Genomic DNA, 132,418 nt, shown 5'->3' with positions numbered 1-132,418 from the left:
AGAATCCTTTTATTAGTGAGCAACAAAATACTAGTTTATAAGTGCTTGTTTAGCTCAAACATCAGGTGCTACTAGTACGTAACAGCAATTGCTGAACTGTACTAACAGCGACAAACCAACAGAAAAACGACACTCACCTCAAGTATCTGTCACATCTGTGCTGACTGTTACTGAGCACAGAAAATCATGAGCCTAAATGAGCTGCACAAGGTAGAATGGCCCATGTTAAACAGCCCATATTAAAATGTAATAGATGAAAATTCTGGGAATTTCTATATGTGGCATGTATGTCCATATCATGGCACATTTCCATGTATGCACACATGTATTATGTCTAACATGCATTACAAATACACGTGTCCTTTATAATTTTTTGGAGTCACCGTCATGTAATTATGTTGAGCAGATCCATACAAAGACTATACACTACTCACAAAAAGTTAGGGATATTTGGCTTTTGGGTGAAATTTATGGAAAATATAAAAAGTTCACGCTACAGTGATATTATATCATGAAAGTAGGGCATTTAAGTAGAAGCATACACTGGTGATTTCCTCATCTCAAACAATTTCTTGAAACAAAAGCCAACAACAGTGGTGGATATACCACAACAAAAAATGTCAGTGTCAATAATTTGTCATGTGCCCTTGAGCATCAATTACAGCTGGACAACGACGTCTCATGCTGTTCACAAGTCGATTTATTGTCTGCTGAGGCATGGCATCCCACTCTTCTTGAAGGGCGGCCCTCAGGACATTGAGGTTCCGGGGTACAGAGCTCCGAGCCTCTACATGGCGACTCAGCTGATCCCATAGGTTTTCTATGGGATTCAGGTCTGGAGAAAGTGCAGGCCACTCCATTTGAGGTACCCCAGTCTCCAGCAGCCGTTCCCTAATGATACGACCTCGATGAGCTGGAGCATCAAACACCTGATGTGAATTTTGCTGTTAAACTCCTTGTTAGAGAACAGCAACTTGTGCAAAAAGTACTGAAACATTGAACAGTTGGACATGTGCATTCAAAAGTTTACAGAAGGTCACATTAAGTTCACCTGTAAAGGTTATAATGCATTTTAGGTTCATCCTGAAATTTCACCCGAAAGCCGAATATCCCTAATTTTTTGTGAGTAGTGTATATTGTTTTCATTTCACAGTGTATCAGCATACTCAGGACAGGTATGTACTTGCTGGATGTGCTGATATACTTTTTATCTTGTAAAATATATCAGCACATAGTATATCAGCACATACTATATCAGCACGAAGTATATCAGCAAATACTATATCAGCACAGTTTATCAGCTAATAGTATATCAGTACATAGTATATCCGCAAATACTATATCAGCACATAGTAGGGGAGCGAGGGGTACAACCTAATGTTTCAGGCCAAATGCAAAAAAAATGTAGGATATGTAGGAGTTAGAGAACTCATTTTTTTATACAAGCAACATACACATCTCTGCTACAAATGAACACTTTAACTTTGTTTCTCGAACCTACCATTTCCGTGGAATTTCACCCTAAGTGGAAGAAGAGAAATGTTACAATTAACCCCACAGGTGGGGTTAATTGTAACGAAGCGAGTCTTAGTTGTAACACTTATAGAAAGGTTTGGTTTAACACAGTTTAATACAATCTCATCTACAGTGGTGTGAAAAAGTGTTTGCCCCCTCCCTGATTTCTTATTTTTTTGCACATTTGTCAATCTTAAATGTTTCAGATCATCAAACAAATTTTAATATTAGACAAAGATAACCAGAGTAAATATAAAATACGGTTTTTAAATGATGATTTCATTTATTAAAGGAAAAAAGCTACCCAAACCTACCTGGCCCTATGTGAAAAAGTAATTGCCCCCCTAACCCTAATAACTGGTTGTGCCACCCTTGGTGGCAACAACTGCAATGAAGCGTTTGCGATAACTGGCAATGAGTCTTTTAAATCACTGTGGAGAAAATTTGACCCACTCTTCTTTACAGAAATGTTTTAATTCAGCCAAATTTGAGGGTTTTCGAGCATGAAAGGCCTGTTTAAGGTCATGCCACAGCATCTCAATTGGATTTAAGTCTGGACTTTGACTAGGCCACTCCAAAACCTTCATTTTGGGTTTTTTAAGTCATTCAGAGGTGGACTTGCTGGTGTGTTTTCGATCATTGTCCTGCTGCATAACCCAAATGCGCTTGAGTTTGAGGTCATGAACTGATGGCCGGACATTGTCCCTCAGGATTTTCTGGTTGAGAGCAGAATTCATGGTTCCATCAACTATGGCAAGTCGTCCAGGTCCTGAGGCAGCAAAGCAGCCCCAGACCATCACACTACCACCACCATGTTTGACTGTTAGTATGATGTTATTTTCATGAAATGCTGTGTCAGTTTTATGCCAGATGTAACGGGATGCACACCTTCCAAAAAATTCAACCTTTGTCTCTCCCATGGACGCCATTTTTGCCCAGTCTCATTCTTATTGTTGAATCATGGACACTGACCTTCACTGAGGCCAGTGAGGTCTGCAGTTCTTTAGATGTTGTTCTGGCTTCTTTTGTGACCTCTTTGATGAGTCGTTGATTCACTCTTGGAGTATTTTTGGTAGGCCAGCCACTCTTGGGAAGGGTCACCACTGTTCCAAGTTTTCTCCATTTGTGGATAATGGCTCTCACTGTGGTTCACTGGAGTCAAAAAGCCTTAGAAGTGGCTTTGTAACCCTTTCCAGACTGATAGATGTCAGTTACTTTGTTTCTCATCTGTTCTTGAATTTCTTTAGATCGCAGCATGATGTGTTGCTTTTTGAGATCTTTTATCCTACTTCCCTTTGTCAGATAGGTGCTATTTAAGTCATTTCTTGATTCAACAGGTCTGGCAGTAATCAGGCCTGGGTGTGGCTTGTGAAATTGAATTCAGTGCTCCAAAAAAATGTGGTCAATCACAGTTAATTCATGATTTAACAAGGGGGGCAATTACTTTTTCACACAGGGCCAGATAGGTTTTGATAGCCTTTTTCCCTTAATAAATGAAATCATCGTTTAAAAACTGTATTTTATATTTACTTGGGTTATCTTTGTCTAATATCAAAATTTGTTTGATGATCTGAAACATTTAAGTGTGACAAACATGCAAAAAAATAAGAAATCAGGGAGGGGGCAAACACTTGTACATTCTACTGGGGGATACTGATTGTGTAGGCCATCAGTGGCGTAGTGGAGTCCCCCGCCCCCCCGCGGTGCAGGGGGCCCCGCCCGGGGTGAGGGGCCCTCAATATTAGTGTAACTTTGCAAATTTTGCAGTTAAAAATGCACTGGAAATGGCTTCAAAAGCATGAAATATCAGCTTTTTACACACTTTTTTTGTGAGGGGGGTTTGGGGGAGGTTCAAGCTTGCAGGGTGGGCCCCGAAAACTCAGGTATGCCACTGTGGGCTATCTATCAATAATAATAACGACTGATGACGAAATAATGACAAAAAAAAAAAAAACTTTTATTATATATATATATATATATATATATATATATATATATATATTTTTTTTTTTTTTTTTTTTAAGTGAACAGTCATAATATTGACTATTCTTTTGTGACCTCTTTGATGAGTCGTTGATTCACTCTTGGAGTATTTTTGGTAGGCCAGCCACTCTTGGGAAGGGTCACCACTGTTCCAAGTTTTCTCCATTTGTGGATAATGGCTCTCACTGTGGTTCACTGGAGTCAAAAAGCCTTAGAAGTGGCTTTGTAACCCTTTCCAGACTGATAGATGTCAGTTACTTTGTTTCTCATCTGTTCTTGAATTTCTTTAGATCGCAGCATGATGTGTTGCTTTTTGAGATCTTTTATCCTACTTCCCTTTGTCAGATAGGTGCTATTTAAGTCATTTCTTGATTCAACAGGTCTGGCAGTAATCAGGCCTGGGTGTGGCTTGTGAAATTGAATTCAGTGCTCCAAAAAAATGTGGTCAATCACAGTTAATTCATGATTTAACAAGGGGGGCAATTACTTTTTCACACAGGGCCAGATAGGTTTTGATAGCCTTTTTCCCTTAATAAATGAAATCATCGTTTAAAAACTGTATTTTATATTTACTTGGGTTATCTTTGTCTAATATCAAAATTTGTTTGATGATCTGAAACATTTAAGTGTGACAAACATGCAAAAAAATAAGAAATCAGGGAGGGGGCAAACACTTGTACATTCTACTGGGGGATACTGATTGTGTAGGCCATCAGTGGCGTAGTGGAGTCCCCCGCCCCCCCGCGGTGCAGGGGGCCCCGCCCGGGGTGAGGGGCCCTCAATATTAGTGTAACTTTGCAAATTTTGCAGTTAAAAATGCACTGGAAATGGCTTCAAAAGCATGAAATATCAGCTTTTTACACACTTTTTTTGTGAGGGGGGTTTGGGGGAGGTTCAAGCTTGCAGGGTGGGCCCCGAAAACTCAGGTATGCCACTGTGGGCTATCTATCAATAATAATAACGACTGATGACGAAATAATGACAAAAAAAAAAAAACTTTTATTATATATATATATATATATATATATATATATATATATATATTTTTTTTTTTTTTTTTTTAAGTGAACAGTCATAATATTGACTATTCCTATTTAAAGTGCACATCTTATCAGGAACACAGTCACTAAACTCCCTCTCTCCAGAGGTCATGGCCCCAATCTGGCGCTTTCCTCTTGGAGCAAGAACCTGGAAAGTGAATGAGAGTGATAATTGTAATTAGTATTTATATTTATGTATTGGATCTTTATCTTTAATTGTATTTATATGTAGGTATGTATATATATATATGTATATTTATTTATTTATTTAGACTCCTCCATGATGATAGAGGCTCACGTTATATCCACACACACATGCTCCACCTTGTGCGCACATACGCGCGCGCACAGCTACACTACGTAGCTAACATTACTTTTATGTTAGTGACAAATCTGCAGTTGTTTTTTTTTGCGGCTTAGTTGTAACACTGCATTACAACCAACCCCACTGTGTAGTCACTGGTCTCAAACCTGTCTAGCACTCACTATGAGTTAGCTAAATGTTTTGAATCAGTGCTATGTTTTAGGCAACATGATGCTTAATACATTGATGTAAGATTGGATTCGGTAATGCACACACACAGTTCAGTAGTCAAAAAATTATAAGGGTAAAGAAATTCACTTACATGGTGGTAAAACACACTTGTGCACATATCTCCTACAAAATGCAGCCAATTCCCCCCAAAATTCGCGCTGGCCTCTCTTATGATTATGTGATGAAATAACCAGAAGCACTTGCCGATTGACCTTGTGCAACTACCTAAAAAGTCCGTGTTAAAACTAACCCCACGTTAGGTTTAACCCCGCGCTCCCCTATATCAGCACATACTATATCAGCACATAGTATATCCGTAAATACTTTATCAGCAGATAGGATATCAGCACATACTACATCAGCAGATCCAGGAAGGGCATATACAGTACAGGCCAAAAGTTTGGACACACCTTCTCATTCAATGCGTTTTCTTTATTTTCATGACTATTTACATTGTAGATTCTCACTGAAGGCATCAAAACTATGAATGAACACGTGAAGTTATGTACTTAACAAAAAAAGGTGAAATAACTGAAAACATGTTTTATATTCTAGTTTCTTCAAAATAGCCACCCTTTGCTCTGATTACTGCTTTGCACACTCTTGGCATTCTCTCGATGAGCTTCAAGAGGTAGTCACCTGAAATGGTTTTCCAACAGCTCACCCCAAACCATCTCGATTGGGTTCAGGTCCGGTGACTGTGGAGACCAGGTCATCTGCCGCAGCACTCCATCACTCTCCTTCTTGGTCAAATAGGCCTTACACAGCCTGGAGGTGTGTTTGGGGTCATTGTCCTGTTGAAAAATAAATGATCGTCCAACTAAACGCAAACCGGATGGGATGGCATGTCGCTGCAGGATGCTGTGGTAGCCATGCTGGTTCAGTGTGCCTTCAATTTTGAATAAATCCCCAACAGTGTCACCAGCAAAACACCCCCACACCATCACACCTCCTCCTCCATGCTTCACAGTGGGAACCAGGCATGTGGAATCCATCCGTTCACCTTTTCTGCGTCTCACAAAGACACGGCGGTTGGAACCAACGATCTCAAATCTGGACTCATCAGACCAAAGCACAGATTTCCACTGGTCTAATGTCCATTCCTTGTGTTTCTTGGCCCAAACAAATCTCTTCTGCTTGTTGCCTCTCCTTAGCAGTGGTTTCCTAGCAGCTATTTGACCATGAAGGCCTGATTGGCGCAGTCTCCTCTTAACAGTTCTAGAGATGGGTCTGCTGCTAGAACTCTGTGTGGCATTTATCTGGTCTCTGATCTGAGCTGCTGTTAACTTGCCATTTCTGAGGCTGGTGACTCGGATGAACTTGTCCTCAGAAGCAGAGGTGACTCTTGGTCTTCCTTTCCTGGGTCGGTCCTCATGTGTGCCAGTTTCGTTGTAGCGCTTGATGGTTTTTGCGACTCCACTTGGGGACACATTTAAAGTTTTTGCAATTTTCCGGACTGACTGACCTTCATTTCTTAAAGTAATGATGGCCACTCGTTTTTCTTTAGTTAGCTGATTGGTTCTTGCCATAATATGAATTTTAACAGTTGTCCAATAGGGCTGTCGGCTGTGTAGTAACCTGACTTCTGCACAACACAACTGATGGTCCCAACCCCATTGATAAAGCAAGAAATTCCACTAATTAACCCTGATAAGGCACACCTGTGAAGTGAAAACCATTTCAGGTGACTACCTCTTGAAGCTCATTGAGAGAATGCCAAGAGTGTGCAAAGCAGTAATCAGAGCAAAGGGTGGCTATTTTGAAGAAACTAGAATATAAAACATGTTTTCAGTCATTTCACCTTTTTTTGTTAAGTACATAACTCCACATGTGTTCATTCATAGTTTTGATTCCTTCAGTTAGAATCTACAATGTAAATAGTCATGAAAATAAAGAAAACGCATTGAATGAGAAGGTGTGTCCAAACTTTTGGCCTGTACTGTATGTAGTTCATATATGACTATATCTGTAACATATATGACAAATTTCTCTGGTATAGAGGCATATATGTTCATGTAGATTTCTGTATGGGAGAATATAATAATATGCACACTGTGATGCAATGGTTGGACAAAAAAAGAACAGCATGTGCGTTGTGTTTTGCACATACACAGCATGTTAACCTGTGTTTGCATTTGTGGAATAGAACTGATAAGATAAGACATAAATCTTTTTGAGATCTAATGTCATATTAGACTTCATGCCAGGTAATATCAAAGTGATGTAAGCATGTAGCCTTTAAGGATAAAAAAAAACATCAAGTGATTAATTTCTTAAAATATAAATTTATTTTTGTTTCTACTATTGCCTGATGGTGTTTTTGCTTTGCAACTACATCTTTGCACGTGTGTGTGTGCGAGAGAGAGAGAGGAGAGAAAGAGTAAGAGAGAGATCGAGTGGAAAAATAACAAGAGGGAGAAAGTGAAGAGCGACACATTTCCCAGCAGCAGGTGAGTGACCCATGTATTCTCTCGCTCTTCAGACTAATGAGAGAGAATGAAGGCAGAGTTAAAACAGCCAGAGAACCTCAAGAGAATGCCTGACATTCTTCATGTGTCATGTGCCACAAAAAACCGTCAGAGGCAAACTGAATGTAGGCTATAACTAGATGAGTGGAAAACAACAGAAACATTAACTCCACCAGTGCTGTGCTGTAACTTTTCAACAGATTTTTCTCACCTTTCACCTTTCCTCTCTGACATGTTTTTACACTTTTTAGTGCATTAACCTCAATCACCACTTGTGATGAAGTAAATAAGGCATTACTAGTCCAATTTCACATTTTTTTTATTGCATAATGTAACAAACAGGTGCTTACTTGCATTACATTTTTTTGGTCTCTTTCACCTCTTTATTCGTATACTGTCTATGGAAAGAGTCCCCTCGTCTTCCGCTGCCTTCAAGTCATGCCACAAACATCATAATTATATTAGAGGGAAAATGAATGAGCCAACAAAGTGGGAAATACAGCTCAGAAAGTCTGTAGGCTATTTCTTAATTAAAAGGAGTTTGTGTGTCTCGTTATGGAGGAAATATCTGCTGGTAATGTGCGCTGTGCTCGACAAGGTTTACTGGCCCAGTGAATGCAAGTGAGCTCTGCACAGTTGTTCATGGTGGATGGTCAGGGTACATCACAAAAGTAATGTGACGAATAGTGTAGCTAATCACTTTTCTTGGGTATTAATACATGTAGGAATTCACTGCTTTTAAGCTAAGCAAGTAGGGGAGTAAGAGACAAGCTTCATCATGATACAATATTATATCAATTCTTTGTGCAACCCTACGATATTTATCGATATCATAAAGTCTGCTACAATATGATTTTGATTTGACTCAATTCATGGGCCTGCGATCAATATCAGATAAAACTATATTCTCATTTACACATTCAGTTACTGTACATTTTGTCAGCTCACAAAACAACTAAAATATGATTTGACAAGTTTCTCCACAACACTGTACTGTCTCATGTCTTTGCAAGTGAAGTATGAAATGGCAGCTGTGATCCTCACTGCTCTGCTGTGATTGAGTTTTGTGGAGAAAAGCTGGTCAAAGTCATGAGGAGGAGGAGGCAGCTGGCCTGCAAACTGTAACTGCAGTGTGAGGGTCGATGGCGTGTTTGCTATTCAGGAGCCCGGCGACGTTCATCCTGTTCCCTGAGTGTCTTATCTCGTTATGGCGTTGCTTGCGTACAGTGTGTCTGTCAGTCTTTTCTCCTGAATCCAAAGTATTTCCACACAGCTGACTTATTTCCTCCTCCTCGTCTTCATCTTCAACACTTGCCATTAGTAGGCAGAAACAGTGACACAAGCACGCTGTGAGAATTTCAAAATAAAGGTGGCGTGATTGATGGTCACACTTTGCATCGACCCTACTGAATATTCAATCAATGGATCGATCCAGATCCATGGATCGTCACTCCCCTAGTGAATTCCAGGAAGTGCTTTTGTGCTTTCTGGCAGAGCACATCCCCGTTCACCGGTCGGCCTTCAGCGAGGTGGAGGCATGGACAGGTTGACCAGGTGTGCAGTGCCAGGCATCACAGTTTTTTGAGTGTTTGCGATTCTGTGACCCAAAAGCAACAACAAAAATTACAAACTGATGAAATAAGATTTTTTCCCCCCTTTTAAATTAAAAAAAAAAAAAAAAGAAAAAGAATATTGCAAAGTCAGGAACATTAAATGTGTTGCAAACCCACAGTGTTACTATGCACCTTAATCGAGTTAAAGCACAAGTGGCTCTGGACTGCTGCAGGCCGGCAAAATCCCACCTACACCCAATGAAATTATTGCTTTGACCGGGCTAAGGCACTGAGTTCATTGATTCATTGAAGTCTTATTAGTCTTATAAGTCTTAAGTTTAAGTTTTATAAGTTTATTTCATCAGGGAGCTGTACCAGATTTCACCAAACAGCTAATTTCTATCTGCAGTCCCAGGGCAGGTAGAAATCATAAAATACAAAGAAAACTTAGAAATACAAAAAAGACGATAACACCACAAATATATTATAAGACACCTAAACAACAAATAAACAAAACAAACTCCACTCAAGAAGCCAACAGTCTCTGCCTGTCATTTATTAGGACTAGCATATAACTGTTTATTTCCATTATTCATCTTTTTTATAATAAAACTGCTTGTAACAGTGGTTGAACTGGTATTTGGGACTGGTGTTTTCCTTGAGAAATAGATGGAGCTGTGTTGTTATACTTTATCATGAGACGTGGGCTACATAAGGCAAAAGTGGCCCAAGGGGTGACAGGAGCACTCAGGGCTGAGATCTCCAAACTTGGAGAGTGGCTCCAGGCAGATTGCTCCTAGAACTGAACTGTGTAGGACCATGAAACTCCCGGGTCTGTGATAGGGATCATCAGATTAAAGATGGCACACACACCACCCATGTGGACAAGAGGGAAACTATTTTTTACCATCTATTATAGACAGCACGCCTCAGTGTTGGCTTTTGACCTGCAGTCATGTGCTAAATGGACTGCATTTCTGTGGTGCTTTTCTAGTTTACAGACCACTGACAGCGCTTTACAATGTCTGCGTCACATTCACTCATTCACACACACGGATAACATTTCCCGCTCACACACTGATGGGAGAGGACACCATGCAAGATCATCTCAGAATTTTGTAGCCTTTTCTCATAAATTTAGCACTTTAATCTCAGAGGGACCCAATTTTTCTCTTATAAAATATACATATTTAATCTCAGAAAGTTTTTTCCTCAGAATATTACTCCCCCTCCTGCAGCTCCATAATGTTTTTCTCCCTACAGTGGCTGTAATACACAATCACACTTTGATGATATCTGATAGAAAAAATTACAATATTGTCAGTGGTGCAGCTGTTCTGCAATTTAGAAACACTGACAACAGTTATTTCAAGATCCATCACACAGCTGTATCACATGGGAGAAGCATATTGTACAATTATAACTATACGGGGTCATGTGAAGTTGGGCTTCAGATCTCATGAATTCACTGTCAGGCTTCACACCGCTCTCCCAGGACAGATTAGGCCAAATTATTTACTTGGGTAATACGTCACCTTTCAGAGGCCGTGGAGGGTGAGGATAAGTTACCAGATTAATGAATACACAGACAGGTCTAACACTTAAAAAGCAAAGCCTGACCCATCAAATTTGAATCCAGTTTCATGCACAAAAATGCGCACTGTGTTAAAAATGTGCTACTCTTCTAATAAAATAAAAAACATAATTTAATCCTGAATAACCATTGTCAACTTTGTGTTACACGTCTATATGAACAGCTGATAGAAAACAGCAGAGGGAGGGGACAAAGTGTTTTGATGTATGCAAGCGTGTGCATGCATATGTGGACACGTGCACTCATATACAGGGAGAGAGAAAGAGAGAGGGAGAGAGAGAGAGAAAGAGAGAGGGAGAAGGAGAGAGGGGGATGCATCTCCTTATTTCCAAACTCATTTCTCCCACCAGCCGCAGGACACCAACCAACAAGCAGCTCTTTGAATGAACAGTGACAAGGTGTTGTTCTTTTCCCCCTCCCCCTGTCTTCTGTCTTCCGGGAACACTAATAGGCTCCATGCAGAGTAATGTGACCAATCGAATCATCCTTGGCCTGGAGCTGGAAGCTGCAGATCGGAGGAGCAAAGAGCTGCACTCAGTTCGGCTCCCACGCTGAAAACTTCCTGGGGTGACACTTTGCTTTTATTCCTCCTTTTTCCCCCTCGGGAGTACTGGGATTTACACCCCCATCTTCTCGTCGTCGAGGAAGCGGTGGCAATTTCTCCTCTGCTTTGGGCCCCTCGCCCCCTCGGCCGACCTCAGACCAGCTCTAAGGTGAAAAGGTCAGAGGGCACCTCTCAGCCCTGACTGCTACTTTAGGTGAGTACAGATTACAGCATGGCAGCTAGAGAGGCAGATGCTGGGCAGACAAGAAAAAGAGGCATGCACAGTTGGAAAATAAGTGCAGTATAGCCACTGTTAACTTCATTAATTCAATAAAGCAGTTATGTCTTTAATATTGCTGGTAGTGATGTAGATGGAAATACAGCGAGTGAAGATGATAAGTTTAACAACCACAAATATGCCCATGATTATATTGTCCTAAAGCTATTGATACTACTCCTGATGATATAAGCTATGAATTATGATTTAAGCTATTCTCACATCTTAAAACAATATTTCTCCAAGTAAAAGGTGGCTAGATTGAATTTGTATGGTTTCACCTTCCACCACAATCCGAGACACCATTTTTAGCAGCAGAACTCGCAAGCTCATCAAGTGAATTCAGCCTCGTTTTGCTCTCTCCCCCTCCATGCTCTTGTTCTGGGTAAAAGTGGCGTTTGGAGTGACTAGAAGAACAATATCAGCATCAGTCAAACTTCATGTTATGTGAGCATTTGTGGAAATCTGTGCACCCCTCAGACCTAGACTCGACATTGACATTTTCACCAACTTGTTCAAGCATCAAAATAAGTCAAAGGTAAGAAAATGGCTGCCTGGCCAGCGTTGTGCCTTGATGGTTGTTGTGAGAATATTTCAGCTGGTGTGAATACTAATACTAACCTTAGGGACTTCAGGATTGTCGAAAGGCGCTATGCTGATTCTGCTGAAAAGTAAAAGTAAGTTTTAAACGTACTGGTCAATGACACTTTTTCCAGAATGAAAATGAGTCTAAAAAAAAAAGAAAAGAAAAAAAATGAGCCTCTGTTGACAAAAACTGTCACAAAACATAATGACATTTTTCCACAAATAAAAATAGGCCAAAAAAAAAAAAAAATGGCAGAAACAAACAAATGCACAGCTCCTGACCTCAATTTGGAAGAAAACAGATATATGGACAAACCTCACTTGCGATATTATGTGCAGCATAAAAACAAAAGCTGGACAGAAAATACAGGAAGCTATAAAGAGGAAAGTAGATTTCTCTGTGTATGAAGGCCACTAACAAATAATGACAAATTAATGAGGAATTTAATGAGGAATTTACAGAGAAAAAATTTCCAAACTATTCAGTGGAATTACATTAAAACTTTGGTTTTCATTGATTAAAATTAAAATCAAAATAACAACAATGCGACTAAAGCCAAAATGCCTTTTAGCTAAAAGACTAAAACTAAATCAAAACTAGCCCTAACCTTAACGTCTAACTGCAGCCGGGGGGGACATCTACGTTCTCAGGGTTCTGTGTTCGTCAGTTCAATACTCTGTTAACACACATTAATCCTAACTCTAATCCCCTGAATAGGGAACTGGAGGATGTCTTTTTCAGGTTCCCATGAGGTGCTATGTGGAGCACAGGACCCTGAGAGAGCACGTATGTAGAACTGGGGAACATAGGAACTAGTGCCATGTTCCCATTATGTGCCATGTAATTCTGGGGAACAGTGTGTCCTGGGAATCACTCCCAGCCCAGGGCTGAGGTTTGTTTTGACACTTGAAGATAGAAGCCTGGGGTTAACGTCCTCAGAACACTTGTAGCACAGTTTTGACTGGATAACTAAAATTGTGTTGTCTCAGACTGGCTTTAGTTAGCCCCGGGCTAAGACTAGGGGAATCCCACATTCGATGTTGCCAGATAGCCAAGGGTTAACTTGGAGCCGCTGGTCAGTCCTACGTTCCCAGGGTCCTGTGTTCTCCAGATTTATATGGCACATAATGGGAACATGACAAAGAATCCTATGTTCCCCAGGTCTACATACATATGTACTCTATCAGGGTCCTGTGTTCCCAAGGGTCTTATGTTCTCCAGCTACAGTGCTCAGAATGAAAGAGTGCAGCCCAATAGATTTGGGGTGCACACACAAATTTATGAGAATTTGTCATTGTTGTGAAATGCAATGATTTGTTCTCATATTCACTGAGAAATGGATAAAAGTCTAAATTTTTCCAAGGGGGGTGTACTCATTTATGCTGAGTGCTGCATATTATGTGTTAGCATAGAATGGAAACCTGGAGACAGTGTTCCTCAGCTTTGTATGCCAGGGGTGAGAGAACTTATCTGAGTTGTGATTTTAAACTAAAAGAACATCTGAGCAACTGTTCACCAAACTGAATAACTGATTTTTTTTTTTTTTTTTTTTTTTTAACAAACCTCTCAGTACACAGTTAGGCCTGGGTGATATAGACAACATCAAATATGAAAATATGACATCTTTGACTGACAACCTTGATATTGATATTGTGATAATATTGTAGCGATCACGTTTTTTTTTTTTTTTTTTTTTACACACAGGAGATCCCTACGGAGCCCCTAAAGGGACATGGAGAATTTTTTTTTTTTTAGGTTTGTTTCTCGTGCGCACGAGATAGTTTCTCGTGCGCACGAGAAAACACATGGGGAATTTTTTTTTTTTTTAGGTTTGTTTCTCGTGCGCACGAGAAACTATCTCGTGTGCACGAGAAACTTTCTCGTGCGCACGAGAAAATACATGGGGAATTTTTTTTTTTTACACGTTTCTCGTGCGCACGAGAAAACACAAGGGGATTTTTTTTTTCTCGTGCGCACGAGAAACTTTCTCGTGCGCACGAGAAACATATCTAAAAAAAAAAATTTCCCCATGTCCCTTTAGGGGTTCCGTAGATCCCTGATAAACAGCAACTTGATTTCTTCCAAGAACATGGATAAAGACATTTAGCAAAAATAATAATAATAATAATAAAATTTAAAAAAAAATCATAAAAATATTTGCAAGAAATCACAAGAACATCACCAGAACACTGATAAAAAAAATTACCAGAACATTAGCAAAAATAAATAAATACAATCAAGAGGAAAACTATATTTTAGTTATTAAAATTATATATTAAAACATTAGATCAGTGATGCAAATTCACTTGATTTCTTTCAAAATCAATGGAAAAAGGCGATGAGAATATTAATATTAGAAATTAGTGACCCAACTTTATTTCACCACACAAGATATTCTGAGGAAATTCTGAGGAAGAAAAAACTTGAATATTCTGACATTAAAGTGGAAAATTTATGAGAAAAAAAACTAAAAAAAATCCTGAAATTATAAAATCAGAAATTTGTGAGAAAAACTCAGAAATGTATGATGAGAACAAAACCTTGTCACTTCCCTTTGCTGCATCTTTTCCTTGGTTCTTGGTTCCCTGACCAAAAAATAAATACATAAATAAATAAAAAGTAAAAGACAAATTATTTTTTTCTTGTAAATTCATGACTTTATAATCTCAGAGTTTTCAGGTTTTTTTCTTATAAATTGTGAGTTCTGTTCTCAGAAATTTAATCTCACAGAGGAGAGAGTTTCTTTCTCACAAATTTGTGACTTTAATCCAGGGCCAAAACCACCATTTCAACATTGGGGGGGGGACATATATTGAATTTGCTATTGAATTGCTAATATATTCCAGCAATATTGGGGGGGACATTTTTGGAGTGCCTGAACATTGGGGGGGACTTGTCCCCCCCAGTGTATATGGACGTTTGGTCCTGCTTTAATCTCAGAAACCCTCCCTCAACTCTGGAATTTTTTTCCCTAGAGTGGCCCTAATTCGCCATCATAGAAGTTTGATTTTTATTTATTTATTTATTTATTTATGTATTTTTGTCCAAATCTCTTGCTTACCATACAATGTTGTTATGGTAAGCTGCACTAAAATACTCTATAGTGGAGGCGAAGCAAGCGTACAAAACATGATTGGACTGAGATCGTGACGCTTCCTGGAGGTGATTGGTTGGCCGATTCGTCCCGATCAGATTTTAACAAATAAGATCACAGCCCCGAGGTGTTTTCTTCAGTGCATTTAGTTTGGATCTGAACCTCTGTGTCTAATAGTGATTTGTCAAAATAACTAAGGGAAAAAAGCTTGAGTAGTTCTGAGCAGTGTAATGGCTGCTCGTCCTGACACACTGACCAGAGGAGCGGCCAGTGAGGGCACGGGGAGGACTCTGGCAGATTTCCTGTACAGTGAGGTTGAGTGTGATGAAGCTCCAGCCGGCACATGGCCCTCATGTGACAGCCTCGCTGATTGTATCAGAATGGTGTTTCCCCCCAGCCTCAGCACAAAGACACACTTCTTAGCGAGCTGACAACACTTCAGCCCACACTGCTCATTACCACAGGGGCGAGTAGCCTGGACTTAGGCAGAGCGTCAGCCCTGCGTCTGCCAGCTGTCTGCACTGCAGCAATCATCAATATCAGTCTGCACATTGATTCTAATATTCTTATTGAATAACACATACTGAAATTGAGTTGTCAAGACAAATCAAACAAGAGGTTCTCCTGTAACAGAACACAAATGTTTACCCATGACTGATTTTTTTAAAATTATAGTGCCCTTGAAAATGATAACCTCCTGGTGCATGAAGTGAAAAGTGGAAAACTGTTTTTATGTACGCATTTTCTACCAAACTCACAATGTTGTGTAAGGAACAGCCTCCATTTAAACCAGGAAAGACAGCTACAAGATGTATGAAATTCTATGTAAGCCTATGGCCCGTCAACATTCAAAAAATTTTCTCTAAGGCATTATTCCTCTACGCTTAATTTGCTGTGTTTTGTTCTATAAGTCTCTCGCTTTTCTTGTTCCAGTTGTCTTTACAGACTGTGCTAAGGTGCACATTACAGGCAAACATAGACAGATATGAGCTGTGTCGTGTGGCTGGTGAAGTTGAGAGCCATGCAGCACAGTGCAGTAAGTCTGAAACACCCCACAGATGAAAGACACATTCCTACTCTGCATGTCGCTGTGTTACACAGACAGACACCCTGCTGCGCCCTGCTCTAATCTCCTGGCAACAATATTGACATAGAAATAGAAACTTTGGAAAGGACAAGACTCTAGCTGTCCGGCAGTAAGGCTGTCGAGGCTGCAGACATCTGGTGGCCGCAGAGCCTCCAAACACTAGACCTGCCTGCACGGAGCAGATGTTCAGATCCAGTGGAAGCAGCTCAGCCTTAGAGGTTCAGGGTGCAGCCGTGCAGTACGCTGCGCATTATCTGCCCGTCCAAAACCAAGTCTCAGCTCTTAAACTCACCTACAACAGAGCGGCCGCACTGTGAACTGGTGAAAAAAACATGACGGCATGGCTGTGATCTGTGGCACTTGAACCCCTCTGTTGGCCTGCCTGGGAGTTTAAGCCATAGAGGTGATTTTCATATTGTAGCCTACTGATGACTTTTAATCCTTTGAAATTTGAGCAAATTACCCTTATTTCTTTCAAAAACTTATGGAATATCATCAGAAAAAAATTACCAGAAAATTTACAAAAATCCCCTGAAACTTACATTAATAATTTGAAAATATATATTTTTTAAAAGAATTATTGAAATCATGTATTTAAATGTCAGACCAGTGATGCTGGATCAATTTCATATTTGTTTAGGTCTAAATGTTTATGAAAGAAAAAAATCTCAAAAATATGTTTAAAAAAACTAGAATTATCAAAATGTCTGTTTATATCTAAATAAATAAAGAGAAATAAAGAGACTTTGGTTCAAAGGATGAAATAAAACTAATGAATATAAAATATTCCGCATTTCAAAGGGTTAAAAAATTTAGATCAGCCTTTTTATGATTTTAACTTGTTTTACTGCTGAGTTTTACCTTTTGCTTGCTGTTGATATATATAGATATTGATAGACAGATTTTGTGTTCTGTTGTTGTGTTGTTGCAAACGGTGATTAAGAAGGGGGCTATAGAAATAAAGTTTATTATTGCTTCATATTATGAGGTGTTTTTGTCCTTTCATGGCAGGACCATCCTCACCTTGACCTGCCCTGCTTGAGATCCCCTCCGTAACCATGACAACCAAATCAAACAGCAATGATCTGGGTGGCAAGGCCTCGTCCTCTCCTCTGCTCTCTTCGCCAGCCCGCCAGCGCCTGGTCACCAAAGACGGCCACTGTGCCCTTCGTCCTCCCCGGTGCGCCTCGGGGTCGCGACCCGGCACTTCGGCCCGGGCCTGGCTGCTGGCGCTGCGTGACGTCTGGGGTTTGGTGGTGGGTCTGCGCTGGCGATGGGTCCTGCTGGCCTTCTGCGTCTCCTTCCTGGCCCACTGGCTGCTGTTTGCCTGCCTCTGGTACCTGCTGGCCCACCTGAACGGAGACCTGGCCGTGCGGGACCACGACGCGCCGCCGGAGGGCCACGTGGTCTGCGTCAAGCACATCACCAGCTTCACCGCCGCCTTCTCCTTCTCCCTGGAGACGCAGCTGACCATCGGCTATGGCACCATGTTCCCCAGCGGAGACTGTCCCAGCGCCATAGCACTGCTGGCTGTGCAGATGCTGCTGGGCCTCATGCTGGAAGCTTTCATCACAGGTACCCCACTCCTCACACCTCTGCGTTTTCCTGAGCCAGTTTCTCCACAAATCCTAGTGATTTGAGCCCAGAATCACAATCGTCTCCTCAGCATCTGGACTTTGAAGAGACATTGCTGTGACTAGGGCCGATTCAGAAGAAAACAATCTTGTGATTCTGGGCTAAAATCAGCAGGATCTCCTTGTTCCTGAATCCCATGTCAAAGTAGAATTTGCTGAGGTGATCAGCTGCAGGCCTGAGACACGGCCAGCAGGGGGCAGCACATGTGGAGCCTTGACCAAAAAGTAAAAGAAATTTTTAAGTTTTTTGTCATAAATTTAAGACTGCAATCTCCAACATTCTGAATATTTTACTTGGAATATCACCTCCCCCTCCACTGGCTCAATATAATTTTTCCCCTACAATACACTGTCATATTAAAAGGAGGTACATTCATTTAAAATAATAAGACAAAATGTTTGATCCACCTTACAGAGATAGATCTAATTAGCTCAGTTTCATCCTCAGTACCTGGGCAGGTAAGCAAAGGTGAAGCATAGATACGAAGTGCCATTTCCATAAAGTTACATCTTGTGACCTCAATAAAGTTTGAAAATTAAAACAGCGCATATTATAAAATAAGGATGGTCCATTGGTCCATGGAATACTGATTAGATGGTTACACTTCCTGTGTGCAGATCTGATTTACTTTTAGCCAGCTTTTTGGCATCATTGAAAAAATGCGGTCCACCAGCATTATTCATCTTGAAGTAGAAAATAAAGGTATGTTGGCTTTATCTCAGTGGTTTTCAAATTTGGGTCCTGGGACCCCTGGGGGTCACTGGGAGGGTTACAGGGAGACCCAGCCATAAGGAGCAACAGATTACCCTCTGTGACATATTATTCAAGTTACAACAACAAGGAAATGTATGAAAAGGATATCCATTTTGAATCATGAATCATTAAATTGACAGTGATCCTTGTTTAACTACAGCTTTGCTGCACCAGCTTTTGTTCTCACCAAACATAACTAAATTCTCAGCAGGGATTCCTTAGGGTGAAATTAAATTGATGCCTGTGCATTATATCCACTCAGTGTCACTTTCTCAGCTCCACCTGTGCAGTCTACTGCAGTTCAATGCAACAGCTCTGCCATAAAGTTTGTGTTGACATTGTGGAGAATGTGTCAGTTTAATTCTGTGTTTATTATTGAGGTTGTAGTTTGCAGAGGTCTTGTATTGGACTACATTATATTGAGAGGTGTTTCTAATTTTTTTGTCCTCCGTCTTTATATACAATGAGGGGGAACAGAATAGTAGAAACAGCTCTCAGAAAAATGCAGTCCAGTCCAACAGCAGCACTAACTATTCAATTCAATTAGCCTTTATTGTCTCCAAGGAGAAATTTGACTTGGGCACCAAGAGACAGCGTTATACATAAATACAAAAAAACATACATACCCCATACATACAGTTCATACAAAATTTAACCACATTATCCTACACCACATTGTGCCGATATATCAAGAGCATCAAGTAGTATAGTATTGCACTCTCCGTCCATAAGGTGTTACCCGTTCCCCCCACCCTGAGCTCAATGCCAAACATAGAAGTGAATGAACACCTCTATTACTGTGACAACAAGAAAAGCTGAGCATTATAGGCAGCAGGAAAGGAAACTTTATGGCACAACAGTTGGATTGTATTAGATTGTGTAGGTGGACATAATAAAGTGGCCACTGAGTGTACTTTGGGATTTAGAAAGTTTCTGAACACCTGCTGTGTGTCACATAATTCTCAGTGACAAAGAGTTTCTCGTGCAAGAATCCAAATGATGTAAATGGCAGGTTTTCCAGCTCCAGTCACATGATTCTCCAGGTTTACTTTTTTTCCACTTCTGCCTTATCATGTCTGAATGCATAAAAGGTCTAAGCCTCCCAACAAAAAAAAATGACCAAAATATTTCTGTGATCCAGTGCTTTTGAAACTCATGTACTCTGTTTGTCTGTCCATCAGTTGTGTTCTGTGTTCTGGTCTTTAAAATATTAGGCTGATTGATTGAACAAAAAGATCAACATTATCTTCAATATTAAAAACTGGTTCTATTCAGTTCAATTCAATTCATTTATTCCATTTTGGGCAAAACCAGCAGGAATGAAGCAGTTTGGCATAGCTCTCTGGTATTTAGAAATACACTGATCACATGCAATTATATGTGAAAATGCGTTTAAATGGTCACGTCTTAATGATGCAATCTGTGATTTTGATGACGCCATTTGGTACTGTGTTCTGGTGTTTAAAAGCATTACACCGATTGGGCTGATGGGGCTGCTGCAACTAAAGGACCATAAACCAGTGATTTTGTATGTTTTGCATAATATCTACAAAATGTTTCTATTTCACATTTCTGCTAATGTTTTCCAAACACTACTATAGTTTTTGTTCCCTCTTCTCCAGCCGTTGGTTTCCATTCATCCCACTATTATATGAAAATGAACATCAAGAGACCTCAGACTTTCTTCACACCAGTATTTCATCAGCGGATTAAAGTCCTCCACACTAGTTTTCCTAAAAGCAGCAGCACTGTTGTGTTTTGATTACCTTAAATTGGGCAGAGTGAAACGCTCCCTCCGCCAAAGGAAATTGTCCCCAGGGAAATGTTTTACTTTCCACAGCCAATTATCAGCTGTGTGGTTTATGAATGTTGACAACTTTGTTTGCCGCAGAAGCAGAATATTGTTAGGCAGCTGTTCCACCAGAAATTCAAATTCAAAAATCAAGGGATTTTGATGAGATGTTGTAATATCATTAATACCCTTGTATGATTCGCAAAATTGTTTGTTGCCATGTAGAATGTAGGTAAACTGTGGTGAAAAATCACTGGCATGGTCCTTTCAATATGAACATTTCCAGCTGTGACACCTGTCCACATTCATCTCAAGTAACCGATGTGATCAGATCCCGCGTCCCTGCTCTATGTGCAAATAAACAAGTACATCATTTTTCGTTTCCGAAGGACCAAATACGTATTTTTTTTGTTTTGTTTTGTTTTTTAGTCGAGACAGCAGGCCTTTAACAAAATGAGTCATCCTTGCTCACCTGAGTCTCATTTTAATGCGTGTATTTCACATCTGCAAGTTATTAGGTGACTGTTATTTCCAATCAAATGATCTTTTATGCAAAATTTTAAGTGCTATTATATATCATCCTATACCCGAACTGCACTTTTAAATTTCCAATCCACTTTGTTTTGAAGCACAGCGGGTTTTTAAGAAGAAGAAGGCGCTGTGTATAACAAATGTTATTATGGTGATGAAGATGATGATGATGATCTGTCTGAAAGCCTGCAGCCCTGACCTGATATGCTACATTTATGAAATAGTCTGTGGTGGGTAAACAGTTTCACATTATTACAATTGCAGAAGCATGTCCCAAGCAGATGAGGCAGATAATCTGATCAGGAAAATAAACCGAGCAAATTAGGAGCATCAGGTGCAGACTGTTTCTATTCTTTCATTTTGTGCTCAAAATAAACAGCAATACTCCAACGTTTTGCACAAAATAGACTTTTATCAAATTTCCCCAGACTTAGACACGATCTTGGATACCATTCTCACCTCTTTCAGTGGTTCAGTTCCTATGAGTAGCCTTTCGTTTCAGCTTCACACCTGTACTTAGAGCTGTCCGCTTGTTATCAGCAGGTGGAAACAGGGCCTGGCATGAAATTGGCCACTCACCTCGTGACAACCAGAGTCTTAGAAATTACCTTGATTGTCCTTTGAACTTTGAAAGGCCATCACTGTTTGACCACAGGGCCCAGTGTTAAACTCAGAGGGAATGAAGTATCTCATTACTGATTTACCAAACAGATGCCTGCATCTTTTGTGGAGAGTGAAATATTTACATGAGAGAATAAAAATGAACCATATGTTTACAAAACAAAAAACAAAACAAACAAACAAAAAAAAAAACCCAAAACAGAAAGCTATTGATTTGCAGGATTTTCAGCTGACATTTTGATGATGGTGTGTGCTTATCCACCAACTGCAAAACAGCAAACTAAAGTCATTAATATTGAAGCAGATGTGACCAAAGCACATGAACACAACAGTCAAATATTGTTGTTGACAGACAAAAAAAAAAAAAAAAAAGTTTGTCAGGGGGGAAAGAAATGCTCATGTGTTTTGAAATCCTGGCTCCACATTCACATGTTTGCTTTTGAAAGAAATTCATACAGGTGTGGTGTTGCTCAATTCGAACACAGGCAGTGAGAACCACTGCAGGACAAGTGTTGATGTAATCAAGCTGTGAGATCACAGCATATTAGCAAACAGTATATCAAACTGAATGGGATTGTTATAGTCATTTATTCTGAAAATCAGGCTAGTATTTTTTTTTTTTTTTTAAGATTATATTTTTGGCATTTCTGCTTTATTTGAAAATGACAGTAGAGAGAGACAGGAAAATCAGAGGACAGAGAGAAAGGGGATGACATGCAGCAAAGGGCCTGGGCTTCAATTTGAACCCAAGATGCTACAGTCAGGACTCAGCCTTAACCCTCATGTTATATTCCAATTCACTAACATCTTTTATGTTTGGGGTCAATTTGACTCCAGCAGTTTAAACCTCCACAAACGTATTATAACTAAAATTGTTACCAAAATGTATGTGTCAGGTACGTTATGTTTCTTTGTTGACGACCTAAATAGCCCTTTAAATAAAACATAACTCCCCCCGACCCCCACTTATACATCCAGTATTCTTATTACGCCACTATGGAAAAATATGCAAATCACAATAAAATCACACTGATTGACCTAAAATTGTAAAGAAATATAAATTTTTGGTGTTTTAATGGCTTTATATTATTTTTAAGTACAGATTTTTGTTATTTATAACCAATGCATTAAAAAGCGTGTACAGGGCATTGAAAACATATCATCATGTGAATTCCATGTTTACCCGGTAGTACCCATTACATTAGGAAAAGTCATTAAATATTAAGCAAAAAAAATATCTTAATCATTTATTTAGAGACGTTAAACTAGGGTCAAATTGACTCCAAACATAATAGGAGGGTTATGAAGTGGTATGCGCTCTACCAAATGACCCACTGGGGCGCCCCTGGGCTAGTGTTTTGGAAATTATACGGCTTTAATAACTACTCCTAACTTTAGAACTTAACTTTAAAACACACACACACACACACACACATATATACACACACACACACACACACACACACACAAAATATTAATTACACAGCAATGTGAACTTGTCAGGATGACTTGTATTGTTGATCGAGATTAGAGTGGGTGGGTATCCAACCCAAGCCTGTTGGGACCCATCGGGACCCAACGGGTCGGCTGGGTTTGGACAAAAATTTAGCAATTATGTTCGGTCAGGTCAGTTTGGAAAAAAATATGTATCCCAATCTGCACTCTAGTCCAGACCATAACTGCCATGCCTTTATCAACATGAAGGTTCCCCGTGAGTACAAAATGGATCATTGAAAGTATAAATGTAGAGAATATCAAAAATGTGACATCTCAGCCAAGAGGGCCTTACTTTTCTTACTGTCATCAGATGACAGTAAGAAAATGCAGAAAAACACTCCACACTGAACTGTCAGTGAGAAAATCTGCAGGCCGCATTGTAAACAGCGATGCGTGCATGTCTCATTTTGCACGAAAATCAGACGCAGTGAGACTGCTAATGAACAAACACAGACATGTGAACTCATTTATCACGATTCATCTAAACAAATGATAGTCATGATGCTCAGCCTTGATATGCACATACTCTGAATGTGTATATAAATGGATTCCTACCACAGACTGACACAAAACTTTTTCCACCAAGTTGACAAGATTAACATTTCTCAGACTTTACGACTTCATCATCCAACTTTTTTTTTTTTTTTTATTTGTTAACTGATGTCATGCCAATTAGATTGGGGCATTAAGCTGACAACCAGTCATGCAGTAGTGTTCAAACTGTCTGATATGCGTCCAAAACAGATAACAATATTACTGGCCATAATCACATGTGTTTAATATTCTCTAATTAAATAATGATAAGGTTTTTAAGGTCTGACACCCCTCCCTTCCCCAAGAGGCAGCCTGCATTTCTTCTTAATTTTATCTTGAAGTTTAATAATAGACAAATCATGTCTGATTGTAACAAATAAAGTGAAACATTCAGCTGGAGACTATGAACATATGTATTTGCTTGATATGATATCTAAAACTATATTTTAAAAAATTAAAATGCAGAAAAAAATTATGCACAAACATCACAGACAGAAGCCTCAGTGGTGACTGAGTATGACTAATAGGGATGATATGATGTCCTTGTCTCATGATACGATCCACAATATGGGGTTGGTACAACAGCAGTACAACATGATAACATGTTGAGTGTTCAGTTTCATCAAAGAATGACTAAATATAACTGTGGGTTTATTTTTTATCCAGAACATCTTTCTAGCAATGGCTTCCTTGAACATGTGAACATTTTTGCACTGCAGAAACTATCATTTCGGGGGGGAGGGAAGAAAATATTTGAGTGGGGGTCCCTGTGATTGTGATGCCAAACTGCCTGTGACACCCAGAATTCGAGCTGGCGCACCCACTGATTTACACTGAAATTATGAGCTATCTGTGAAAAATATTAATATCACATTCACTTGCTTTGTCTCCAACATCCAGGTGCATTTGTGGCCAAAATTGCCCGTCCTCAAAAACGAGCAGGAGCCATCCAGTTCAGCCCTCAGGCGGTGGTGGGCCAGCACCAGGGCCAAACTTGCCTCATGCTGCGAGCCACCAACCTGCTGCATCGCCCCCTGGTGGATGTGAAGGTGAGTGCTGTGCTCTATGAGGAGCGTGAAGGTCAGGCCCTGCACCAGACCTCTCTGGATTTCCAGCTGGACCATCTGGGCCTACACCCCTGCCCCTTCTTCATTTTCCCCCTCACCTTCTACCACCCCCTGGACCGTCGCAGCCCCCTCTATCCAGCCCTGTGCGAGGGCATGTCCAACCACTTTGAGCTGGTGGTGTTCCTGTCTGCCTCGCAGGAGGGAACCGGAGACTCCTGCCAGAAGAGGACCTCCTACCTCCGCCAAGAGATCCAGTTTGACCGCCGCTTCGTCCCAGCCCTGGGGCTGGACGCCCGGGGGAGGTACAAGGTGAACGCCCAGCACTTTGACACAGCTCACTCAAAGGAGCCTTTGGACAAGGATTGTGTGGTGCAGATCAACGGTGACGGCAATGACAGGATGGAGTAAAGGAGGCATTAGAGGAGGCTTCAGTGAGACAGGAGGGTAAGAGGTAGTGTGGAAGACCAATAAGAACTGTGATCAGGCAGGATGAATGGAAATGGCAGATATATGGAAGTATGGCAGGAATAGCTAAAGTGTGGAAAATACCAAAAGGTGGGGACAGAACACAATGACTCTACTATCATCCGTGTAAAAGGGCATTCATGTTGCGGATCAAGGATTTCTTCCATTGATGTTTATGGACTAGCCACAGATCTGCTGGATTAGACTATGGACTACCAATCTGAGATGTCAGTTACCAAAAGGATCACATGGGGAAAAAATCCACTGTTAATATTAAGCTGCTATGGTTATTCAGTGGCGGTTCTTCTGAACAAAGACTTAAATGTCTTAAGTTCCCTTAAATTGAGCTATCTAACTTTAGACTGACATGCCACAATAATTCATTCATTCATTTTCCAAGCCGCGTATCCAATTAGGGTTGCGGGTAAATATGCCTAAATAATGACTGATAGAGTGATATTGACTGTTGAGTGATTCGTAGATTAAATCCATAATTTTGAAAAATCATCACCTAAATCATTATACAAACCAAAGATTGCACACATATATGTTCAATTTGCACAATACTAAAATGTCTTTAGATTTAGCACGAACAGAGTGCAAGTTAGGAATAAGCCTTAATACTTTAGTGTGTATTTGTATTTGGAGTATTTGCATTTTCCCTTTGAACTTTCTTGATATGAGAAGCAAAATCACCATGTTATCCATATGGTTTGAAGAAAATTTCATGTAAAGCAACATAAGAGACGTAAGAGAAGAAATATTCCATTAAATGTGATTGTGAGGGATGAGATCTAAATGTATCACACATGCTTCAATGCCTTTGTACAGTGTACATTACATGAAATAAATATTTTCTAAACAAGCTTGCACCTGAGAAGACCTATAATTTGAATACGCTGAAGTGATTTTCTCCTCTTTTTGTTGTTGTTACTGTTTACAGATGCTCTGTACCAAGCACGCTTTGTATCTTCTACAAGATGAGGTATGGCTGCATTATATGATTATTATAATCATATTTGGTCCTCTGTGGCAGTCACATATTGACTGAATGGGCTTTGGCTTTGGCTCTTTCCACTGTTCCTCCACTCGACTTTGACACAAAAATCATTCTTATCATGAGGAGCTGGCCTTGGCATAAAGGGTAATGGAAATATCAGCCCTTTAATGAACTAAGGCTCTTAAGGCTGAATTATGCTTCCGCATAGGAAGAGCGTACGGAGGTTGTGCGAAGCACGCATTTCCTACGCAGCGCGTGTGTGTCCAACATACCTCTGCGAAACACACTGAGACAGACCCTGTGACGTATGGTCGCTGCTCTTCTGTACGTCTTGGTAATGGCGAGAGGACGAGTCGTATAGGTGCGGGTACTTGCGCACCTCCTCGGCCAGGCGTTCTTCCGCGAGATCCAGCATTCTCCAAAGTTTTCAAACACAACCGACGAGTCGAGACACAACAGTTGTTTTAAAAATGGCGCTGCCAGCCGGCACAACAACAGGATGTTGTGATGCCGGTTGCAACGAAATGCCGGAAATGATGTACTTCGGCGGACCAATCACAGCTCTTGTGGGGCTGCGTAGGGTCCGCGTAGTTACAATTTTTGGGAGGCGCACGGCAAGGCTCTGCGGCGGTCGCACAACCCCCATAAGCTTCGCACAACCTCCATACGCTCTTCCTACGCGGAAGCATAATTCAGCCTTTAAGTGCACATTCCATTTAGTTATATATTCCTGTATTGTAAAGTCCTAGACTGGTTCAGTAACTGGAACCACCTGAGACTCAGGTTTTGAAATCTGGGCACTACCATGTCCAAAAAAAAAAAAAAAAAAAAAAAAAAAAAAACACTTATGCAACCATGATGTTGTCAAAATTTCCATGTAAATAGTGTCAGCTCCATGCAATTTCAATCAAAGTCTTTTCCACAGACCTTTTTACAAAAAACATGAAATACACCAGGATTATGTTTTTAACAGTGAGGTTCTGAAGCTTAAGCTCATTCTTCAGGTCCTCTTCTCTTCAATGTAGTCAGTAGAGAGGGGAAAGGAATCAATTATCACTTTGATTTCCATAGAACTGAATTCAGGCTTTTCTCTCTACCTGGAACAGCCAGCAGATGGAGCTGAAATAATCCAGCAGGTAAAAGGAGGCAAATGTGACTCCATAGGCTTTCCACACAGTCCACGCTGTGACACATTTTAGTGGTTAAGAAGCAAGATAGATGAAGACACACTGATCCGTGCCTTAACATGTAAACATGTAAACAGTCTCATGAGTAGCCTTCTGCAGTGTCTGAGTGATGTGTTATGAAGACAAGCTTGGGCATTTATGTAAAGTAACGGTGTTTCCGGTTATAGCTCTTTTTAAACAAATGGAACTCAGTCGGTAAGTGAATCAAAAAGTGAACCAGCTGCAGATGAACTCAGTCCACTTCTGTGTAATGGCGTTTACCCACCTGCCTTGTTTAGTCTGGCTGACCTGAACTATGGTGCGTTTACCCCCTCGCCCTGGTTTGTTTGGGTATCAGTGACAGCAGCAATTGCTCTCGGGCGCAAACTGAAACAACTGGACCAGGACCCTGTCAAGGAGGTGGCGTCTCTCTGCAAGGTTCGAGTCTGGAGAGGTTGATTTGCGGTGTGAATGCGAGCCGACCTACATTTGACCCAACTGAGGGAGGCCCCGTGCATCTTGGGCTAAAGCAGCTCCCGTAGGTCAGGTGTGCATTATGGACCAGAAGAAGCAACTCGGTAGCATTAGCAACTAGCCATTAGCAACACAGGAACCAAATGGATGATGGACTGACACTAAGCAACAAGGAAATACCCTGCCTTTTTGGTATTTAGCCCAAATAAACACTGCAATAATGAAGAAATGCCAAAACTGCTGCGGGCACCCCATGTCCATGCCAGATACTTGATTGACCAAATGTGTTGAAAGTGAGAGAGGAAATAAAATAGCCCTAAAGTAAACACTTTTGGTTTCTTTGCCTTTCAACCTTGCAGTATTTGTCTGACCCTGTAATTATTCCCTCTAATTATTAACAAGTATTAATCCCCGCAGAAGATGAACTGCAGGTGTGAAAATGCCCTAAGTGGACTCTAAAGAAGGCTCAAGGACCTTTTCACATCTACCGCAACATTTTGTTTCATTTGGAGAGGTAGGAACATGCATTTGAAATAGGGTTTAGACTGAACAAGTGTCATGACTCGGTCCAGTTCCAAATGAAACACTGTCCAGTTGTTTAAAGTGAGAACATAATCTGACCTATCTGACTAATAGGAAGTGAATCGTCACCTAGCACATCTATAACTAAAATCTACAGGCATATAGTCTAAAACCAACAAATAAATACCAATACCTTCCTCACATCAAAGCATTGTGATAAAACCTGGATTAACTGCTGCAATACGCTGTTGATACCTTGTTCTACCGCTGCAACACACTTCTGTCCAAAAGACAAAGGACCTGCTTGTCATTTGTTTTCCAACTTTGGTCTGGCTAACTTAGAGTCTCATGAACAATAATTGGACCAAAGGAAAAATGTGTCAGAGAAACAACTTCATGCCTGAATCAGGCCAAGGAAGTGGAAGTGAGGTGTGCAAGTGGCCTCATTTCTGTTTTCTGGTCCAGAAATATCAATGAGCTCTTAGACCGCCATAACTTTATTAGATATGACACCAATGTTTCCTCTCCAAGTTTAATACAGCTGTGGTGTTTTGGACAAGAATTCTAGATGTATCCCATATCTGTTGCTGTTGGGATCTAAATTATGTTTAAAATGTTTTTAGCTGTAGGAGAAAATGTCTCCTCATAATCTACACCCATCTGTTGACTGTATCCCTTAGCAACTTATCGGGTCGTGTATTTCTCAGATCCATCAAAACTGTTCTTAATAGCATACACCCATTTACCCCCCACTGCTTTCTTACCCTCAGACAAGTTTGTTAGTGTAAATGTGGTGTTCTAAGTGAATGCATTTCCTCATCTGTTGCACTGACCCATTCTCTTGATTTCTCTGGGGTTACAGCTTCTGTGAATGAAACAAGCATGGATGACAGATAAGAGGGGAGCTTATTTAAAATGGCTTTGTAAATAAATACAAGTGCTGATCCCTTCTGGTTGCTAAGCCAGGGAACCCAGTTTTCTGGTACAGTAAGCAGTGGTGTGTGTCATAATTGTCCCCAGTTTTGAAGCAGAGTGCTGAGTGAAACACTGCATCCAAGGGTTTGAGGGCTGTTGAGGTTGCCCGACCATAAATAACTTCTCCATAATCTAATACTGAGAAAAAGACTGCTTCAACAATTCTTTTCCTCGTAAAGTAAGGGAAGCATGATTTGTTTCTAAAAAGAAAACCTAATTTCTTTCTCAGCTGTGTTGAAAGTATGTCAATATGGACTTTAAAAGTTTGTCATCAGCACCAGAACAAATTTCAAGACTACCATAATCAATATTTCTAGCATTAAGAAAGAGCATCTGTAAAAACCGGCTAGCCGGGGAAGGTGTAAAACAACTGTGAAAAAACTAAATAAATAACTTAAAAATGAAAAAACCTAAAAAATGAGTGACAACGCCACCAAGGGTTAAAGAGCCTAGGACTCTAAAACAGGTTCTTCAGGATCAGGAGTGCAGAGTTTTAAAACAACCAGACAGATAAAATACCACCCGACAGTCTCCACAAGTCCATAAAAATACTCAAGGGTCTCTGGCCGTGAAGTCCAACCAAGTCTCTTTCAGTCCCCTTAGTGTATGGAGGACTAAAAGGGACAGAATGAAATAAATAAATACATCTTTAAATAAATACTTAAAAGTGTCATTAATTAATTAAAATGGGAATTAAATAAATAAATGTCATTAAATGTGTCATTAATTCATTAAAATACCAGTTCATTTAATGTAAAAACATATATATATATATATAATTATTTCATTATTTATTTAATTATTTCATGGACCGGTGTTGCAGTGCTTCATGAATTAATTTTATCTGTCAAACTCACCCATCAAAGTCAGTGGGCGGATCCTAACACCTGATTGGTTACCCAGCACAGCAAGTCAAGACAGATCGACTTCAGATATTCGATTGATGCAGAGCAAGTAAACATATTCTAGAGTGAAAGTTTTTAACTGTTTTGCTTAACCCAGACGCTCAGGTTGCATAACCTACAGCCGAGAGACTTTACTAAACATCAGGGTAAAGCATGCTGCAAGAACTGAGGCTCTCTGCTTTGATGTGGACACACTACGCCAGCACGGGATTTTACCTGCGTCTACACCGGCTGTCACCAGGGAGAGGAGGGAGCGCAAGCGGTGCAAACGTAAACAAATGAGGGGGAAGAGAGCCGGGATCCACGCTAGGCTAGAGGCTACAGGCTAAAGGCTAAAGGCTAAAGGCTAAAGGCTAACCCCTCCAGACCAGCAGGACCGTGGCTCTTGCTCTCTAATGTTCGCTCCCTCGACAACAAGCTGGACGAGCTACGCTTGCTAAGAGACACCCGCAGGAGAGAGACTGCTGTGTGCTTGCTTTTGCGGAGACATGGCTCCGTGGAAACATCCCATCCCTGCAGGAGTAGAGCACTGAACATTGTCAGAGACCCTTCTCACCCGCTCCACAAATACTTTGAGCTGCTGCCATCAGGCAAACGGTGAAAAGCAAAACCGCCAGAATGAGCAACAGCTTCCTCCAGAAAGCTGTTAGACTTTTAAACTGCTGACTTTACCATCACTCGGGGATCCCAAGTGAATAACTCTATCTCATTTTGTGTGCACTACTGGTGTATGTGTAGCTTAATGACAATAAAGCTTGATTTGATTTGATTTGATTTGATTTGATATTCTGACACACTTGGTGGTGCAACCTTTACTCGGTTCAAGCAAATGGGGGATTTGCAGGAGCAAATGTTATTGCGGTGCACAATGCGTGCTAGATAGGTGCAGCCACAAAATGTTGAGAAGTTGCCCAGAACTACTCAGAGAAGCAGTAACTTTAACTGGAGAGGCTCTCAGCAAAACTCCTCCGGCTCCGGCAGACTTCCAGGCTTCAGACCTAAGCAATCGATTAGGCTAGACTCGCGTTAGTCCCGCCCACTGACTTTGATGGGTGAGTTTGACAGATAAAATTAATTCATGAAGCACTGCAACACCCGGTCCATGAAATAATTAAATAAATAATGAAATGATTATATATATATTATATATTTTTATATATTTTTACATTAAATGAACTGGTATTTTAATGAATTAATGACACATTTAATGACACATTTATTTATTTAATTCCCATTTTAATTAATTAATGACACTTTTAAGTATTTATTTAAAGATGTATTTATTTATTTCATTCTGTCCCTTTTAGTCCTCCATAGGTGCCAATCAAGGCCAGAAGTGTGTCTAAAATCATGCAGCATGTAAATAAAATTAGGATAAAACACAACAGATGCATATAAAAACCAAATTCAAATAAAATCGTGCATAAATAATAAAAACATCAAGCATGTAAAATAAAATAAATAAAATAAAATCACTACAAAATAAACCATAAAAACACACTTCTGCCCTGTGACACATCCATTTAGTCTTGGTACAGTTCAGCATCAATTTCTGATCTAGAAGCTGATTCTGGAGTTGGTTAAAGGCTAACTGAAGAGTTTGAGTGGCAGCTTAAGGAGAGTCTGCAAAGGAGTAAATGATTGTGTCATCAGCATAAAGATGGTAATTACAGTTATGCAAGGAAGAGGCAATGTTATTTATACATATGGTAAACAAGTCTGGTCCGAGGACTGAACCTTGAGGAGCCCCCTTTGTGACGGGGAGAAAAGGTGACTGAATGTTGCCAAATTTAACACACTGTGGTATATCGCTGAGATAATTCTTAAACCATAGTCAACTGGCATGGTCAAAACCTATAGCTGACAGTTGTTGGAGAAGCAGAGGATGATGGACAATGTCAAAAGCTTTGGCTAAATCAATGAACAGAGCAGCACAGTGTTTTTTAACATCAAGCGATGACAATATATTATTCAGAACAAGAGTGGCTGCAGAGATGGTACTATGCATAGGCTGAAAAGGAGAAATTATGGAATGGGTGGATAAGAATGTTTTTAACTGTTCATTGACAAGGGTTCCAAAAAATTTAGCAAGGCAACATAATTTAGAAATTGGACGATAATTATTTAGGTCAGATTTGGAACCACTCCTGTGAAGGGGAAGAACATAGGCAGTCTTCTATGCAGTAGGAATGATGGAAGATGCAATACTTAGATTAAAAATGTGACTTATATAACCAGAGACCAACTGTGCAGATATTTTTAAAGCAAGGGGTTCCAACTTGTCATCACCAACTGATTTCCTAGCATCAGTATTGCCTAATACATCAGCTACCATTCTACATGACACAGGGATTAAGCTAAAGGAGTGATTACGTACAGTAGAAGTATTATCAAGGGGTGGCATTTCCTCACTGACATGACCATTAGGATGGGTTTTTTTTTAAATAAATGACCAGAAGTTACAAAGTGTTTGTTGAAAGTAGTGCAAATTTCAAGGTCATCATATTTTGAGTGGAACCATCAACAACATGGGCAGGTTAAGTAGTGCTGGTGTTGTTTGAGGCAGACCAAAATTTGCTGGGGTTATAGGTTGAGTCTGTAAAAAATAACCAGATTTGGCCTTTTTGACAGCACCAGTGCACTTGTTCCTTAATTTCCTAAAGGCAAGCCAGTGATCAGAGGTTTTGGTACGCCTAGCCAGAGTCCATACTTTGTTTCTAGAATAAAATAAATAGGAAAGTTTAGCAGAGAACCAGGGAGTAGTCTTACATTTTGTCCTCATCTTTTTGAAAGGATCATGTTTATCTAAAACCTCATTAAAACAGTTGAAAAATAACTTAAACCAAGTTCAGGGTCCGGGATTTTAAACGTGTCAGCTATTGGACTTGAGTAAAGGTCATGTAAGAAAGCCTGGTCATTAAAATTTCTCAAGCTTCTTCTGACCACTATATGTGAGTTTGTGGGTAACGGTTTCACGTTTCTGACACAGACAATTGGACAATGGTGATTTACACCAAGATCTAAAACACCAGAGGAACAGTATTTCCCTGGTCTGGTAGTTAAAATAAGATCAATTAAACTAGATTTAGCAGGATCCTTCAGATTGGGATGTGTAGGATGGGAGATAAACTGAGTGAAGTTAAAATTAAAAAAAAAAAAACAGTTCTTTCAGATTATTAGAAGCCGTTGAAAGCCAGTTCAGGTCCAAGTCACCAAAAATGGCCGTCTCACAATCAGCTAGTGGTGCAATTAATTCACTCAATTTATCAAGGGCTTCTGAGGGAGTGGAAGGTGTCCTATAGACCCCAACTACATTTATAAATGCATTATGGCCCAGATCAACTTTTAGGGAGAGAAATTCAAAATATTTGCGGATAGAGATTGAAGCCAGCACAAGAACAGGAAAAGATCATTTCACAAGACAGCAACACCACCTGCTCTGCCAGCTCTATCTGCTCTAAAAATGTTAAAATTATCTAAAGACACTTTTTTTTTTTATTATCAGTGTGTTTTTTTGTGTAATATAGTTGTCCCTGAGGTGATTTATTTATTTGATTTATTTGATTTTGGCAAAACAAATTAACAAAATAATTCACAAAATAATTTCTATGTTTTTGACAGCCTGTCTGATGCACCATCATCTTTCTCATGATATCTCGGTGATCTCATTTTCATTCTAAACAATAACCATCAGAAACAGCATCTGTGGGTTCTTCAGTCTTGTTCAAGGGGAACGCTTCACACTTTGTGAAGGACTGATGTGCTTCAGAGTCGACCGTCCTCTTTGCCGATGAGCCGTCCAGCTCCTCTGCTGGAGTGCATAACACTCTGGGTCTCTGGAAGGAGGAGGGAAAGAAAAGATAAGATTAACTCTCCACTACAGCAATCCACACTGCATTACATAAAACACAATAACATGAGTTCTAAATGCATAAGGGAGAATAGGGTAAGATGAGCCAGTGGTAACCGCCGTGCCACCAAAAAAAAAAAAAAAAATTGTGTAGTTCACATTATGGAATCCATCTTGGACTCAAGCACATGGAGAGAGTGGTAAGCAAGTCAGAGCCAAAACAATTATTTTTGTCATGCCTAGTGTCCAGGGTTCAAATCCAACATCAGGCCCTTTGCTACATGTCATCCCCTCTCTCTCCCCTGCCTTTCCTGTCCTTCTCTCTACTGTAACTGTCAAATAAAGCAGTAATGCTAAAAATAAGATCAATTTTGGATGTTATTACATGTTAATTTAAGACAGTGTAAGCTACAAAACAAGGTCAGAAACTCAGTATAATTGAGGATCTGAGCCCCTGTGGGAAACATTTTTGTCTAAATGGAGGCTGTGGGGTAAAACATGCCAGTGATATTGGGGCAAATAAAGCCAATGGCTCAGTTTACCCCAAAAAGTTTAAACAGGCTACATAAGTACAGAGTAACCTGTGCATTTTTTTTTCTGATTTTCTACAGATGACATCAAGATACTAAGGCAGTACAAAAAAAGACAAATAGAGGCTCACCTTCTTTGGATGATCCAAAAAAAAGCAGCAAGGCAAGTGTCAGAGGGGAGATCCATTCACTCTGTGGCAAAGGATGGCATGATAGCAGGGTGGCACTGAAGAGGTGCATCAACAAAAAGTAAGTGGACATTTCCAGAACATGTTGTGCAAAAGTTGGCAAAAGCTGATCGCAACCAGTTTGAGCTCCTCAGAAAGTGCCACCATCCATCATGCCAAACTCCAGAAGCTGCATCATTAACAGTGTGACTTTTTGCCTTTGTTAAATTAACGGTATTAATAACCAATATTGGTATTAATCCCAATAATAACAAAATTGTCTCTAAATTATTTGATTTTGTGTCATTATTATGTCAGCAATTAACAGTGGTACATAATAATTAGATAACTTTAACTTCCATGGGTACACAACAACCCTGAGGTATATAATGTAACAATTATTTGAAACAAGTACACATTTATTTTGTAGTAAAATCATCAAATGTAAAAAGTGGCTCATGTTACCCCGTTCTCCCCTACAGACAGGGTTGCCAAGTCTGCGTTTTTTCCACAGAATTGGGCTACTTTTTAAGTGTTGTCGTGAGTAACAAATTTTGTCCGCGGGTTGAGCTTGGGCAGGCCTATACAGATGATGAAAAATGGCTATGAATAAAGATTCTATAAAGAAACTGCGCAGCAGAATGAATGACAGCCTTCTGATGAACATTCTTCGCATTCAAGCTTTCATGCAGAGGCATGAAATCTACTGCCACGAGTTTGAGCCCACCAGAGAGATGCTGGCCTTGTTCAATACAGTTATGTATGACAGGGACGAGGGCGAGGGATCATGTCTAAAAAGAAACTGGACAACTGTCATGTCTAGAAAATTATGTTGACTGTTGTGTCTTGTCTTGTGACTTCCTGTTTTATTTTGAAATCTTACTCTCCTCTTGTGTCAGGTCACTTGCCCTTCCCCTTGTGTGTTTCCCTTGGTCTGATTGTCTTCCCCGCCCTGATTGTTTTCACCTGTTCCCCATTACCTGGTGTGTGTATATATAGTCTCCATTTCCCTTTGTCCTGTGCCAGTTCATCTTGTGTTGTATGCCAGGAGAACCACGCCATTTGTCAGGTTACCACAGTAATTCTTCTTGCCTTGTTGAAATCCTTATTTGATACTTTGTTGCTTTTGCCATTTGTTTTGCCTGTCCTCGTTAGAGTGATTTTCTGTTGATACTTTTGTACTGAATTTTAGTTGCTACTTTTTTAACTATTGCCTCCTCGTCAGAGTGAATTTTTGGTTTTGTAGAGTTCCTCTTTGAGAGTGACTTTGTGTTGTTACTTTGTGATTAATTAAAGACTGTTTATTCTATTCCTTGTCTGGAGTCGTGCTATTGGGTTCGCTTTTGCTCAGTCTTGTCAACAACGCTGTAAATAGTTCAAGTTCATGGAGTTTTTTCCTGTTCTTTTTTTATGTTGGAGACAGCCAGCAGTTTAACAGGTGAGTTGAAATGATTTTCATTCATAACATAGCCAATTTACACGTATTTACACGTCCTACCTACACACACATATGCTATATATTGTATGTAAATGATTAAAATGTTCTAAATTACCAGGATACGGTGTTCAAGTTGAAATAGGTATAACAGTAAATACATAGCCTATTACATATGTATTTGCTGTAAGTATATGACTAAAACATTGTGAATGTCTGAGCTGAAGTAAGGAATCCTATATTATATTATGTTCTGATATACTGTAAATTAAACAGGTGAAAGAACTGTTTCAGGAAATTGCCTTTAATGTTTATGGTGTTATTTTCTAGATATTATAGTGCATTTTGCAGTTATAGCAATGCTATAAAACTTTAAAAGCAACATATATGGATTTTTATGGGCATATTTTGAGTTCTGGTGTTGGGCTGATTTTTGGGCCCTTTTTATACCTGGTTGGGTGGGTTTTGGGCTGGTTTTGAGTTGCTGTTTGGCTGCTTTTGTCTCACAGACCTGGCAACCCTGCCTACAGAGCTTTGAAATTTCACTGCAATACCGTCAAAATCCACCGTGATGCTCTACCGAGAAAGGAGAGCGTTTTCTTGAACAGTTGATTCAAGAAAAATTAATGGTTGGTCATAACAAAGTTATTAGAGCAGGGAGAGCTAAGAATGAGACTTCCTCCAGGCTCAAACCCAAACCCACCCAAATTTCTTAGGTAAAAGGACAAAGAGGCAAAATACCTCAAAGATACAAACATCTACCTAAAATGAGGATTTTCCAGAGGCTCTGCGTCAAAAAGGCAAAGAACTCCTGCCTGCAATGAGATCTGCCAGAGAAACGGGAGGAGATTGCATATCGTTGTTATGACAAATTGATCACATAGCCACCATCACAGGTCAAAAACAGCATTACCATGAAACCAAAGTGAGTAAGAATGGACGTTTCTTCAGAGCCTTTGAGGAAACCCGGGGGGAAATCAAAAGGAAAGGACAAATACTAGCTCATGTTAATATCTGCAGTCTCAGGAATAAACTGGCTGAAATAGCACACCCTGGAAATTACAAATCGCAGTCGCAGAAACCAATCATGTTAACCCACTATTCCTTGGATGCTGTTACAGGCCTACTGAGTAAGTTTTTTAATGTAACTAATGCATGTTATTGGACACAAGTCATTAATCGGCCAATGAAAATGTATAGGCTACATACAGTTCTGGCAAGAGAGCATCAACCTGCAGTTCCTGTGGGATCTCCATTCCCACTGGGTGTAGTGATCTGATGTGTTTAAGGAAGACCATTCTAATTAAGCCATTAAGGTTTTTGAAAATATATTTCACCCAGTCGTGGACAAAAATATACTTTTAAAAAAAATACAGTTTGTCCTAACTTTCCCCCCATATACGGTGCCCCTGCATATGGGTGCACACACAACAGCTGGACACGTTTAGCCTTACCTTGAGCATACCTCCAGCATTGTTGCCACTGGTCTCCATCCTCGGTGATGTTACGTTTCAAGGCCGTGACATTGTTGTGAGGCTGAGGGGAGAGCCACCATGTGAGAGGGGATACATTGTAGATGGTTAAACAGATACAGATAGTGGTGTATTTGCTCATCCCTATCGCTAACTCTTCGATAATTTTCTTGTTACATTTTTAAGAAGGTTATAAGAATCAAAAAGAGGGGAAAGAAGCATTTCACTGAATTACCAAAAGTGTGTAAGAGGACCAAATGCTGCAATCTCTTCTTGAGTCCACACAACTTGTGTACGGTTACTGCACATCCTGTGTATGTATGGTAAACCTTTGAGGTAAAATGCCAAGTGGAATGGAGCAGCTGTGTTCACGCCGCACAAAACAAGGGAACCACAAAGTGTTCACACGGCAGAATTTTGTTTTCATCAGAAATTTTCTCAGAATCCCATTAATTCAGAAAAACTGGATTGATATTTTTCCCCATTAAAAACTTATAATTATCTCGTTAATGCAGAAACAGATTTTTTTCCCCCATGAAATCTTTTCTCAGAATTCTTAGATAATTCTCATTAGTTCAGAAAAACAATTTATTCTCAAGTGAATGTTACACCTTTGAATCAACCAATATAAACCTGATAACATTTTCATAAATTCAGTCAGAGGATCTGGATGTTCTCTAAAAGTTTGCCTGTTCTGCTGTCAACAACTGCAGGGGTTTAACAATTCTGCCCTCTAGTGGACATGAGTAGTACTGCATAATTCTGTTTTCACTCTCCTGTTGTTTTCTGTCTAGAGTAGCATCAGTTAAAAGATATTCCCAACCATGGTCGATAGAAATTCAGCAGCTCTGCCATAAATTCTACCTTTTATCAAAGTTCATAATGTTCACTTTTTGTTGACATTGTGGAGAATGTGTCAATTTAATTTGTAGTTTACAGAGGTCTTTTATTGGACTACATTATACAGAGGTGTTTCTAATTTTGTGTCCTCCCTATTTATATACAATGAGGGGGGCGGAATAATGGAAACAGTTGTCAATAAAATGCAGTCCAGTCCAACAGCAGCACTAACTATGAGCTCAATGCCAAACATAGAAGTGAATGAACACCTCTATTACTGTGACAACAAGAAAAGCTGAGCATTATAGGCAGCAGGAAAGGAAAAACTTTATGGCACAACAGTTGGATTGGATTAGACTGTACAGGTGGACCTAATAAAGTGGCCACTGAGTGTAAGTCAGTACTAAAGAAACATATTACCACAAAAGCAAATGTCAATAGTGTACATTATTTTATTTATGAAAAAATACATTGATTTTCACAATACTTCAGAACTGTTTATGCTACATAAAGTGGTTGTTACATGACATACCGACACAAACTAGAAATTAGATGCATAAATAAATAACAGCTGAAGGGCTGCTAACATAAACTGATTAAGTACATCTTTTGTAGCTGCTACAGAACCACCTGATCTGACTGTTAGCACACTTCTGATTGGACGTTATCAGTCACAACCCCCCACAGGTTTGGGTTAACAGATCCCTGCTGCGCCCTCTAGGGACTCAGAAGCTGTTAGCATCTGTTATAAATCTGTTTTAACCAATCAAATGTTAGCTTTGACTCTCTTTAGCTTCAGTCGGGACTCGACCTCGGGTCTCTGGAGTGAAGTCCCATGTGATTTACCCCTCCACAACAGACTCCACTGGTCTTTATTCTAAGTCACGGTACGTCTGGGTCCCATCTGATTGGCTAAGATCAATGATGGGACTAAATGATAACAGCTTCTGACCCACCGGATTAGTGGCTCTGAAACTGGGGTCTGTTGGAGCACTGCAGGGGGTATCAGAGATTTTTTAAAAATGTTAATATAAAAAAATATTACTTATGCAATTCCTAAAATAATTAGCATATACTATAATAAGTTCAAAGTTCAGTTAAAAATGCAAACCACATTTAACCACATTTTTTTATTCAGTTTTCCCTCCGGATTTCCTGAAGGTGTCAAATGTGTGTGTTTGTGTGTTTTGGCCAAGACAAAAAAAATAAAATCCAGATTATTGAATTAGTGGTTGAAGCAAAGCAGTGACACAGCTGAGAACAAGGGAGAGGAGGAAGAGAAGCAGAAACAGAAACAACAAAACTTCCTCAATAACAGGCTGGTGTTTTACACACTGATACATGATCAGGTGGTACTTGGGCAAAAATATTTCAAAGGACAAACATTATTGAAAATTTTGAGAACCACTGATCTACTCCTATCAATGGCTCTCCACCAATCAAAAGTTAGCAGGTCAGAAGGGTGTTATCATCTCTTCCGCTTCGACCACACATTAGGATTAGCCACTTTCATCAGCTTTTGTTAGTTACTTGGTTAACGACAGGAAAGGGTCTTAAGGTTTAGAGAGGGCTTGTCTTGATGGTTAAGTTAAGGAAAAGGTAAAGGTTGAGATTAGAAAACGCTGGCTGACGTGCTTGAATCGGGACTCGATTGCATGGCTCCGGAGTGAAGGTCCATGTGATCGACTTGTCCTCCACCCAACACCTCCTGCTGTGACCGATCTCGCTGGCCTTTATTCTACGTCACGGTACGTCCAACTCCAGGGCCCCATCTGATTGGTTCAGACAGCCTGATGACAGGAACAGATGCTAACAGCTTCTGAGCCACTAGTGGGAGCTGCAGGGATCTACTAACCCAAACCTGTAGGGGGGGTTAAGACTGATAATGTCCAGTCGGAGGTGAGGTGACAGTCAAATCAGGTGACAGGACACTGGGCCGGGTCGACAGCATGCAACATCACAAGGCTGCCGTTGTTTTGCAGCGAGGAGGCTGGTGAGTGATTTTTTTTTTTTTTTTTTTTTTTTTTTAAACAGCGGGTGCGGTGTTGGGAATCCGCCACACCGGCTCCCACCCCGTCACCGCAGGGCAAGCAGAGAGTTTGGCCGGGTTGCCCTGTCGTGCACTTTCAAGCCAACAGGAAGGATCAAGGCATCGTCAGGCACGTTGTCACGGAGCAGAATCTGAACACTAAACTAAATGACATCTCAGAGGTATTTAACAGCCATTCTCTATCAGATTTTAATAAACATAATAATTAAGCTATTCGGCTACAGTGACTGTGGGCCTACGTGAGAACACACACTTAAGCCATATTGCTAAAACATTAACCCTGTGCATGCCATGACACCATGGACAGCTTTTATTTCATCTTCTGAAGAAAATTCACTTCATTTCTTTTCATTTGAACTATTTAGGGAGGTTTTTGTCATTGTATTTTTTTCGTTTTTCCCTTTAGGTAGTTTTGTGGTAATTTTATGGTAATTTGTTGTCAAAACATTTTGGTAATTTTGTGGTAATTTCATTTCAAGCTCTTGTAATTTCATTTTAAAGTCCCCATGAAATGACCTCACATGACCTCTGCTCCCTGTAAAATAGACCATCTTAAACAGTGACATCATCCTGCACAACCAATCAAACCTTCACAAATCTTTAAACATTCTCTCATCCACCTTGTCCCTTCAAAATAAAAGTGTGTTTCTCTCCCAAACTGAGATCCTGCTGATTTGCCCCTGGGAATAATCCTCTCCTGCACCATGTCCCACCCAAACTTCCTGTTTCAACATAAAATAAATAAAATCAAGACAGTAAGAGTCCATTTAATGGGGCCTTTAAATATATAATTGAAGTTTTCTTGTTGCAATTTAAAGGCAGTTTTCTTGTAATTTAATTTTATTTTAACCACTTTGCTCATTTTCTGAACTTGTAACTTGTAACTTTTTACATTTCCTGCTAAGAAGTCAATTCAATTTGTTTTCGCGGGGGTTAACAGGTGCAGTCAGGCTGCATCTCACAGCCGACACACACAGATCTGCCAGTTACACTCTGATGAACGGTCGACGGTCGGGCCTCAAGCTGATGGCCACGTCAGGAAACCACACGGGGACCCACGCCACACCACGCCACGCCACGCCACGCCACACGAGCTCAGCGCCCCGACAGGAAGCCCAGTGATCACATGGATCATGTCGATGTACGAGGCCTCACCTCCTACCTCCCACCAGTGAAAACACCAGTTCAGTTACATTCTATGTGGCAGAGCACACAGCACATTTAGGCTAGAGATACAAAAATATTTTAATATTAGGAAGCAAAGTGAGAAAAAAAAAAAGTTCATAACTTCACATGACAACTGTAACATGAATTTAACCCTTTGAAACCCGGAGCTGGAGCTGGTCAAGCTTACTGTAGTGCTTTGAAAAGTTTCATTTCACCGTGCGACCAAAATCACTTCATTTCTTTCTTTTTATTTATCTATTCATTCCTTTTTTACATTTGTGTTTGGGACTTGTGTCGCGATTTTCAGGTAATTTTCTTGTCATTTAATTTTAAATATTTAATTCTATATTGTCATTTGTTTCACAATTTTCTAATTTTCTGGTCATTTTCTTGTAATTTTCTTATTTTGCAAATTTTCTGGTCTTTTTCCCTTTGTTTTGGTACTTTTTTTGGACAGGGGGTGATTTTGCAGTAATTATAGTAATTTACTGATTTATTTATACAATTTTTGCAGTAATGTTCTTGTCCAGGTTTCAAAGGGTGGACGTGGCTCCACAAACTCAGTCATGAAATGGATATCAAGCACACTGTGCCACATGTAAGTCCATATAAACATACTGACATACGGCTCTGCTCTTCCTTAATAAAACAAACAGACAAACAGTTCCCTTAAAGTGAGATTTCACATTGATTTTCATTTTTTTGTTCCAAGCTATATGGGTCAGTGTGTTTGTTTGGTCAGAGAATATTCACCATCGGCGTTCACTCTGACTTCAGCTAGTTATGACAAAGCTATTTCCACAGCAGCCCAGTGGCTCTGCTTTACATGCTGTGTGTGCTAGTGGGGGAAATGTCAGGCTGCTGGCAGGAAAATAACAACCAGTGAACATTTCAGAGCTGCTACAGAGACTAAGAGGGAGCAGTTCACTTGGAAACCAAGACGACAAATGTTACGACAAAATCAAACAGCACATCGAGGGGAAAGTCCACGTCAGTATGTTGTGAGGCTATTTCTAAAATCTCCTTACAGGTGAGCGTGCGTGTCCAGAGCCGCCCGGTCCGCCTGGTCCGGGTTCATGAGCAGAAGGTCGACTGCAGCTCTTTGAAGGCTGCTCGCCTCTGTTTTCTCTCCAGCTCCTCTCTCTTGCGTTCTTCTTTTTCTTCTCGGATCTCAGCCTCAAACTTGCTCCCCACAGACAGAGCTTGCATCTAAATAACACAAAATCCTTGACATCAATACAATATTCCAAAATGCTATTCCATACATAGCTATCGTGTCAAGCTATCAGGGGGCAGATAGAGTTTTTCAACCCAATATCAGGCCAAAGCATGTAATACACCCTCCAGTCCACCAGAGGCACCAGTGTCAGTCACATTTTTGCATCACCTAGGCGTCACAACTTCACACAACATTTAGCTCTTTCGCTGATGTTGACTAAAACACGTGGTAAAGGTAGGGTTAAGGTTAGGGTAAAGGTTAGGACTCTTGATCTACCAACGTGAGACACTAAAACACTAAAAACAAATTGCGGTTTTGGTTGGACGTGGAATTGAACTCGTCATGTCGGTGCTCTTACATACAACCGTGCATTTTTGACACATCACACAACTCAACACACAGCGTCACACTGCCACGCTGTCCTCTGGTGGACCGGCGGCTCTATTTCACGCTTTGCCTTAATAACCTCCTGGAACAGAGCTAGAATTAGCCTGACTTCTCTGAATTGTTTTCCACTGTTAGTTAGGACTGTCATTCTGCGGGTCAACATTGACTGACATTTTTGTCATCGGCTGAAGCTACATTTTTAGTTGCAAAGTTTGCAAAGCGCTAACCTGCGTAAATGGGCTAAAGCAGTTACCATGTCGGCTGAAACCACGTCACAGTGGAACAGTCGCTCGTGATTGGTAAGTGGGAGTCCCTTCGCCTACAGAAACTGGCTGACATGGGGGGAATTTCAGACTGAATGAACATTGTATTTCCACTCCAGTCTGAAATTGCACCCATGTTAGCTGATTTCTACAGGCGAAGGGACTCTCGTTCACGAATCACAAGTGACTGAAGTGTCCACCCGCTGTGACCAAGGGTGGATATTCCAATTCATCGCTGGGGGCGACAAGAAACAGAAAAAATTCCCTTCAGCAATTCCCCACCAAAGAATTGCACCTTCAACAGGACCTTGGCTGTGCTGCCTAAACCTAACCTTTCCCTAACCTTAACCAAGTGGTTTGGTGGCCTAAAAACCTGGAAGGAAGCCTGAGGAAGCCCCATTTGTCTCAGAGGGTTGCCTTTTGGCATCGGCATCAGATGTGAAAGGGGCATGACTGAGCTGCGGTATTCAGTGACCTGGGAATGACAATGTGTTGAGACATCAGGGGTCGTATTTTTAGTAATTTAGCACAGAAACATTAACCAGATCTTTCCTCCTAATCCACATGATGAAAACCAGGGAAAGAGGACACAGAAATTCAGGTCACATTTTAAAATAGGTTACCTGTATCTTTAACTGGGGTGCTTAAATAGGCTCTTGAAACAGCAAAAGCAATAGCATGTAGTCTATGATTATATTTGTGCTATCATATTATCAAAAGGACATTGGCTGTTACATCCTGTAAAACCAGACACACTGCAAGAAACACAGACTTTACATTTACAACCTTTATTATCCCCGGTGGTGACAAATATTAATCCCTGTCATCTTGATTTGCTTTGCCCACAGACCATAAAAAATATCTAAAGTAAAACAGGCTGTTGTTGTATATGACCACGTCTTTTGTGTCTTTATGAGGAAAAGGACAAGGCATGACCTTCGCTCAGAGTGAAAATATCACACTACTTGTTTTACTAAATTGTTTTTAATGAGCTCATAATTATTTTATACATGTTACTGTCACAGCTGCAAGAAATAGTGCAGTAGGTTCCATTGTCTACAAAGGCCCACAGTGGTTCTGATTTATTTTCAGAAATAAAAACATGAAAAACATTTCTTCACAAATCGCATCCTGGTGTGTTTTAACTGTTTTACCATATAATGCCACATCTCTGTCATGTAAACATAATGAGCAATAAAATACACAGTGGGACAACATGATTAGAGAATTTAAGCTTCCCACCCTGAGCGTGACATCAGAGGAAAATGGCTGCCAGGTGAATCTGGTCAATTTGGGATGAATAAAACTGATCTTGAATCTTGAACTCTACTCTTAAACTTTCCCCATGAAGAAGTGAGAAGCAGCCATAATGTCCTCACTCCAGCAGTGAAAACTAAGTTATCACAGGGATATTATTTACAAGGACCAGGAAGATAAACCTGTTATAATACCTTGGCTTCAAAGAAGTTTCTGGCGCCCATCACTCCCTCGGTGGAGACGTCGATCTCGGAGAGCCGGGCCAGCGCCATCAGGCCACTCTCCTCCTGCAGCTCTCCGGCCGCAGCCTTCCGGAAGATCAGGAGGAACTGAAGGAGACAATGGCTAACATTAAGATTTTCAGTGTTTGCGATAACCTTCATTCACCCATGATGGTTCCTCACAGCTAGAAAAAACACGCACACACTTGGTGAAAGTTGCTCCGCCTGGGTGTGTTTGTGTTTTATGTTTTGTTTTTTGTGTGTGTGATGTGCAGAAATCACATGTACAAAAGCAATCAAACCATTTCATAAATACAGAGACTGCTGATGTGAGATGAAGTGTGTATTGGTTATGTTAGTAGAACATGTTTTGTTAGGCTGAATGAGAACGGCTTATTTAGAATAAAATATATGAACAAAGTATTGGACCACCTCCACATTACAGCTACAGGAGCTTTTCTGACCTCCCATTCTAAATCATTAACATGGAGTTGGTCCCCCGTTGCAGCAGAACAGCTTCCACTCTTCTTGAAAGGCTCTCTACCAGATGTTGGAATGTGTCTGTGGGAGTTTCTGCCCCATCCAGAAGAGCATTTGTGAGGTCAGACACTGATGCTGGACCAGAGGGCCCGGCTCGCAATCTCCGTTCTACCTGATCCCAAACGTGTTGGATGGGGTTGAGGTTAGGGCTATGTGCAGGACAGTCAGCTTCCTCCACACCAAACTCAGCCAGTCATGCCTTTATGGAGCTGCTTTGTGCACTGGGGCTCAGTCTGGCTGGAACAGAAAAGGACCTTCCCCAAACTGTTCCCACAAAGCTGGAAGCAGAGAATTGTCCAAAATGTCTTGGTGAGCTGAAGCATTAAGATTTCCCTTCACTGGAACTGAGGGGCCGAGGCCGAGCCCAGAAAAACTGGCCCATAGCGTTATCCCTCCTCCAGCAAACTTTACAGTCGGCACAATGCAGTCAGGCAGGGAACGTTCTCCTGGCATTCACCAAACCCAGACTTGTCCATCAGAGCACCAGGTAGATAGAGAGGCGTGATTGGTTGCTCCACAGAACACGTTTCCACCGCTCCAGAGTCCGGCAGCAAGAGAAGAAACTTCACCAGCTGACTTGTTGCAGCGGTGGCATCCTGTTACATTACTATTACAGCAGCACGCTGGAATTCGGTGAGCTCTTTAGAACAAGCCATTCTTTCATTAATGTTTGTGAAGGCAAACTGCATGGCTAGCTGCTGGATTTTATACACCTGTGGCAACGGGACTGAACGAAACACCTGAAGTCAGTGATGAAGAGGTGTAGCCTGATACTTTTGTCCACATAGTTTAAGTGCAGGCCCATTAGTCATGAAGCCTGTATGCAAGCGGCTGCGTGGAGAGGCCAGACTACTGACTACACACACCCTGACTCATAAAGCAAGCTATTTCTGTAAAGTTATGACACTGCATTCACTTACTACTGTAAAGCATCATGAAGAACCACACTCAGCCCTGTAACATCTACACCAGTCTTCAGTGCTTTTCTATTTTGTTTTTACTCGGGATTCTATGTTGTCTTTAATGTCTGGAGCAATGGACCAAATGGATCTTCTCCACTGCAGCAGGTGGTTATTAAATGACATTTAACATTTATATATGCAGTGTTTTACACCTTCAGCAATGTGAACACAGCAATAGAGTTTCTCCTACTTACCCTAACCCCACTAGATTAGGGAAGTAACTGAGATGGTGCCTGTGCCACCTGTTAAAGTCAGAATTGCTAAATTTATAGTATCAGCTGTTTCAGTATGAACTCCAAGCCACACAGTTAATGAGACACACCCTTGAAAAAGACCAGGGAGTGACTTCCAGGGTGGCAAATGAGCTCTGGTCCATTTGTCACAGCATCCCAAATTTTAACAGCCACTCAGATTTCTTTCCTTTTCTTTTCTTTTCTTTTTTTTTTTTTTTAAACCAGACATGAAATTAACCACAGCAGTTTTTGTGGCTGTTGAGCTTCTCATGGTCCTTAAATGCTTGTGATCCTAAAAGCTGAGGCCAAATTGAGATTCCCTTCACAAGCATTTAAACACAAGAAATCTAATTCACATCACTGATCTGACATTTAAATATATAATTTTAATACTTCTTTTCTTGTAAGTTTTATTTTGTTTTATTTTTGGCTAATTTTCAAGCAAATTTAGTTAATTTTCTGTCATTTTTTCAAGTTTGTTTATTGCTTTTTTCCCCTGTGGTTTTTTTTTTTTTTTTAATTGAGTGAACTTGCTCAGGTTTTGAAATGATTATTTGCCTCCAGTGTCACCATAATAAATGAATTTAAACACAAGAAATCTGATGTTTGAGCATTAATGACTGTCATTTTCTTTTTCTGTTTTTTTTTTTTTTTTTTTTTATAATGTTCTGGTAATTTTTGCTAACTTGTTAATCACCCTTTTCCCCCATGTTTATGAAAAAAATCAAGCAAATTTGCTCAGGTTTAAAATGGGTTAACTGCTCCCAGTTTGACCTTTTATCTTCTTGTCTCCATGACAAATTAAATTAGCTTCACCTCATCTGACCCCAGAGATAAACTCGGCAAAGTGAACACTAAAGCATTTCAACTTTGTTTTGCATCATTTGCTGTTTTTGTGGTTTCTGCAGCCGTTTCACTCCACAGACCTGCAGGCTCCACCGCCACATCGGGTGGCTAATTTGCCACCCCAGTAACTTTGATTATTTAATGTACTGCCCTAAATGGCCATTAATAACCCATAATCAAACACACACACACGTGGGCTGTGCCATATCATTTTGTTCAGGATAATACCGTTTTCATTTGCACATGAAAAAAGTGTCACCGCCCAGGTAGATTAGCAGCTGCCCAAATGTAATTTAAACCCGTTAAGATGGTAAAATAGGATGTATTTCTAATGTATTTCTTTATCTATTACTCCCTCCGGCTGTACAGTGTCATTCTGTGAGAAACACTGCAGTTATTGTCTTTTTTTTATATTGTTTTGAATATCATTATTGCAAATTACCATGAAATATTGTGATATATTTAAAAGGCTATATCTCTAAACCCTAACACGCAAACACAACCAAAACACACGCACACCTCTCTGAAGCTCAGTTTGCCGTCAAAGTCTTCGTCCACCTCCTTGATCATGTTCTTGAGGCCCAGGTGGGTCTGCGGCGCCCCCAGCTTCTCCATCATCAGTTTCAGCTCCATCAGGTCGATGAAGCCGTCTTTACCGGAGTCGAACCTGCAAACACACATACCCGGCGTTAGGTCCAGACAGGATGTGTCATCAAGGTCAACGCAGCACAGGAAAAACTGTAAATTACATATCATTGGTTTGTGATGTTCAGTACTTTGTAGGGAGTTTTTTTTTATGATCTGCCTCATCTTCCTTCAGTTCAGTTGATGACTTCCTTCGTTGCCCTGAATGACAACACCTCAACATGTATTTTTGTAAAACTTATTCACTTTGTCTGAAAGCTGTACTGATGTGACAAGTGCAGCTGATGAATCTGAGTAACAACAGGAGATATCACATTTGCAAGTTGCATGTTTGGCCTGATGGTGGCGCTTTTTTGTACAGCATCAAATCATAACAAACCTTATCTCAAAATGCTTTACAAAAGACAGTAGATTTTGGCTCATGCCTTGAAACAAAATTGTTTTACTAATGATGCAGTAATTTTTTTGCTAATTTGATAATCACCTTTTTTCCTCCATGTTTCAAAAATTAAATGAATTTATTCAGGTTTCAAAAGGTTAATAAGTTTGATATTACATTTTGAATATAACGTGATTTCATAAGAGGGAAAAAAAATCCTGCCTCCCATTTGGCTTTTGGAGTAAAGTGCATGTTATCTGCCAGAGCCTTGGATGATACAAACACCATCTTCTCTATTATTGAAGGGTTTCATGTTGGAGAAAAAGGAGATTCCCCTGGCCAGTCACACAGTTGTTATCACCTGTGAGCCAATGGCAGAGCGCGGAGAGGCTTATGCCTGATAGAGAGAGTATTTATAGCAGCTCCCAGCAGCAGCTGTTGGGCGGACAGCAAATCTGGTCCGAGTGAAAGCACACGCACACAAGCATCAGGCGCGCCGAGCCCCGAGCGAAAGTAATCTGTTCAGACCAGAAAGGAAGCCATTGTTTCATTCCAGCGCTTCAAAAGGTCATGAGTGCACCTCCCTGTGTGTTCTCCACTTGAAGAGCCTCATTTAGAGCGATTAACCACGAAACAATCAGCCATCAAATAATCATCACAATGGTACAAAAACAACACTGAGACCTATACAACTGAAGTACAGGTGTATTCAAACCAAGCAGATTTGAAGCAGCACATTTAAACTCTGGAGATTTTAATCCATCACTTCGCTTTGCCAGGGGAGAAAAATGTCATTCAACCTCCAAATAACCACAACAAGACTCAAGCCTGAAAACACATCGCAGGCCTCTTCCAAACTACAATGTGAAACAAAACACCAGCCCACAACAGGAAGCGACTGCCTAGGTGAGGGTCTGAGGTCTGAAGGCCAGCAGTTTGGCAAGTTTGGAAAGCCAAGCATGAGCAAATAACAGACTGAGCCCACAGGTTTGCAGCTCATTATGAGGTGTAGTTACATTTTAACGTTAAGCGACCTCGCATGGTCCTGTAATTAACAACTCTGTGGTCTAGCGTTAAGGGAGTGACAAAGTCCAGGTCAGGATACTGGCAGGGTGGCAGATGGGTCAATCGACACTAGACCTGGGCCAATATTAACAGCTGTCATGGCATCTTCAAACTTTTATTTGCATGATGTGGGCATGCATGCAGCGCTTTAATATACAGATATGGAGGTTTTGTTTCAAAGAAGAATACTGGCTCGGCTCATTCACCAAATCAGCAAAATATAAAAGAAGCAGTGCACGCAGTCTCGCCAAAGGTATAATGTTGCTTCACACGGTGGAAAAAAGTTAATTCAGGGAAAAGACTGGAACGTGGGATTACCTGTACGAGCTGCCTAGCCGAAAATATTTTCACCAAGACAGCTGTCTCCAACATGTAGAGTCAAGTTAGAGACTAGGTACAACATCTTTTCTATTTAAATTTGTAAGTTCCTGTTTTTCTGTTTGAATTTAATTGTTCCCATTTTTCAAGTGTATGAACAGCACATCAAACTCTCAGTCTATTAGTTATTCATAGGCTAGGGCTACCACACATTTAAAAAAAATCAAAATAATAATCAAAACAAAGGTTTTAATTATTTTAATTATTTCATTCATTTTTTTCACATTTCCTAGTGTTGATAATACATTTTCAGAGTCACCTGGTACACCACCAGTGAGCACTCCACATGCCACTACTGGTATCTGTACCAAAGTTTGAGAAACACTAAATTAAAATGTTTGTTTTTAATTAATTACATGCAGTCCATGTAAACTAGACCTAATGTAAATGTATGCCCACTTCCATCAGCATCAGGTGGTGCAATTAGGAGATCAGGTCACAATGTACAGGCACAGCAATTCAGCTTGTAGTTGAAATTTCTCCAATGAAAAAGCAATTTCAAAAACATCAAGTCTTGCTAGGAACTGACAGTTTAGCTCAATGTCAGTTTGTTAAATGTTGTTCATCACGGCAACACTACGCATTAAAAAGGCCACCCTGGTTATGTTTCTTTGAATGGGACAGCCCGGTCTATTCCATTCAGGTTGTGTGGCCCTGACTCTGCAGCGGAGAGGGAAAGTGAAGCTCAGGTGCAGCTCGTCGTCATTACAGTGACGAGAGATGCATGCAGCCACAGCGCTCACACAAACACACGATTCAGCTTTTCAGTCAATTACTTTCACACCCTGTCACGTAAACACACAAACAAGAAGCCATGTAGCTCTCTGATGCATTTAATACCTGCTGGTTGTGCAAGCAGCCTGTTCCCATGACACCTGACCGTCTCTGTCTAATACAGTGCAGCCACTTACAGGACAGGGCTACAGACCAGCTGTGAGCACCATGTCAAAGACTGAACAGTAAAACTCAAACTAAACAAACAAAAACACCATCTCAAATTAATCCGTTTTTATATGACAGCATAAATGAACGAAAAGGAAAACTTTAGATCACTACTATCTTTGCGAAAGCACATTGACAACATGTGGAAAAAGATGTATTTGAAAATCTGTTTAATTCACATAGCAAGAAACAGTTAAAATAACAAAACCTGCACTCAGTATAGCAAGAAATATGAATATTATTTACCCATTTTGAAAAAAAAAAAAAAAAAGATGTTTTTACTGGCTACAGTTACATTTACAATTCATATTTGATCGACACGTTTATCCAAAGCAATGTTCATAGGAGATTTTTATACACCAAAAAAGATCTATTCAGGAGAAAACAACAACATCAAGAGCCTTAAAGCTCTGGTTCTGGTCCAGAGGACAGAGCACAGAGGGGATGGATAGAGGGCATAAAGTGCACAGAGGAAGGAGGAAAGCATAGAGGAAGATTTTTTTTTTTTTTTTTTTTTGGATTATCCAGTCCATTAGGTGAGCAGGTGTTCCCTGAAGAGCTGGTTTTTAGCCTCCTCTTAAAGCCTGAGAGGGCCTCTGCAGCTCAAATGGAGTTTGCCAGCTCGTTGCACCAACGAGGAGCCGCAGAGGAGCAGAGTCCAGCTGCTGATTCAGGGCCTTGTTGTGCTGGAGGCTCCAGGCGTTGCTGCATGGAGGAGCCAAGAGGACGGGAGGGAGTGTAAACCTGAAAACAGGGAGTCCAGGTCAGCAGGAGCAGGTCTGGTCACTGCTCTGCAGGTAAGAGTCAAGGACTTGAATTTGATGCGAGCAGCAGCCGGAAGCCGGTGGAGGGATACCAACAGCGGGGTGATGTGTGCTGTTTTGGGCTCGTTGAAGACCAGATGCAGCGCCGTGGTCCCATGCATCAGCAGAGGCTTCAGTGTGCTGCCAGGAGCCCCGCCAGGAAGGAGGTCCATGAAACGTGTGGTACAACATGCATACACGTGTTCAATGAACAAAACAAACAGCAAACTCAAACAATCTACTTCCATCTCTGTGGCGGCGTGGAGTGATTCAGGAGGTGATACAGTGTCGTACGTGCATCTCACTTTCAGAAAGCAGCACTTGTTAAATGATGTTAAACCTTCTTTCAGTAGATTAAAGCAATTAAGAATTATTAAGAGCACTGGTGTCAACTGAGGACCAGCACAGATAGCTTAGACCACACAAGAAAAGAGTTTTACCATTGTTTTGTTTTATTTTTGAGGACAGTCAACTGATTTTATTCTATTTTTCCTGTCATCCAGACAGATCCGGTAACTTCTGCACTTCCTGTATCACTCTGCACCAGAGGAGCAGCTGGAGTTTGCTGTTTTCTTCACTGAACACTTGAACGCACATTGGAGAACAAAAACAACAACTTTCTTTGGACACACAGATGGCAGGTAATGTTGTGGCGAGGAGTACGATTCAGTGTTAGCTGGGGGGAAGCACATCTCAATGGCAGGAGGCTAACAGTTAGCATTTGGAGCATCCACCCAGTATCCAGCACTGAGAGGAAGATAGCACCAATTGTGTCCTACAGAACAGCTAGGAGGGGAAGTAATAATAACATCAAATAATACCAAATTTTCCAAAATGGGTGAACTATCCTCATTAATAACTATTAATGACCATGGGTAAAAACAAAGGCTGGTTTAGACTTGAGAAATGTGTGTGTGTTCTTCTAAATTCACAAACAGTTGTTGTTTAATAGCAGGGAGGAGGCTTTCTGTATTTGAGAGGAAGTGGTGCCACTTTCCCTGCAATTGTCTGGTCTGGGCCACATTGTTCCTGCAGCCTCTTTCACTGTTAATTATAGATGCCAGAGCTCTTGGCATAAGGAACTCTCCCTCTCCCTCTCTCTCTCTCTCTCTCTCACTCTCTCTCCCTGCCCCTCTCTCTCCCTCTCTCTCCCTCTCTCTCTCCCACCATCAAAGTTAATTTCAAAGAGTTTCGTTGGCAAGGTTAGATTTTCCTGACGGTGCCTCTGATACAACAGCAGCAAAATAGGAATACAAAGTCAACAAAATATCAATCATAAAGCAAATAATCTAAATATAAGTCATCAGGTTTTTCATCTTTGACAGCAGGTTTGGTTTGATGATTCTGCTGGGAAAAAAAATGAAAATAAGTCTGAATAAGCATGAGGAGGCTGTAATACTTCTTGAACCCTCCCCCACAGGACAGGAGAAGTACCACAGTCTTTGTTTTCTGCTCTTATCTTTGCACTTCACAGTGACACAGTGTGTGTCTCTGTCTCCAGCTCTCTACAGAAATAGAGTCTGCATGATGGAGGTAAGTGCCTGTCAGCAGACCACAGCAGCTCCTCACTCACAGTGCAGCCAGACTCTTTAGCTCCAAGTGAAGGAAAGGAAAAGGAATTCTTCAGCAAAAAAAAAAATAAAATAAAATAAAATAAACACAACACTGTGTCGAAGGGAGCATTTTTACAGACTGGGGCCAAACAATTAATTGAAATATGATAAAAATTGAAATATGACCAAGTGAATACTTACTACTCACTATCTTATTGTTTTAATATTGCTTTTAGTATTGCTTTTAAAGCATTTTTAATTGTTTTTATATTTAATCTTTTGCACTGTCTGCACCGTGAGTAAGGTCAGAGTGAAATGGTTTTTTGATTCTCCGTATGTCTGGCACATAACTGCAGAATTGACAATAAAGCATCTTGGATCTTGAATCTTGAAATCTCCAAATCACATAAGCTGCATTTTTTTTTTTTTTTTTGCTTACAGGTATAATGTTGTAAATAAAGTTTTTTGGTGCTGCAGTGATGCTGTGACCTACAAACTGTGTTTTCCAGATGTAAGAAAACATGTTTGTTTGGTGCAGACCCCAGCAAAAATCACACCATCATCATTTTAATAGCTTTTTCAGTGAAAATGACAATTACATTGCAAGTATTGTTATTCCTACTATAAATTGTCACTCATACTGCAATTGCATTCATTCATTTTCCAAACTGCTTATCCTAATTAGGATCGGAGGGGTGCTGGAGCCAATCCCAGTGCTCACTGGGTGCAAGGCAGGGGAACACACTGCAACTGCACTGTCTGTAAAATTAACCACAATATGATTTTTTTTAAACCACACTGTTCAGCCCAGTTACACACACACCATAGAAAAAGGGCTCAAACAAATCTGAATCTGAGGCAGTTTTTCACTTTGGCATGACAGCGACGACACACAGGCACTATGAAGGGGAAGTTTTTCTGAAAATATTCTGTGCCTTTAAGGCCGGAGCTCTCTGAGGAGGAAAACTGGGTCACTAGGCGGTGGATCCCCTATGGGAATGTGGGCTGAGTGAGCGAGATCAGGGCAGTATAAAAAGAAAATTAGTGCGACCACAGAGACTGGAGGCAGAGGTAACTGAAACTGCAAGGTGATGGTTTGAAGGCAAAACCCATGAGCAAGCGACTTTTGCTCAGATGAGAGTGTATAACTGTTTTTCCTGTCATCAACACCCAGAAAGATCTGGTAACTTCTGCATTTTCCTGTATCACTCCGCACCAGAGAACCAGCTGGAGTTTGCTATTGTTTGTTTTCCTCATTGAACATATGGACGCATGATGGAGGACAAAAATAACAACTTTCCCCTGAGTTTTAAAAGACAGATGGCAAGTCAAGTTGTGACTAGCTGCTTCTTTTCCTCCGCTCTCCTCTATTGCCCATCAGAAATGCTGAAAATCTAGCTTGACTAATTTGGACAAAAGAAATTAAGACGGATAAATGAAAACTGATCAAATGTTTGTGGAAATTAAGACCTCACAAATTCAAATTTAGGACAATTTAAGGCCTAATAGTTGTAAAACTGAATTTAAGAGACTGTGAGACTTTTTAAATAGAATAAGCTTAGACCAGAGTCTCTCTCTACTCTGCAAAACAGGATAACATTTTTTCTCTTTTTCTTTGCTGTACCTCTCTTTATTCCCTGACGGCATAATCGCTGAGGAGTGGTTTCCCAGCCAGTCAGGGATTTAACTAAAACAGGACTAGACCTTAATCCAGAAGAGCTAATCATGGCCTAAAAAGTGACTTTACAAAACATTGTAAAGATTACTGATGTGAAAGCCAATGATGCTCATAAATCCTGGACTGGATCTAGAAAAGCCCAGAACTGTGTGGAACTGGATGAGAAACATGGATGACGTGTAGTTTCTCCTCTGACAAACAGCAGTAATCTGAAATTAAACCTGCTGCCTAAAAGTTTTATTGTAAAGTTTCATTTACTTCATGATTAACTCTAACCTTTGATGTGGAAATTCATTAAAATCGAGATAAAGATAAATTTAGAACTATGTTAGCCCATGACCCCAACAGCGAATTAGTTATTACAGTTTAAAAGGTTTAGGTTAGGAAATAAGACACTCCATATCTCACACCGACCCCATCTCCAATTTCGGTAGTACGAGCGGCTTTTGTTGTGAGTTTTAGCGTGAAAAGGCACTGACCCAAGTCCGTGACTGAGCTGCCAAAACCCTGAAGAACAACCCGCCTCGACAGAGGTTCACAGTTAACGTGAAACCATGACGCCCGGCACTGGGAGTCAGGAACTGTCAGACTTGGTCCAGCCTTATGGAATCACCCCTTCCCCGCCAGTCTTTACGTGTTGCAACAAATTAGGGCCCTGGTCCTATTACTAAAGCTACGTATGATAGCGCTTTTTATAGATTGTTCTATTTTTGGAGTCCCATTTGTCCATATGTTTGTGGCAACAACATGGCTACCTGACTGAAGAAGCAAAATGGCGGTTTGTTCAAGTAAGGGAGAGAGGTTTTACTGTAGTTTTGGTTAAAATATGGGCTATTTTAGTCTTGTTTTATGAAGTGTTTATACTTGCTGTTCTTGGGTGTTGATGTGACTATTTTGTGATTTATTGGGCAAAATTGGCTGTTTTATTTAAGGCTCAGCTTGTCCTAAAGTGGTTATGGTTAGGGTTTATGGTAGAGGTTAGGGTTAGAGTTAGAGGTTTAGGTTAAGATTAGGGTATGTGTAGGGTTTTGAGTTTGGTTTAGCCTCTAGCCTATTTTTCTATTTTTGGAGTCCTATTTGATAAGATTTGTGTGGCAAAAAAATGGCTGCCTGACCGAAAAAAAGAAAAAAATAAATTGGCGGTTGTTCAAGTATTAACAATTTATGACTCCGTTTAGCCTGAAATGATTATGGTTAGGGTTTATGGTCAGGGATAGGTTACGTTTAGGATTAGGACTAAGGTTAAGGATAGGGGTTTGGGTCAGAGTTAGAGTTTAAGGTTAGGGTATGTGTTAAGTTTGGTTAACCTCCATTTTCTATTTTTAGAGTCCTACTTGCTAAGATTTGTGTGGCAACAAGATGGCCGCCTGACCGTGAATTAGTTATTCCAGTTTAAAAGGGTTAGGGTTAGTTTTTTAGTCTGGGACTAGGTAGAACAAGAAAATGTAAGTGCGGGCCAGTGATCGATACCTTGCATCCCAGCTACTAGTTTCACGTGCACCTGCAGCCACATGGTTTCACCTGATTGGTTTAATGGTTTTAGAGGAAGAAAGCAGTTTCTATCAATCAGATAATAACCAGCATCATCTGCGTCAGTGGGTTTCAAAGTGGAACCTTATGGTGTGTGTCCACAGGTGTGTGTTTTTGATGCCAGGTGTCACGCTGCCTCCCACATCTGGACGCTTGATGGGCGTGGCCGGTCCTGATGATTGACAGCTGCTCTCTCCTATAACTACGCAAAAATGTCCCAGCTGCACCTGATTGGAGGAGCGCTTCCGTAGTGGGCTGCCCTTTCGAGGATTTCAAACCGGACCAACATGGCAGCTCTTTTTAAACGTTTCTTTGATATGACGGAAACAGTTCAACGAAATGTGTTTCTGAAAACATATAAGAGGAGAAAAACCCTGCAGCTGCTGAATCTGTCTTCATTTCAGATTGAGGTTGGTTTGTTTAAAAGTTTTTCTGGAGTTTTCCAGCGTTGGTGAGTCGCACTGCATGCCCATAATTTGTATAAAGCAGCCTAGACCTTGACGTATGCAAATCAGGGGATGCCGACATGACACCCCCCTCTCTCAAAACGCAACAATGCCAGAAAGCATCACACAGTGGCTTACATAGACAATGAATGGGAAGCATGAAAATGACTGATCCTGTGGACACGGAGCATCAGGGGTCCGCCAGGGGCCCTTTGATTTAAAGCATTTAAACACAAAAATCTGATTTTTGGGGCTAGTTTTCAGGCCATTTCTTGTTAATTCACTCATTGCTCTTTTTCCAAGTTTTTGAAAGAAATCAAATGAAGTTGCTGGGGAAAAAGATACCGCCCCCTTGCCAAATACAACTGGATCATTAGTAACAAATTATTTATATACACACATATAGATAATCAACCTGGGGGTCCAGACCATGGAAAACTTTAAAAACCCCCGATCTGTGTTGTCTCACTGCTGCTCTGATGTAAGGTCCCAACTGTGTGCACACAAAGATGCCATTGTCACCAGAGGAGGGGGGCACCGCTGAGGACACCGCCTCGAACAAGACTGGCTTCTATCCGCGAGAAAAGGGCAGCAAAACAAGGCCCGTACAGTTCTGCCCAGGAGAAGAAGAAAGACGGCAAAATATTTATTTCAGCCAGTTGTGGGTGTCAGTAAGCCCGATCCTCCTGCATTTCATTGGCTGACTTTTCAAAACCAGCAGTACCTGACCAGCCTGTGAGAAGAAGCCAGTCTCTCCCTGTGTGCCAAGTTTACACCAGACTGGACAAATGGACTGGACGAGACAAGACATCGGTTACGTTCAGGCAGAAACTGACCCAGTTCTGATTTTTTCCCAGATCTGGTCTGGGTGCTTTAGCTGGTCACATTCTTTTTTTTTTTCTTCTATTAAATAAGACCATAATCATGGCAGCTTCCACACATTTATAACAAGCATGCTGCTGAACAACAGAAAAAAACAACAGCAGTCCAAAGGCAAAAAAGGGCTCGGATTGAAGCATCTTCTCTTATCCAGTTCAATTTGCCACCTCCTGACTCCCTGTTATTGTTGCTGCTATAAACAGGTGATTTATTACTGTATTTTTTAACATGGCTCAATGAGAGCACCCTGCTGCTCCCACACCACCAAAACACACACACACACACACACACACACACACACACACACACACACACACACACACACACACACACACACGACATTGTTGCAGGATGCCTTACCCATAACTGGGACCTTTCTGATTCTACAGTTCCATTTTATCCAGTTCTCCTTTCTCTCTCCCTACAGTTGTCTATTTATAACTGTGTATTCAAGTAATGAGTAAATATACCTTTGAATTTTTTGCAGCAGACAGTTTATTCAGGCAGTGTCTTCTCATGTTTCTCACAACACACTGCAAGCAGGGCCTTTTAAGTTACATGACCCCTTGGAATTTTTTCACCACCTAAATTCCCTGAAGGAGACATAATGAACAGCGTGCAAAACAGAGAGGGAAACATTACAGCCTAGAACTGCCTTTAGGCTAAATACATAATTTATGCAGGCCTATTCTTTTACTGGAGGAGGACATTAAGCATTTTAAAAATGCTTATTTTTCAAAATACAATGTACCTTTGATGGTACAAACATTACCTCAGATGATGTAAGTGTATTAGCTGAGTGCTGTACGGTCAATGCAGGTTAATTTCCACAGTTACATGATCTGCTCCACTCCCAGATTAAACCAGATATCTATATTAAAAACCTTTCTCTGTAGTCAAGTCTCCCCTAACATGTTTTGTTATAGCTGGGGCTTGGTCTGGGGTGTATTTTCAGCAGCACAGATGTTACTGACTGTTCATAGGAATATTAAAGGAATGTTATAGGCAGCAGTGTGTTTCTATGATCCACTTGCTCTTCCACAACTGCTACTTGTTCATTAAATCATGAAGGTACACAACTCTATAGAGTATATAGTATAGAACTGAGAATTTACACAATTCAGTTTAGAGCATACTGTATATTAAAAAAGGCACAATTATAAATCTGTCCTCTGCTTCAGCACCGCGGACAGCGTCATGGATTTATCAACACACAGCACAGTGAGGGTTAGGGTTAGCACTTTCTCTGATGCACTCTCAGCAAGTGATAGAGTTTGAAAACGAAGCACCGCTGCGGCTTGAAAAGAATGTGTTGATGTTTATAAAGTCTTCGGACCAAATTTCTATGCAATAACGAATCTCCTTTTGACTCCATTTTGTTCGTTTGTTTTCTTTGTTTGTGTGAAATGTTCGCGGGCCAACCCACAGTGCACTGCTCAGCCTTTTAGCTCAAACCTGTGGAGTACATCAGGCAGTCGGGCCGAATCGAGGTCCGGATGCATTCACATCACAAACGGAGTGCATCAGAGTTCGACTGTAGCCGGATCAAGACCACCTCCTCAGGGTGGTCTCAGTACAGCCGTTTTGGTGTGCATCTGAGTCCGATTGTTGTATTCACACCGGCCCAAATGAACCGCACTCAGGCCCAGAGTTCAACTGGACCGACCTAAACACTGCCTGTGTGAAAACACCCTTAATTTACTATGAGACACTGATTTTGTCTTGCATTCTTCTTATTATTACTCCATACATTACTTTACTCATATGTAACTTTAAAACCATTCCGCCAACACAAACCCACTATATATTGAAACATGCATTATTATGTGTTGATATATGCAAATTCATAAAATGTGCATATATTTGCATATGTAAACAGCTGTTGTAGATTTAAAGGATTCATAACAAAGACGCTCCATATGTCAAATTCTGCAGAACTGTTTGCAGATTATTGATACTCCTTACATTTTGAGTTATCAGCTTTTTATATGTAGCCAGATAGTTGTTATTTCAATAAATTAATGCATATAATACAATATTTGTGTTAAAAACACACTGAAGTCACTGTATTTATCTGTCAATGGACACAGCATAAACTCCCATCCAAAGCGCTGACTGATGTGCGGTGTGTGTGTGTTTATGAGCTGACATGTTTGAGATTCAGTTTTTTGACTTCATTTAATCTCTACTTGCTTATCACCTGTTTGTGAATTCAAGATCACAACACTCACAGTCTGATATGTAACATACATTACAGCCAGTGTGCTGACAACGGCTGTAATTATCAGCAACAACTGTATGCAAATTTTCAAATGTTTACTTAACATGCAAATTAACTGTGATGGACCACATAACTCCACTAATTAAAAGATAAATTGCAGACAAATAGTTGCATTCAAAGGCAAACACACACTTCATCAGGTCCAGCTGTACAGTCTAATGCAGTTCAGGTCAACAGCTGTGCCATAAATTCTACCTTTTAACAAAGTTTATTTTGTTTGTTTGTGTTGACATTGTGGAGAATGTGTCAATTTAATTCTCTGTTTATTATTGAGGTTGTAGTTTGCAGAGGTCTTGTACTGGTGTTTCTAATTTTTTGTCCGCCCTATTTATATAAATGAGAGGGGGGACAGAATATTGGAAACAGCTCTCAACAAAATGCAGTTCAGTCCAACAGCAGCACTAACTATGAGCTCAATGCCAAACATAGAAGTGAATGAACACCTCTATTACTGTGACAACAAGAAAAGCTGAGCATTATAGGCAGCAGGAGAGGAAACTTTATGGCACAAACAATTGGATTGTATTAGACTGTACAGGTGGAGCAGATAAAGTGGATACTGAGTGTATTTCAAAAGACATCGATGCAAAACCAAACCAATCAGTTTGTCAGATGACATTAATCACACACATTTTCTCCAAAAAATGTCCCTTCTCTAGTTTATTTATTTATTTTTTATTATTACTTTTTTGCGGTTGACACTGAGATAAAACTTCTGATCATCTGTGTCTCATTTGAGATTTCAGACAATTTTTCCTGGCTGTGTGAGCTCAGCCACAGCCAGGCAGAGTGACTGTCAGTGTTTCACCTGCAGGCTTCAGACAGCAGCAGAGGCTTAATCTCATCATCCAGCCCCACATGCTCATTCAGCAATAATCCCCAGAACTGCAAGTAAACATGTCGCCCTGTTTATTCCATGTGTGGGCTGAGTCCCGTTACAAACTACAAAGAAAAAAAAAGACTCGAGGCTCACACTTACCGCTTGAACATTTTCTCCATGTCCTTTATCTGTTTGCGGGAGAACTCTTTAAACTCGGTGTAGGGGTTGAACACCCGGCCTGGTCTGGGGGCGGCGCTGCCCTCGTTGATGTCCAGCCTGCGGCTCAGTTTGGCGCTCAGCTCGGAAGCGGCCGGGTCGAGGCTGCCGGGCGGCTCCGGCTCCTGGGGAGTGACCGGCCGCGGCGCCGCCACCGTTCCCGGCGCGGCCACCGGCTCCGGGGCGGCCACCGGCTCCTGCCCGGCCGCCGGCTCCGGGGCGGCCGCCTGCTCCGGGTCAGCCGCCTCCACTGCGGCCAAGCGCCGCTGCAGCTTCCTGGCCAGCTCGTCCGATGCCATGCCGAGGAGGACAGCCGTCACACTGGAGGAGCGCAGCCTCCGAGTGCCTTTAACAGCTGAAGTCAAGCTCCATGGAATGACACCGAACATCCGGTCACGGCCTTCAAAATAAAAAGCCACACAAAACCAGTTTTCCTAAGTTTTTCCCCCCAGTTTCTTCAAAGGCAAACTTAAGTATGGCGGCATATCAGTGACTGTAGGAAGAAAAAAATACGGAGCCAGTGGAATGTGACGGAGGTAATAATATCTAGAGGAAAACCCAGAATTTCCAAGATGGAATTTGTAAATTTACAAGCAAATTTATGAGACAAAAACTCTAAAATTCTGAGATAATAAAGTTGCAAACTTGGAAGAAAAAACTCTGAAAAAATAGTTTTTCTCATACAATAGGATTTAGTAACAAGGAAATCCTGCTGTTTTTAGCCCAGAATCACAATATTGTTTTCTTCTGAATCGGCCCAAGTCACGGCAATGTCTCTTCAAAGTCCAGATGCTGAGGAGAAGATTGTGATTCTGTGCTAAAATCAGCAGGAGTTCCTTGTTCCTAAATCCCATTGCAAAGTAGAATTTGATGAGGCAATCAGCTGCAGGCCTGATACACGGCAAGCAGCAGCGTCTGCAGAGTGAGGCTGATCCAACCTCGCAAAGTCAAAAAAAAAAAAAAAAAAAGAAAAAGAAAGAAAAAAAGAAAAAAGAAAATTTTTATAAAAATTAAGAAGGAGAAGAAGAAGGGGGGAAAAAATCCATGATTTTTTCTTGTAAATTTGTGGCTTTATGAACACCAAATAGATTCAGTTCCTGTATATTTCTTGTTCTCTACAGCAACTTGACGCAGATTGTCAAGCTAAGGGAAATAATATTCGTATTTCCGGTCAAGACTTTCAAATTAAACCTTTTTTGGCGAATAACTTCAAATGTTTTGTTTGTTTCAGTGTGAGAGACAGAGAGAGATAATCTAAAGAATGGATGTGGAAAAAAAAAAGTCATGGATGTGACCATCATACACCTGCTCCACAGGGCTTATTCCCAACAAAGAGATTTAATGTACACTATCTGGACAAAAGTACTGGTCCACCTCCAGGAGCTTTTTCCTGACTTCCCATTCTAAATCATTAACATGGAGTTGGTCCCTTTGCAGCACAACAGCTTCCACTCCTCTGGGAGGCTTTCTACCAGATGTTGGAGTGTGTCTGTGGGAGTTTAACCCGGAAGAGCATTTGTGAGGTCACACACTGATGTTGGACCAGAGGGCCCGGCTCACAATCTCCATTTCAGTTCATCCCAAAGGTGCTGGATGGGGTTGAGGTCAGGGCTCTGTGCGGCCGGTCAAGTTCTTCATTGGTCGCTCCACAGAACACGTTTCCACCGCTCCAGCGTCCAGTGGCAGCGTGCTCCATCTGACGCTTGGTGTTGTGCTTGGTGATATGAGGCTCATGTGCAGCCGAGCGGCTGCACGTGAAACTGAGCGCTCCCGGCGCTCAGTTTCTGTGCTGATGTTGATGCCAGAGGAGGTTTGGAGGTCTGCAGTTACTGAGGCAGCAGAGCGTCGGCCACTTTTACGCACTATGAGCCTCAGCGCTCAGCGACTTCGCTCTGTAATTTTACGTGGTGCTGCCACCTGGTGGCTGAGTCGCTGTGCTTCCTAAACGCTTCCACTTTGCAATAATCCCACTTCCAGCTGATGGTGGAATATCTAGGAGGGAAGAAACTTCAGCAGCCGACTTGTTGCAGCGCAGGCTTCCTATTACAACACCTGAATTCACTGATTAAAAGGTGTGGCCCATACTTTTGTCCATAGTGTATGTGAAATCTACCATGTAGAGTTAACACAGTTATGAAGATTTTCTCAACATGACGGTTTTATTGTGAAGAGCAAAGACCGGAAGTGTTACCCTTCTTCTTCTGTGTGACGGGACGCGGCCACCTGGAGGACCGTGGGAATGTCACAGTCTGTATTTCTCTTTTCTCCGGGAATTTAGAGAGTCAACAGAGGACGATGACAACCTCAAACCACGAAGACTGAAAGAAATGTAAGTATTTTGGTAATTTTTTAAAGTCCTGCTGCCGACGAGGAACGACCAAGGACATAAAGCAGCCGGCACCAGCTGCAATCAGTTACCGCCTGTCAGCTTGCCTTTTCTAGGATAGCGATGGAATTTTAATTGACTTGCATTCATTTTCTACAGCCATTCCACAATCAACCAACTAACCAACCAACAGTCAGTCATAACCAACTTGTTTAACCCTAAATCATAACCCAAGCTTAATCAGCATGTCAACATGATCACCCGAAATATAAAAACAATCCGTCGCTATCCTAGGAAACGCAAACTACGAACTTGGCATTTGATAGCTGTGTGTGATTTTATTAATGAGCTGCTAAATCAGAGCATGCCGCAGCGCTGAGATTGACACCGTGTCGGTTCATGTAAGGCTTGCACTGCGTTACGTAGATCTGCCCATTCACCAGGGAGCGTATAAATCTTTTTTTTTTTTTTTTTTTTTTTTAAATCTTGATACGCTCCTTCCTGTTCAGTGTTTGACTTCAGCTTTGTGAATGAGACTGTTGGAGGACTGTCCTGGAAATGAGATCAATAGTTGTGATTTGATTTAGTCACACATACAGCTGAGATACTGTGTTCACTGTGTGTCGACATCCTTCCTGGACAAGTGATTTTTTTTTTTTACTCTAGCGGTTCGCAGATTCCTGCAGCCACTTCCCGTCAGGCTGCAGTGCCGCAGTTTGTCCAGCAGAGGCCGCAGCTCCTCACACTGTCAGAGATGGATGCTCAACTGTAGTTTGTAGTTTTGCCAAATGTTTGTTTACTCTATTCAAGAGTTAAAGTGAACACAAGGAGAGGAGGAATGATTTGCTGGAAATTTAATGCACAAGAGCAGGTTGGAACAGAATGACTTTCCTCTGACCGTGCACCACATGAACTCAGTGCATGAGTCATTCGCTCCATCTCTCTCTCCATCTCTTTGAGAAAAAATTCTCTGTGCCATCAAGATAATGTGGGGAAAAATATTATGGAACTGTGGAGGAGGAGGGTGTTAAAAGTCTGAGAAAAAACTCTGAATTTTTGAGATAAAAGTTGATTAAAAAGGTGTAATAAGAGGCGCTCAGTGGCCACCTGTTGGCCTTTGACGTGGCCTCCATGGTGTCAGCCCAGCTCTGTGGGAAAAATACATCAAGGGTCCGGCATTTCCAACTCTGAATGTGTTTTGCACCAAAGCAGCTTCATAAATTTGTCTCCTAATTTCCACAACATGATCGAGTCCCCAAACTGACACCCAGTCAGTTTTTCCAAGTCACAGTGAAGGCAGGTATGAACTTTGCAAATTCTGATTTTTCTGATTTTTCTTTTTTCCAAGAGAGCTGGAGAGAATGCAGGCGACAGATGAAACGTGATGACACAACCTGTTGTAATGAGCCAAGTGTCAGCTCCTTATTCACATCTCATGTTCCAGTGTGAGGTGCTGAGCTGCACAGGCAGAAGACACACTAATAAGACTGTTCTTTATTGGAGTATTTTTAAGATTATAATATTAATTTATAGGCCTTCTCAAGCCGCACTGTTGAGCTCAGTCAAACCTGGGCTGTCCACTGCAGTTTTCCAGTGGCTGATGTGGAATATGAAAGCACCCTGCTTGGTTCAAAAAAACAAAACAAAACAAACAAACCTGTATATGTCAGGGCATGTAGAGCACCGTTTTCACTCTCATGTTAGAGGTGTGATGCAGTCAAACAGCAAAGCTGTGGCTGCATGTGCTCATTTTGGACAAATAGCTGGTCCACTTCAGTGGTTATAGGCATATACACAATGATATTAAATAACGTTATGGCACTAGGAATAGAGACTATACCAAAAAAAATTGCATTACATTTTAAACATAGTGCAGATTATGTAATGCAGATGTCAAAATCTAGTGAAAACCTAGTGAAATATAAGATCTGCAATGAACCACTACAGGAAATCTGAGGGCAAATACAGACTGTCCTGTAATGCACTCAGCTTCAAAGTCATCATTACCCCGGCATTATGCACCAAGCACACTGAGTCAGCACACTGCTCTGGGACAGAAAAGTGTTTTTACCCTCCAAATGAAACCAGGCCAAAGTGCTCATCTAGACAAACCAAAGCTCTCCAGCTGTCTGATCAGGACGCCGGGGTCCACTGTGGAAAATGCCTCTGACCATCAATAAAGAGAGCCTCACAAACTTTCCACCTTACATCGCCTCAATAGAAATGTCTACACACTATGATGGCTCTTAAAACTGGACTAATGGATAAGATACCAGTAGAGAATTTCTGATCCCTTATTTATCACTCAAGCAGGGCGGCTGTTTGCCCGAGGAAGACGCATCCTGCTCAAACAGAAAGAAGATAATTAGACTCTGCTCTCTCAGTGAGAGCTGTGCAGTGATTTGGTCACTGTCTAGAAAAGGAACCAGTAGTTTCATATTTAGGTTTCATATCCCCAGCTAAGGTGACATCCCTGTGCCAGAGCGTGGCCTGCACCGAGCCTCAGGGCAGCTGCTGTGTATACTGAGTTGGACTGGTTTATGAAGGGTGAAGAGGCTGCTGCTACAGGAAACCTGTTATGGCAGGTCTCCTCCCAGTCCATCATGACTCTGCTTGCCTTGTCTCCATCAGCCACTGGTTACATGTAAAAAAGCACAGCGCTGACTTGTCTTGTTGTACGGAGAGCTTTTCTCAAATACCTTTGTTAAAGGTGTTTGTTGTTAAAGTTTCACTTTCACCGAGCTCTTTGGAGTGCTTTCTTTTGAGGTGGTTAAAAAGGTTTGTTGTATTACCGTCCAGCACAGGTACTGTGTCTGCGAACTTTTCAAATAACTGTTCCATTTTACCGATGCTGAATTATTTTAGAAATCTGTTCTGAATTGTCACCCATGCTACTGTGTTGCGAATAAAAAAAATAAAAAATAAAAAAAAAAAGGAGGAGGAAACAGAAATCCAAGGCTCTACCTGCTGTGTGCTGTTATTGGTTCACTGGTGTGTCTGTCAGGGAAGCTGCAAACCGGACAAGCTAACAGTAAGATTTGAGGTTTGACTGAGGAAACCTCTTTGAATGCATGATGAGCAGCATCAGCACACCTGAGAAACGTGCAGTAGCACCGTAGCTCCTCCTGATCTCTCAGTAAAAACAGATCGTAGAGATATTTCAATCGTTCACGATCGTCACATGACAAACTCCAACTACAGAACATCTCTGTCATTCTGTTTTGCAGCTTAGAAATGAGGAGTTTGAGTTGAAACAGATGTCAACCACTTGTCTGCTCTGCGAGTGGCTGTCTGTATAGTGACTGAAAAATCACGATATTGAAAATAAATCTCATCAATATGTCATCATTATCGTGGAAGGTTTTATTGTGAAATTTATCGAGATTGTTTTATCATCCAGGCCTAAGTGGACTATCTGTTTTGGTTTGAGTTGTGTGATTACTGGCTAATTCATGTTTTTGCAAAATAGAATCACTTTAGAGGTTGTTTCTCTCTACATGTTTGAAATGTAATTTGGTTTTGTCAGCACTTTGAAACATCTACATCACTGTATGTTTTCTGTGTTTCACACATAGAGAGAAATCACAGCACTCCTGCAAGAGTCAGCGACTACAAGAGGATGAACTCACTGCACAGGTCGGTAACCAGCTGTTGTTTACACACTGAGGTGCAAAATGAAACTAAACATGGTGCAAATTAATGAAACATAGAAGGATGTCCTGTCAACACTAATGGAGACACCTCAGATGCTCCCACACTTCAGGAAGTGATGGATCAAAACATAATAGTAAAATGCATGTTTATCAGAAAGCTGAACTTGCCAGTGTTGGATCTTTTACTTCGCTCATGTCTTTGGTGTCATTTGGTTTAGCCCAGCCAGTGTTGGCAGACATGAGTGTCTTCATTAAATAATAAAACCCAAATACACCACAAACCTAAATCGGTGTAAAGCTTGACATCTGATGGTAAAAAGTAGGGATGTGCACAAACCTCACTTTTAATGGCTGACCAATCGGTGACTCGTTGCCTTCAAGTGGTTATGGGCAAAATATTGATGCAACATTGAAGACAAAAAATCAGAGTAGTATAGTGAAAAACATATTTGTCCAAGAGTCAGTTCTCACTTGTGCCTTTTTGCTAATAGACTGCTTAAATAAACAGTAGAATCCAATTCCACAGTGGAAAAAAGACAGCAGCACGATGCATAAATTGACAGAACAAGCAAACAAACCCCATAATTATTCAAGCATCAAGGTACATTAGTTCCTGCAAGTTTCAACCCATAGAGGGCAGCAGCAGGTTTCTAACTCACTTCATCTATTGTCGGATTACTCTTTAAATAAATTAAAGTCAACAACTGCTGTCACAACTGCTGTGCATCCCTAATCTAGGGATGCACGATAATATCAGCACATTATCAGTATTGGCTGATATCTGCTTTAAAATGTAATATCGGTATCGGCATGAAATGAAAATTTTTGATGATTTGACATGCAGAAATGCGAAAAATGTTGTCAGGAGGATCGTCTGAGGGAGCATCATCCACGCTGTTTCAGCAGCACAGATCTGACAGTTTTGTTTGAAAGAAAATGTTTTGTAAATATAAATAAGACGTGTTCTTATTGTACTCAGTGACTGTGTACATTTATTGTATTTTATGTCTGCATCTGCAAGTGGGCCTTCACAATAAGAGCAGGCATAATAAAATGTTAATTCCACTACAGGAGAGACTCGATGCTCTCTGCAAATAGATTGAAACCAATATGTGCATATATTGACATTGGCCAAAAGAGTTGGAAAATATCAGCACGTTGGATATCAGCAGAAAATCCAATATCGTGCATCCCTAGAATAAACAATCAATAATGCGCATCCTTAGTAAAAAGCATGCTACTGAAATTGGCGTCTGCTATTGGCTGATGTTTGTTGCCAGGTGATGTCACCACATAGCATGCTTTTTAACATCAGATTTCAGGCTTTGCACAGAATTGGATTTGGGTTTTAGTGACTTTGTAAGACGTCTTAAGGAGACTAAGAAGCCTCCTGTGGGTTAGGTGGGTTAGGTCTTAGTTGGGTGTTTCCCTGCATGTGTGCATGTGCCTTGGAGCTGTGCTGCTGTACATGCTGTAGCCGGTGAGTTGTAATTATAGCAACACCTATTCTTTGCCGGTAAGCTGTAATTCAAAGCAGAGATACAAGCAGAGTCAATAAAATTGCTAGTCTTGAATAGGTGCATGAAAATGAGGTGTTGACAGCTCTCTTGCATGTGTCCAGCTCTTCTCCACCCTGAAAACCTCTGAACGGTGTTACTCAGTAAACCTGGCTCATGGGTTTTGCTCCACAGACAGCTGAGTCAACTCGGAGGGGCATGGAGGTGGAAGAGGAGGGTCATGTTTTCTCTCTACCCAGCCAGTGGCTTCCTCTGCAGGACCTTCTGCTCCAGCACTTCACAACTAGGTGTGCACCAAACCATGTCAAAGGATAATATTAGTGATTTTGAACATTCGTCCGCATTTCCTACAGTTTACTACAATGGTGTAGCAGGGCCATTGTAGGGGGAAAAAATATTATGGAGCCAGGGCAGCAGGGAGGGTAATATTCTGAGGAAAAAACTTTTCAAGATTGAAGTAATAAATTTATGAGAAATGGAAACCAATGGCTGCATAAAAGAAAGGAAAATGATATCTGAATTCTAAAATACGACTGCTTAGCAGATTAGCAGAAATGTGAAGTTTGTACATTATTATGCTACACATGCAAGATCACTGCTCTGGTCCTGAACACTGGATACTCATGAGCATATGAACGAGGACAGTATGTCTAATTACAAAGCCATGATTACATAACAAAGTATACACCTGAAGTATTTTGGATTATGGCCAGTCGGTGTTAAATCAAATAGTCCCTCACGAGGGCAGGGAAGGAAGGTCAGGTAGGGAAGTGAGGAACTAGGTGGCTCAGAAAGTAATGAAGTGTCTAGGGAAGTTAAGACATTTGGTACATAAGTAGTGTACAGGGTACAAGTAACAGTGTTTTAAAATGCAAATTATGAGTATCTATAATCTGTTAAAGTCACAGTTTAAGTCAGTGTGTCAGACTCATATCAGGTAGCAGGCCACATTCGTTCAAATGACACCTTCACAGGGCCCCGATTATTTTTTGCTAACGTCTTTATGACATAAGGCCACACATGAATATTTTAAACTAGTTCCTGATTCATGATTTTAAATTACTCAAGTTGTACCCCCCAATCAATGAGGAACACAGCAATGCCTGCTATTAAATCCATAAACACAAGTGTTAGCTACATTCAGAGTGACTCAGACAAACGGACAAATTTGTAAATGAAGTATTCCAAACGTAATCCAAAGTATTTATAATACATTATTTAACTTGAGTAATATAATGTAATTGAAATGGAAATGTTATTTGTAATATACAAATTACATTTGAGAGCATGTATCCAGTAATTTGTAGTGGAATATAACCCAATTCTGGAAGTGTAAGAGTGTAAGAACACTGACAGGTATGAAGGTAAAGACACGTTTTCTCTCTTGGCAGATCCGATAGAGATCCACAAGAGGAAGCTAACCCTGTGGTTCAGCCACCTTCCACAAGAGGAGAAACAGTTTGGAGGCTACTTCAGCCCAGAGACCATGCATGTGGATCCTCTGATCCTGGAGAGGCAGCCCGAGGACAGGACGGGATTCCTCAGCCACCCGAGCCAAACTCCCTCCAGCCCCTCTTTCACTGTGGAAGAGTTGTTTGAGCCCACTCGGATATGTTGTCCGGATCGGGGACCCACTGTCTTGCTGTATGGGGCCGTGGGAACAGGAAAAAGTACCGTGCTCCGGAAGCTAGTTCTGGACTGGTGCACTGGGAAAACCCTGACACATTTCAAGTTGCTGATACCTTTCTCCTGTGAGGATCTTTCTCAGCTGACGAAGTAAGACTTACTCATTTCATTCCATGACATAGCATGTTCCTCAGTAGTATAACATCATACATTTAACATGTTGTGAGCTTTAAATTATTTTTCATTGATTTATCTGGCAATAGCAATACATCTTACCATGTAAATAAAATTGTCAAGGATGAAAAACACAAAACATTAAATTATCTCTGGCTATTGTACTAGGTGTGCTTTGGAGCACTTTCTAAGCAATGGAAGATGGCATATGGCAATTCAGCACACAACACACAGAATTCAACAACTGAAGTCCTGGTATTATTGAACTAAATGTATGTGTATTGCTACAGAGGTGCAGAGTCGCATCATACAATTTAAATACAAGAGCACTGACCCTCCAAAAGTGTTAGTAATCCTGGTACCAAATTGCAAACCCCCACTCTGTACAGGGCAACATCCTTAAGGGACCTGGTGAGGAGGAAGTACCTTCACTTGGGGAAAACCCCCCTGCTAAGTGGGGAGGCGGATCAAGCTAAGGATGTGCTCTTTGTCTTCAATGGGATGGAAAAGATGAAGCTGGACTTCCGTATTGGATCCACAGAGCTCTGCAGTGACCCCAACGAGGCGCTGCCTGCTGGGGTCGTGGTGGTCAATCTACTGAGGAAGTACCTCCTTCCTGAGGTAAAGGACAATCAAAGATTTGGATTTAGATTTAACCCCTCCCTATTGAGATATTGCCACTTCCCAGTTTAATGCATACTGAGTTTTATGCTATCTCCCCCGGATCCCCTCGCCACTAATGAGGCATCCCAACCAGCCTGCCATGACATGCTGGGTTATAGTTCACTTCCTATTGTTTAAGTTAGTTTGCGTTCTCATCTAAACAAATGGCACCATGATTAATTTGGAACCAGATCGAGTCCCAGCTTTTAAAGTGCAGTAGAGTTTACTTGTTTGATGCAAAACACACTTTGAATATGTGTTCTCACCTCTTCAAAAGAGCTGAACTATCTGAGTGCGTGCACCAAAATAGACCAAACAAGGCAGGTGTGAAAGTCCCCGAAGATATGAAAATGAAACTGTCAAAACTGAGCAGGTTGTATCTTTTTAGGTTATTGCAGTGATGCCACATTACTGTTTTTATCCATTATTCAATGTTTCAGTGGTTGTAAAATGAGGTCATGAATTTATGTGTTGATTGAGGTGCTTGACTCCAGATAGATGGTTGCCTAAGCTGTCTGTTGCATGTTTCCTAGGCCAGTATATTGGTTACCACCAGACTGTCTGCCCTGGACCGCATCCCTGAGAGATATGTGAATCACTATGCACAGATCTGTGGCTTCAGTGACCCAGATCGCCAGAGGGCCTACTTCACCAGCCGCTTGCTGCAGCAAACTAGGGAGAGCCCACAAAACCACGAGGCAGAGGCTCTCATACAGCTGCTCTACCTCAACCTCCAGAGGGAGAGCCAGCTGGCTACAGCCTGCTTCCTCCCGTCCTACTGCTGGCTCACCTGTGCAACCTTACACTTCCTCCATTTCACCGATGCCAATGCACCCATCCGCACACTGACTGGCATTTACACCAGTTTCCTTAGGCTCAACTTTGGAGGTGAAGTGATGGGCATGGGGGCTGGGACTGGCATGCCTATTCAGGAGCACCACAACTCCTTGATGCTGTATGTGGTTCGAACAGTTGGGAAACTCGCGTTTGATGGTGTGACAAACAAGCGCACTTCATTCTCGGAGCAGGAACTAGAGCAGTGGGTAGGAGGTAAAACAAAGACAGATGAGGAGCTGCGTCAGCTCGCAATGTTTCGAACTGATGTGCTGGACTTCTTTTTGATTCCATGTGCGGAAAGTGGTAAGGGTTTTCCGAGGGAAGTGAGTGAGAACGACGAGAGGCGATATGTGTTTGCGGTCCCAGCGATGCAGGAGTACTTGGCCGCTCTCTATGTGGTCCTTGGAGAGAATAAATCTGCACTAGAGAAGCTTACAAGGCAGGTGACTGTGGCAATTGGCCAGGCAGGTGAGGATGTCAATGCCCTCATCAGTATCCTTTCCAAATTCATACCTCTCCGTATCTTTGCTCTCTTCAACCTCCTCAAGCTTTTTCCAAAGTTGTTTGAGCAAATCAGCAGTCGTAACAAAGGCAAGATTGCCAGAACCATGGCAGCGGAGATGTTCCGTACGGAGGATAGCTTCAACGAGGACGTCCTGGATCAGGTGGAGCAGCACCTGCTGGGAGTCCATGGCCCACAGCCACAACAGCTCAGTGAAAGCCAGCCCTTTGAGCTGTACCCCATCTTCATGGGTGGCCTGTTGCATTATGGTAACCGTGTCCTTCTCCAGCAACTTGGCTGCAGCATCAAGAGCACCACTGTGTCCCAGATCACACAAGCCCTGAGGAAATACCTAGTCAGAGGTAATTTGTGTTCTTCTCAGACTTTCTTTCTTCATATATGCTTTGAATAGTTTCATATATTTGAAGCACTTGTGGCACACTGTTTTGTATCTGCTGTCTGTTCAGGCCTAGGATGAGGGGAACCCGAAAAATACAGGTAGACAAACATTGCTATGACAATAAACTAGAAAGATGGCACTCGATTGCATACCTCTGCCAACACAGTTGTCAAGATATGCAATTTCCAGATCATATAGTCAATCAAATTAAACTTTAATCAAACTTTTATGTTGCTTTTCATACTTCTATTTGAAGAAAATCTTTTTTGTTTAACAAATTCAAACGGTTAATGTGTGTATGGTTGATTTAGGGAGTATTTCTGTTGCCTGAGGTATGCACCTTTATGTGACAGGTCACACTCCCTTCTGGTCATCATAAAAAGTTAATCTGTGCTTCTTGAGGTGTTAAGTGGATTTGTTTGGAAGTCATGCACCATGTTGTACAAGGCCACACACGCTGTCACACCCTATTTTGGCCAATCTGTGTAATCGGTTCCCCTTTGCACAAAATTGCGTTTCAGTCCATCAGTCCATCTTCAGTGCTTACATACAATCCTGAAGATGCTATAAAAACTGCGCACTTCACATCAGATTTCTTTGTTGTATGTCCTCTTTCTTGTGTTACTTTTATTCTTTCTTTTGTGTGTTTAAATCCAGAAACTTTCTCCACAAATATAGTGAGTATGTGACAGAAGGTTTAAATAGACAATAGCAGTGACTGTTACCTTGTGTGATTGTAGAGCTCAGCAAGCCGCAGCCACCAGAGGAGCTGATGGATCTGTTGGTTCTGCTGTATGAGTTTCAGAACCCCAGACTGAATGCTGAGGTTCTGCACTCCATCAGAAGCATCCGCCTCAGCAACGTTCGTTTGACGCCGCTCAAATGCTTCGTTCTGAGTTCTGTACTGTCATGTGCTCCTTCCAGGTACTGCAACTATTACTTGTTTTTATCCAAAGCTATGTGATATCCTTCACAGTGTAAAGCTACTCTATGCCGGATATTGACCTTTTCACAAAGTGCGCTGCAGATTGTCCTGCTGCCCAAATGAAATTCTGTTGTGAGGTGTGCTCATTAGCAGGAAATGACAGCACATAGTTGGGATGTATGTGTGAAATCCCAAAATGTCTCCTAAGCAGCTGTGAGCGTCCAGAGAAAGCTGGACTCACCAGCTGGTGAATTTTCACCACCTCTACCACACACTAATGTTACACAGGATCAGTCATTTCCACACTTCCCATTCACTTTCTCTGTATGTAGCCATGCAATGCATTCTGGTTGCGTTGCATCGCATTTTGAGTGACATTGGTGTTTCCTCATTTGCATAATTTAGATGTCTAGGCTTCTTTATGCTAATTACTCACATAGAGCAGGACTTGCCTCCTCTGGAAACTCCCAAGAAGCTAGCCATTGTCGATCTAAAATGAAGACAGATTCAGCAGGTGCAGCATTTTTTTTCTTGCCTCAAATGTTTTCAGAAACACATTTCAGCTTTTTTTGTAATATAAACAAAGGTTTCCAGTAGAGCTGCCATGTTGGTCCGGTTTGAAATCCACGAGAGGACAGCCCAGCGTCTGTCTAATCAGGTGCAGCTAGGAGGTGTTTATGCGGTTAGCAAATGTCAATCATCAGGAGTAGCCACGCCCACCAAGCATCCAAATCTGGGAAGCAGCGTGACTCCTGGCGTTAAACACACGCCCCCGTGAACACGTACCATGAGAATAAGACGTTTTTTATTTGTTTTGTTTGGGGACATCACATCGCAAGTGGGGATGGGCCATTATCAAAATGTTTTAGTACCAATATCATGGCTAAAAATACACTGATATAAGTTACTGTTTAATTATATAACATAATTATATGATAGCTATTATATTTTGGGGAACTTCTCTTTGCAATTAGTTTGTCATGAATGGAGACGGAAACAAAAAGCAGTCCTTGAACTTTACAGGCGAGTTCAAGGTTATGAATATAACATAACGAGGTTATGTGTGATGCATTGTGTTATACTGTCAAGTTTATGCAGTGATGCTCTGCACAACTGAAGTTCCTAACGAAATAATAAAGTTCTTTGAATTGAGTTGAATTGAATTGAATTGAAACATAGAATGCCTTACCCACCCGCTGTCTTCACGAACAAAATATTTATTGAAAATGCAATATTTCGGACCTGAGTCAGGCATTGGAAAGTTATGCTTATGGAAAATTCTGAGTTAACTTTGGTAGTTGAGAAGGGCTACTGAGTGTCAGGTGATTTCGTTTTCCTCAGAGCAAATTCTTTTTAGTACTCTTCTTTTCATCTTTCAATAACAGCCTCTAGCCGTTTGAGTTTGAGTGGCTTCATTACTCGAACAGTGCTGTCTTGAAAAGGCAGTAATCACAGTATTTACAGGACCAGACACTGCAGGTAGTGTCACTGCCATTATTATTTAAACCAAATTATGTAGCAAAACCAGTATACTGGCCCATCCCTACTCACAGGATTTCTGGATATCAAAGCCCACAACATTCAGTTAGTCATGTTTTAGTAGCAATGGCTAAAATGCCAGTTTAGTTACTATGCAAAATATCACTTAATCTTTTCTTGCTCGTATGAGATTTTAAAACAAGCTCTCTGGTGTCTTCCTGCAGCTATCACCTCCAAGAGCTGGACCTGTCCTCTTGCCACTTGACCAATCACATCCTCGAGATGCTGTTGCCCGCCTTCAGACACACAAGTGACCTCAAGTGAGACAAACTAAATAACTCGTCTCTTGTGGTTTGTAGTAAAGGTCTTTGGATCCTAGAAGAGACCTCTCACAAACATTTTTAATTCACAAGATTAACCGCTTCTCTTACCATTGCACAGAAGATCTGGCCTTACCTTTAGGGAGTTTTTTTTTTTTTTTTAAGCCATTACATTTCCCAGTTTCCGCTGAACTGTGCTCATCACGGCTAAGTAGACATAAAAAGGTCACAAGGATCAGAAGACAGGTGGTAAATCTGATGGGACACGCTTTTGCAGCACTGACATTCAGATTGGGTTGTGTCCAAATATGCAGTAACACAGGTCCTCTGGCTTTTGTTACCAGTGAATGTTTGTGAGCAGGTAATTTCAGGCTTAATTGCACATGTCAGGCCTTAACTTGAACTCTCTCATAATAACTGGCTTCCCAGGAAAGTAATGGTACTTTCCCAGAAAAGTAACAATGGTTGTAAGATGTTTGCTTGGTTTTTGGAAGTGAAGCATGGAAGTGTGTTATACAATGGATTTCAGTGTTTTCGATCAAGGATTAATGGTTGTAAGCTGTTCCAAGTAACATCAAAATGGTCAATGGCTGTGTTTACATGCTAAGATAATTTTGTTCTTATTTGTTAGTTCTTGTAGCCATCAAAGCTGGGTTAAAACAACCTGATAGGTGCATACTCCTATACTGAAAAGGTTGCTGTGAAATAGGAACATCTTACTGCTTTCACTTTTTATTTTCACCCACTCTCAAACATTAAGTCACACTATATTATGGGTACATTTTTATGTCGACAAAACACACATTCTCACTGCTGGAATCATAATTTCTTTCCTTGTATTACAAGTGAACTGCTGCTGCTGCTGCTCAGTCAAAGATGGCAGCTGTCAGCCCAACCTTTGCAGATTTACCTGCACATAGGTTTGGGCGATATCTATATATATATATATGGAATAAAGTGCGCTGTCACTGATCCAATGTTTTAGTCATTTCCCTGAATGAACTTTACGTCATACGTCTGGCGAGACAGCAGGTCGCAGCAGTGGTGCGTGCACTGTTTCTTTTATATTTTGCTGATATGGTGAATGTATTGATAACTGTCAGCTGGTAATGGCACTCCATCGCCAGCTGATACCCAGTCAAATCGGGCAAACTGTGCTGGGTGATGGATGCTGAGGTGTTGCTGTGCTCAGTCATCACCTGCTTGCGGCAAAAACGACGTATGGCTTTATTTAAATCCTGTGGCTCACGATTGTCTCCAATGTTAAGAACAAAACACTACCAAATTATTGAGCCAGAATTCTTCTTTGAAACTAAATCCTCCATGTCTGTATGTTAAAGAGTTGCATGCATGCCTACATCATGCTGCCACAGATGCTGTAACAGCTGCTCAGTATTTGCTATTGTGAAAAATGGTGGCAAATGACAGCAAATATTGCAGTATTCAATAATATCTAATATTGGCCCAAGCCGACCTGCACATGGAAACTTTACCAGGTAGCTCTTTCTTCAGATTGGCATTATAATGTCCTGAATTCAACACATATTATCCAATGACAATCATCTGTGTTTTATGTGACATCATCACTGTGTTGGTTATGTGAACCTTGAGCTTGCAGGTTAACGTTAACTTATGAGCTGACTTACTAACACAGCCTGCTGAAATACTGATCCAAAGTATCTCAGCAGGCTGTGTCAGCCAGTCACATAACCTGTAGTCCCATAACATCAGCCTGCAGCTGAGGTTAAATTTGCAAGTTTGCCCAATGGGCTAATTTGACACAAATGTATTAATGATGTTTGCATTATAACTTTACATATAGCAGATATGGTTGCGATTGGATAATGTGTTTAATTCAGAACAGCATTGTAATGTTGATCTAAGGACTTGGACCGCTTGGCAAAATCTCCATGTGCTGTTTACCTGAGAAGGGGTTCTATGGGTGGGTTCTATGTGGGGAACACAGCAGGTAGACAGGAATAGTCTGTTAACTGGGTTATTCAGGACAAGAGGGGGGCTCAATCTCTGGGTATCAAAGGCTCAGGAAGAACAGTTTCTCTTGTCCATGGCTTTAACCAGAGCCTGTCCAACAGTAGGAAACTCCATGCATTTAAACACAGCCATTGTTCCTGCTGGTTTCCAGTGCCGTTTTACCTTGGCTGCACTGGACGCCCCCCAGCCTTGACTAGCATGTGTATTGTGTGTGAATTTGTGACTCTTGTGTATGCCTCTCTGTTTTGCCCTTAGCCTGCAGTTTAACAGCCTGGGTCCTGAGTCCTGCATTATCCTGAGAGATCTGCTACTAGACCCCAAGAGTTCAATTAGATCTCTACAGTAAGACACTGATGCTGCTTACGTCTTCATATCGCTTCAGGCTGCGTGTCCAAGGGATCTCTCTCTCCAGTGTGCTGCTGTCTTTTTCTAGTAACTCAAATTGGAGAGAAGACTCAGTTGTGTGGCTCCGGTTTCCATGCTGAGCTCTAAAAGTAAAAAAAAAAATCTTAAAACTCAATTAAGCAGTGTTGGGTTTCACTTATGTTCCCTATAGTCCAGTAGCAGCAGCAGTAGTGTTAGTATTCAGCACCAGCAGCACTGCTGATGAGGCTCTTTGGACACAGCCTTGTATTGTTGGAGCCCGTACAGGTGCTGCTGAGGTAAGGCGTCATGCTGACACTTACCAAATTTAAACAGGTTACCTTATTTATGACAAGAATGTTAAAGCTATGGTATGGATTTTTTTTTAGACATTTGTTACTCTTGATACCAAATGAGTTTGCACAATGATCATCAGGCCTATTACCCACTGGTAAAACTACTAAATAACTGAATAACCCACTGATGACACTAATAAATAACGGAATGATGGTTGAAACATAAAAGTTATGAAATTATGAATGGCTCATGGAATCAAAGCAGCATGGTTTATGAAATCTACTTTAAAAGACAAAATGAACTGAACTGAATTTGATGTCAAGTGCAGGCAGCAGAGGATGCAGAGTCTGAGTTGTTAAGTCTTGATCCAAAGTCAAAAGCTCTAATAAACTCACTTTCGCCCAACCAAACTCATCAGTAGTCGTGAAAGTAATTTTGCTGGCAGGATGACAGAACTTCTAAAAGCGCTGTTAAATGTGAGGTTGACTTCAATAATAAGTCAGCCAAAACGTTATCAGACTAATTCAGGGGAACACTGATGTATCTTAAGTTTGCTTCTTCTGAAATGCTAAAAGTTTCAGGATGTGTGCAAATTTGAGGTAGGAGCTTATTTGATGGCCCTAATTTGCTGCTTGTGTTTGACAATAGGTAGATATCAACCTTTCAATAAACAATACTCAGCATTTTACTGCAGTATATAATAATGCATTAATAATAATAAAAGCAGTAAATGCAATAATAATAGAAGAGTGCCTGATATATATTGAGGACACAGTTACAGACTGTCGTTTGAGTTATGTTTGAGTTTAGATCATCAGCTGCCTTTTTCTGGTGTCATCATGTTTAATTATGGTGTCATTTGAGTGGAACCAGGCCTCATAATCACAACATGTCCTCCAGGCTGTGTGATAATCCTCTGCTGGAGTCTGGTGCCTGCATCCTGCTGGAGGCTCTGCCGAAGAACCAGTCGCTGAGGCACCTGTCCCTGATGCACACTGGCATCGGGGACCAGGGCGCTCTGCAGCTGGCCGAGCGGCTGCACCAGCACACTGGCCTCCAGGAGCTCAACGTCGCCTACAACAACATAGGAGACAACGCTGCCCTCGCCCTCGTGGACGCCTGCAGGGAGCATCCCAGCATACACACCGTGCAGTGAGTAGCACTTCACCGCAGCCAGAGGCGTACACCCTCATTCCAAGTTTGAAGAGTCTTTCACAAAACTCTTACAAACAAGTATCTCACACAGCAGCTCCACTGTCCTCAGGTGTGCTGCCAGACCCCTCCACTGATCTGTCAGAGCAACCAGGGATCACGTCCATCACATTTTGCGATCCTTTATCCCTGTGCCCCCTGTCCCATATCCCTTTATGAGGTATACTGTGCAGCAGCTGGAAGTGCACTGTAAACTAGACTCATATCCTCACTGGCACACAGGTGTTTAACCTGTTTAACTGGGGCTCCGCACCAGTCTGACAGAACTGAAGAAGCTTCTTGGATGAAAAGTGAAATGTCCTTGGGAATCGACTGACAGTCCATTTGACTTCAGTTCAACTCTGTGTGACTAACCAGACAGCTCCTAAGAGTCTGTTCTCTCTGTCTTTTGGGAGGTTGTAGGTACATTGCAGCAGTTCACACAAAATGCCGTCATCAGGTCCAGGGCATTAATTGGGTTGTTAAGAACAGGAAGATTTTTTTCTAATGGCATCACTGTGAAGCTTAGACTTTTCATACTGGTTGGATTTTTCTTCCACTAGTTTGTGTTAACAAAACTGCTTTCTAAGCTCATGTATCTTCATTAATTAGAGCTCTCTCCATCGCTTTGGCTGACACCACTCATGTTAGGTTGTTAATGTTAGGTTTTGTCAGGGGTTGTAAGAAATAGATCACAGACACAAACAAACGCCACCATTTTATTTTTTGGCGCAATACCAAGCCATCAAACTAGTAGCAAGTACTTAAATCCAATGTGGACGTTGACCAGATCTAGCAGTGTCCCTACTTGGCTTCCAATGAAAATCCTGTCCCTAGCTTTTATTATAGAGCTTTGACTCCCCACTATAATAAAAGCGCTCTTTAGATAGAGATCATTTTATTGTTCCAAAGTTTACACAGATAAAAGGTGATCAAGCATTTCTTAGCAGGGATCTCGTCCTGGGGAACAAACTGCCTGAGGAAATGATTAGCAGCCTCTGTCTATTACAGAAATATAATTAATCTTCCCAGTAGTGGCACCCAGTCAGTCAGGGGGAACTTGGGGATATTTTGACCATCACTGTCTTACCTGTATTGTAGTTTCAGAATTCTGTGTTTAAAGTGAAGATTGAACAGATTATTTTAATATTTATTTTAACTCTTAAATAATTCTCTATTTAATAGCCTAGTGTGGGCTGTCTGAATGTGGGCTCAGCCTCATGTCCTTAGCCTAAAGCTTCATTTTTGTTTTGTTCCTTCAATTTTCAATCTTTAAAAATGCTGTGTATTATTTAATAGATCCATTTACACCTTAAAGTATGTCTTCTTGTCATGCATTACTTCACAGCACTTGACTAATTCACATCATTTAGCGCCCCTTCCTCTGTTTTTTGCCCCAGTTTGTATCTGAACCCCCTCAGTGATGTGGGAAAGCAGTCCCTGTACGTACGCGGCGTTCCCAGGGAGCACGGCGGCTCCGGCAGGCGGGTGAAGGTCCTGGCCTCAGTCACCGAGGGATCAGACGTCTCCGAGGACTGGCACCCTATCCTCAGCGTGATCCGAGAGAACGCCTCATCCTGGGAACGGGAGCGCGTACGGCAGCAGCTGCAGGTAGACACACACAGAGACAAACATGTACATACAAATAAAACTTGAAAAAGAGGACTTATTAAAGGGATAATTCACCCATTTTGGAAAAAATAATGGATTTCCCAGTCCTTGTAGGACAGTAGTGGTGCTATCTTCCTCCCATTGTTACTGAGTGCTGGATCCTGGATGGATGCTCCAATGCTAACTGTTAGCTACTTCTTTTGACAATATTATCTGGGGGGAAGTCCACCTCAATGGCAGGAGGCTAACAGTTAGCATTTGGAACATCCAGCCAGTATCCAGCACTCAGTAACAGTGAGAGGAAGATAGCACCACTACTGTCCTACATAACTGTCCCTTTAAGACTCCTTTAACTGTAAGAAGGTTTGCTTTTTGTAGGTTTTTGTAGGTTGATGTTGATAAATTTGGATTAAAGTTGCCAAAATCTTTTTGCCATGTTGTATTTAATTAAATGTGACACAGTTTATGGCAGTTAAAGGACCCGCCTCTCCGCAGGTGTTCCTCAGGGATCTGGAGTGGGGTCGTCAGCAGCAGCAGAGCCTCTGGAAGCGGCTGCACTTTCGCCGGGTGGAGAAGGGAGTCCGGCAGACATTACGGATGCTGGAGAGGGACACATTACCTCGACCCACAGGATACAGCAAGTAACCAGTGACAAGAAGCAGCTGAAAGACGCTGGAATACTTTCAGTTTATTTAAGCAGCATATTTAGATCTTGAGTGTTTCCATACAAAACGTAAATCTGAACCTATTTTTTAAATTAGGGTACAGGATAAGCACTTAAAAGACTGGTGCAATGATACTAAGGAAAAATAGAAGGTTACTTTTTAGTGGAAGATGGGAGTCCACATGTTTCAACCTGTTTATTCATGTGTTTCACATGACATCACTCTATGTGCATCTTAGGGACCTACTGTGACAACACACTTAGCTAATGCCAATGGGAAATGTAGCAGCTGCACACGTTACACATCAAACTGTTCAGTGTCTTCTGATGAATCTGTTGATTCTCGGCTCGAAGCAATTTCACTTCTACTTTTTACACTACGGCCTTCAAAACGCGGCAACGCCATGTCCAAGACAGGCTTTTCCAGCAGAAACCAGCCATGTTCCTTTCTGTGTTCGTTCCCACAGTGGCAATCAAACATATACGTTCTGTATATCAAACTGCTCAGTGTCTTGTGCAGTGTGCCGTAATGTCAGGAGCAAAGCAGTCTCTGTTTGACTTTAAATGCTGTGACCTTTGGAAGCCAGCAACACCGTGTTCAACACAGGTTTTGCAAGCAGCAACCACTTCAAACCACAGCATCGGTGCCTAATATGGTGCCTGCAGTGAACAAGTGAAACACATGGACAGGTAGCATGAGCAAAATGGATATGATCATCTCATATGTACTTTTGTAAAAGTTTGATTATGCAAGGACGAACATTTAGATGTCGTTATTGTCTTCGTCAGTCTGAGGCACCAAGAAGTGGTATCAACATGTGACCTCCTGATTCAGCAGTCAAGGAGGAGGAGGAGCTGCTTCAGTTATTCAGTTTACTCTTTACCACATCCACAACATTTAAGTAGGTTTGAAACTTATTCACACCTACATATATGGTTGATGTGGTAAGGAGTAAACTGAGAAGTTGAAAACCTTCCTTTCCTCCACAGGTGAGGAGGAGAAAAGGTTTTATATATGCTGATGTCATTTCCTGGTGACCCCCTTCTGCTGAGGCCACTTTTCATTTGTTAAGTAGCTGCTAGTACCTTAACCGTTTTAGTGTAACTGCTGTTAAAAATAGGTCACCATATTGCAGTGATAATCTTCATGGTTTGTTATTATGTCCTGTTGTGTGAACTGCCACAGTGTCGTGAGGTATGAAAAGCCATTTCGACGACACTGCAGTTTTTAAAGTCGTTGCAAAAAACATGGATTAACAGTGAAGTGTCCTTCTCATGCTGCTGTGGCATGGGCGCAAATTTAGTGGGGGTCAGGGGGGACAAGTCCCCGCCAATATTTATAAAAGATAAATTTGTCCCCCCCAAAAAATATCATGAGATACAAACCCCTCACTAATACAGGTAATATAACAATACAGAGTGGCAAAACACTTGTAAAATCGTTCATAATTGTTTTCCAAAAAAGAATTACACCCCGATGCTTGGACCATACCATTTTTACGTTGGCACCCCTCTTGACCCCCTGGCCCCCCACTAAATGCAATGTCTAAGGGAAATTTGCGCTGCTGCGCTGTGGCATTACAGTCAGTTCTTTAATTCATGCATCTACAGTTTGAGCACATTGAAGAGCTTATCTGCACGGGGTCAGCAGGGGCAGTATCCCAGACGCTTCCTATCTTAAGTCTTCAGATAGGAAAAGTCTAAGAGAGAATTTTTCCCAATTCAGTATTACAGAAGCGAATCCTAACTAATTTTAGGAACCGTATCTTATCTCAGGGTCCTAAATACTCAAATCTAGCATTGGCTATCAGCTTTTATGTCTGTTACCTTGGAGCTGATGCTATTTTTCTCTTCTTGCCAAGCTAAATGACTTTGAGTCTCTCCCCCCTTACAAACGGTATCTAATGAACAGTGCATTTGCTATTTGCTGTTGTCAGTTTGGTTAAATTTCAAGACTTAAAGGGTTGAGATGTTTTACACAAGGAGTGCTATACATTGTTTGGTCTCCCATGAAGCATAAGTTCCACCTTTGGACATTTTGTTGGTTGTATAAAAGCAAGAAAAGAGCAGCCATGTGGACAGTGTTTATGCTGAAGTCAGGAGGGTTTATTTAAGATTTTGGAAGTTAGGATGCTCCTGTAATACACTTTTCCTATCTTACGTTAGCAGAGGAATATTAATTTAGGAATTGTTAATCTACAATGACTATTGGTTACCAAACAGTGAAGACATGATCTGCAAGTGAGGGAGTTTCTGTCATATGGGCTTTGTTCTGTAATTACATTTGAGCTACAAAAACAACCCCGTGTATTCCAGGGAGCTTGATCCTCACCTGCACTTAATGACCTGTTGTTGTCTTCCTGCTTTTTTTTTTTTTATTTATTTATTTTTTTTTTGGCTCCCATGTAACGCTGAGCCATTTATCAAAACATTATCAAAATTGCTATATGGCCAAGTGCAATATCCAAATCGCAGGAGCTGCAGGGTTTTATGATATAGGTCAAATATATGAGAAAAGATTCTTGTAAATTATTGTGGTGCTACGGAGACGCTCGGGCCTACAAACTGCATTTTCCACTCGACAGAAAGCAAAAAGTTTGTCTAATGGTACAGACCCCAGCAAAAATCATGCCATCATCATTTCAATAGCGTTTTCGGTGAAAACTGATTCTTACTAACGGCATGAAACATATCACAATCTCAGTATCTGTAAAATTAATCCACAAGATTGTTTAATCCATGCTAAATTGTGTGTCTGCAGACTGAATAACTTCACCGTTTGTGCATTTAAAGTGTGTGTTACTTCTCCAAACAGCTGAGCAGCGGTGCCTTCTTCTGTTACTTATAGGTAGGTTGTTATTACAGTCGTGCTTCTGTAGTTTTGACTGACCTTGTCAGTTTATGTCGGTGATATTATGGTATTCTAGCTTTTCATGTTTGAAGCGGTGCCACAACCAGTGTCACTGTTTTATAGTGATGGTGGTTGTCGCTGCGTCTCAGTGTGTCTGTCCATGTCAGTCTGTCAGTGATTTTAATAACGAGAACAGTGTTTCTTTATTCAGGGTTTCATTTCATTTCCTTAACAAAAGTTTTTTTTCATGAACAAAAATGATGTGTTGCATGTTCTAGTGGAAAAAGCCTTTCAGACTGGTGTTGGCTGTAGTGTTGGTGATGGATTGTAACTTGAACCTGCCTCATTAAATGTTGACAGCAAAGGATTTGTGTCTTTGTCAGAAGTCTTAAAGGAGTTTTCAGCCTTTAAAGGACCACAACAGTGATTTTAAGTGTTTGGACCATTTACTACAACCTTCCCACGTTTTACATCACAGCAAAACATTTTGCAAATCATGCAGGGATGATGAAGATTTCACAACATACAGTCAAAACCACTTGATCTGTAAATTTGAGTTTCTTATTGATTAATAATGTTCTGTTTCTGCAGCTGACAAAGTTGTGGTCATTCATAAAATTATTATCTGGCTGTGTAAAGCAAACGTTTCCCTGGGGGACTATTTTCTGGTGGAGGGACTGATTTCATTACGGTGGTTGAATACTGGTGTGAGTAAAGTTTGAAGTCTCTGAAAGTTCATTTTCATATCATAGTGGAATAAATGGAAACCATCTGCTGGGTAAAAGATAGGAAAAATGAAATTGGAGTTCTAAAACACAACTGCTTACTTTGGGAAATATTTTGTAGATATTATGCTAAACATGCAGAATCACTGGTCTGGTTCTTTGTAAAGCTGATTGATCGAGCTGTACTGATAAAGGTTTTAAAAAATACATTGACTCACTCCAAGTGTCTCTATTTTTTTTCTAAATGCTGCAGACCAGCTGCTCCATGACTTCTTTACATGCTGGATTTACAGATCATCTCTCTGCTATTACATGAGTTTTACTGAAGGCGACCCTCATTAAAACATATTTCTGATCAGTCACGCAGCTGCAGCTACTTTGCCTTTGACGGCTGCTGAAAACACCTGCGGCCATGCGGCTGATCAGGTGTGGGCAGGAGTGCAACATGCCTGAACATTTCAACACCGAGGGTTTTGTTGCTTGTGTGATTTCAGTGTTGACTGTAAACCGGTCCCACTTTCTTTGGAGAGTTCCTTACAGATGTCATAGAGTGTGAATTGATAAACGGGTTAATTATCAATGAGAGATCAGTAGAATATCAGTAAGTCATAAATTACATTTCAACAACATTTTGACAGATCTCTTGACATTCTGTTGTGTGTGCTTACTGAATTATAACAAACATGGAGGCTTAGTTGACATTTTTGCCAGAGGCCAGCTGTGTTATTATGAAACCCCCCACAGTTCTGGGCAAGATCCACCCACAGGGTTCAGGTTATAGTTATGGTCGGGTGGCAGTTTATGTCAAGCCTGTTTTAGCGAATGGACAACAGGGCAACAAATTGTATGACCAAACAGTGTTGGTGGGCAAATCTTTATAGAAAATTACAAGAAATTTTCCATGCAAAGTCATTTATAATAATTTATAAAGTAGTTTATTATTCCTGAAATGAAATGTTTAAAGGTCAGATCAGTGATGCTGAATCAGATATCTTGTGTTTAGATGCTTTCACAAGCATCTGAAGCCCTAATCTGGATTTTCAAAAGAAGTAATCTGTAAAAGTAGTCTTAGTCCCTGTTTCCACCTGGCGTTAACCTCCATCCTGCGTGATCCGATCAGCAGCTGGCAGCTCTTAGTTCAGGTGTGAACAGCAGCAGTGTGTTCTCAATGTGTCTTGAGAACCGATCACTCAGGACACATTCAGAGGCCTGAGATGCTTTTATCTGCATCACATTCAAGGTGTAAACAGACATGTGACCCAGGATGGACTGAAGACCCGCCCACTCACCTGCCGTCCTCTGTCTGCAGCTCTGGTCCAGCCCAACACCCCGACACCGGCCACACCGTCACTTTTCCAGCAGAAAGCCTCTCCTGTGTGACTCTGGCCAGCAGCTGAACTGTCAGCTGATGGATCAAATCAAAGTGAAGTGCAGCTCGGCTATAAAGCAGCTGCTTCATGAAGAAAAACACAAACTGTCTACCTACAGGGGGCGGTACAGGGGAGTTCAGGGTTAGGGTCAGGTCACTCTGGAATTCCCTGCTCTCCTCCAGTTTACAAACCTGCAGATGTAAACAAATTTGCTGTTGTGTTGTTGCAATACTCGATACTCTATACTCTTGTTGCAACTGCTGCACTCTGCAAATTAAATCAAGTCCAGATTATGGTTTTAAACTTCTACTCATTTTGTTGAGGACCCCCTGGAAGTGTCTAAAGGACCCCTGGGAGTCCATGGACCATACTTTGAAAACCTCTGCTTTGTACGCCTGTGAAGAACTATGAACCTTAGATAAATATTAAACTTAAGTGGTTGTGGAGTAAGGAGTCATTGTCTCAGTCTTTATGCCTCTCTGCTGTGAACCTTGTACCTCCTCAGTACCTGTTCCCCCCTCACCTGGAGAGAGCAGGGCACAGAAACATGAAGTACTCCACAGGTAAGACTGCCTTTCTGTTTCATCGCTTTTCCCTTCATAGGCCTAAGGGATGCACTATGATTTGACTATTCAAATAGTAACTTCCATGTTGCTGTGCGCTGCCACAGTGCACTCACTTCTTCAGCTGGAGAAATGCTGTAAGCTCTGATGGCCACAGTGGTAAGCCAGCCATGTCTGTCTTTGTGCTGCGTTTTGAGAGCAGTCAAGCGAATTTTCTCAGGTTTAAAACCACAGCAAATTAGCAGAACTAAAATCAAAAAGTCACTTACCAATCACTTATTTAAAAGACAGATCAGTGATACTGAATTGACATGTTAAAAAAAAAAAAAAAAAAAAAAAAAAAAGGCTGCACTAGAAAAACACTGGCATCTTGAGTTTAATGATTACCTCTCCATGTGTGCTGGTGGCAGGATCAGGTTAGAGAAGGTGCTGAGGTGATGACTTAGACAAATCAGCCAGCCGGGAGGGGGGAACTGGAGAGAAATTGTGTTTAGATTATGTCTTCAGTCTGTTGGCGCTGCTGCCGGCATCATGTTTCCTGCCACTTGACTTCTGGATAGAGCTGGCTCTGGCTGCAGTGAGGGGGATATGACTTGGGTGGAATGGCTGACTGTGTTGCTGTCGTTCCTGCAGGCTTTGAAGATGCAATGGAATTTCCTCGGTAAGTTCCACCTTAGACACTCTGTCCTAGAGCAAGAAATACAACTAAAACAGAGGCCTTTTGGAGTCTAAAGGGAAGGTTAACCCATTTTGCTGCTGTGCCACTCTTTGTTGCTCACTCTTATTTCTCCCTGCTTCAGTTTTACCTTCAATCCAAAGGAAGGAATTGATAATCCAGCTCTGGTCATCTGTGATGATCCTGGTAAGGTTTGATTCACATGCCTCCATACAGTCTCTTTAAGTCACCATGTCATTTGCAAAGACCTTAATAATTTCCCTGGGTTGTTTTAGTCTGCTGATCTAGTGCTAACGATAGTGGTGTTATTTATTGTTCCACCAGAGCCAGATCAGAGCCCCGTGCCTCGGCTCTGCCAGCTGAAGCGCATGGAGGGCCAGAGTTTTGGATTTTACCTGCGGAAGGAAGAGGGTAGACAAGGTCATGTGATCAGGGACGTGGAGCCCTGGAGCCTTGCAGAGCACAGCGGCCTCAGAGATGGAGACAGAGTGCTGGAGGTCAATGAAGAATATGTGGACAACATGGACTTCCACAGGGTTAGTGCCCTAATTAGCTTAATTTCCTTGCCTCCTGTTGAGTGTTAAGTCACCAAGACCATTGACTTCCTAAAAAATTATTTTAGAGCACATTCACACCAAACATGTTTGAAATTATTTTTCAATTTAATTGTGCATTTTTGCCTTTTGTTAACTTTTAGAAGGCACAACAAAAAGAGTTTTTTTTTTTTGTTTTTTTTTTGTAGGGGAGAGTGGGGTAAATAGTGCCAGTTTTTACTTAAAGTGCCTTTAAAGCGAGGGGATTACAGTAATGCCTCCAACTAAAATATGCACATATAGTTTAGGATGTTGTGCATCCCTGGGAACAATCACTTTGGATCTTATATAAACTGTTTGAGAAATATAGCTTTCAAAAAAAAGTGGTTTTGTGGCACAACTTGCCCCCGGTGCGGGGTAAATTGTGCCATTAGAGAGAATACACTGGGGTAAATTGTGCCATTGATAACTGAAGAAAAACAGATCATTTTAATCTCATAAATGATAATGCTATATAAAAGCAAAGCAAATTCAATACAAAATTATTTATTTAACATTTATTTATTATTTTAACAAGATCACAGGCCACTTTTCTATAACAAGGCCTAGCGCCACATGAACACATACCCAGAACAAAATAAAAATTACAAAATGAGCTCCTGCAAATCATCTTCATCTGAATCTGAATAGTTTTAGTGATCAAAGGTAAGAAGACAATGTACAATAACAATAAAATACAATAAAGTAATATATAGTATATAATCACAAGTTGTGCCACTGGCACAATTTACCCCAAGGCCCTTTGGCACAAATTACCCCAAGCCCACCATTTTGAAAAAAATGCATCCCCCAGCTGTTTTGAGCTAACATCATGCTAACTGTATAGACTCATGGTGTAGCTTACTAAAGTACTAAAACCTGTGTGAACTGTTTTCAAAGTTTTCTATAATTGTTCAAACACAGCAATCAAAAAACCTTGATCATGGAAATTTTACTTTGGAGGGCAAAAAAAGGTTTTTTGAACTTAAATGTGCTTTCCTCTCAAGCCATGTGTCTCCCTTCTTTGCAGGATGAGTGAAATAGATGCCTTTTCAAATATATGTGGTCACATGACCAACTTCTTCTATGGTTTTCTAGATAACAGGGGTGGCACTACTTGCCCCTTGGCACAAATTACCCCACTCTCCCCTACTGATTCTAATTCTTACTGTCATCTCAACCTTAAACTAAGCGAGAGTCCAATATACTGGGCCATAGTTGTTTTTGTGAGCTGGAACTGGAACAAGTGCATGTGAAACTGGTCAAACGATGTGTTCCTGTCTTGTGTTGTGTCTTGGAAGGAGAGCAGTACATATTTATACATGGGATTTATTGTTTTGGACTTGAAAGTAAAATTTAATGGCTAGAATTTTCATTTAGTTCTGAAAAGTCAGGTTGTTAAAATGTGAGATCAGTGGGGAGTTTTGAGTTTATGATGTCAGGGTTTCAATCAGAGAGAAAAATTACAGTGACAGCAGCAGCAGATATTTAGAATATTTACACACGTTGGCAAGGTCATTTATATACAAAAGAAAGAATGGACCCAAAATGCTGCCTTGTGGAACTCCCGTATTACAAACTAAGGGCAGAGATGTTACATGACCAATTTTAACCACGAGACCCGTTTGGTGAATGTGAAGAGAGCATCATTACCAGAGACAATGAAAATTGAAATGAGCTGAGTGGGCTCAGCAGAATCTGATGATTCACTGTATCAAAGGCTTTATGAAAATCAATAACAGTGGCTTCAGAGACATGACCTTTTTTCAGTGAATTGCATATTGATTGGTAAATAGTAATAATGCAGACATGGTGGATCTTATATTCTGTCCCCCTTGTGTATAAATAGGAAGGACAAAAAATGAGAAGCACCTCTCAATATAATGTAGTCCAGTATAAGACCTCTGCAAACTACAAGCTCAGTAATAAACATAGAATTAAATTGACACATTCTGCACAATGTCAACACAAACTGAACATTATAAACTTTGTTAAAAGGTAGAATTTATGGTAGAGCTGCTGAACTGCATTAGACTGTACAGGTGGAGCAGAGGAAGTGAACACTGAGTGTATTTTAGCATTTTAATTGCTAATGGATGTCAGTGAAGATAGTAAGACACCGTCAGGATCTGTTTAATTTCTCTCTCTCTGATTGATTTACAGGTGGTGAGGAGGATCCAGTCTTGTGGCTTACAGTTGTTTCTCTTGGTGTTGAAAGGAGAGGAGTATGAACAGGTCATCATACTGCATAAATATTAGTATATGTATATGTACAGTATATATAAGTTAATATAATACCAGTAATTCTGCATTAGATTGTTGTATTGTTTTTTTCTGTCCATCTTGAAGGGCACTGACTAAATCCGTTTTCCTCCAGGCAGTGTCCAAACATCTAAACCTGCAGATGCTGACCAGAACCTCCAAGGGGGGGCGCTGCTCCAGGCCCAGACTCTGCCACGTCACGAGACACCATGAGCAAAGCCTCGGACTCACCATCACACCAGTGGAAGGTGCCAGCTCGCCGCTGTCACTCATTTTCCAGTGTAGTAAATGACTCAGTCATAGTTTCCCTTAAGGCAGGAGACTTGCCTTTCTTTTGACCATATATACCTGACACACTGCCACTCATTACTCTTAGCTCATTCCTGCACAGCATTCAATACACATACAACAGTCGGAATGTGCCCCCTAGTGTCAGTGGTTCATAGCAAACACATTTTATCTGCTATTGTGCAAGAGAGATTTCTGGCGGTTGCAGAAGCTAACATTAGAGGTTTAAAGGCCTCTCATGTTAAAAATGTATTGACTCATACAAAACTAATCTTCTCCATCATGACTCCTGAGCCACTAGCAGTGTGTACGTGTGTGTGTGTGTGTGTGTGTGTTGGTGTGTGTGTCTGCAGAGACCCTGCCCTCTGCCTGCATTTTCTTGTGTGAGCTTGGGACTCTTCTAGATGTCGGCCTTTGGGAAGCGGGTGTGTCGCTCCCAGCCAATGACAGCGCAGCACGGTGCCAGATCGATAGCACAACATCCAATAAGAAGCTATGAAAATTACAGATGTGCACCACGTAAAAAAGGAGACAAAGAAAAAAAATATAGATATAGGCAAAACACCAAATGGCGAAACCTTGTTCCACTGCAAGTGTCAATCTGGGGTTGGCTTTCACCTGCTGGTGAGGGAGAGGAGGAGGAGGAAGAGCATCGCTAGTGTGCTAGCGTGTTTTCTGTTGGACACGTTCATGCCAGTGGGCACCTACCATCCCTTTCATAGGATGGTGACAGAATGCATTTTAATGTTTTCTTATATTTGGAGTGCCTGGATTGCCTTGAAGCACTCTGATTCCCCATTTCCAAGAGCACCCAGTGTATTTTTCATCAACGTTTGATCAAATAGAGCAACCAGTCATCTTTCTCAGCTTGGTAACATTGGTATTTTAATATGCATATTAGATCTGACCAGCACCAGAGACATTTTGAGCAGCCAGTGGTTTAACATGGAAAAGAGTGGGCAAGGCTGCTCAACTGGCAAAGAGGGAAGGCTGGCCCAAGTGTAAGTGACACGCCCAAGATAAAAATGAACTTTTTTCTCCCTGATATTCATGACATTCATGATCTTGGAACACGCACAGGCTCGTATGACTAGTTTCGACTTTGAAGATCAGCCAGGCTAATAAGTTAACCTACCTAACTTAATATGGCTAATCTACATTCTTTCACTGACCTGTGAGAGTGCTAGGTTTAATGATATTACCTACCTGCCTCATCCTTCGCCTTTTTCACTGGGCTCAAGTCTATTACGCACAGGTAGAGACGTAAAATTTGCTTTCTATCTAATTACATGATTATTTGATAAAGTGCATGGTAACCTTGTAGTTTGTAACCTTACAATACCTTTTACTTTTGTAACTTTACAATATCACACCATTTTCACCTCTATACGTCAAGTGGTTCGGTTCCTATGGGTAGCGTTTTGTGTTAGCTTAGCATAAAGACTTGAGGTCTATGGGAGTCGTTAACGTGGCTCCATCAAATGAAAAAATAAACCTTACAGCAGCTCTGAAGCTGTCTGATTTACACAGTGGATCATGTGGATTTGAAATATATGTCTTTAACACATCTTCTATCGTGGTGATAGTGACGATGATGATGACATTGGATGCTTCTTCAGGTCAGAGAGGACAGTTCATCTTGAGCACAGTGACCGACAGTCCAGCAGAGAAAGCTGGTGTTCGCAGTGGAGACAAACTGGTCTGGATCAACGGCGTCTTGGCTTCAACACTCACTTACTCCTCTCTCCACAAGATGGTATGAGTCTAGTTTTCAACCAAGGACCACCCATATATTACATTATAATGCTAAAATGAACATGTGCATGAATTTGGTGAAGTTTTTTAGTGCTTTCCTCTGAGCCGCAGTGTGCCTCCCTCTCAGGTGAAGAAGAGCGGGGCCTCTGTGACCGTGCTGGTCATTGACAGTGAGAGTGAATCTTGGTATGTCAGGAGGAAAATGCCCATCTTGCCGGTCATAGCAGAATCCCACAACCTCCCGCACAAACTAAAGACCATGCGCCTCGTCCAAGGACCGGAGGGATACGGGTTCCTGCTGCGCCAGGAGAAGCTGGCCAATACAGGGAGAATCGCTCACGTGTTGCGGGAGGTGGATGCTGGGAGTCCAGCTGAGGAGGCAGGCATGGAGGACGGGGACCTGCTCTTAGCCGTTAATGGAGAGCCTGTGGAGTCCATGGAGCACGAGGACATCGTCAAGATAATCAGGAGATGTGGCCGAAAAGTCTGCCTCACCTCCATCTCTATCCCAGGAAGAGACTTTTACCGAGAGGTGAGCAGGAAGTCCTGTTCTTCTGCTGTATTAGTTATGAGAAAAATGATCAACTGACAAAAAGTAGAGTCATCATCATACAAATCTTCATGTTTTGTTTTTTTCTGCAGTTAGGCATTTCTCCTCTGTTGTTCTATGAGGAATTTGTACCAGAGAATGACAACGTTTCCCATCGCACTGAGAAGCAAACTGGAATTCTTAGAGGAGCGGAGGATGGGATCGTCCCGGGCAGCAGACTGTGTGTTCTGCACAGAGAGGAGAGGGGCTTCGGTTTCCACCTGGGCTGCATCCTGCATGAACCGGGAACTTTCATCGGACAGGTATTCCACAGTTACATCACTATTCAGTACATCCACTGTATACAGGGTTCTTTTTTCACCAATATATATATTGATTTTTACAGGTTTTAATATCAAACACAACAAATAGCTAAGTGCCACTTGACCAAAGCACCTGCTAACATTAACAAAAACAAGCATTAAAACAAAGAACTTCTCAGACACACAGCCATCTTTTGAACAAATGTAAATCCAGTTGTGCATGAAACAATGAGAGTATTTCATTATCTTCACAAAGCTGAACTCCACTAGACCAAATCACAAGGTTTCCATCAGAAAATGCTCATTCTTCCTCTTCATCTTCTGTAAAAATCAAGACTTTTCACAAAGGCAGGAAAAGGTCCCTGTATCTTTTCAAATAAATACTCTTTACCTTTTTTTAATATATGTCATTTTTTTCTACAGGAAAAGTTATGAGGATTTGTTTAACCCAATGCATAGCAATTACAAATCCAATTACATTCTCCTCAAAATGTAATTGAGAATGCAGCTTAGTTGTATGAGAACTTAATTTTTATGAGCCGGAGCTCCTGGAGGCTGGATCCCATACAAGCAGGAGGCTCTGCATACTTTATACAAAAACTCAATCAAAAACTCCACAGTTGCATTTTTATCTTGTAGAATTTCTGATATCTGATTATTTGAAAATTTTAATAATTAGCCTCACAGTAGTTATTTTATATTTTATTATTGCTGTAAAGTGTGAAGGCCACTGAGCGTTATCTTTGACTGCAGTTGTGTTTTTCCCCTCTAGGTGGTGCCAGAGGGCTCAGCACAGAGAGCCGGCCTGTCGGGAGGTGAAGTGGTGGTGGAGGTGAACGGACAGAATGTGGAAAATGAGTATTTTGAGGAAGTAGTGAGGCTGATAAAGAAAAGTTCGCCACCTCTGAAGCTGCTGGTGGTGGAGAGGAAACAAAGCGGATCGCCGGTCAGCGCTGACTTCACCGTCCACAGCCAGCAGGTGGGCATCATGCACACACACACACACACACACACACACACACACACACACACACACACACACACACACACACACACACACACAGGAAAACACAGTAAAGGAACAGTTCAGGGAGAGGTAAAGAGGTTCTCTGGTAGTCAGAGAGTTCCTGGTTCAATCCCCGGCTCCTCCAGAGTGTGTCCAAGTGTCCTTGAGCAAAACACTGAACCCTTAACCGCTCCTGGTGTTCTCTGCTCTTAGTGTATGAGCGAGTGTAAAGCGCTGAGTGGGCAGTGGAATAGAAAAGAGTTATTGAAATGCAGTCCATTTAAAAATGTAAATGCAACTTTAATAATGCAACAAAAAAGCCTTGTAGCAGTTTTAACAGTGACATGATAGATAACTTAGTTAAACTCAATAAATTTGTTTGTAATGCTACTATAAATATCAGAAACTTATGAGGCTTTTATTAACATGCATAAGCAGTCTAGAACCTGTTCACAAGTTTCTTATAAGAGCTTATGTCTTATAATTTAACAATAAACATCTTCATGATGGTATTACATTACATTTAAAAATGTAAATGCAACTTTAATAATGCAACAAAAAAGCCTTGTAGCAGTTTTAACAGTGACATGATAGATAACTTAGTTAAACTCAATAAATTTGTTTGTAATGCTACTATAAATATCAGAAACTTATGAGGCTTTTATTAACATGCATAAGCAGTCTAGAACCTGTTCACAAGTTTCTTATAAGAGCTTATGTCTTATAATTTAACAATAAACATCTTCATGATGGTATTAATACACTCATATAGTCTTATTAACACTCATCAATGTTAATAAGCATCTTATAAAAGACTTATAAGGGCCATATTACCACTCTTATGCCACAGATGACTGGTTTTCACTGTGGTTTGTGATTTTCAGGTCTACGAGACAACATGTGATGCTTTCTTATGATGAAAAATTGGAAATGATCACAACTGGAGATGACCAACCCATCACAGACAACCACCAGAGCTCTGTAGCTTTACACAGGGCTGACCTGGTTACCATGGAGCTGCTGCTAAACTCTGTCACGTTGAGACGAGTGACCGAGATATCTTCTGCCTTTTTAACATTTCAACATATTACCCTTTTGTTAGGAGCAGTAATTTAAACCTCTGAGAACTACAATACATGCCAATCAGTGTAACCAATGGGAATTATTTTAGACTTGTACCATTTCTGCGTATTGTATGTTACGTTACAGAGGCAAACTGTGCAATAGCTTTGAAATATTTTGCTCCATGTTTATAAGAGATTTAATATTTTGATCAAATGTCAGACGAGTGCAAAAACACATCTGTCACAAAGTCATTCTGTGTTGTAGTGGTCTTGTGGTGGTCGCCCATCGTCCCACCGTGACCCACGACCAACCACACCACTGGGATTCATGTTGGCTCGATGCATTATGGCCCCATCCGCTGTCACACCGCCCTGAGTGACAAACCTCAGCACCAGGTTTTGTGCAAATACTGGACAGTACCTTTGCTTGGTCTCTAGAAGGCATGGATGCTAGATTTGCTAAATTTGCCAAACGTATGCTTATCTTTGACATTGTTGTGGACATTGGTCGTGCTTTGTAAAGGGTGTTAGTCTGTGGTGGCATGACGCTAATCAGGATCAGCGGGCAACGGTCAGCTCACCTGTTGGCTCTGCTACCTGGCTGGTTGGAAGAGGTTTTCGAACGTAGATACTGGAGCAACCATCGAGAAAAGGGTGGAGGGGGTTAATGGCGGCTGCAGCCCCAACCACCGGGACAAGCAGGACCATCTCTGCATCAAGGGGGTGACCGAGGGAGGTGTGGAGGGCCTGTTGGATCGTGAGCTGGACGACCTTCGGGTCCACATCGTTCTCCAGCAGGAAGTTGGGAACGATGGTGTCTTTTGTTTCGGAGGGCTGGGTCCCAATAAACCTCATTGATTGATTGAGTCATCCTGCTGACTGGATGTATGGACGGACCGGAGTGAGCACATAACTTCTCACCAAAGTTTTCAGCTCATTGGCAGCAGTCATTAATTCCTGCCAGTCGGTTCAATTCTAGCTTTCTTTTTATCATAACCAGTGTTTTCGTGAATCCTGTTTCTCCCTCATCCTGTGGAGACGAAGATATTTGCCTTGTTTTTGTTACAGTGATTTTATATCCTGTGAAAAATGTTTTTTTTTTTTTTTTTTTTTTTTCTCGTTCTATTCTTAAGTGCTATCCTCATCAAGATTTGAGAGTTCCTGAGAAGTCACTGCAATAAAATGGAGGTTATTTCCTATAGCAGTAGATTTCAACAGGGCAGGTTGGGCTGTAGGTGCCAAAAGTAAAAGACCAGCTGTCCCGCAAAGTGAAAAAATCCCCCTCATATGGCCTGAAATAGTGGCGCACTGCAATGTGTTTTCCTAGCTAATACCGCTGCGGAGCTTGCTTACTGAAAACTTCCTCTTTGCTTGTCAGCTTGTAGTCGCGGTGGACTTTCTCACGACTGTCCTCCTCAAACAAACAAACAAACAAACAAACAAACAAACAAACAAACAAACAAACAAACATGAACCTCTGTGCTCTTACATCCCTTATTGGGGTGAAACAGGTCGATCCTTTGAAGGACAGGATGATTTGAAGAGTTAATTTGCAAACATATCTCTAGTTATACTCATTTGTAATAAACCATGTTGTTTTTCAGATGGTATTATTCAAGAAAGCGTGCAAGCAAGCTAAAGCACTGGCACTGTTTCTCTTTTGTTTGGATTCATAAAGAATGTGAAACTTTGCAGACAACAGGAAGTTTTTTCTCAGGAATATAATGTACATTGTTTATGCAGATAAATGCAAAACATTCTGCTATTCCATATGAGCAAATTAATTAAATGTATTATCATATGTTGGACATTACAGGCCATTTAATTAACATTTGTTAACATTTGTTAAAATGAAAAGCATCAGCATCAAAGTATTTAAATATAGATAATAAATGTTTTATTTAAAATGAGGTGGTTATTTCTCAGCAGCTGCTCTGGGTTTTAAAGTCGCAGCTTCAGTTTGGGCTGGACGGACGGAGATGTCGTGCAGTGCAGGAACACGACGACACGTTTCTGTCCCCTGTTACCGAGGACAGATAGCACTCACCCTGTTCTCCTGCAATCCAGCTGGCACCCACCACGGGGACAGGACCCACGGTTTGAACATCACTGCCACAGATCAGTGATGTTTAAACTTCCTCAGGTTGATTCTCATGAAGCCCCAGAACCTGACAGGAGGAGATTCTGCCCTCAGGACTCGTCTTGAAAACAAATTTTGATTTGTGTTAATTATGAAACTGTGTTAATTAGGTTTTCTGGGTCAATAAACTCATCAACCTATAATCAACGTTTCATCGACGATCCCGTCACTGTTTGAGCCTCATTGTAATGTCTTCCAGTTGATAAACCCAGAAAGTTTCTTATTTTGACTATTCTCATCTTCATCTGTGTCAAGTTTCTTTTTGCTAAGAGTCGACATTGACAGGGAGGTTAAAACACAGTGTTAAAAAAATAAATATCTATTATGTGTAATAGCATTGTCTATTCAATTAACCCTTTCAAAACTTAGCAACATTTTTTTTTTCGAAAATATAAGGAAAAAGATGAGCGAATTACAAAGAAATGCAATGACTCAAAAATTACCAAAAAATGTAAATAAACGAATAAAAAATTGTAAACAAAAAACAAGTTGAAATTAGCAGTAGATAAATAAATAAATAAAACTAAAAACTGTATCTCTAATTCTTAAATGAGATATTTAAACGTCAGATTTTGTGTTCGCAGGGAAGCTCAGTCCCTCATTTTGCTGTGACAGGAGCGCTTGGTGAGGCAGCCTCGCCTGTTCGCACGACCACAGAGAAATGTTGAACAACAACAACCCGCGTTGTTTAAATGCCACATTTAATGTTTTCACCACCGTCTTCCAGATCTACACTTTTGGAGCAACCTCTCGCTTTACCCCTAAAATGAACTCCCGTGTGGACTCCCTCTGTTCACCTGGATGCACAGTCCGCCAGATCAGTTTCATAGATACATTTAAGTACTGTATATACTGTTTTATTCAAATTACAATGCATCTGAGTAAAACATCAAATATATAAAAAATTTTATGACAGCAAATTATATTGATCCAAATAGTCCAACAGTTGCTGAGTTCAGGTTAGTTTGTCACACAAAGTTTGTCAGTTACTCTACAATATTCCAAAATTAGTATCAGTTGATTCAAGTACTTCATTCCAACACAAAATAAGACAGAAAGGAAACTATATCTACACAAAGATTTCATACAGGCAGTGGGGAGGGAGAGTTGTGACTTGTACCACTACTAGGTGTGTTCATTCCTGAGAAAATTCCCATTCTTTTTTCCCATTGACACACAGAGCATTACTCAGTTAACTGCATCACTTTTCTTTCCCCTCAGAAAAGTCTCCGGATACACAAATTTATCAGCTCTAGTCTCTATTAACGTTCATTATACAAGAAAATTAGGGCCACAAAAAAGCTCTGAGATTAATCTCAGAATTCTGAGGGAAGAATAGTCAGAATTTAGAGATTAAAGTCAGAATTCTGAGGAAAAAAGTCAGAACTGTGAGATTTAAATCAGACCTCTGAGAAAAATAAATCAGCTTTGTAAGTTTAAGTCAGACTTCTGGGAATAAAGTCAGCATTCCTTTTTTGTGGGTCTAATCCTCTTTGAAGCTCATTGCAGTGAAGGTTTAAAGTCTCGTTTTCATTTGTAGCAGCCTGAAAGTAAATGCAATCAACGAAAGAAGATCATGTTCCCTAAGGAAAGCCAAACCTTTCTCACTGAGCTGTGAACGCAACCAACAGAGGTCAAAATGGTGACTTTCCCTCCCCATGAGTTCCTATCCTATCAAATATAACTTTAAGTTGACTAACAGTCAGGTAACCCTTGGCTATTGGTAGGGCTTTAAAATACAAAGATCTAATGATTCAAAATTTCAAGTGAATGGTTTGCACTTAAATAGTGTAGGAGAGGTCTGCGGGGAGGGGGGTGGGTGGGTCAGTATTTTATTATTTCCATATAAAAGCTTGAATGGACATTCAAGTGTTTTCATTTAATCCCCACATCAAATCATAAACTTGTGGAGGTAAACAAACCAAGTTATTGAGCTCAAGAGGTAGAGACCAACATGGTAAATCCTTTATATACATATTCACACAGTAGTGTTGCTATGATGAAAGAACAGATAATAACAAAAAAGTTCTATTTAGATATATCCACAGCTCTGCTGTACACACAAGATACAGTTAACATAATTGATTGTGTACTTTGTGAATCATTATAGGATTTACTTTCCTCTACAGATCCTAGTTGCAGGGTAAAAATCAAGAATATATACATTTATATGCAAGTTTTAAAAATAAAATTAACTTCACAGCCCTAGAAATGTGCAGGCTAATACAATTTCTATACAGTGGTATTGTTTTTTTATGTTTGTATTTTTAGGATTTGCTTCTATATTTATCATATATACATATCATACTTTGAGGTGTGAGAATGCATGCCACAGATTCTCAAGAAATGGAATAGAAAATAAAAATCTAAAAATATATTAAATAATTTACTTCAAAGCTCTCTCTGGTGACAGGGTGGTTCAGTGTGCATGAGTGAAAAGTAACGGGCTTCATCATTGCATAACCATTAAGAAAAAATCCAAACAGACCATCTCCTCGTCAGTGATTAATTAATATGCTACTTGTTTCGTTCTTATTTGTGATCCATGAACAAACAGTTGGTCTGACAGAGTCAAGTACACATTAAAAAAAAAAAATAAAAATAACACCCTTTAAAAATGATATTTCCGGTTTGTCTGATTCTTTATCTCAGCACATTTCCATTTTTTTGTGTTTTTATAGCCGTACAGTTTCCATTCGTACATGAAGTCCAACGAGAAACAAGCAGAACAACGACTGTTTTTCCAGAGGACAGCTGACACGGCAAACCACTGCTCCAGTCTCAGTATAAACTGACCTGATTCCACCATCACCTCACCTGACTGGTCCTTATCAGTCACAGCCCCCCCTACAGGTCTGGGTTAGTAGGTCCCTGCAGCTCCCTCTAGTGGCTCAGAAGCTGTTAGCATCTGTTCCTGTCATCAGTCTGTCTGAACCAATCAGATGCCAGGGCAGCGGAGGTGTGAGGTGGAGGATGAGTAGATCACATGGACCTTCACTCCAGAGTTGAGTGTGGATACACTGAGGGGCCGGGTTTGGACAAAAATTTAGAAGTTATGTTTAGGTTCAGGTAGGGTTTGGCGTTATTTCAGTGAAAACTACTAGCTGTTCTGGGCAACTTCCTGTATAGAGCTGGAGTTTACATGATGATGCTGAAGGCAACACGTAGGTTATTTCAGGCGGTAAATACAACCAAGCGATGGAGGATGAGCAAAATCTGGGGCTCAGGTCAGGTTCAGACACACAAAAAAAGACTGCCTGTCAGGTTCGGGTCAGGCATGGTTACTGCGCTCCTGTCTCAGGTCGGGTTCGGAGATAAAAATATGCTTCCCAATCCACTCTCGGGATCGGGTCCTGACTCAAGTAAGAGCCACTCTTTCACTCTTAGTTAGCAAATGTTCCCTAGCTAACATTACCAAGCTAATGTTAGTGAATGCTGTGTTAAACTTGCTAACCTTAGCCATTACCTTTTCCCAAACTGAACCATCATGACAAATCTTTTCCAAACCTTAACCAAGCCCCTTTCCTAACGTTAACCAAGTAGCCAAGCTAACGAAAGTGGCTAAACCTAACATCTGATTGGTTAAGACAGAGTGATGACAGGTATAGATACTAACAGCTTCTGAGCCACTAGAGGGAGCAGGGATCTACTAACCCAGACCTGTAGGGGGGGCTGTGACTGATAATGTCCAGTCAGTGGAGTCATAACAGTGCAATCAGGTGATAGTTAAGTTCCCCCATTTAGAAAAATGTTATAACATCTGACTTCATCCCTTGTATGGAGGACAGCTGTGGTGTGTTAGCCTTCCAACATTATAGCTGGATAACATTCTTAAAAATAACCGCCCCGATTCACTCAAATCGTTAAATAAACAAAGTTTGAGTTTGATGATGTGAGAAAGAATTTTTACAGCCAGAGATGGTATAAAAATTCTGGACATTTAAAGAAAATTAAATAAATTTATCAACAGTTTAAGTATTTTCTTACATGGTCTCAGTTCTCAAGGTCATGGAGACAACATTACTTGCCAGATATCCTTTAGCACTTTCAGCACAAATAACAACCTTTTTAGTTGTTATTTTTGTCCTTCAACATGCGTACATGTACTCAATAAAAAAAAACAAAAAAAACAAATGATAGCAAACTCAAACAATCTACTTCCATCTCTGTAGCAGCTGCTGCTCCTCTGGCATGAAATGATTCAGGAAGTGTAGAAGTTTCTAGAGCTTTCATGATGCTCATGACAGGAAAAATGCAGCGTTAAACAGTAATCTAAGAAAAACTACCGTCCGTGTGCACTCAGTGGTTGCATGTGCATTTTTGGGAAAGCAACTCTTGTAAAGTGATATTAAACCTTCTTTGAGTGGATTCAGGCAGTTATTTTTAAGAGTGTTAGCCGGGGGGAAGTCTGCCTCAATGGCAGGAGGCTAACAGTAAGCATTTGGAGCATCCAGCACTCAGTAAAGATGAGTATAGGCAGATTCTGGGGTCTAACATGAAGCCAACAAGCGTAAATGAAGACTAAATATAAAGACTACCTATTTATGCAGTTTTAAAAATCTTTTAACACTGACTTGTACAGAAGGTGAGTCTAGAGAAAGTCATGGAGGAATGTTTTCCAAGATGAAATATCCAATTTCAAAAACCCAAAACAGCTTGACTGTGGTTTGGCCTTTCTTGTGGTAAAGGAATATACTGTAACCTCAGTTTTGTTTCCAAAACTCCTTTATGTCTTTGGGTTTTTTTGTTAGGTTGGGTGTCTGTTTGCCTTAATGTCTCAGCAGTACAAATGAAGGAGGCACGCGAGTAGACGGCACTCTTTCCTTCACTGAAAAGCCAACAGATCAGTGTGAGATCGCTTGACCCAGCTGTTTTATACAGCACAACTGAAACTGAAAGAAGCACTAAGGGTTGGGGTGAGGGCGGGGGGTGTCAGGGGTAAAATCATAGTTTCCTGTTCTACAGAAAAATAACTAAAGTGCCCTCATTTCCTTTATCAAATAAATGACCATTTAAGCCTTTGGAAATGAGATGAATTATATTTTTCTGTTGGGAAATAATAGGGCATTACTTATTAGCCAGATCCCTTTTTTTTTTTAAACCATACTCCAGGCTACAGAATGGTTCAGTTATTCCTTATGTTGTATGTTTCATACCTTGAGCTCATTATTATAAAAAAACGCTACAATGCAGATAGTTCAAACTCAACACTGTCTGCTGATTTCTAACAGAAATAAAATCCTATGCTGTATGTATTAAATGGTTTTATAAGCAACTGCTGTAAATTTTAGTATGTTGGCATTTTTAGGGGTTGGCTATGGTATTATTAGCCTAGATCCACAACAAATTGTAAAAAAAAAAAAAAAAAAAAAAAAATTACAAATGTTACTGGGGCCTCATGTATAAAAGTTTGCATAGATTTATCACTAAAAACATGCAGGAAATAGCAGAGACATGCATACACTGACAAATTCCCATATGAGTACTGCATGTATGTATGTATTCATACATACATACAGACTATACAGATAAACAGACACTGCTGTATGCATGTTTCTTGTTGTAAATCACAAACAGCTGTGTACTGGTACATCCTCCATCTACCTCCACCATTAGCCATTAACATGCCCAGTGTTGGCCTATTTCTCTCATTCAGAAAATAGCGTTGGAGCATGCCTGAATGACCACAGCTTCATAGACTGTGAGCTTAATCAGAGTGGAAGAGGGGTCTAGAAGACAGGAAATCTTTATGAATGAAGAAAAAAAAACAACAACTGTGAAATGGTAACAAGTGACAGGCATGAGCGAGTTAGCCGATACCTCGACGACACATGCTGCCATCATCTGCAAAGGCAGAGACTTACTCAGCAGCAGCCATGCATCGGTACACATGAAAGTGATAAATCATCACAGCAACAGTTGTGGTAGAGACATTTACCCGCTGCTGTAACATTTCAGAACATTTTTTTTTCCATGAATGACATATCTAAATCGTGGTATAGCACCATATGCAGGAGCACTGGAATGGCCATATTAACCACAATATTATGCCAAGTGCATGAGGCCTAGATTACATGATAGTATTTCTTTGGCAACAGATCAACCATTTAATAACGCCTTAAATTTTAACCCCCACTGTTTGCATTTATTTTAAATTTAACAGATATGTTATATAAAATACTTTAAGGCCATATTTCCAGTATTAAATACTGTCTTCATGCCTACATTTTCTTTTGTTTTTCCTCCATGGAACGGAGGGAGGGGGGCCAAGTACCCCAACCAGAGAGAAGAAGAAGAATGGATATCTATATAACTACTATTTGGAGTCATCCATGTGCCCTTCAAACATATGTATGGGCATAAAGTAATAAATATTCAGTGTTAGCTTTTACCAGATTTTAGAAATCCAAAACTTTGAATGGAAAAGTCAGTACACATCCTCTGAATGCACATGCATCATTTATACATGAGGCTCCTGATCTTTGGCAAACAAAACACTTCATTATAGCAAAAAAATGGCCAAATGGGCGGGGAAACTGGTGCCTGAATAGCTTTTTTTTTTTTTTTTTTTTTCTAAATGTTGTCATTTGGTGTACTTTATAAAACATGTGCCCAACAATAGCTTGAAAAGACTGGGAAGTTTCAGTTGCAAATGCATTTAGCCTGTCAAGGCAACTGCATTCAAGATTGTCTAAAATGAACTTGCATGTAATGCAGATTTGGCAACACACCAATGCAAATGTGAAGGTGTCAGGTGTAATACAAAGCAAAGTGGCCTATGGGAAATTAATCAGTGTTGGTGACAACAGAATGGTCAAAACAGAAATGTTTTTGCGTGTGTGTGTGACTACATACATATGTATACACTCTGTGTCCGCTTCATCAGCTCCACCTGCACAATCCAATCCAATCCAATCCAATTCAATCCAACTGTTGGGCCATAAGGTTTCCTTTCCTGCTCAGGTTTTCTTTTTGTCACAGTAATAGAGGTGTTCATTCACTTCTATGTTTGGCATTGAGTTTGCCATTTATTGACAGCTGTTTCCACTATTCTGTCCCCCTCAAATATATAAATTGAGAGGACAAAAAAAATCAGAAACACCTCTCAATCTAATGTAGTCCAGTACAAGACCTACAACCTCAGTAATAAACACAGAATTAAAGTGACACATTCTCCACAATGTCAACACAAACTGAACATTATAAACTTTGTTAAAAAGCAGAATTTATGGCAGAGCTGCTGACCTGAACTGCTTCCGACTGGAAAGGTGGAGCTGAGAAAGTGGGCACTGAGTGTATATGTATACACACACAAACACATACAAACATATATATATGTATATGTATATGCATATATATATGAAAACAGTTTATGATTCTTTATGATGCAATAGCTGTATAAATCTCCCTGTCCAAGTGTTTTTCTCCTTACGTCTGTCATCTCTCAGGTTTCATTTCTACCAGGAAGTGACAAGATGGGTTTGTTTAAAACATTCTGATTTGGTCTACAGAGCACTGCTCTCATACACTTGCATATAAAACCCTCTAATATATCCGTATCAGTGTCGGAGTTTTTTCCTTCATCACTAATATTTAAGTATATACACAGTGGACATTGAGTCCTAGTCTCCAGTGAAATGCTACGCATATCAGGAAGGGGGTTCGATGCTTTCTTGTTCCCAGTCTAGCAGGAGGAAGGAGAAGGAGCTGACAGTCACAACAGCTATTCCCACACCAGTGGAGATGGAGGCATTTCAGAGGGCTGAGCCACTGTGGAACTGTTGAAGGAGGGCAAGAAAGTTCACATTAACAATTCATTTACAAGACGTATTAGCTTAGGAGTGGGGGGTCCTAAAATCAGGTGTAGTTTAACATTGTGCACATTTTCCACATCTATAATATCTATAATTTCAATACACTTGTTGAGAAAGCCAAGAGGAGGTCATCTACTTTTTTTTTCCATTTTTAATAACTTTAGCAGCACGCCAATGATTTTAAATAAGTGTTAAGTTCAACTCCACTCCTCCTTGTTGCTGTGACAGAGATCCACCCTCACGAACGCGACTAGGTGCTTGTTTCGTTAGAACGTAAGTGTCAATAAAGTTATTCAGTTGGTTCCTCAAAGATGTCTGCCAGTAGGTTCACTAGCAGTGCTAGAATTCCCTACACAATGCCAGCTCTACCCAATTCAATTTCTACACTTGTTATACTTTATTCCAGAATGTTGGGAAACCAAACTGACAGTGATATTCATTGTGTTTTTTATGTGATATTTTATCAGTAAGAACATCCCTCATATTCCATGTATTCCTCAAAAATCTTGTTTGTGACGCTTACCAGTAACAAATGATGTTTAGGTATCACTTCAAAGGGTCAAAAAGGACCCCAATGCATTTACTACAAGATTCTGCTATAAAGTACAAACAATACCAAGAGAGGAAAGTGTTTCCAAAAGTAATTAACATCTGTAGGCTCATATTCAGACAGTGACCATAGTGAGTGGACTGAAAACTGAAGCTGTTATTTGCCTGCAAGTAACAGACAAACATTTCAACACAGAGTAGGTGTGTGCTTTAAAACCTTTTTTTGACTTACATGACATGGCTTTAAAATAACATCAGCTTCAAATATCTAATTTTAGAGAGCACATTAGACTTAAGTTGAAATAAAAATGCATTTTCATCTGTGAGGATCATTTTAACTGATCATTAACTGGTTTGAACAAAAGAAATAAAACGGCCTAATGTTCCCATTGACCGCTGAGTGTAAGAAATAAAATCAAGTTGACATAACACACTGACAGTGTTTTATGCACTGCTGTGTCATAAATCAAAAATGATTCTCCTTTCAGCCACACAGACAGCAGTGTGAGATGAGGGCTGCGTACCTGATAAAGCTTTTGAAAGCAGCTGACTGAGGATTAATGCAGAGTGGCACTCGATTACCCTTCTGCTGTTCCAAGATGAACTGATGGATGATCTCTGTGGAGGGACAGACAGACACACAGACAGACCAGCACAGACATATTAAATATAAAAGCAGAATCCACGCTGCCCCTGCTGGCCCGTGTTGCATTACCTCAGCGTAAACTCACCTTTGACCTGCCGTACGGAGCTCAGGTTCTTCTCAAAGCCGTCGTCAAACTTGGGGTTGGTGACAGGCTCAAAGTCGCTCGTGTAAACACGACCCGAGGATGTGGTGTAGCAGCATTTGCACATACATGTATGGTAGCGCAGTCGACCCTCATCCAGATAAGGGTGAGCCAAGGCATCCTTTGCTGAAATCCGTTTTGACTGCAGACCGGAAAACACACATGCATTAAATCAAAATGAGAAATTCTGTTTTGTTTTTGAAACATGACTGGGTGATTTCTACGCCTACAATGCACGCAAACCTGGCAACATACTAGGACGCAGCAGACTAGCAGCGGCCACAATAACCTAACTTAAAGGCAGAATGAGTGGTATTTTCCAAAAAGGTTTCACTCTTGAAAGCCAGACTTATTAGGTTCATGCAAAAGGAAGTGAAGAACATCATCACTCACTGGATCGAACACCAGCATCCTGCAGAGAAGGTGGACAGCTTCATGTGTGGCTTGGCTAGACAGCGTGTACAGAACAGGAAGGGATGGCTGCCAACAAAGGAAACAACAGAGCATCAGCAAACATTAACTTCTGCCTCTTTCATGGTCTGATGTAGCTACCCAACACAGTTTGAGATGACTAGTGGCCTTTTTGTGCACCATATTCTTCAGGTAACATGTTCTTCCTGCAACATATTACACATACCAATGTAAACAGTGAAAATCTAGTGTAGTGTGTGGGAAGCACTGAGTGTATCACTGGATACTGGAGACCTGAATTGTACAGCATGACGAGTGTGAGCTTTTTAAACGGAACTTTAGAGAGTGTTTTGATCAAGTAAAATTGTAAAAAGTAAGAACCCAATTTTTTCCACTGGATTGGAGATAGCAGCATTTCTTGAGTATTAGTTTACCATGAAGGCTTGCTTATATAACTTTGCTCGTAAGAGATTGAGTTGCACATGGTGAGTACTTGATACAAAAACTATGCATTCTTGGCAAAGTATTCCTTTAAGTCTCAAGTTCACACAGAACGCTCTGTAGTGAGAAATTCTGAATGTAAACAAACTCAAGCGTTTGCAAGTAAAATTACACTGGGTATAAACAATTTATATGCAAATTAAAAGGAAAAAATACCGGCTGCTCACAGCTGTTAGTAGTAAACTCGCATCGAGGATGTAAGTTAACACTGAAGTCAAACAGAATGGGAAGTTTGATGAAGTTTTATGTATCTTCCTTGTCCTGAGATCTACAAATTCCTTCTGTAGTATAATACTGTAGCTGTGATTACAAGTGGTTTGTATGAATTTCAAAGTCCTGATAGGTCTCTTGAGCCAGCAGGCTCCCCTCCTAGCTGGGAGATAACTGTGTGTAAGTTTGTTCTTTATGGAGGGGGCTCTTTCGTGGTAAAAAGTGAGAGGATTTTGGAAAACCTCCCCCAGGGAGGAGTTGCTCCCGAGGATGTCCTAATTAGACAAAATTATCTGCCTGATCTGCTGAGCCTGTTTGCTGAAATATGTGACAAAATGTAGACCTGAAGTTCCCTTTCTCCGTTTGTTCTTTTGTTGTAGGAGGTGATGACGGCTGATAGAGGCTGCCTCAGCCCAAGCTGTGGAGATGCTCTTTTTGTATGACCTGTCCAAGAAGCCTTTACTCATATGTTGAGACTTTATGGAAATCAGAGACCTGTACACAGATTCTCCTCAACTTCTGAGATTGCCCGTATGAAATATTATTTTTTATGTGGTGGGAATGAAAAACAACCCCAGCGCAGGCTGAAACCAGTCAGTGCTCTCCTGACCTTCTTTGTATGACTTTGCCCTAACCAACAGAGGCATTTTAACTTACATCCTTGGCTTAATGCAAGTGCGCCTGTGGAAAGCCCAGGGCTCCTCTTCTCAATATGACCGCAGTATGACCATCAAACAAGCATGACATTCACGATAAGCTGTGACCAGCTGTGGCATATCTGCACAGAGGCTGAATGTGTGACGATAACACCATGAACCCCCAACAATAACTTTCACACAGTTTGTTACCTGTTTGTGAGGTCCTCTGAGGATGTGTGCACGGGCACCTTCACATGCCGTCCTCATCGCCTCCAGAGAGGGAGTCCCCAGAAGGTCAGTGATCAAATCCAGCTGAAATCCAACACGCCACCCACACACACACACACACACACACACACACACACACAAAGAAAGTTAATAAATCGACTCACACTGATTTAATTCAACATCTCTGTGAAAAAGTCGTCAAGGACAATTCCAGTTTTTATTAATATTTTAGTCCGCGTTCTTCTTGGGCTTTTTAGCTGTTAGGGCTGTGAGATATGATGTTATATATCTTGTGACGATAAAAATAAATAAATAAATAATTAAAAAAAAAAAAAACGCCTATCGTTCAATGTTCAAGGCTCTACGGTTTATTTAGTTGTGTCACAAATCAACTCATTCTAGTAATTTATTCCTTAACAGAAAGAGATAAAGTTCAATTAAAGTTCTGAGACCCAATTTGAATTAGCAGTCACTTATTGATTCACAAACAGACATCAATTTTACAATTAAAACTTTTTTTTTTTGCTATGTATTTTTTATTTATTTATTTATTTTTTTAATTGTTAGTGTTTTTGTAATCAGTACTGTCTTCAATTCCACCAATTCAGTACTTCACCCAGATGAGTCAGCATGATTGTTCAGAATTTAAAAGGGGGAGGTAATATCAGTTACCTGCTGAATTGGACTTTGGGCTTGGAAGAGGATGCGTCGTCCCAGCAGTTCAGCGAAGATGCAGCCCACAGACCAGATATCAATAGAATTGGAGTAGTGGCGACTCCCCATAAGGATTTCCGGAGCTCGGTAGTACTGTGTCACCACTTCCTGAGTCATGTGCCGTGACTCGTCTGACTCCTCTACCCGGGCCAGGCCAAAGTCACAGATCTGCAGGACATTAATTGAGAGATTATTTGTTCTAAATTTAGTCTCTCAGGTTGGTGAAGAGAAACTAATGATGAGGCTGGAGGCTTTTTCGTTTGCTCAGAGTGAGGAAGCTGTGAGCACTGCTTGTATTAGAGAAATCAACATCCCAGAATTCACACAGTGTCAACATCATTCTCACTGCAAAGTTTTACAACAAAGTAAGCTATTTAATAATGACTCTGATGTAAAGGGGGGATGGCATTTTTTAAAAACTAAAACAGTCAGGGGTGTGCTTGATGTGCCCCATCCCTAGCAATGTTCATCGTCGCCACCAAGAGGTTTCACTATCTAATTTATGAAATAGGCCAGTCAGTAAGTCAGTGAGTGACAAACCAGTTTCCTGTCATACTTTCACTTAGAAACATGGTTGAAACTTTAAACAGGCCATAAGACTTCATAGTCTATTGGGTTAAAGTGGTATTTTTATATTCTGTGTGACAAAATAGCAGTTAAATGGCACAGTGTGTGTTTGTGTGTCTCTATGTGTGTTTGTGTCAGTATGTATGAGAATAGTCTGTGTCTGCCTGTCAAACTGCACTAATTAGCCAATCTATATCAGCCCTGCTGCAATAAAGGTTGCCATGACCACACTGAGATCTCCAGAGACACTGAGAATATTGAAAAAAAAAAGCAGGCTTTTTTTAACCCTATATATTAGGATAGATAGAGATAAGGCTGCAAATCGGCGAAGCGATCCTTTAAGTCAAGCAGCACAAGAACTGTCTGAGGGCTGTGATACTGACGAAAACCAGACTGAAACTTTTCAAAGATACTGTTTTTTTCCACAGCAGAAAGAATCTGCTTTGAAACATTTTTTTTTCATGAATCTTAGGAATAAAAGGCAGTTTAGAAATCTGACATTAATTACCTGTGAGGGTAGGATAAAGCTCATGTTTTTTTAGGACTGGTTGGACACAAGCAGTTTTAAAGTAATCTGGGACACAACGAGTAGACAGTAAGCTGTTCAAAATAGAAAGTAAACGGGGCCCAATCATAGAAACTGAATGGGTAGAACCGGTGTGGGCCTTTGGTTGATGGCAAATCAGAGTATTTCCGGATGGTACACCTTGTGATTGCAACAGCTAAAAACATTAACTGATGTCAACATGAATATGACAATCACCACAAAGAACAATTCTATCACAATTTAAAACAAGAGTGGCTAAAAATTCAAAAATGAAAACAAAACTTAAGAAAACTAAGCACTACCAAAAATGTCCACTAGAGACCGGTAAAGGACGAGTAATGTAAACTAAACACAGACCAGAACGCTCCACATGTCTTACTCCCAGTAATTTCTTACTCTGACTATGACCTTACTCAGATTAAGATAAAAAGGAAATGCTATTCACAAGGGCATTTCTTATTCCAAGTATTGCCTTAACCGAATTAACAGCGGCATATGTAAACGTGGTCACTCTGAAGAACCACTTTCAGTTCCAGTTGGCACATTTATTTTTCTATGTGTAGTGTAGCTTCTACAGGGTCATGGAGATATTACAGGGTGAAGAAACCCCATCATATAATCTATCTTATGCTGGCATCTAGGCCTAGTGGATGAAAGTTTCTACCCTGCTGCAGTGATGCAGTCCTACATCACTGCTGGGCGTCAGAAATGCAACAAGAGCACACTCATGACCCCAACCAGCAGTGATGTCCAGCCGTGGTGTTGTGGAAGGTGTACTTAGGTATATGGAGTATACCCACCTCTTCGTGTGGCAATAAGCCACCTATAAGCCACAAAGACATTTAAATGTATAGAAGAGTATATCAGTAATAAAAGAAAAGACAATAATATATTTACAATGAAAGGTTCCATCACCTTTTAAGCCATATTTTCTCATCATTCCCCCTCGCACCAAAACAGACAACAGCACTCACAACCACAACTGACACCTAGGACCAAAACCCCAGGCTTGCACAGCTAAAGGTGAGATTCCTCAGAGACTTTGGTGTCTATGGCCTGTGATTAGTGAGAGACAACAATTAGTAGTGTTTTTACATAAAACCTATAACTCCTCCTAAAGCTATAAACCTGACATGTGGTAAATGGATGCATCCTTGATATTTATTTTTATACAACATTTTCTTTCAAACAAAACTGTACGATTCATCCTACTGAAACAGGCATGGATAATGCTCTGCCTGGGAAAATCCTGACAACAGACACAGCCATGGCAAATTTGACTTTTTTCACATATCAGCATATACTGATGTCATGCTGATTTTAACATGCATCCCTAATAATAACCTTGAAATAAATGGGTGCCTAAAAAAAACAAAACATTGTTTATTACAGATTAATGACTAGAAAAAGCTGACAGAGTGCTGAGCTGCATCTCAAAATTTACTTCAGGCTCCCATCAGGTTCAGGTTACTTCAGGTTCAGCTTTCAGATGATGAATAGCACCTCTATGTGGCATCATCTGCTGACCTTTTATCTCCCCCTGGCGACCCCTATCTCAGTGAATCTGGATTAATGTCTCATTAAAGTTATTAATTCATCATTACAACCTCAAATGCAATTCACTTTTCTTGCCTCTTGTCTATACTGCTGTACTTTTTTATGAGATGTTTCTCTGTAAATTCCCACACTGGTGTCTGTAATTGAAATAACACGATTCAATGAACAACAAAATGACTAGAAGTGTGACAGAATGAGAGAGAATGTGAGACAGAAGAGGATAAAGACAAATAGCATGTGAGACAGCAATTACAAAAAGAAGAAAGGACGAAAACAGCAACAGATTCTTAGCCTATAATCCCACTGAACATGCATATTTAAATAAGTGATATTCATAAAATTGCTGAATGTTACTGGAAATACAAGAATCAAAAGTGAGCAAATAGCATATTTCCTATTCCACTGTGTCAAGTCCCACTGGGGCTTAAAGGACCAAACCAGTGATCCTGCATGTTTAGTGTAATATCTACCAAGTGAATATACTTCACATTCCTGCTAAACGTTTCCCAAAGCAAGCACTCATATTTTAGAACTCTATGATTTGTCCTATCTTTTATCCAGCCATTGGCTGTCATTCATTTCTTCCACTACCATATGAAAATTAACTTTTTTTTTTTTAATTAACTTTGAACTTTCTTCACACCAGTATTCCATCAACAAGATGTTGACATACGTTTTCGTAAAAGCAGCAGCACTATTATGTTTGAAGACCTCAAACTGAGTGAAACCGTTTCTCCACCAGAAAATAGTTCTCATGGAAGCGTTTGCTTTACACAGTGAAGTATCAGTTCCATGGTTTATGAATAGTGACGACTGTCAGCTGCAGAAGCAGAACATTATAAGGTGGGTGTCTGAAATGAAAATTCAACTTTCAAATTCCTGGTTTTCCAGAATTTGTCTATAATTTGTAAAATTGTCAATACCCCCATGTGGTTTGCAAAATGGTTTGTTGCAATGTAAAATGTGGGGAAATCGTAGCAAAACGGGCCAAACATTCAAAATCACTGGTGTGATCCAACAATATGTTGGCTTGTAAATGTGATGACCGTATTGCTACTGGCTGCACTGTCTTGTTGACATGGAAACGCTGCTGCAGCTGCTTTGCAATGAAACACAGGTCTGCAAAGTTACACACACCTTGAGCACACAGTTGCTGTTGACCAGGAGGTTGCCAGGTTTGATGTCTCGGTGTAGAATACCAGCTGAGTGAAGGTATTTGAGTCCTTGGTGGTGGTGGGTGAGGGGTGAGGGGTGGGGGGAGTTGAGGGGGTGGGGTGGGGAGGGCATGACAAGATAGAGAAATACTTCTTAGTGCTTTTTGAAAAGTTTCATACATATAGAAATACAATACCAGTATATTTTAAAATCATACCAAATTAATTCATAACTGAACTCACACAGAGAGAACATATAAGGGCCAAAACTCTTTCAATGATATACATTTCACTCTTATATTTGACTTTATATTTTTAATGTGTTTTGGATTGTTGCCCACTACGAAGCTGCTTTTTATCTGAAAGTTCAGGGTCATATCTTCCTGACAGTGTGTAACACTCACCTGTGGGTAGGCACATAAAAAAACACCCCAACACAAGTAATACACCATTGTGAAATACTTACTTAACAACTCAAAATGATTCAGCGCGTTTATTTTTAGGTCTCGTGACTCACTTGCCTTGATATCAAACTCAACTTTAAAAGGTAAATTCCTGAATGAATTCTATACCATGGCACTATGATGGAAATATAAGAATTCTTGAGCTTACACTGATATTACCAGTGATACAAATTATACGTAAAATAAATATCCAACATGGGCCCTATCAGCATTTCATTATATGATTATAATACATATGTAAAATGGCCCATGCACTGTAACACTTGAAGGTGTATATGTAATAGAAAGCATCTAACTGATAAAGAATCTCAATACTAACCATCTCCATTGAAAGAATGATAGATTGATTCAGAGAGCTAGGATACAGCACAAAAAAGGTGGCATTGTCAGCAAATAGCGCTGTAGCAATGCCTGAATCCTGAACAGGGCCGCTGGAAGTAATTTTGAACAGGGGGTGCTGTGATTTTTTTTTTTTTTTTTTTTTTTTGAAACAAACAAACAAACAAACAAACAAACAAACAAAAAAACTCCGTGCCTATAGGCCTATTTAAAATACACTTTAAATATAAATAAATTTGTCTATTGACTGTTTTTTTTTTTTTTTTTTAATTATTATTTTTTTAAATAACAGACAGCAGAACTAATATGCCATATTTAATTTTCTGCGCAGCAACACTGCACCTTCCTCCACTGGATCGTTGTCGAAAGGACATGCCATGTTCGTAAAAAAAAAGTCGCCTCCTAACTACTAATGGACTTCTAATAAAGGCCTGCTGACTGTTTTTTAATTATTATTTTAAATAACAGTCGGCAGAACTAATACGCCACGCCAAAACTCGCGTGCTGACTGAATGAATGAGGAAGTTAAATACTGTGTGTGGCTGAAAGAGGGCGGACACAGAGAGAAACTCGAGGTTTCATGAGAAAAACCTGGTCCCAACCAGGTTAGTTTCATGGAGTCTGTTACTGCGGTAACTGACCGAGAGCTTAAGTAGCCTCCCTCTGGGAAACAGGCTAGAGTTACCCCTCTTTCTCCGCTTTGAGTTACCTCCCCAAAAATCATTTCCCAAAATATTCATAAGGAATTTATAAAATTTGTAAAAGATTTTAATAATTTTTTTTAAAAATCTCCCTCTCGCCACTAAGGGGTGCTGCAGCACCCCCAGCACCCCCACTTCCCGCGGACATGATCCTGAACATAAATATATACTCTGGTAATAAATATATACTATGGCAAAATGAATGCTGGGTAGAAGCTAAAATCTGATTATTTTGGTGACCCCTTCCCTATAGTGCCACCTGCAGGCCCAGCGGGACATCTGAATTTGTTAACATGCCACACTTTTTAGTGACATGCTTAGGACACAAAAGGGAGTTCACGACACACATGACCACAAACTTTGTGGAGATACTTGAAGTAATGAACGTGCATGAGTAATGCAACTATGGAAAAAAGCCCTCAGCACACTCAAATCGATGCAGATCCTTGGCACCTTGAGAGGATGAAATAAAGGATCTTGCATAAAACTGAATGTGCTGAAGACTTTTATTCACAAGTCAAAATTTTAAAACAGTGAAAGGCTGTAACTACCATAACACTAATCTTATTTTGCAAAACTTGGATGATGGATGATGCATTAGCACACTGTGTTAAAAAATGACTGCGATACTGAACTTAAGAGCCTGATGGAGACTCTAATTAAAGGTCAAACTTTCTAACTCTTAAAAGCCACAACTCCTACACTTTATATCCACCTGACACAAACTACCCTTGCTGTATAAATTAATGTTACAAGTTGAGTTTCACAAAATTCAGGGGGAAAATACATTTCACCACTGCAATTTAGTTTTGCTATTTAAAATATTACACTGATTGACCAACAATTAAATATCAAAATTGAGCCTATTCATGACATTTCATTATCTTACAAATGCTATGCTCACAAATTAGTCCCCCAGGTATCATTACCAACAGATACAGTTGACAAAGATAGGTTTGGAGTACAAATCCATATCATCATAGAAGATATGTAAGCCACATATTTTATGCAGATCAGAATTTACTGATATTTCAAGATTCTCAGATTCTAAACATTAGTAAAGCTTCCAGGTGCCTAAAACATAAAACATTCTCAGACATGTACCTCCCATGTCATAATGTAAGGCAAGAATAATATATCAGTGAAAAGGTCACTGGTTTTGGCTTATGAAGGTAGTTCACATACATACTTGTATTTGTTTTATCATATAGGGGAGCACATAGTCATAACTTTCTAGTAATAAGAAGTTATGCTCAAAAATTTGAAACTCTGCAAATCACTACATGGTGTAAAGAGTGGGCAGCCTGGTGTTTACAATCTATCAGAGCATGTTTGCTGGTAGATGGCAGGATCATTTTCAAATGCATATGCTACTTAATTTTCAAAGTCCTACAATCAAAGTTGATTTTTTTTTTTTTTAGTATTTCAGAAAATGCACTGTTAGAGTGTATGTGCTGAGATAGCCTTGAATGGCCTCATAAAAATTTGTATTGCCTGTTTTCACACTGTAACGTTGTCATATTAGCAAATAAACTCTGTTGCTACTGCATTTACTCTATGCTCAAAAGTCCATTTCACACCGCTGACAAAAAAAATGCATAAGTACAATCTGTAGTTTGCTAGAGCCAGCAAAGGTACACTGCATGACAGGTTTGCTTTTGACAGCAAATGAACAGGAAGCTCTGGGTGCAGGGAACAAGGATGGAAGTTTAATATTGTTCATTTGCATTTACTACTGACACTGACACTGTCATGATACAAATCCGGTTGAAAATCAGCAAAGTATTCCTTTAAGAGTAGCCTCAGATACACTCACCCTCAGATACAAGAGTGACACATACACTCATCAGTGCTTGCTCTGATCAGTCCACCTACACACACTGCCCCACACCAGGACATGCAGTAAATACAACTGCAAAAAGTGCAGTGCGGAGTGCTGCATACAAGTCCTTCAAGACTGCATCTCAATAACCACATTAAAATGAATTATTGAAATCCATTCATGCAAAGGGGGCTGCATATGAAGCAGGTTTAAAGAAACAGAATTAAGCGTGTTGGGTACCGAGTGTTCTGGTTACTGAGGTTAAAAAGTGATTTCCTAAGCTTTCCTATTCTGCCCAAAGGCTGAGATGGTCTTCAGAGAAACTATGAATATGATTAGTCTTCCTAAGAGTAAAGTATCTGTAGCTTATTGTTAATTATTGAAAGGCTAGGTGCAAAGCTAAGCTAGCTGACATTAAATATCATGGTGTTCTACACATTTTAGATGACTGAATTTACATACTTGGCCACTTTATTAGGTCCACCTGTACAATCTAATGCAGTTCAGTGCATTCCTTATTTGTACACATGAAGGGGGACAGAATGATGGAAACAGCTCTCAATAAAATGCAGTCCAGTCAAACAGCAGCACTAACTATGAGCTCAATGCCAAACATAGAAGTGAATGAACACCTCTATTACTGTGACAACAAGAAAAGCTGAGCATTATAGGCAGCAGGAAAGGAAACTTTATGGCACAACAGTTGCTGGATTGGATATGATTGTGCAGGTGGACCTAATAAAGTGGACACAGTGTATTTTATTATTAATATGACTTTTTTGGATTAGCCTATTCCTTGTTTGCACTAATTTTGGCTATTAACAGTGCTGTCTTCACTGAGTCTACTTTGCTATTTCTGGTAGCATATCACTGAAGTGTAGTCCAAGAAACATAAAGGTCATGCTAGAAAAGGCTGCCCATCCTAGGATTACTCATACTGGAGAGACAAACACCCACCTCTATAACAATCTGAATGTTTCCATGATGCAATGAGATGGAGGGACGAAACGATTTCCTTCTGAAGGGTGTTGCATATTGAACTAGTTCTGTCTTGACTAGTTCATCATCATCTTTAACATTAAAGTCAATGGATGGAGTAATAAGAACTAAAATGAGTCCTTTCTGAATTATTGACTGGACTGTTAGACCATAACAATAGGTTTTAACAGACATTGAGAAGGCTGAGGGCCACTATGCGGAAATGTGCTGATGCTACCTGCCGAATCCACTTTCCAATTCAAACAGGGAAATAAGAAAATAGCCATTTAATTTCCTCAAAAATGTGGATTGGGACTTTTTTATGTTGGCATATTCTGACCTTCTCACATACAGTATTGTGGATTAGAAGCCAAAGGGAACACAGAGTAACTCATGTCACCACCATGTGGCCTCATCACACCCAGGTAATTATACAACCCAACACTCAACCAGAGGTCAATTTTGCTTTAATCCCCAAAATTAAGCATTGCTTAGTTGAGGCCATAAGTGTGCAGTGACTTCTCATAGGATTCAAGTTCTGTTTTGATGCTAACAACTGATAATCACAAAATCAAAATCACATTTTAAAATTATTTCTGGTGATCAAGAAATCATACAAGGGAATGGGATGGCTAAAAAGGCCCTCTGCTTTAGGAGCAATCACAATATCATGGTCGACTTCTAGAAAGTTGACCGTGGCCATGCAAAGCAGCATACATGTAACTCTATTTTCAATAGATCATAAATAATTAAGTCAAGATTACGATTGTTTGGGGAGAGCTGGAATAAACCATGATAAGGTTTGGAATTCCAATGATGAGTGCCAACCTTGCCTTGTTTATGTAAGGTGAGTTATACTACCCATAATAAACTACAAAAATATCAAATCATTAGTGCATCTGCTAATGTTAGATTAGATTGATGCATCAAAGGTCAAATCATGATGTACCAAATGAACAGACTAAAATCATTCTAATAATGGCAGAAAAAAAGCCTTAAGAATGTTTAGTTTACAGAAAGATTATGAACGTCTCAGATGTCCCTGATTAATGCAATTTACCTAAATTATTACCACTTCCAAGGTGAACTGCCTGACAAAAATAGAAATCAAATGCTGAAAATCTTCAAACGATTTAAGTTTGTCATTACAGAAAGTAAACAGAGTAAACCAATCGCATCCAGACACTTGAAACCTAAAAGTGTTAAGATGACCAATTCTTCACTGGAATAAACACTGGCGAAATGTTCAAACTAAAAAGTCTACAAAATTGGGACTGGGATTTATCTGGGAAACAATACAATCGTAATATACAAAAACAACTTACCTCGCAGAATCTGATAAAGAAAAACTTTGACATGGTCTGAGCTTAAAGGCTGTGGTGATACGATGATCTTATGGAGGTCACTTTGCATCAGTTCAGTCACCACATAGCTGCCCAGTGGAAAGTTAAGGAAAAGACAATAAACTCAACCAAGAAAACACAAACCAAAAATCACAGAGGCTATGAAAGACACTGCTGATGTATTGTTATGAGTTATATAACACTGTTTTGCTTGACTGATAGCTATAGTTGTGTGACAGTTTTTAACTGGATTGTCTGGAGACATGTTGTTAAGTGTATCATTTGTGTTTGCTGTACACCTGGCTTTGGAAACCTGTTTAGAGGACAAGTTTGAATTTAGGAAACACGTCTGCTGATCGTGGATTGCTATACCCAGATGCAAAAATACATGAGGATTACCTTGTTCTAGAAAACACAACAAGCTAAGAAACACACAAATACACAATATGGACAAAAGTATTGAGCCACACCTCTTAATCACTGAATTCAGGTGTTTCATTCAGTTCCATCACCACAGGTGTATAAAATCCAGCAGCTAGCGATGAAGTCTGCCTTTACAAATATTTGTGAAAGAATGGCTCATTCTAAGGAGCTCACTGAGTTCCAGCATGCTGCTGTAATAGTAATGTAACAGGATGCCACCGCTGCAACAAGTCAGCTGGTGAAGTTTCTTCCCTCCTAGATATTCCACCATCAGCTGGAAGTGGGATTATTGCAAAGTGGAAGCGTTTAGGAACCACAGCGACTCAGCCACCACGGGGCAGCACCACGTAAAATTACAGAGCGGGGTGTCAAGCGCTGAGGCTCATAGTGCGTAAAAGTGGCCGACACTCTGCTGCCTCAGTAACTGCAGAGCTCCAAACCTCCTCTGGCATCAACATCAGCACAGAAACTGAGCGCCGGCAGCTTCATGGCATGGGTCTCCATGGCCGAGCAGCCGCATGCAAGCCTTACATCACCATGTACCTCAACCCCATCCAACACCTTTGGGATGAACTAGAAAGGAGATTGCGAGCCAGGCCCTTTGGTCCAACATAAGTATCTGACTTCACAAATGATCTTCTGGATGAACGGGCAAACATTCCCACAGACACACTCCAAAATCTTGTAGAAAGCCTTCCCAGTGGAGTGGAAGCTGTTCTAGCTGCAAAGGAGGACCAACTCCATATTAACCCATGTTAATGGATTTAGAATAGGATGTCAGAAAAGCTTCTGTAGGTGGAATGTGAACGGAATGTGCGCTTTTGTAGATGTAGTGAACGTCCTTGGTGAGAGGTGATGCCACAATTCATAGTAAAGGTGGTGTTATCATCTGCCACCAAAGTTCAGCTGATGTTGGGCCCTCGTAGTCTTCACTAGAGAACAAGCACCACATAGAGCTGGTTTGCTGTTATATCCTTTATAATGATATAATGATTCTTTTTGCTATTGGATTTGCCTTGCCGTTGTCCTTCATTTGACTGTTTCTGAACTGTTTACTTTGTACTGTGTTTTATATGGCTTGATTTTATTTTAGCCTTTATTGCTTTACCTAGATTTTGTTTGACATTTTGCGAAATACTTTGTAACTGCTGTTTCAAATAGAGCTATATAAATAAAGTTATTATTATTATTATTATCAGTAGTAGTAGTAGTAGTAGTAGTAGTATTTATTAGCCATTAATTAGCCATCAAATATTATAATCATGTTTCTACTATAAAAGAAAATGAAAAAAAAATTGTTGTTTGGGTACTCCAAGTATGGTAATAAATACGCTGGCAGAGAAAAAAGGTTTTTGGCTCGGTCATTATATAAAGGCTACAGAAGACCCATGTAAAATGATATTCAAAAGTTTTAAAACTGTGAAAAATTTTGAATGAGGGAAATCCTAAATCAAACTCTCCACACTCCAATTTCAGACTGTATGTGTGGTACAGAGCAACAAAAAACTTGAGTTCAGTGTTCTGATCCATTAATATTGACAATTTTTTGTATCTTTTTTGCTCCACTAAGACAAAAAATTTTTATATTTAACTAAGACTCAAATAGTCTGATTTAACTAGATACTCCAAGATTTGGTGCAGATTTGGCCAACTGTAATGGAGAAGGATACATTTCCTCAAAGTAGTCGATGTGGGGAGGCTGCAGTATGTCCAGAGCAGAGAGTACCTGTGGAGAGAGTTAAGACCATGTTAGACTCACCAGAAGCCACAGTAAGGGTGTGTATGTGCACATAGATTAATAAGGAGAAGGGAGAAAGTCATCTAGTCTAAGATAAGATAAGATAAGATAAGATATTCCTTTATTAGTCCTATGGTGGGGAAATTCCACGTATTACAGCAGCAAAGTGGATAGCAAGATATGAAGCATAATTTACACTATAAACAGTATATACAGATAATATGTACCAAAGAGCAATATAAACAGATTTAAATGACCTGACAAATTAGTGGCAGAGCATTGTAAAATAGGACATAGTGCAACTTCAGCATGTGAAATATGTACAGTACAGGCCAAAAGTTTGGACACACCTTCTCATTCAATGCGTTTTCTTTATTTTCATGACTATTTACATTGTAGATTCTAACTGAAGGAATCAAAACTATGAATGAACACATGTGGAGTTATGTACTTAATAAAAAAAGGTGAAATAACTGAAAACATGTTTTATATACTAGTTTCTTCAAAATAGCCACCCTTTGCTCTGATTACTGCTTTGCACACTCTTGGCATTCTCTCCATGAGCTTCAAGAGGTAGTCACCTGAAATGGTTTTCACTTCACAGGTGTGCCTTATCAGGGTTAATTAGTGGAATTTCTTGCTCTTGCTTTCAATGGGGTTGGGACCATCAGTTGTGTTGTGTAGAAGTCAGGTTACTACACAGCCGACAGCCCTATTGGACAACTGTTAAAATTCATATTATGGCAAGAACCAATCAGCTAACTAAAGAAAAACGAGTGGCCATCATTATTTTAAGAAATGAAGGTCAGTCAGTCTGGAAAATTGCAAAAACTTTAAATGTGTCCCCACGTGGAGTCGCAAAAACCATCAAGCGCTACAACGAAACTGGCACACATGAGGACCGACCCAGGAAAGGAAGACCAAGAGTCACCTCTGCTTCTGAGGACAAGTTCATCCGAGTCACCAGCCTCAGAAATCGCAAGTTAACAGCAGCTCAGATCAGAGACCAGATAAATGCCACACAGAGTTCTAGCAACAGACCCATCTCTAGAACAGCTGTTAAGAGGAGACTGCGCCAATCAGGCCTTCATTGTCAAATAGCTGCTAGGAAACCACTGCTCCTTTTCATCTTTGGGAAGGGGTAGTGGTCAGAGGATGCCAAATCAGGAGAATAGGAAGAGCACCCCACTTGCCATCTTTCTATACTGATTCTTCTAGATTGTCTCCGACTGCTGCGTCAGGAGATCGGTGTAGTCCGCCCCAGTGACTGTGTGACCCTTTTCCAGGTTGTCCACCAGCAGCACTCCTTTTGTATCCCAGAAAATGTGGCCATCATCGTGTCTGCAGATATTACCTTCTTGCTTTCAAAGGAGGCAGAGAGCCTAGGCTGTTCCACTGCTTTGATTGTTCTCTTCGAGAAGGTATTTCATTTGTTTGGAAGTGATGGACCCAGGTCTCATCCATGGTAAAAAACAGAAAACTCTCAGGAACCGCCTCAAAAATGGCAACATTGTCCCTTGACATGTTGTGCTGAGTCGGTTTCTAATCAGGTCCAAGAAGACATGCTGGCACCTTGAACATTTGTGTTCATTGTGGAGGACGGCATGGGTATGTTTGTGGGATACACCCACCTTGGTGGCAATACCATGCTTGTTTACTCATCGATTTACCATGACAATATTGAGAATAGTATTGTGATCCTGTGTGGGATCCAGTGGCTGGCTTTTTTCGATGGGAACAATCTTCCAGGCTCTCCCTGCTACATCTGAACTCAGCAGCCCACTTCTTTACAATGCTGTACTGAGGGGCACCCTCCCTTAGTGTGGATATCATGTCCATGTGGACCTTCTTGGGAGTTACGTCCTTGAAACCATGGTAGCTGATGATGTATGATGGCTAATGATTTCCATTTTCTCAGGAACTGACTCTCAAGATTTAATTATCCATAATATTAAAAGCAAACACAAGTTAATACCCTCTAACTTCGGCCACAAACCTATCAGTCACCCTCCTACTGCAACTGCCAGGACTTGGCAGGACTTCTATAATGTCAAAGATGAAAACTTTGAGAGAGAAACTGGTGATGGTACCCCATTACCATCTATTTAATCACTGTTGCCTTCTTGTATTCATATCATCCGGTGTAGCGAGTTGGACCAACACAACATCTAGGAGAACTATGGATGCTCAGCCGGGAGAATATAATATACACTATATAGAGAAAAGTATTGGGCCAGGTGTTTCATTCAGTCCCGTTGCCACAGGTGTATAAAATCCAGTAGCTAGCCATGAAGTCTGCCTTTACAAACATTTGTGAAAGAATGGCTCATTCTAAAGAGCTCACTGAGTTCCAGCATGCTGCTGTAACAGTAATGTAATGCCACCGCTGCAACAAGTCAGCTGGTGAAGTTTCTTCCCTCCTAGATATTCCACCATCAGCTGGAAGTGGGATTACTGCAAAGTGGAAGCGTTAAGGAACCACAGCAGCTCAGCCACTAGGTGGCAGACCATGTAATGTTACAGAGCGGGGTCGCCGAGCACTGAGGCGTATAGTGTGTAAAAGTGGCCAATGCTCTGCTGACTCAGTAACTGCAGAGCTCCAAACCTCCTCTGGCATCAACATCAACACAGAAACTGAGTGCCGGGACCTTCATGGCATGGGTTTCCATGGCTGAGCAGCCGAATGCAAGCCTTACATCACCAAGCACAATGCCACCTACTGGAGTTCCAGCTCCAGTAGGTGTAATGTGTAGGTGGTCCAATAGTTTTGTCCATACAGTGTATTAAAACTGAGGCTGAACAGAGCACAGTTTTCAGCTGTTGCAGGGACTCTGGAGAGAAAGCTCTCAGCAAAAAGAAATATTTGAAAGTATGTACATTATTTCCAGGAATACAAACATTTTCCAGGAAACAGTTGCCTTTTTCATCTTCAGTACAGAGTGTCTAACAGTACAACAGTAAGTATGAAGGAATAAAGTCAGTTACTGGCAGAACATAATTCTAAGTCTGCTTTAGCCAAATAAATGTAAGCAGAACTTACATTTACAAAACGAGACTTACATTTATAAAAAACAGAACTTGGGACAGGTAAGTCCAAATTTTCTTGTGGATTTCTCGCTACATTTATAAATGGAACAATCTGGTTTGTTGTGCACAAGTAACTCCAGTACACATATAAAATGAGTTAGGTTAATCCAGCAGGAAAAGCACATCAGCATAAAAAACGTTTTAGGTACAGCAAAAGGTTCAGAGTTTTGTAACATCAGAAATGTTGACTTTGAGAAGAGCTTGGCTACTTTTGACAACAAAAGTTGGATAAATTAAATAAGATAAATTGTTTACATGGAAAATAACACCTCATTAATTACAATAATAAGACATAAAAGACATAAAACCTATTAACTAGAAAAAATTCACAAATTTCAGTAATACTATCTACTTACATTTTCATGTTTGAAGAAGCACAGCATCTTAAGTTCCCGGAATACCCTCTTGCAAGAAACAAGGTTTTGGAAGACATTGGGCATCTTTTTGAGGGCGACTCGCTTTCCATCTCTCGGGTCTGTCACTGACCTGGGACACAGGACAGGCATGAGATTAGTGGGATTCAATAACTCTTACACAGACTGTGCACATTCACCTGAAGACAAGGAACACCAGCATGTGCATTTCTTCCTAAATGTAGCATAACATAACCGTAATATTTAAACACAATAAATCTGATGCCAGCATCTGACCTGTAAATCTATCATTTTAATAATTATAACTATAGTTATAAAAACGGTTTTTGCATTGTTTTATATTATGTTCATAATATTCTGTTTTTCCCTCCTAATTTTCTGATAATTTTTTTTTTTAATAAATATTCTACTAATTTCTTGCTAAATTTTGAGTCATTTCTTGCCAAGTTAGGCATCGCCTTTTCTTGTGTTTTTTGAAAACCAAGTGAATTTGCAAGGAAAAAGTTTAAATGAAATTAGCATGTAAGCAAAAAATGTAATTTGCAAATATAGACAGACAGACAGACAGACAGACAGACAGAGATACAGATAGATATAAAATACACACACACACTCAATGGCCACTTTATTAGCTCCACCTGTACAGTATAATCCAATCCAACTGTTTGTACCATAAAATTTCCTTTCCTTCTGCCTATAATGCTCAGGTTTTCTTTTTGTCACAGTAATAGAGGTGTTAATTCACTTCTATGTTTGGCATTGAGCTCATAGTTAGTGCTGCTGCTATACTGGGCTGCATTTTATTGAGTTGTTTCCAATATTCTATCCCACCTCATGTATATAAATAGGAAGGACAAAAAAAATTAGAAATACCTCTCAGCACAATGTAGTCCAGTACAAGACCTCTGGCAAACTATAACCTCAATAATGAACACTGAATTAAATGTAAACATTCTTCACAATGTCAACACAAACTTAACGTTATAAACTTCATTAAAAGGTAAAATTTATGGCAGAGCTGTTGACCTGAACTGCATTAGATAACAATATTAATAAATAACAAGGAAACTATATTTCTACTAATTAAAATCATTTAACAGTCAGATCAGTGATGCTGGATTGAATTTCTTATGTTTAAATTCTTCAAAAGCATTTAATACTTAACACAAACCCAAAATGTCTCTTGATAAAACAGTCCCTGTGCTGGGGTGAAATAACTTTACAACAACTGGACAGATCTACACCCAGCAACCAAACGTAGTACTGAGCAAAAATGTTGGAGTAGCCTGTATTCGTGGGTTCTGGGTGCAAAAGTTCATATGAAATGTTAGGGGCTCAATGAAGTCAAAATGCAATTTAATGTGTATGAAAAAGACATAGATTTGTCCTAAACTGTCCAGCCTGAAGGAATGCTGTAGAACAGGGGTGTCAAACTTGTGCCATGGAGGGCCAAGAGGCTGCAGGTTTTCATTCCAACCAAAAACTCCACCAGGTGATTTCACTGATCACCCTACCTCCAAACAGAGAGGCGGGACTAATCAGTGAAATCACCTGGTGGAGTTGTTGGTTGGAATGAAAACCTGCCCTGCGTTCCAAATCGCATACTTATACTTTTTACTTTTAGTAGGTACTGCAGCTGCCCTTACAAAGTATGTAGTTTAGTATGAAATATGCATGCATATGCATACTATTGGGACACACTACATACGCCGTCCGTAGCGGCAAATTTGAATGTTGTTGTCTAAATGCCGGTGCTGTTTCATACTGCGCTGTCCTTTGTCATATTTATTATCTTCTGTCTTCCTGTCGCTTCTGCTGTCACTGAGCAAGTTTTGTGCGATATGTGCGTTTTGTTGTCGTCCGTATGTGGGCGTGGCATGTACACGCGACTCAGTCAGTGCGACGTAACGTCAGCTGCACAAAGGATTGTGGGTCAGAATGACCAGAGCAGCATGCTGAGATGCGAAATCTGACCGGATGTAGTAGAACATCCTGGTACTCTTGGCATACTGCATCTGACATACTATGTATTGGGACACACTAAATCTTTTTTTTCCCTACTAAATAGTATGGTAGTATGAGTATTGGAACGCAGGGCTGCAGTCTCTTGGCCCTCCATCGCACGATTTTGACACCTGTGCTGTAGAAGCTAGGTACCATGACACTCCTCTGAACTGCATCATAGGCGAACTCCACAGCAGCAGATCATCAGAACAATGCTGAATTCTGTTCTGACAGCAAGAATACTTTGACGCTGTTTAACAGAATAAATAATCAGAGTTTGCAATCTGCTGTCCAGTACAACTGCTGTTCACGGACCACACGTCAAAAGAGGCTTTTTAAATGGAGTAAGGCAGAGCCATATACTAGGTCAATGGTTCCCAATCCAGTCCTCAAGGAGAATGAAGGTGCATGGGCCTTAATTGATTCAGGTGTGCAAGAGTAGAGCTGGAACAAAAACCTGCAGGACAGAGAGGCCTTGAGGACTGATTTGGGAACCACTGTACTGGGTTTAGACCTGGTCTTGTTGATGTGGGGTCTGAGGACCCCCAGGAGCCGTCAGCAAAATGACCAAATGTTCAGTTTCACTATAATTCAATTTATCAGAAATCAAAATTGTTATGACTCAAAAAAATGTATGAACAATTATTTTCATATGTTTTCAACTTGCCACTTTCAATTTATTTGTCAAAAGATTTGTCAGTCTGGCAATAACTGAAATGTGATTTTTCTTGCCATTTTTTATTTTACTTTCTTTTTTTCCTTTTTGCAATTGTCTTTGATCATCCTTTTTTAATGTTCCGCTAATTTTTTTGCTAGTTTTCTGATTGCTTTTTTCCCTGTATTTTTTTTTTAATCAAGTAAATTTGCTCACATATTGTCATATCAGGTGACAGAATCACTTCAATTCGAGATCAATGGCTTGATCAAGGTCAGCTTGGAGTTCCAAAACATGAAAAAAATTGAAACCCTCTAGTTTAAAGATTCCTTAACCAGCAGACAGTAATGGAATGAGTGCTACAAGTTGCTACTGGAGTAGAAGTTGTTGCTATGTTGATATTTTATCTACAGCGAGGTACTAATGTAAAAATCAGTTTTAGGAAGTGTAAAAAAATAGCTCATTTAAAATGTATTCAGACTAAAAGTTACTAGTTCACTTTTTACAAACAGTAACTGTGAGAAGATTCATTTTCCAATGAAATTCTAAAGGATTACTAAGTTCAAAGCAGAGTCTTTTCACTGGATATTTAGTAGTTACAAAGACAAAGTCCACCAACAGAGGAATGCCAGCTGAGTTTTCTCAAGTTGGCCGGCTGACCGATCACTGGAAAGCAAACAATTTGTCAGTTTGTGAAGTGTCAGTGTTTTTTAAGAGGTAACCAATTGTATATTCTGTATTGGATGGGATTTAAAATACAGCAGCAATGCTTGGCCTAAGCAAAAATGTATTTCACTAAAAGCAAATTTAGTGACTTAAAAAACACTCAAAAAAGTACAGGTATACTTAAAAAAGCTATTCCACTGCAGTAACATGGGTAATGTGATATGTGATTAGTTACTTTCACTCCTCCAACAGGCCAGCCAGTCACTGTTATTCACCTATTCCAGGTGCCTTCAAACCTTTTCACGTTGACGTTCATTAAGTAATGGACCCCCACATTAAGGCAATTTGTCCTTGCGACCACATTATGGGAAAAAAAATCCAGAAATCCACTTAATGTCTCTTTAAAACATGGGCAAAACTGTGATCACATCAATTTATTAGGCAACTTAAGCCTGGCCCTGAATGTTAAAATACAATACACACCTAAAATAAATAATTGCTGGTCAATCACATAGAAACATATGCAGGTTCATTTTGCTTCACTACTGCTTGGTTTACTACTGTTTATTCAATGCACCACCTAAAAAACACAGGAAATTACCAGAAAATTAGACTACAAAAACACTGTATTATTAAATTATTAAATAATAGAATTATTGTTGGATTTCTCATGTGTAAATGCTTGCTTAATCAGTTCAATCTGTGCAATCTAACGCGGCTCAGGTCAACAGCTCTGCTATAAATTCTACTTTTTAACAAAGTTTATAATGTTCAGTTTTTGCTGACATTGTGGAGAATGTGTATATGTAATTCTATGTTTATCACTGAGGTTGTAGTTTGCAGAGGTCTTGACTGGACTACACTGTATTGAGGTGTTTCTAATTTTTGTCCTCCCAGACAGAATATTAGAAAAGCCTCTCAATAAAATGCAGTCCAGTACAACAGCAGCACTAAGTATGAGCTCAATGCCAAACATAGAAGTGAATGAACACCTCTATTACTGTGACAAAAAGAAAACCTGAGCATTATAGGTAGCAGAAAAGTAAATTTTATGGCACAGCACTTGGACTGGATTGTATTGTGCAGATGGACCTAATAAAGTGGACACTGAGTGGATATAGATATAAAAACTGACGATAACAAGTGATACACAGTGCAGGGAGGGCAAAAAACCCAGAACAGCGGGATTGGATTGTATTAGATTGTACAGGTGGAACTCTGAGTGTATATACGATTACATACTATACTTGAACACTACAAAAGGTGAAAGATTAAAAAAAAAAAAACATGTTATATCTTCATACCATCAAGTCACTACCATAATTTGTAGTGACTTGAATTAAAGTGGCACTGAACTTTTCCTCACTTTGTTCAGGACCCCCTGGAAGCCCATCACGGAGCCCCTGGAGATCCTCAGAACCAACTTTGAAAACCACTGACCAAGTTGTGCATGCAGTGTGCACTACAGAAAAGAAAAGAAAAGAAAAGAAAAGAAAAGAAAAGAAAAAGTAGTACCAACAACTTACCAGACAACTCCGAATGCTCCATAGCCGATGGGTCTGTCAGGCTCTATGTCCAGCTGCTGCGGTAAGTGGTGCGTGTGTTGCTGCTGATGCTGCGGCTGTTGGTGGTGATGGTGGTGGTGGTGAGCTTTGACAGCGGCGGCGGCAGCGGCTTGAACCTGGGCAGGAGCTGCCGCCGCTGCCGGCCCAGGCGCTTGGCCGGGGGCGGGAGAGGGGAAGTAGGGCTGCTGCTGGCCGGGGTTCAGCATCACCGCCGCGGCAGCAGCTGTGGAAGTGTGTTGCTGAACTGTGTGCACAGCCGCGGCCGAGCCGGGGTGCTGCAAGTGGTGCTGGCCGGCATGGTGATGGTGGTGGATGTGGGGAGGTGGGAGATGCTGGAGCTGGTGGTGATGATGCGGGTGATGGGCAGCAACTGCCGTGGAGCCACCGTTGTAAGCGGCCATCATTTTTGCGGCATTTGTAGCCGTGGTACCACAAAGAGCCATTCACTCCCCAAAAATAAAATAAAAGAATAAAAGGAGGCAGGGAAATGATGGTGAAGTGCGAATTTAACAAAAAAGGCTCTAAAGGTGTAGATGAATGGCAACCAGCCAAACGGATGCCTGGGATGTGTGGCAATAGTCTAATGAATCAAGTTTATTAAATACATATATTAAAAAAAAAAGATTTGTCTAGAACTCATCAAACATCACTTATTTCAAATCTATGGGGAGGCAAACCTCTCCCGTTAGCCTGTTCGTCATTATGCCAACAAGGACCTGACCCAGTTCTCTAAATTAATTTTCTTGCTTGCACACCATTAGGATACTGTAGCCGAAGGCTGCTAACGGAAAGCATATCGTGACATTTACAGCGAAGACTAGCTATCTGTCTAGGCCTGGCTGACTAGCTTTGCAGCCCTCTCAGTGCACCTATTTGCGATGATAAAACAAAATATGCAATAAAAAAATAACCCACACCCCCCCTTAATAAATAAAAAACAGTGGCCCTAGATGTCCCTCATGGTAAAAGTGGCGTCCCCCTCCCCCTGGTGACTTTCAATTTCCCCGTCTTGTTGTCTCAACCATGTCACATGGGAAGCAGCGCATTCATCTTTTAAATCTACCCAAGTTTGCCATAAGGTCTTGTCCGGTATTGTCACGGTTCCCACCCCCAGGCCTTCAAAATGGTTGGAAATGACATCCAGTAGCTCTTTTGTGTGTTGCAAATTAGCTCCTTCAGATGTTACGCACAGGTCAGATACTCCGTAAATAGGGATAATCTCCAGGACCGTGGTTAATAACACTGCTGATCCGGTGTGTACAGTGTATCCTAGCCCAGGCTACGCAAGCACAGGCCTCGTCATCCACTTTGCTCAGATATCACAGCCATTTGAAATAAAAATCCCAATCATTTTGACAGAATAACAAAGCGTCGACTGTAAATCCAAACACGACAGGAGGAATTCTCAAAGGCGGCTGGCAGCCAACTTATTTCCCCCATCGGCTCTTCTTGCGTCCAGTGTGTATCAACACTGCCTCTTTCTGCGCTTTACAAGCAATAATCCAGCGACACCTGAATGATTAAAAACATTAAATTGACTTGGATGCTTCGATTCTCTTTGACCGGATACTGCTGCCAGGATCACGGAAGAAGCTAGCAGAATTCAACCGGGCATCTTGTGATGGACGCCCGCATGTCCAGTCAAAACATTAATCCTTCCGTCTTTAGGCCGGGGGGCCGAAGAGGCGGCGGCGGGTCCCTCACAAGAGTTTAGGCCCTTGACGCTTCACAACTGTCACCGCTGAGGTGACCAAAAGTACAGGTCGCAACAAAACTGGAAGGGGCAGTTGATCCAACATGGTGAACAAAAATCCACTCGACGAAGAGATTATGCAGGAGGGCGCACCAATCACGGCGCACGCCAAGGCAACGTCACTGTCAGCGTTTGGATTGACAGCACATGTGGCCACTGGGCTGAGGGAGGTGGGACTTCAGGGGCTTACTGCTGCTGATTTATGCCTGCCAGCTTGCCTACAGCACTTAAGAGAAGTTATGCGTCATTTTGTATGCTTGTTATTAGCATCTCCACCATTAATCTGTTTGTATTACAGAAATAATAACAATTAGAGGACAACTCCGCTTGTCAGTGGGCAGGTCCTGAAGGAGATAAGTGCTGGTGACTGCTTTTTTAGGTTGTATGTTTATTTTTGTAACAGAAATCCATCCATTCTTTTTATCAGCTCCACCTGTCCAATCTAATGCAGTTCAGAGCAACAGCTCTGCCATAAATTCTACCTTGTAAGAAAGTTTATAATGTTCAGTTTGTGTTGACATTGTGGAGAAAGTGTCAATTTAATTCTATGTTTATTACTCAGGTTGTAGTTTGTAGAGGTCTTGTACTGGACTACAATAATATTATATACAATACAATAATATATACAATAATATAAAAATTGATCAAGATAACAAGTGATACACAGTGCAGGGAGGGCAAAACACCTGGCTGGCTTATCTGAAGCCTTCACCTAAAAACTGTTAAAATTATATATATATATATACAGTACAGGCCAAAAGTTATAATCTATATATATATATATACATAGCAGAGAATTGTCCAAAATGTCTCAGTGAGCTGAGGCATCAAGATTTCCCTTCACTGGAACTGAGGGGCCGAGGCCGAGCCCAGAAACACCAGCCCATAGCGTTATCC

At 40.7% G+C, this 132,418-nt stretch overlaps 5 protein-coding genes and 1 long non-coding RNA gene across 7 annotated transcripts; 4 read left to right on the top strand and 2 right to left on the bottom strand.

The window, feature by feature from the left end:
• The first annotated feature begins 17,334 nt into the window (after nt 1–17,334).
• Nucleotides 17,335–25,598, top strand: kcnj13 (potassium inwardly rectifying channel subfamily J member 13). The gene is made up of 2 exons (XM_030066270.1): nt 17,335–17,851; nt 24,540–25,598. Exons 1-2 carry the CDS (start codon nt 17,335–17,337, stop codon nt 25,112–25,114), a joined length of 1,092 nt encoding a protein of 363 aa, XP_029922130.1. The 3' UTR covers nt 25,115–25,598.
• A 10,193-nt stretch (nt 25,599–35,791) lies between these two features.
• Nucleotides 35,792–40,834, top strand: LOC115369629 (uncharacterized). The gene is made up of 3 exons (XR_003929183.1): nt 35,792–35,829; nt 36,184–36,198; nt 40,542–40,834. It is a non-coding gene; the product is annotated as an uncharacterized LOC115369629 (long non-coding RNA).
• Nucleotides 40,835–41,765: 931 nt separating this feature from the next.
• Nucleotides 41,766–61,815, bottom strand: efhd1 (EF-hand domain family, member D1). 2 transcript variants are annotated; one of them, XM_030066271.1, is made up of 4 exons: nt 61,211–61,671; nt 48,172–48,319; nt 45,045–45,179; nt 41,766–42,933 (listed from the first exon to the last, which is right to left on the bottom strand). In XM_030066271.1, exons 1-4 carry the CDS (start codon nt 61,654–61,656, stop codon nt 42,799–42,801), a joined length of 864 nt encoding a protein of 287 aa, XP_029922131.1. In that variant the 5' UTR covers nt 61,657–61,671; the 3' UTR covers nt 41,766–42,798. The 2 variants fall into 2 exon arrangements, with proteins under 2 accessions (XP_029922131.1, XP_029922132.1); XM_030066272.1 differs by lacking the exons at nt 41,766–42,933; nt 45,045–45,179; nt 48,172–48,319 and adding an exon at nt 50,361–52,005 and having other exon boundaries at nt 61,211–61,815.
• A 1,661-nt stretch (nt 61,816–63,476) lies between these two features.
• Nucleotides 63,477–84,897, top strand: nlrx1 (NLR family member X1). Its single transcript, XM_030066258.1, has 12 exons — nt 63,477–63,596; nt 67,169–67,229; nt 68,938–69,050; nt 70,155–70,539; nt 70,953–71,184; nt 71,760–72,927; nt 73,706–73,889; nt 75,594–75,689; nt 77,937–78,023; nt 79,242–79,493; nt 80,933–81,143; nt 81,639–84,897. Exons 2-12 carry the CDS (start codon nt 67,213–67,215, stop codon nt 81,786–81,788), a joined length of 2,895 nt encoding a protein of 964 aa, XP_029922118.1. The 5' UTR covers nt 63,477–63,596; nt 67,169–67,212; the 3' UTR covers nt 81,789–84,897.
• Nucleotides 84,898–87,854: 2,957 nt separating this feature from the next.
• Nucleotides 87,855–96,649, top strand: LOC115370477 (Na(+)/H(+) exchange regulatory cofactor NHE-RF3-like). The gene is made up of 11 exons (XM_030067505.1): nt 87,855–87,977; nt 88,117–88,178; nt 88,317–88,528; nt 90,728–90,799; nt 90,942–91,074; nt 92,734–92,870; nt 92,997–93,401; nt 93,512–93,721; nt 94,494–94,700; nt 94,941–94,965; nt 96,348–96,649. The coding sequence occupies exons 1-11, from the start codon at nt 87,919–87,921 to the stop codon at nt 96,647–96,649; spliced, it is 1,824 nt and encodes a 607-aa protein (XP_029923365.1). The 5' UTR covers nt 87,855–87,918.
• Nucleotides 96,650–105,069: 8,420 nt separating this feature from the next.
• On the bottom strand, nt 105,070–131,591 carry nlk2 (nemo-like kinase, type 2). Its single transcript, XM_030067485.1, has 11 exons — nt 129,730–131,591; nt 124,861–124,990; nt 121,350–121,405; nt 119,239–119,345; nt 113,593–113,678; nt 109,743–109,952; nt 109,053–109,154; nt 107,476–107,562; nt 107,026–107,224; nt 106,819–106,912; nt 105,070–105,709 (listed from the first exon to the last, which is right to left on the bottom strand). The coding sequence occupies exons 1-11, from the start codon at nt 130,209–130,211 to the stop codon at nt 105,655–105,657; spliced, it is 1,608 nt and encodes a 535-aa protein (XP_029923345.1). The 5' UTR covers nt 130,212–131,591; the 3' UTR covers nt 105,070–105,654.
• Nucleotides 131,592–132,418: the final 827 nt, after the last annotated feature.

The sequence above is a fragment of the Myripristis murdjan genome, chromosome 13 (assembly GCF_902150065.1).
Source record: "Myripristis murdjan chromosome 13, fMyrMur1.1, whole genome shotgun sequence".
In the NCBI taxonomy this organism is placed as follows: domain Eukaryota; kingdom Metazoa; phylum Chordata; class Actinopteri; order Holocentriformes; family Holocentridae; genus Myripristis; species Myripristis murdjan.
The sequence above is the reverse complement of the archived record's forward strand: the minus strand, read 5'-3'. Positions and strand labels throughout refer to the sequence as shown.

Bases quoted from the DNA above. Each gene is read 5' to 3' on its own strand.
- LOC115370477 (XM_030067505.1), top strand. From the start codon at position 87,919: ATGGCTGACTGTGTTGCTGTCGTTCCTGCAGGCTTTGAAGATGCAATG. The intron at 93,722-94,493 runs GTATTCCACAGT...TTTCCCCTCTAG, and splicing joins CGGGAACTTTCATCGGACAG to GTGGTGCCAGAGGGCTCAGC. The intron at 94,966-96,347 runs GTGGGCAGTGGA...GACGCTAATCAG, and splicing joins GAGCGAGTGTAAAGCGCTGA to GATCAGCGGGCAACGGTCAG.
- nlrx1 (XM_030066258.1), top strand. The intron at 71,185-71,759 runs GTAAAGGACAAT...CATGTTTCCTAG, and splicing joins GGAAGTACCTCCTTCCTGAG to GCCAGTATATTGGTTACCAC. The intron at 81,144-81,638 runs GTAGACACACAC...GCCTCTCCGCAG, and splicing joins GCGTACGGCAGCAGCTGCAG to GTGTTCCTCAGGGATCTGGA.
- efhd1 (XM_030066271.1), bottom strand. From the start codon at position 61,656: ATGTTCGGTGTCATTCCATGGAGCTTGACTTCAGCTGTTAAAGGCACT. The intron at 45,180-48,171 runs GTGTGCGTGTGT...TGTCTCCTTCAG, and splicing joins GCAAACTGAGCTTCAGAGAG to TTCCTCCTGATCTTCCGGAA. The intron at 42,934-45,044 runs GTATTATAACAG...TGTGTTATTTAG, and splicing joins GAAACTTCTTTGAAGCCAAG to ATGCAAGCTCTGTCTGTGGG.
- kcnj13 (XM_030066270.1), top strand. From the start codon at position 17,335: ATGACAACCAAATCAAACAGCAATGATCTGGGTGGCAAGGCCTCGTCC. The intron at 17,852-24,539 runs GTACCCCACTCC...TCCAACATCCAG, and splicing joins GCTGGAAGCTTTCATCACAG to GTGCATTTGTGGCCAAAATT.
- nlk2 (XM_030067485.1), bottom strand. From the start codon at position 130,211: ATGGCTCTTTGTGGTACCACGGCTACAAATGCCGCAAAAATGATGGCC. The intron at 119,346-121,349 runs GTATCCTTCTCC...TCCACTGGGCAG, and splicing joins ATCGACTACTTTGAGGAAAT to CTATGTGGTGACTGAACTGA. The intron at 109,953-113,592 runs GTGTGTGTAACT...AATGTCCTGCAG, and splicing joins ACAGCAACTGTGTGCTCAAG to ATCTGTGACTTTGGCCTGGC.